The 124,145-nt window shown below is 42.5% G+C and overlaps 1 protein-coding gene across 2 annotated transcripts; it reads left to right on the top strand.

The window, feature by feature from the left end:
• The first annotated feature begins 51,117 nt into the window (after positions 1 to 51,117).
• Positions 51,118 to 97,987, top strand: MMP20 (matrix metallopeptidase 20). 2 transcript variants are annotated; one of them, XM_002708568.4, is made up of 10 exons: positions 51,118 to 51,291; positions 60,215 to 60,462; positions 66,912 to 67,060; positions 68,762 to 68,887; positions 69,685 to 69,846; positions 71,957 to 72,098; positions 82,033 to 82,169; positions 83,194 to 83,350; positions 96,120 to 96,223; positions 97,275 to 97,987. In XM_002708568.4, exons 1-10 carry the CDS (start codon positions 51,166 to 51,168, stop codon positions 97,373 to 97,375), a joined length of 1,452 nt encoding a protein of 483 aa, XP_002708614.3. In that variant the 5' UTR covers positions 51,118 to 51,165; the 3' UTR covers positions 97,376 to 97,987. The 2 variants fall into 2 exon arrangements, with proteins under 2 accessions (XP_002708614.3, XP_089168336.1); XM_089312210.1 differs by lacking the exons at positions 51,118 to 51,291; positions 60,215 to 60,462; positions 66,912 to 67,060 and adding an exon at positions 67,210 to 67,658.
• Positions 97,988 to 124,145: the final 26,158 nt, after the last annotated feature.

Genomic DNA, 124,145 nt, shown 5'->3' with positions numbered 1-124,145 from the left:
CATGCATACATGAAGTTGAATACCCACAGAAGATGGACTGAAACAGCATTGCTTTTCATTGCGAATTATCAAAACATCTGATAATTGCACATGAAATTAATCGGCTTGCTTATGGACTAACTGAATTATTATACTTCCCTACAACTGAATGTAAGGCAGCCACTCGAAGGACCGAGTTCTGTATTGTTGATATGAAAATAAACCCAAGAACTTGATCAAAATTAAAAACTCTTGCTCCATGATAGACTCTATTAAGCAGATAAAAAGACAAGGCTGTGGACTGGGAGAAAATATTTACAAAACTAAATAAATAAAACCCCTGACAAAGGCTTCATATCTGGAATACAGAAAGAACTCTCATCAGAGTGTTTGGGTTTGAGTCCCAGCTCTGCTTCCAGTTCCAGTTTCCTGCTAATGTGCACTCTGAGAGAGCAATGATTGCTCACCTAGTAGGGTTCCTGTCCCCGATGTTGGAGACCCAGATGGCATTCTGGGCTCCTGGCCAGCTGTTGAAGCACTTGAGTGTGAATCAGAATACGGGAGATTGTGTGTGTGTGTGTGTGTGTGTGTGTCTTTGTATGTCTCTAGCTTTCAAATAAAAATAACTCAATTCAAAAATCCTATTATAAGCAAAAGACATGAAGAGATGTTTCACATTTGAGGCTGCAAGGACCAAACAAGCACAGGAAAAGATGGCAACACAGCTAATAGAAAACTATAAAATAAGACCACAACGAGCTGCAACAACAAAAATTGATGACACCAAATACAGATGAAATTTGGGAATGCAAAATGGTACACTTGGGGAAAGAATTTGGCTGTTTGTTTTTAAGATTTTATTTATTTATTTGAGAGATAGAGTTACATACACAGAGAGGGAGAGACAGAGAGAAAGATCTTCCATCCACTGGTTCACTCCCCAGATGGCCGCAACAGTTGGAGCTGAGCTGATCTGATCTGAAGCCAGGAGCCTGGAGCTTCTTCTGGGTCTCCCACGTGGGTGCAGTGGCCCAAGCACTTGGACCATCTTCTACTGCTTTATAAGGCCATAGTAGAGAGCTGGATCAGAAGAGGAGCAACTGGGACCCCATATGGGATGCCAGTGCTATAGGCAGAGACTTAGCCTACTACACCCCCAAGTTTGGTAGTTTAAAAAAAAAAACAGGGCCGGTGCTGTGGCGTAGTGTGTGAAGCTGCTGCCTGCAGTGCCGGCATCCCATATGGGCACTGGTTCAAGTCCCAGCTGCTCCAGTTCTGATCCAGCTCCCTGCTATGGCCTGGGAAAGCAGCAGAAGATGGTCCAAGTCCTTGGGCCCCTGCAGCCATGTGGGAGACCTGGAGGAAGCTCCTGGCTCCTGGCTCCTGGCTTCAGATGGGCCCAGCTCCGGCTGTTGTGACCATCTGAGGAGTGAACCAGCGGATGGAAGATATCTCTGTCTCTCTTGGCCTCTGCCTCTCTGTAACTCTGCCTTTCAAATAAATAATCTTAAAAAAAAAAAAAAAAAAAAAAAAAAAAAAAAACAAAAAAAAAAAAAACAATGGTCTGGAGGAATGAAAACTTAATGTCTACCCAGAAGCCAGCAAATGATGATTTTTGGCAGCCTTCTTCATAATAGCTGAAAATTAGAAACAACCAGAGTTTCCCTCCATAGGTGAATTATTAAACCAGGGTCCACTCGGACCATGGAATGCTACTCAGCGATGAAAACAGATGAACAACTGATATGTGCATAATTGGATAGATCTCAAAGTCAGTATGCAAAGTGAAGAAAAATCTTGGGAAGTCACATACTGCATGATTGCATTTGCTATCCTCTGGTGACAAAGCCATAGACACAGAAAAGAGGTTAGTGGCTTTCAGGCTTTAGAGAAGGTGGGAGGTTTCGGGGAGGAAGGCAGGTGTAACAGCGCAAGGCTAGCACAAGGGAGAGCTTTGTGATGGATAAGTTGAGATCGCAGTGGTGGTACATGAAGCCACGCATGTGAGAAAGCAGCATAAAACAATACACAGCCATTGCACCAATGCCAATTTCTTAATATGGACCTGCCATAATTATTTGGGGAAATTGGGTGACAAGGACACGGGTCTTCTCTGTATTGTTTTTGCAACTTCATACGAATATATAACCATTTTTAAATAAGAGTTTTTTTAAAAAAAAAAAAAAACAGCCAAGCACTCATGTTAAATTTAACATTTGGGGCCGGCGCCGCGGCTCACTAGGCTAATCCTCCGCCTAGCGGCGCCGGCACACCGGGTTCTAGTCCCGGTTGGGGCACCGGATTCTGTCCCGGTTGCCCCTCTTCCAGGCCAGCCCTCTGCTGTGGCCAGGGAGTGCAGTGGAGGATGGCCCAGGTGCTTGGGCCCTGCACCCCATGGGAGACCAGGAAAAGCACCTGGCTCCTGGCTCCTGCCATCGGATCAGCGCGGTGTGCCGGCCGCAGCGCGCCGGCCGCGGCAGCCATTGGAGGGTGAACCAACGGCAAAAGGAAGACCTTTCTCTCTGTCTCTCTCTCTCACTGTCCACTCTGCCTGTCAAAAAAAAAAAAAAAAAAATTTAACATTTGGTTTGTGTATTGAAAATGAAAATCCCTAGGAAAACTAAATGACACAAGGAGCAAGGTCAACAATGATATATACAATGTCCTCCTATTTATTTATTTTCAAAAGGCTCTATGTGTAAGTATGTACAAGGGAGTTTCCAAGAGTTCATGGAAAAGGGGTTTTAAAATAATGAACATTTTCTGTGGACTTTTTGAAGAGTCCCCATATGTATGCTTCTAAATGATGGGAAAGAAAGCAACAGCAGAGGTCACTCGTGGGGGACAGGTTGAGAGAACACGGAGCCTAAGACCCTTAAGGAGCAGGAGGACTCTACTGACCATTGCACAGGCTCGCACAGGCCCAGGGCCAGGGAACTCGGAGCTGCTGGGCCCTGGCAGCAAGCGCTCCATAAATGCCAAGGGTTATCTTTTTGTTCTTCCTTACATTTTTATCTATCATGCAAAAAAGGTTTGTGGTAATGATGGATTAAGTTATTTATTGTAACCCTTCTGCTGAAAAACAGGCTAAAATGGGTTACAATGTTGTCAACCCATCAAATATACTATGGAATATTATCTTTTTATTGTTTTTTAATATTTATTTGAAAGTCAGAATTACAAAGAGAGGGAGAGACAGAGATGTTTCATCTGCTGGTTCACTCCCCAGTTGCAAGGCTGGAGTGAAATCAGGAGCCTGGAACTTCATCCAGGTCTCCCACATGGGTGGCAGGGACCCAAGCACTTGGGCCATCGTCCACTGCTTTTCCCAGGCCATTAGCAGAGAGCTGGATCAGAAGTGGAGCAGCCAGGACTCGAACCGGTGCCCATATGGGATGCCGGCATTGTAGGCAGCTGCTTTGCCTACTGCTCCACAGCACTGGCTCCGTGGTATATCATCTTAAACACCTGTTCAACTACCCAAATGTCTCCCAGGCCAGGCAGGAAAGGTGAATGCGAGGATTGGGCCAGGCGTATTATTTAGAGGAAAGAGGAAGTGCAAAGATGAGAGCAAAATGGAAAGATTGCTCAGGCAAAGCATGACAATTCCAACGTTGACAAGACATGGCCTGGGCCCAACACATCTCTGTGCGCCAGCCCCCTGCAGCGACCCGTGCGTGTTTGCTGGCTGAGGCAGCCTGTTCCACCGCACACGGGTCTGCTTGCTAGGAGTACTGCATGCTGAGCTGACAGTTACCTTTGGTAATTTCCCCTACAGATCCAGTTCTGAGCCTTCCCTTAACTGACCTGGTCCCACAGAACTCCACGTCTTGCTGCCGTCTGCCCAGAACTGGCATTTATTTAATAAATGCTCAAAGCTAGGCAGGCAAAGTTGACTCAAGTTTGTCCTCGGAAAGACTATGGTTAAATCCCACCCCTGTCATCTAAGAGCTCTAAGACTTTGGGAAATGTTAATATTTAGATATTTTCATGTTCAAAATGAGGATAATAAAATGCACAATTTGCAGAGTTGCTATGAAGATTAAATGTGGAAACATGCAAAAATGCCTGGTATATGTCAGATAAGTGAAGCCTCTGTCAGAAAACAATGGTAACAAACTGTTTTGGGCTTACTGTTCAACTTGGTTAGGTTTTTATGAGACTAGCAAATCAAATTATTAGAGTACTTTTTAATAGGTGTGACCCATTACTTTCTTTTTTTCACATTTTTACCTAGAAACATTTTATTTAAGGTATACAAACTTCATGAATTTCATAAATACAAATTTAGGAACATAGTGTAATTTCATGGCCCGGGGTTCACCTAAGAGCGTAGGCATATTAACCACTTCCCAAGCTACCGGGTGTGTTTCCTCACTTTGCCACTAGATGGCAACCGCCTCCCAGAGAAGTTGAACTCTGAAGCCGCGAAACCTCCAGTGCTTCCCCAAGGCTGCCTTTCACAGTATCACACTACCACTCAGACCTATAGCCACACCAAGCAATAGACGCCCCTCTAAGATAATTTGTTCACTGGGTAGCTAAGAAATCCAGCGGCCCTGCCCTGAATTCAACGGGATGGGAGCAGGTGGTCAGAAAAGCGATGTCTTACTTTTTCCATAAAAGTACTGATTCAGCTGCCACAGACTCTTGGCACTTACCGGTCTCCTCTTCGCGGACGCTCTTCCTTGGGGCACTCACAGCCTATTCCCTGGTGTATTTACTAGCTCCCTGTCTCCATTACGTAAGTCCCAGGAGAGCAGGGGCTCAGTTCCCGCCAGCATCCCAACCCCCACGTAGTACGTGCTCAACCAACATTCGCCAAATGAAAATTAAATGAAAACACAAGACTCGTAGAAGCTGCTCCCCGGCTGGCTGGAACAACACGTTTTCTCCTTAAGGAGACAAACCAAGATGCACGTGAATGAGAGACACCGTGTGTCCTGCCAGCCCAGGGCTGAGTGCTTCACCGGCTCCCACCGGAGCCCGGCTGACAGTGGGGAAGGCAGGAATGAGTCCTTTGTCGGTAACATGGCTTTCGGTAGGATCCTTCTGAAGAGAAATGTGTCCCCTCCCCAACTCTCCCCTCCTACAGCCCTTTACCCACGCTTCGAGGTTCCTTAGGGGCTGCACACGCAAAAGTTCTCATTCTCGCCTTCCATCAGCTGTTCATGATCCTGGCACCCAGGCACAGCTTCCGGTCATTGCTTTCCTTGGAGCCATAGGTAATGCTCACTCTCTGAGAGTCTCTGCTTTAATAGACACAAATTATAAAGATGTGTTTATCGAAAAGACAGAGTGACAGAGAGATGGGGAGAAACACATGTGTTCCATCTGCTGGTTCACTCCCCAAATGGCTGCCGCAGCCAGGTCTGAGCCAGGCTGAAGCCAGAAGCCAGGAATTCCATCTGCGTCTCTCGTGTGGGTGGCTGGGGTCCAAGCACTTGAGCCATCTTCTGCTGCCTTCCTAGGTGCACTGGCAGGGGCCTGGAATGGAAGTGGGGCCGCTGGGACTCGAACAAAGGGGCAGTGGAACCTGCTATGCCACAAGCTGTGCCTCTTCCCATGCCCTCCCCTCCCCACTTACACACACACACACACACACACACACGCCCCCAGATTCCTTCCTCGAGCGTGCCCCCCCATTCCTGTCTCTACTCCATCCAGTCCCGGCATTCGCTTTCCCAGGCTGTTGCAACTGGCTCTAGGACAAAAGGCACAGCTCTGGCCACGACCCTCTGTTCGCTTCCTCTGGGGACCAGTTGAGGATCCGCCAATGCCTTCTGCCTGGGAAGCTTCTCTGCCCCCTGTCTCTGCCAGCCCACGCCCTGTGCTGTGCGTCGTGACTCCTCACCCCGCTCTCCTCCGCACAGCAGTGCTTTCTTGACCAACTGCCTGCACTAGACTGGAAGGTTTTTGTGAGCCAGACCACAGTCTACAAATTTTTCTTTCTCTCTAGCACCTTAAAGGGGGGCAGAGTGACACCCATCATTGGTCCCCCATTGCCTACCAAAGAAAGTCTGAGTCTGTCACCCTGTCAGTCACCGGCATGGCCTTTCTTTTGTCCCACCCACTCCCAGTCAAGCTGAGCCTGGGACCACATAGTGCCCCAGAGAAAGGCTCCTGAGACTTAAAGGGAGACTTAGACCCCAATACAATAGTACTGGGGGACTTCAATACTCCACTCTCAGAAATAGATCAACAGGACAGAAGATCAACAAGGAGACAGTAGATTTAAACGACACTATAGCCCAAATGGATCTAACAGATATATACAGAACTTTTCATCCTACACAGAAAGCATTTACATTCTTCTCAGCAGTACTTGGAACCTTCTCTAGGATTGACCACATACTAGGCCATAAAGCAAGTCTCAGCAAATTCAAAAGAATTAGAATCATACCATGCAGCTTCTCAGACCATAAAGGAATGAAGTTGGAAATTAGCAACTCAGGAATCCCTAGAGCATATGCAAACGCATGGAGATTGAACAACATGCTCCTGAATGAACACTGGGTCATAGAAGAAATTGAAAGAGAAATCAAAAATTTTCTGGAAGTAAATGAGGATAACAGCACAACATACCAAAACTTATGGGATACAGCAAAAGCAGTGTTAAGAGGAAAGTTTATATCAATAGGTGCCTACATCAAGAAATTGGAAAGGCACCAAATAGAGGAGCTTTCACTGCATCTCAAGAATCTAGAAAATCTGCAGCAAACCAGACCCAAATCTAGTAGGAGAAGAGAAATAATTAAAATCAGAGAAGAAATCAACAGGATTGAATCCAAAAAAACATTACAAAAAATCAGACAAACGAGGAGCTGGTTTTTTGAAAAAATAAACCAAATTGACACCCCATTGGCCCAACTTACTAAAAAAAGGAAGAGAAAAGACCCAAATCAATAAAATCAGAGATGAAAAAGGAAACGTAACAAAAGACACCACAGAAATAAAAAGAATCATCAGAAATTACTACAAGGACTTGTATGCCAGCAAACAGGGAAACCTATCAGAAATGGACAGATTCCTGGACACATGCAACCTACCTAAATTGAACCAGGAAGACATAGAAAACCTAAACAGACCCATAACTGAGACAGAAATTGTAACAGTAATAAAGGCCCTCCCAACAAAGAAAAGCCCAGGACCAGACGGATTCACTGCTGAATTCTACCAGACATTTAAAGAACTAACTCCAATTCTTCTCAAACTATTCAGACCAATTGAAAAAGAGGGAATCCTCCCAAATTCTTTCTATGAAGCCAGCATCACCTTAATTACTAAGCTGGAAAAACATGCAGTGTTGAAAGAGAATTACAGACCAATATCCCTGATGAACATAGATGCTAAAATCCTCAATAAAATTCTGGCCAATAGAATGCAACAACACATCAGAAAGATCATCCACCCAGACCAAGTGGGACTTATCCCTGGTATGCAGGGATGGTCCAACATTTGCAAATCAATCAATGTGATACACCACATTAACAGACTGCAGAAGAAAAACCATATGATTATCTCAATAGATGCAGAGAAAGCATTTGATGAAATACAACACCCTTTCATGATGAAAACTCTAAGCAAACTGGGTATGGAAGGAACATTCCTCAATATACTTAAAGCAATTTATGAAAAACCCACAGCCAACATCATATTGAGTGGGGAAAAGTTGGAAGCATTTCCACTGAGATCTGGTACCAGACAGGGATGCCCACTCTCACCACTGCTATTCAATATAGTTCTGGAAGTTTTAGCCAGAGCTATTAGGCAAGAAAAAGAAATTAAAGGGATACAAATTGGGAAGGAAGAAGTCAAACTATCCCTCTTTGCAGACGATATGATTATTTACTTAGGGGACCCAAAGAACTCAACTAAGAGACTATTGGAACTCATAGAAGAGTTTGGCAAAGTAGCAGGATATAAAATCAATGCACAAAAATCAACAGCCTTTGTATACACAGGCAATACCATGGCTGAGAAAGAACTTCTAAGATCAATCCCATTCACAATAGCTACAAAAACAATCAAATACCTTGGAATAAACTTAACCAAGGACGTTAAAGATCTCTACGATGAGAATTACAAAACCTTAAAGAAAGAAATAGAAGAGGATACCAAGAAATGGAAAAATCTTCCATGCTCATGGATTGGAAGAATCAATATCATCAAAATGTCCATTCTCCCAAAAGCAATTTACAGATTCAATGTGATACCAATGAAGCTACCGAAGACCTTCTTCTCAGATCTGGAAAAAATGATGCTGAAATTCATATGGAGACACAGGAGACCTCGAATAGCTAAAGCAATCTTGTACAACAAAAACAAAGCCGGAGGCATCACAATACCAGATTTCAGGACATACTACAGGGCAGTTGTAATCAAAACAGCATGGTACTGGTACAGAAACAGATGGATAGACCAATGGAACAGAATTGAAACACCAGAAATCAATCCAAACATCTACAGCCAACTCATATTTGATAAAGGATACCAAACCAATCCCTGGAGTAAGGACAGTCTATTCAATAAATGGTGCTGGGAAAACTGGATTTCCATGTGCAGAATCATGAAGCAAGGCCCTTACCTTTCACCTTACACAAAAATTCACTCAACATGGATTAAAGACCTAAATCTACGACCTGACACCATCAAATTACTAGAGAGCATTGGAGAAACCCTGCAAGATATAGGTACGGGCAAAGACTTCTTGGAAAATACCCCCAAAACACAGGCAGTCAAAACCAAAATTAACATTTGGGATCGCATCAAATTGAGAAGTTTCTGTACTTCAAAAGAAACAGTCAGGAGAGTGAAGAGGCAACCGACAGAATGGGAAAAAATATTTGCAAACTATGCAACAGATAAAGGGTTGATAACCAGAATCTACAAAGAAATCAAGAAACTCCACAACATCAAAACAAACAGCCCACTTAAGAGATGGGCCAAGGACCTCAATAGACATTTTTCAAAAGAGGAAATCCAAATGGCCAACAGACACATGAAAAAATGTTCAAGATCACTAGCAATTAGGGAAATTCAAATCAAAACCACAATGAGGTTTCACCTCACCCCGGTTAGAATGATCAGATTCAGAAATCTACCAAAAATAGATGCTGGAGAGGATGTGAGGAAAAAGGGACACTAACCCACTGTTGGTGGAAATGCAAACTGGTTAAGCCACTATGGAAGTCAGTCTGGAGATTCCTCAGAAATCTGAAAATAACGCTACCATTCAACCCTGCCATCCCACTCCTTGGAATTTACCCAAAGGAAATGAAATTGGCAAACAAAAAAGCTGTCTGCACCTTAATGTTTATTGCAGCTCAATTCACAATAGCTAAGACCTGGAACCAACCCAAATGCCCATTAACAGTAGACTGGATAAAGAAATTATGGGACATGTACTCTATCAAATACTATACAGCAGTCAAAAACAACAAAACCCGGTCTTTTGCAACAAGATGGAGGAATTTGGAAAACATCATGCTGAGTGAATTAAGCCAGTCCCAAAGGGACAAATATCATATGTTCTCCCTGATCAGGGACAACTAACTGAGCACCAAAGGGGAAACTTGTTGAAGTGAAATTGACACTATGAGAAACAGTGACCTGATCAGCTCTTTTCTTGACTGTTGATGTACAATGTAATACTTTATCCATTTTAGTATTTTTTTTTGTTCTAGTACTATTGGTTGAACTCTGTAATTAACACACAATTATTCTTAGGTGTTTAAATTTTAACTGAAAAGTGATCCCAGTTAGGAATCTGGAGAGCATTATGCTGAGTGAAATAAGCCAGTCCCAAAGGGACAAATACCATATGTTCTCCCTGATCGGTGACAACTAACTGAGCACCAAAAAGGAAACCTGTTAAAGTGAAATGAACACTATGAGAAACGGTGACTTGATCAGCTCTTGTCCTGACTGTTGATGAACAACTTAATACGTTATCCTCTTAGTATTTTTTTTGTTTATTTGTTCTACTTAATACTTTTGGTTGAATACTGTAATCAATACAAAGTTATTCTCAAGTGTTGAAACTTAACTGAAAAGTGATCGCTGTTAAATATAAGAGTGGGAGTAAGAAAGGGAAGAGATGTGCAATTCGGGACATGCTCAAGCTGACTTACCTCAAACGGTAGAGTTAGAAACATATTAGGGGATTCCAATTCAATCCCATCAAGGTGGCATGTACCAATGCCATCTCACTAGTCCCAGTGATCAATTTCTGTTCACAATTGATCATAATGATAGGACTAAGAGCCAAAGGGATCACATAAACAAGACTAGTGTCTGAAAATACTAACTGATAGAATAAAAAAGGGAGAGAACGATCCAACATGGGAAGCGAGATACACAGCAGACCCATAGAATGGCAGATGTCCTAAACAGCACTCTGGCCTCAGAATCAGCCCTTAAGGCATATGGATCTGGCTGAAGAGCCCATGAGAGTATTACAGGCATGGAAAGCCAAGACACTCTGGGAAAAAAAAAAAAAAAAAAAAAAAACATGTACATGAAAGATCTCCACAAGTGAGATCCCATTGAAAAGAACAGGTCATCAAAGAAGGAGGTACCTTTCTCTGAAGGGAGGAGAGAACTTCCACTTTGACTACGACCTTGTCTAAATATGATCAGAGTTGGTGAACTCAAAAGGCTTCCATAGCCTTGGCAACTCATGACAAGAGACTAGGGTGATTACTGATGCCATAAACAAGAGTGTCAATTTGTTAAGTCAACAACAGGAGTCACTGTGCACTTACTCCTCATGTAGGATCTCTGTCCTTAATATGCTGTACATTGTGATTTAATGCTATAACTAGTACTCAAACAGTATTTTTCACTTTGTGTTTCTATGTGGGTGCAAACTGTGGAAACCTTACTTAATATATGCTAAACTGATCTTCTGTATATAAAGAGAATTGAAAATGAATCTTGATGTGAATGGAAGGGGAGAGGAAGAGGGAAAGGGGAGGGTTGCGGGTGGGAGGGAAGTTATGGGGGGGAAGCCATTGTAATCCATAAGCTGTACTTTGGAAATTTATATTCATTAAATAAACATTAAAAAAAAAGAAAGGCTCCTGAAAGACAGAATTTCATGCATTATGGCCGATTTAACGTAAAATGTTAGAACAGACGTTAACTGAAGCCTCTAGGGCCAGACAGCCTGGATTCAAATCTCTCTTCCACCACTTACTGCATGTAGGACTTGGGAAGCACCTCACCCTCCCTCTGCCTCCTCTGTTTCTTCACAAGCAAAAAGTGCTACTAATAGTTCCTTCCTCAATAGGCTTTCTTGGAGGATTAAGTTAGCGTATAGAAAAGTTGGCACACAGTAAGTGATTAATTCTAATCATTATTGAATGTCGGCTATTTGTTACAATGCTAGAAGACTGACATATAATTGTGTTCTAACCCTTACACCAAGTCTAGATGTGGGTGAGTGAAAGGGACCAGAGGTTAAATCTCTCAAAATGCACGAGGCCCAGCAATGCTGAAGCGAGGATTTGAACTCAGAGCTGGCTGGCTCTCTCCACTATGCTACCACTCTCCTAAATTCAGTCAACTCTATGCCGTGATGTGGTTTTTACCATGCGCTGTGTTACTAAATATCCTTCAGTTTGAAACTTTCTCCTTTAAATTGCGTATAATATAAATGCACACTTCATTTCACTTCCACACACAAACAAGTCTGCTGTGTTGGCTAAGTGTCCTAATTCACAGTAAATGTATAATTCTTAAATTTCATATTTCACCAAAAAATATAAAATATGTATTTTTTCATAGTACTTGGTAAATATGGTCCTGAGCTATGTTACTTACCCTGTTTTTACTTGCATAAATTAAAAAAATTATTTTACTTATTTATTAGAGAAGAGAGAGAGAGAGAACCCATCCACTGGTTCATTTCTCTGATGCCCAAGAACCAAGAACTCATTCCAGGTCTCCCCATTAGTGGCAGGGACCCAACTCCGTGAGCCGCCACCTGCTGGGCGTTAGCAGGCAGCTGGAATCAGAGCAGAGCCAGGTCCCGAACCCAGGCGCCCTGGTGGAGGAGACAGGCCTCCCAAGCACCGTCTTCACCCCTGCACGAATGCCTACCCCTACTGGTGTGAGTTTTATAAGACTACACTTGCCTTATTAATGAAAAAGACCTACTCCAGGAACAAAGAAGCTTATATTTTTAGGCCAATCTTGAGGAATTGGCAATGGCTGCCCAGATGCTCTATCGAACACAAGAAGAAATAAGGACACACTCCTCAGGCCACAGGCCCAGGAGCCTGGTCACGGGCACTGGCCATCCACCTGCCAGTCCTCATCCAGTCCAACCCACAGAACCTTTCGAGAAGATTCCCCTCAACTTTTCTTCCTCCCAGTGCACCTCCCTTACTGGATAAGCAGTTGTCACATTCCCACAAATACAGGTAAGCCATCGAGGGGGGCAGTCGTGACAATTCTCTTGATGCCTCAGGAGACAGACGAGGGACCCAGAGCATCAGGAAGGTGGTTAAAAGGGCTGACGAGCAAGCACTAGATATGGGATCCAGGCAAGGAGGGAGGAGACAGCCCCCAGAAGCCGTGACAGCCAGACACAATAGCATGCTGGCCGGTAAACACTGTTTAATGTGATGACTGTGTATTAAGCCTGAAGTCAGCATTTAGCCCCTGTCGGTAAGCCAGCAGGGTGCCTCTAAGTGCTTACTGGGGCTCTTGCACGTGTATATTTTCCTGCTCCAACACATACTTAAGGCAGACGCTGGCTTGTGGTGAGGCTTTTCTTTTATGGCTATTTACTTGGCCAACTTGTGATGCCCGTGTGAACAAGCCTCTACTTATTTATTCCATTCGAAGGATAAAAAACAAAAATCCTCCTACGGATCCTCCCTCTGTAATTCTTCCTATTCTTCCTGGCATTGAAAGGAAGGGGTGTTTGTAGAACGGTTAGGATCTCTCCAAAAACTGTAAAAGAAGGGTCAGAGACCCTCCGTCCACTAGCAAGACTAGTGCTGCTTCTCAGAAAATGCCTGTTTGCAAGGCTGGCCTTTGGCCCCTGGAAGCAGATGTCAGAAGGTCCCACCCCTAACGGATAAGAAGGACTGTGAGCCTAAACTGTTGGTGCAGACACTACTGTTCCTGCTGCCCCTCTGCCTGCCTTCCGGGGATCTGGGATTTGGGCACATGCCAGGAAGCAGCAGGCGGCGGGGCCATGCCACCAGAGCCCAATACAAGCCTGGGTGCTGCCTCCCTGGTGAGCAGCCCTGATTGGTAACGTTTCACATCACATGTGGGGCACAAGCGCGTTGTGTGAGACTATGCCAGGCAAGGATCCCTGGACACTTGCACCCCTTGCCCCCACTCTTGCCCACTGTGCTTTTTCCCTTTGCAGATTTCTCCCTGCATCTTGTGACTGGAACAAGTCATCACTGTGAGGGTGACTGGGTGCTGAGCGCTGTCAGTCTTCCTGGGGAATGGTAGGGAATCCACCCAGCTTTTCTGTGCTCTAGGGATTTAAGAAAATGGGTTATGGCCAGAAAGCCAAAAAAAAAAAAAGTTAAGAATACATAATTAAATGTCAGGTGTGAACTCTATAAACATCAAGTAGATCGTTGGTGCTGAACCTTCTTGCAGCAACTGGACAAGCAGTACTTTGCCCTGGAAGCCGATTATGAGCCGATCTTGTATAGGACAATGGTGCTGTGAACGCGAGTGGTCTTCCTGGAAATCTAAGGTTCTTTCTTCTTTTTTCTGAAAAACCCTGGCTGCCTTGAAGGCATTTAGAAGCCCTTAGACTTGGAAGGGCCCTCAGGGATCCCCGGCCCCTCTCCCGCAGGGAGAAACGTTCTGCAGGACACCGCTGCCCAGTATGGCGTGGGCGCTTACACCCCGCGCCTCCCAACATCTTCCTCCAAGCTTCCCTGAGGAAGTGGCTCTTACAGGCAGAGCAGGAGTTACAGGTGGAGTTCAAATAAGCTTTGAAAATATAAATATCTCCAAACGTATCTTCTGTTGCCTCAGAGTTGATGTGATTTGGGGGCCAGTGTTGGGACACAGCAGGCTAAGCTGCCATTTGTGACGCTGGCGTCCCGTATGAGCACTGGTTTGAGTACCAGACGCTCCAGTTCTGATTCAGCACCCTGCTAATGCATCTGGAAAAGCAGTGGAAAATGGCCCAAATGTGTGGGCCCCTGCACCCACAAGGGAGTCCTGGAAGAAGCTTTGGGCTCCTGGCTTTGGGTCAATCCAACTTCAGTCACTGAGGCCATTTGAGGAGTCAACCAGTAGATGGAAGACCCCTCTCTCTCTCTCTCTCTCTCTCTCCCCCTCCCCCCTCTCCCCCTCTCCCCCTCCCCCCTCTGCCCCTCCCCCTCTCCCCCTCTCCCCCTCCCCCTCTCCCTCTCCCTCTCCCTCTCCCTCTCCCTCTCCCTCTCCCTCTCCCTCCTCTAATCTCTGTAACTCTGCCTTTCAAATAAATTAAATGAATATTTAAAAACATACAGAAAAGCATCCAGGAGAAAGAGCAATAGTCAGGTTTAATTTTCATACCCCTCCCCGGGATAACTACCTGCATGTCTTGGAAAGAATTTTTAAAATCATTCTTCTTGTACTTCTGAAACTTTATTTTCATTTATTTTAGAGACAGAGACAGACAGGGCATCTTCTAGCCTCTGTTTTTTTTTCTTTAAATACCTGTAACAGCCAGGGCTGGGACAGACCGAATCCAGGAGCCTTGAACTCAATTCATATTTCCCATATGGGTGGCAGGGACCCAACTTCTTGAGCTGTTACTGGCTTCCTCCCAGGGTGTGTATTAGCAAGAAACTGGAGCCAGAAGTGGAGCTGGGGTGCCGCTGCTGTGGCATAGCAGGTAAAGCTGCCGCCTACACTACTGGCATCCCATATGGGCACCAGTTCTAGTCCCAACTGCTCTACTTCCAACCCAGCTCTCTGATATGGCCTGGGAAAGCAGTAGAAGATGGCCCAAGTGCTTGGGAGACCCAGAAGAAATTTCTGGCACCTGGCTTTGGATCGGCACAGCTCCAGCCGTTGCAGCCATTTGGGGAGTGAACCAGAGTGGATGGAAGATTCTCTCTCTCTCTCTCTCTCTCTCTCTCTGTAACCCCTGCCTTTCAAATAAATAAATCTTTAAAAAAAGAAGAGGAGGAGGAGATGGAGCTAAGACTCAAGACCTGGCACTCTGATATGAGATGCAGGTTTCTCAAGTAGTATCTTAACCACTACACCAAATGCCTACCCCTAAGAAATTTGTATATTAAATAAAACAATAACAACTACAATATATTGTAACAGGCTCCACTTATGGAAAAAATAAGAAAGAAAAGAATTGGAAATTACAATTTCAATGGAAGGAGATGTCTGAAATCTAACTTTGACTAGAAGACCTAGAAACGAGAGAGACGGAAAATTAGATGTAATAATCACGTTTGCATTTTAAAACACACCTTTCCAGTAAGCATCCAAATGCTTCAGCTATAACATGGCAAAGTTGGAGTCCAGAAAACTGAAGAAAGACTGCTCATTTATTCACGCTGATTCTTTGTTAATATAAGGTTAGGTATGTATATACCCTTTAGTTATACACACTCTGCAGTTGTCAGCAAAATCATTGTGCAGGTTAACAGCAGTGTTGGGGATATATATATATGCACTAAATATACATAGAACTTGGCTTTTTCCAAGAACTAGAGACCTGGATCTCATTAAAAAAAAAAAAAAAGCTTCCAAGACTACTAAATTTGGTGGTTGCCAAATAGACAATCCAGACATGTTTCAAGGGCCTGAAAGAAGTGGACATTGTATGCTGTGTGTGCACATACACAGAAGGGAGAGGTGTGCAAGTATGAGAAAGAATAAAACTAATGAACAACAGCACTCCACCAGATACCTGGCTAAAAGACTGGAATTTACTCCAATGGATTGGAAACCTAGAAGTGTTGAAAATTTGAAAGAAACCAAGAGCTCCAAGTTCTAGTTCCAGCACTACCGTTTACAATTACATTTGCAAGCCGTTTCACTTCTCTGAACCTGTTTTCCCATCAATAAAACGGGTATGAAAATGCTCACCCCGGAAGATTAAAGTTTGGGTATTTTAGAGTGCCTGGCATATAATAACTATTGAATAAGACTTGGCAGGTGTATCCGCTAGTTGATAGCTTCACCGTGACACCAGGACCTTTTCAAGGTTATCTAAGTGTATCATCTCAAGTTACCGAGGGTCAGCAAAACAGAGCACGGGCTCTTCCCCTCCCCACTCCAAGGACAAAATTGAGCATCAGTTTCCACTATGCTTGAGCATAGTTACTGTCCCACCTCATGGGATTGTCTGAGGCATAAATTAGATGAATTCACAAAATACCAAGCCAGATCTAGCCTACGGCAAGTCGTCAATGATATTTAACTATACTATGGGAATGAAGATGTATTATTATTTTTGTTTCAACAATTTATAACATGATTTGAGATTACAAAATGAGTGAATAATAACTCAAGTTATTGAGTTATTGAGTTATTGAGGGATCCTGAAATTATCAAGAACTGAAGACTGGAAAGCTGCAAAGCGAAGCTACAATGACTTTAATCTCTCTGTCTTTGCCCCTGTGTCCGGAGCAAAGGAAGCTCCTCTTTGATAGGGGAATGGCGAAGAAGGAAAAGAGGGAGCTGACACAGGAGTTGGCTTGTGCAGTGGCTAGATAAACATCGTTTTCTCGCTCATTCTGGCCAAGTATATAAAATTGATTTCATTTCAGTTAATAGTATGTGTGATGCAAGCCCATTTATAATTTTTTAAGTGTTAAATCTGTTTGTGTCAAAAGGCTTAAAATAAAGCTGTCTTCTGCCACATCCCAAGCTTAACTCAGAGGCAACTACTGCAGCAAATTTAACTGCGTCTCGTAGTATTCAACTCCATTTCTCTAAATAATGTGCTTCTGCATCTAGCTCTTGATTTCCCTATTTTATGCTTTGTCTAGTGACTTCCGCTAATGAAGGATTAGCTCTGTATGCTGCCTGACCTTCCCCCTCTTCCTTCCTACGCTTCCTTTCCTTTATACTGTCCTGGAATTTATCACAATTTTTAACTAAATCAATACTTTTACATTTTAATTATGTTAATTCTTTTGCTTCTAATTCAACTCTTTTCTATAATGAAATTTTTGCTTACCTACAAATTTCTGGTTCTCCCAAAAAGGTTTACTTCCTAAAAGTTTGATTTTCTGTGCCCATTCCACATTTTTTTTTTGCCAGTGCTCCAGCAGATTTAATGCATACCCGTCAATAATTATCCTACTCAAATGTTAGCCAATCGTTTAACTTAGTGCATTGTTTTCCACTTGAGGATGAAACTGTGCATTCAGCTCTAGCCTAACCAGTAACTTCCTAAGCATGCAGTCAGATGTTTGTCCTGAAATTCCCCTTCCCTTCTGTCCTGTGCCTGATCCCTGATTCCTGAATACCAAGTCCTTCTCTTTCTTGTTCACCTATCAATCTGATGAACCACGTCCTGCTGAGGAAGATACAGGGGCACCTAGGTGTTGACTTCTCTTGTGTCTTAATTTGGTTGGGGACAGAACTTAAGTCATTTACCTCAGAATGTTGAAGCTATTCCCCACTGCCTTCTAGATGGCTGTGTTCTGTCCAGATGTCGGTATTCTGGCCCACTGAAGTCTCATGCTTTGGTTTGATCTGGGTTTTTTCTCTATATCTCTGATTTTTCTGAAACTTCAAGGAAATGTGCCTTTATGTGAGTATTTTTGCATTTGTTTGGATTGTTCATGAACCCTGTCAGACTAGAAACTCTCAGCCTTCATTGGAGGGAAATTTTCCTATATTATTTCTTTGATAATTCTTCCTCTTAGTTTCTTAGTTCTCTGCTTCTGGGACTCTTCTTGCTTGGATGTTTGCTCTCCCAGTTGTTTTAGCTTTCTTTTTTTTTTCTCCTTTTTTTAACCTCTTCATCTTTCAATTCTATTTTCTGGGTAACATCTTTTATGTATTACTTATATGTTTAACAAATTAACCAATTTATATCAGTAACATCACCTAGCTGCTGTCATGGAAGAAAACTCTGAATGATTACTCAGAAAGTAAATATTTCTCAAATACTTGGGGTATCTTACAGAATGTTTATGAGACATAAGAGCAGGCTTAGGGGCCAGCACTGTGACATAGTGGGATAGAACTCCACCAGCAGCACTGACATCCCATATGGGTGCCAGTTCATGTCCCAGCTGCTCCTCTTCCAGTCCAGCTCTCTGCTGTGGACCGGGAAGGCAGTGGAAGATGGCCCACGTGCTTGGGCCCCTGCACCCTCATGGGAGACTTGGAACAAACTCCTGGTCCCTGGCTTCAGATTGGCACAGCTCCAGCCACTGCAGCCATCTGGGGAGTGAACCAGTGGATGGAAGAACTTTCTCTCTGTCTTTCCCTGTCTCTATCTGCAACTCTCTATCAAAATAAATAAATAAAATCCTTAGAAAAAAAAGACTTAGAGGTGTAATAGCTAAGAAATCAAAATAATATTAATACCTTAATACCCTAAATACCATGAAATGCCAAAATACACTTATAAAAGTTGTTCTGTTAAGATGCTACTGTCGGCCAGCACCGCGGCTCAATAGTCTAATCCTCCGCCTAGTGGCGCCGGCACACCAAGTTCTAGTCCCGGTCGGGGCACCGGATTCTGTCCCGGTTGCCCCTCTTCCAGGCCAGCTCTCTGCTGTGGCCAGGGAGTGCAGTGGAGGATGGCCCAAGTACTTGGGCCCTGCACCCCATGGGAGACCAGGAGAAGCACCTGGCTCCTGCCATCGGATCGGCGTGGTGCGCCGGCTGCAGCAGCCATTAGAGGGTGAACCAATGGCAAAGGAAGACCTTTCTCTCTCTCTCTCTCTCTCTCACTGTCCACTCTGCCTGTTTAAAAAAAAAAAAAAAAAAAGATGCTACTGTCACCATCACCAGGCAGGGTCAGCACAGCTACTACTGACTCCACTCACATCGGATGCTGATGCTGTCACTGGACTCTGACAATCTACCTACCCCTAGAATCTGGAAGTAACCACATCCACAACTTTCAGACTCACTGGAAGAGATCTGTGTGGTCCCTGAGTCTTCCTGTCACTAATGGTAATTCCAAGCCAGGAAAAGCTGACCATGTCCTAGTTGCAAGCAAATATTGGAAGTGTTCAATGCATTATGGAGGCTGGCTCTGCCTCAGGAGGTAGGGACTCTGGCTCTGCCTCAGGAGGTAGGGCTCAAAGTCTGAGCAATCACACATGATGAAAATGGCCAGTGAAAGCCACCCTTTGAGCCGCTCTATACCAATATTCACCCTTATACACTTATGCTTCTTCAAAAATGCTCCTGTCCACACATAATGCAACCAACAATCTGTTGTCCAACTGAAAATGTGCTCATCTTTTGCCTAATATTTTAAAAATCATCAATCCAAAGGTTCATGATTATTTCTTGTTTCCATTCCAAGACCAGGATCTCTGGGTGATACCCCTAGTTCTCTGGTTATGTACTGATTCCATCTTCCAGTCAACATCCTATAATCTATGGATTGATTTGTACAGTTACCCATACTAAACGTATATAAAGAAATGAAATAATCAGTTCAGCTGTCTAGGATATTGACTGATGCTACTGTCCTTATTTCTGCAACAGTGTAGGAACATTTAGGAATCCCCTTCCCTGCTATGAGGTTGAGAAGTCTGAATTTCTCAAACACTCCTCAGGAAAATCAGAACATTAGTCAGATTTCCAAACTACTAATTTGGTAGCAACAACAACTCCTAAAGGGGGAACATCTTCACCATCTCTAAAATTTCCTTCTACATGGAGGAGTCCAGTATCTTTCACACTTCTTATCCATCCAGCTTCTCACCAACTGATGAATGTGGAAGTCAAAGCTGGGCCTGTACAGCCCAGTACCTTTCTTATTCCTTTCCTTAGGGGGTTGACTGTCTGCATGGAAACTTTTACAGCTGGGGGGTTGGCTTTACCTGCTGCAACCTGAGTAAGATGCCCTTACATTTAGGCCACACAGTGTTGTTTTTGTTTTTTGGTGGTTTTTTTTTTTTTTTTTTTTTTTTGCAGAGATTACATCAAATATTCACCTTTATTCTCTCTGACATAAACCGACCATTACCACAAATCTTGACACGCAAAGCTGTTTTGTGCTGAGTCACATTTAGAGAATTAATGTTGGTTATAAAGTAGCTATTATACAGAATATTAACATGCAAAAACATTGTGCTATATTGAGAATTACTGTTAACTAGGACAAAGCTTATTTTTTATATTATTAAAGTTAGCAAATGCTCTTGTTTCATTGAAGGCAATGCATCCTTTAGTTATTTTTCCCCCAGAAACCTTTTACTGAAGGAATACAAACTTCATGCATTTCATAAATACAACTTTAGGAATACAGTGATTCTTCCTACCCTACCCACCCACCCTTATTCCTCCTCCCTCTCCTATTTCATTCTTATTTTTTACTAAAATCTATTTTCAATTAACTCTATGTATATACACCATTAACTCTATACTAAGAGCTCAAAAAATTGTATGAAAAAAACCTGTTCCTCAACAGTAAAGTCAAGGGCTATTGAAACTCATTGCATCTCAATGGGTTAACTTCACTTCTATTGATTATCTTTTAGGTGCTCTATTAGTTAACACAGATCAGGGAGAACATACAGCATTTGTCCTTTTATGACTGGCTTATTTCACTAAATATGATGTTTTCCAGTTTCATCCATTTGTTGCAAATAACAAGATTTCATTTTTTTTTACCACTTTATAGTATTCCATGGTGTACATATCCCATAATTTCTTTGTCCAGTCTCCAGCTGATGGACATTTGGGTTGATTCCATATATCTTAGCTATTGTGAACTGAGCTACAATAAACATGGTAGCACAGATAATTATTTCATATGCTGATTTCACCTCCTTTGAGTAAATTCCCAGGAGTAGGATGGCTGGGTCATATGGTAGATCTTTATTCAAATTTCTGAGGTATCTCCATACTGTCTTCCACAGTGGCTGTACCAGTTTACACTCCCACCAGAAGTCAATTAGAGTACCTTTTTCCCCCACATCCTGGTCAGCACTTGTTGTTTGTTGATTTCTATATGAAAGCGATTCTAACAAGGGTGAAGTGAAATCTCATTGTGGTTTGGATTTGCATTTACCTGAGGTTAGTGATCCTGACCATTTCTTCAAGTGTCTGTTGGCCATTTGGATTTCCTCTTTTTTTAAGATAGGTAGATAGATAGATAGATAGATAGATAGATTTATTTAATTTATTTTCTTTTTTTAACTTTTATTTAGCAAATATAAATTTTCAAAGTACAGCTTATGGATTACAATGGCTCCCCACCCCATAACTTCCCTCCCGCCCGCAACTCTCCCAACTCCCCTCCCATTCCATTCACATCAAGATTCATTTTCAATTATCTTTATATACAGAAGATCAATTTAGTATATATTAAGTAAAGATTTCAACAGTTTGCACCCACATAGAACATAAAGTGTAAAATACTGTTTGAGTGCTAGTTATAGCATTAATTCACATTTATTTTGAAAGACAGAGTTAAAGAGAGGCAGAGGCAGAGAAACAGAGATCTTCAATCCGCTGGTTCACTGCCCAAATTGCCAAAATGACAGAAGCTGAACAGATCAGAAGCCAGGAGCCAGGAACTTCTTCCAGGTCTCTGATATGGGTGCAGGAGTAGCCAGGTCTCAAACCAGCACACATATGGGTTGCCAGTACCACAGGTGGTGGCTTTACCTGCTACACCACAGCACTGGCTCCTGGATTTCCTCTTTTGAAAAGTGTTTGAAAGATTTTCCCATTTTTTTGTATCTTCTTTTATCTCTTTCTTTAATGATTTGTAATGTTCATCATAGGGATCTTTGACACCCTTGGTTAAATTTATTCCAAGGTGCTTGATTTCTTTTGTGGCAATTGTCAATAGGATTGATCTTAGAAATTATTTCTTAGCTGTGGCATTGCCTGTGGATAAAAAGGCTATTGATAATTGTGTATTGATTTTATATGGTATCACTTTACTGAACTCTTGTATGAGTTCTGATAGTCTCTTAGCAGAGTCTTTTGAATCCCGTATGTGTAGAATCATGTCATCTGCAAATAAGGATAGTTTGACTTCTTCCTTCCCAATTTGTGTCTCTTTTATTTCTTTTTCTTGCCTAGTGACTCTGGCTAAAACTTACAGAACTATATGGAATAGCAATGATGAGAGCGGGCATCCTTGTCTGGTTCCAGATCTCAGTGGGAATGCTTCCAACTTTTCCCCATTCAACAGGACACTGGCCATGGATTTGTCATAAACTACCTTGATTGTGTTGAGTGATGTTCCTTCTTTACACAATCTGCTTAAAGTTTTCATCATGAAAAAGTGTTGCATTTTATCAAACGCATTCTCTGCATCTTTTGATATAATCATATGGTTTTTGTTCAATTTGTTAATGTGATGTATCATATTGATTGATTTGTGAATGTTGAACCATCCCTGCATACCAGGGATAAATCCCACATGGTCCAGGTGAATGAGCTTTCTGATGTGTTGTTGAATTCAATTGGCTAGTATTTTGTTGAGGATTTTTGCATCTATGTTCATCAGGGAAATCAGTCTATAGTTCTCGTTCTCTGTTGCATCTTTTCTGGATTTAGAAATTAAGGTGATGTGGCTTCATAGAAGCAGTTTGGGAGGATTCCCTCCCTTTCAATTGTTTTTGAATAGCTTGAGAAGATTGGAGTTAGTTCTTCTTTAAATGTCTGGTAGAATTCAACAGTGAAGTCATCCAGTCCTGGGTTTTGTTTTTTTTTTTTTTTTTTTTTTTTTTTTTGGTGGGGGGGGTCTTTATTACTGATTCAATTTCCATCTTGGTTATTTGTCTGCTTAAGTTTTCTATGTCTTCTTGATTCAATTTAATTAGGTTGTATGTGTCCAGTAATCTATCCATTTCTTCTAGGTTTCCCAGTTTGTTGGCATACAGCTCTTTGTAGTAATTTCTGATGACTCTTTTTATTTCTGTTGTGTGTTTGTTACATTTCCTTTTTCATCTCTAATTTTATTCATTTGGGTATTCTCCCTCATTTTTTTGGTTAGTTGGGTCAATGATGTGTCAATTTTGTTTATTTTTTTCAAAAACCCAACTTTTTGTTTTGCTGATGTTTTATATTGGGTTTTTGGTTTCAATTTTCTTTATTTCTTCTCTAATTTTAATTATTTTGTTCCTCCTAGTAGTTTTCGATTTGGTTTGCTGTTGTTCTTCTAGATCCTAGATATGCATTGGAGCTCATTTATTTGGTGCCTTTCCAATTTCTTGATGTAGGCACCAATTGCTAGAAACTTTCCTCTTAATACTGCTTTTTTGCTGTATCTCATAAGTTTTTTTTTAAAGATTTATTTATTTATTTGAAAGTCAGAGTTACACAAAAAGAGAAGGAGAGACAGAAAAAGAGAGAGATGTCCTCCATCTGCTGGTTCACACCCCAATTGGCTGCAATGGCTGTAGCTGTGCTGATCTGAAGCCAGGGACTAGAAGATTCCTCCAGGTCTTCCCATGCAGGTGAGGGGACCCAAGAACCTGGGCCATCTTCTACTGCTTTTCCAGGCCATAAGAGAACTGCATCAGAAGTGGAGCAGCTGGGTCTCAAACCAGTGTGCAAATGGGATACCAACACTGTAGGTGGCAGCTTTACCCACTATGCCACAGTGCTGCCCCCCCATAAGTTTTGATATAGTGTATTGTTGTCTTTTTTCATTTCCAGAAAATTTTTGATTTCTCTTTTGGTTTCTTCAATGTCCATTCAGGAACATGTTGTTCAGGCTCCATGTGTTTGTATGTGTTCTAGAGATTCTTGAGTTGTTGATTTCCAGCTTCATTTCATTGTGGTTAGAGAAGATTTGTGGTATGAGTTCTCAAAGGCTGAGACTTGCTTTATGGCCTAGCATGTGGTCAATCCTAGAGAAAGTTTCATGCACTGGTAAGAAGAATGTTTGTTCTGTATCTGTGGGATGAAAATTTCTGTAGATATCTGTTAGGTCCATTTGGTCTATAGTGTCAATTGGTTCTTTTGTTTCTTTACTGACTTTCTGTCTGGTTTATCTATCCTTTGCTGAAAGTGGAGGATTAAAGTCCCCCATTACTATTGTATTAGAGTCTGTATCTTCCTTTAGATCTATTAACATTTCTTTTAAATAGCCAGGTGCCCTGTAATTAGATGCACATACTTTTTTAAATTTTTTATTTTATTTACTGAACATAAATTTCCAAAGTGCAGCTTATGGATTACACTAGCTCCCCCCCCCATAACTTCCCTCCCTCCCACAATGCTCCCCTCTCCCACTCCCTCTCCCCTTCCATTCACATCAAGATTAATTTTCAATTATCTTTGTATACAGAAGATCAATTTAGCATATATTAAGTAAAGATTTCCACAGTTTGCACCCACACAGAAACACAAAGTGTAAAATACTATTTGAGTACTAGTTGTAACATTAATTAAACACCTAAGAGTAATTGTGTATTAATTACAGAGTTCAACCAATAGTTTTAAGTAGAACATAAAAAAAATACTAAAAGGGTAAAGTATTAAGTTCTTTTTTTTGTTTTCTTTTTTTTTTTGTTTGTTATATAGTTTTTTTTTATTTATTTAATAAATGTGAATTTACAAAGTGCAGCTTTTGTATTGTTGTGGCTTCCCCCACCAACCTCCCTCCCTCCCGTGGCCCTCCCCTCTCCCACTCCCTCTCCCATCCCTCCCTTCATCAAGTTTCATTTTCAATTACCTTCATATACTGAAGATCAACTAAATATATACTAAGCAAGGATTTCAACAGGCTGCACTCACACAACCGCACAAGGTATAGGGTATTGTTCAGCTAGTAGTGTTGTTTTTAAGTTTCATAGTAAAACACATTAAGGACAGAGATCCTACGTGGGGAGCATGTACCCAGTGACTCCCGTTGTTGATTTAGCAATCGGCACTCTTATTTATGACGTCAGCAATCACCCGAGACTCTTGCTATGAGCCGTCTAGGCTATGGAAGCCCCTTGAGTTCACCGACTCTGAACTTGTTTAGTCAAGGCCGTATCACAGTGGAGGTTCCTTCCTCCCTTCAGAGAAAGGCGCCTCTCTCCTTGATGGCCTGTTCCTTCTGCTGGGGTCTTGTTCACCAGGATCTTTCATTTAGATTGTTTTTTGCCACCATGTCATGGCTTTCCATGCCTGTGAGACTCTCATGGACCTTTTAGCCAGATCCGAATGTCCCAAGGGTTGATTCTGAGGCAGGAGTGCTGCCATTCTATGAATCTGCTGTGTGTCCTGTTTCCCCCACAGGATCATTCTCTCCCGTTTAATTCTATCCTTCATTATTTGCTTACACTGGTCTTATTTGTGAAATCTCATCGACACATATCCTATCTTTTTGATCGGTTGTGTATTTATACTTATCACTTTACCAAGCGCGCTGGCATTGGTACCTGCCTCCTTGGTAAGACTGAGTTGAAATCCCCTGGTACATTTCTAGTTCCACCATTGGAGGGAAGTCCGAGTGAGCATGTGCCAATCTATATATCACCTCCCTCTCTTATTCCCACTCCTATGTTTAACAGAGATCACTTTTCTGTTAATTTTTAAACACCTAAGAATGATTGTGCATTGATTACAGAGTTCAACCAGTGGTCTTATGTAGAACAAACAGAGCAACAAAAATACTAAAAGGAATAAAATAGTATGTTGTTCCTCAACAGTCTAGACAAGGAGATGCATATACTTTTATTATAGTCACATCTTCCTGTTGAATTGATCCCTTCATCATTACATAATGCCCTTCTTTATCTTTTTTTTTAACAGTTTTTTGTTAAAGTCTATTTTGTCTGAAATTAGGATGACTACACCAGCTCTTTTTTTGTTTCTATTAGTGTGGAATATCTTTTTCCATCCTTTCACTTTCATCAAATTATGGAAATTTTCTCTAATTATTTAAAAAGGCATTTCCATTCTTTCTTCCCTTGTCTCTGACACTGTTTTTTTAGTTTTCTGATTTCTTTTTTTTTTTTTTTTTTGGTCTGACTGTAAAATTTCCAGAGATTTGTCTCCTAACTCAGATATCCTTTCTTCTGCCTCATTGAGTATCTTCTTCAGGCTTTCCATCACATTTTTATTTGTTCTATTGAATTCTTCATTTCCAATATTTCATTTTGGTTTCTCTTTAAAAATCTCAATTCCTTGGGAACATTTTTCATTCATGTCATGTGCAGATTTCTTTAGTTCATGATTTTGCTTCTGACTGCTTCTAAGTAATCCTATGATTGATTTTCTGAATTCCATTTCTGGCATTTCATCATCTCTTCATCTTCACATTCTAGTACTGAAGTGTTGTATTCTTTTGAGGGTGTCATGTTGTCTTCCTTATTCTTGTTTCTTGAATTTGCTGCATTTATTATTAGGCATTTGTGGTTATGTATTTTTTTCTCCTGTGATGGCTTTTATCTTTGGACTATTCCTCTGTGGGTTAGTGGAGTGTCCACTCTTTCAGTGAATACCTAGAGGTGCATTCTGGGTGTGGTCAGGGAGCTCTGCTCAGTGCTCCAGAGTGAGGGGAGTGTTCAAGGTAACACTCAAGTTGGGCATGGTAAATCTCTCTCTCTCTTTTTATCAGAGGGGAGATTTGTCTGCTCTGTTGGTATATTCTCACACTCAATTCCTGTCCTCAAAGGAAATCAATGCCTGGGCACTAGCCCCAGTGGGTACAATTTTCATCCGCACTACCACAGGAACCACACAAAGGATCTTAGATGTTTTCTCAGCTGTTGTTACTCTTTTATAATTAGTAAGCATTTCATAAGGAAGTATTTTGAGGCTATGCAAGGATCTCAATCATCATTAAACTTTGTTTATTTATAGCATGTGAATATGTGAATGGACTAATGGAGTCCTACTTATTCAACTGCATTATGTCACTGTTATGATTTGTTTTGGTACCTGATGTGCTCTAGATTTGCCTGCAAGGGCCCTCAAACTGGCTCCTGCCTCTTGTTGTCATGCCCTAATTAACCTTTGAACACTTCCTTACTCTAGCCAAACAGGCTGCTCTTGGACTTTTCCTTTCCCATTCCTGAATCAGTTATTACTGTCCAAGGAGCCTTGGTCCCTTTGAAGGAGAGTAGTATTTAAGAACCAAGATCTAGGTGCCAGTATGTTTATTACTACTGAGGTGCCATTGTTTCCAGCCCCTTCATCAAATAAAACTAGGGGATATATATATATATATATATGTACAATCGTATGCATACATATAAATCTATGTATCTATGCATATGGGAGCATCATAAAAATTTAATAAGAACTACATATTATGAAAAAACTATTTATGAATATATGAAAATAAACTTGTCTTTTAATTCCATTTTTCCACAAACCTTTGGAAGTATCCTCATATATTTGCATATGTGTAAAAATACATGGTTTGCATCTATACTTATTTCTCCATGTGTATTAAAAACTGTGAGTTCAGGCTAGTGTCCTCAGTTCCAACCCAACACCTAGGTTTCTCTTTCCATACTTACATGGCTTTCTCTCTTTATGAGAAGCCTGGCTGCCATTATCCTGACAATATTTCCCTATCTGATTGATCTTCCTTTTGTAAAGATTTATTTATTTGAAAGAGAGAGAGAGAAATATCTTCCACCTATTAGTTTACTCCCCAAATGTCTGCCACACATGTGACTGGATCAGACCAAAGGTCAGGAGTCAGGACTTCCATCTGGAAGTTATGGGTGGCAAGATCTCAAGTCCTTAAGCCATCATCTGCAGCTTCCCAGGCACACTAGCTGGGAGCTGGATCAGAAGCAGAGCAGCCTGGTCTCAAACCAGCACTTTGATATGAGCTGCAGGCATCCTAAGCAGTAGCCTAACCTGGTGCATCATAATGCTTGCCCCAATTGATCCTATCGTGTGTGTTAAATCTCTTGTGACCTTTGCTGCCCTAAAGCCCACACAGATACTTCTTCACAACTCTCAGGCCCTCACAGCCTCACCTATTTCCATCACACACACCTCTTCACCCACCCTTGGCTGTGCTGAGCCCCTTCAGAGAATACCCCTCACTGCATATGGACTCTGATACCTAACTTTAGAACTTCAAAGCCTCCATAGCTTCCTTTCTTTGGCTCCACCTAAAGATTTTTTGCACTGAATCATTTGAAAAAGGGAAAAGAGCAGAGGAGAGTGGAGGAGTAGAGAGGAGAGGAGGGGAAGGGAGAATAGGGGAGGGGAGGGAAGGTAGAAGAAAGAAGAGGAAATCATTTAGTCTTGAATAACTTGATTTACCAATAAATATGAGCCAATAGTTATTTTAAATCCCAAAATTTGGCTGAAATATAAGCCAGATGTTTAGATATTGCCAATGGTGACTAAGTATTTGCAATATTCAACTTAAACATATTCATCATATGCTGTGCAAAATGTATGCTACTCTGAGGAAGGCTCATCAATAGGCAACTGAAGGGAAAATAAAAGTACTTCTAAGGCCGGCGCTGCGGCTCACTAGGCTAATCCTCCGCCTAGCGGCGCCGGCACACCGGGTTCTAGTCCCGGTCGGGGCGCCGGATTCTGTCCCGGTTGCCCCTCTTCCAGGCCAGCCCTCTGCTGTGGCCAGGGAGTGCAGTGGAGGATGGCCCAGGTGCTTGGGCCCTACACCCCATGGGAGACCAGGAAAAGCACCTGGCTCCTGGCTCCTGCCATCGGATCAGCGCGGTGCGCCGGCCGCGGCGGCCATTGGAGGGTGAACCAACGGCAAAGGAAGACCTTTCTCTCTGTCTCTCTCTCTCACTGTCCACTCTGCCTGTCAAAAAAAAAAAAAAAAAAAGTACTTCTAAAACTGAGGTGACTCAGAGTTGGATGATATTTTGAGGGCCCTATTTGGGCTACTGAACATTTACATTGGGAGGAAGCACATTGCCTCTATTCCCAGCCAGATCCAAGACTTAGATCTCAGGCTGAGATGACACCTGCTCCCTAGAAACATCTGTCTATCCACTGGTCCCATTTCAGCCCTCTCAGGTCTCACAGAGCAAGTCTACGAACCCTACAGGCCTTCTAGGAGAACTATCAGAGTTCCAACCCAAGTCTTCTCATTTTTAAACATCTGCTCTCCTGACTTACTCCTTGTGTAATGTGTTTTGAGTGCCTCTTACCCTCTATGAGTCTTCCCCATAGAGGTTTCAGTTATGACTCATTTACAACACAGACTCCAGCACTAGTCACGTGGAGCAGGTGTGTCCCGGCCAGTGCTGAGATCAGTGCATCATCATCGGGGCTGGTGCCTCACTTCCTGGAGGAAGGCCACCCATCCCAGAACACATACAAGGCAGGAATCGCTTGCTCCATAAGGCAGACCCTCTACTTCTAGACAATCCTTTTTCAGAAGCAAATAGGCAATCAGGAAAACCAAGCAGCTCCTTCTCCTCAGGGTGCCTTCCCCAACAGCTTGCTTCAGTCCCCAATTCCAGTCAGCTAAGTCTTGTTGTATAATTTAAATTGCAGAGATGATGGAAGTGACAGAATACTGTGTCTCCTTTTACCTAGTTTATATTTTTGAAATTTATCTTTTTCCCATTTTTTAGCTCAGGCCACCATCATTCCTGTTGGATTATTGCTACGCTAGCTATTGGAGTTCTTCTGCCTCTAGTTTTTCACACCAAGGTCAGGTAAGTCTTGTAAAATTCTACTAATAATGTCATTCCCTCTCTGGAGAGCTTTATGTGTTTTTCATCACTCTTAGCCTTCTTAAGCATGACTTAAATGGTCCAACATAACACAAACACATACATAACATAACACGAAATAACATAACTTGATTCATTTCATTCTTCACTTACCTGGCCTTGTGTCTAAAGCTTAAACCATGCCAAATGTAGAGAAGTTTGCTTGAACATGGCCACATCCTCCCTCAGCTTAAGGCCTCACGCACGCAGGTCTGTTTTCCTGAACCATCTCCTTCGATCGTCCTTTGCTTTACACCTGGCCTTCTAGTTCTCAGGCTTTAGGATACCAAATAGGACTCCCCTTCTCTGATTCTCCAGATCTACTTGTCCCCGCATGCTTCTCTCTTAGCTTCCTACATCTATCATCAGATTTATCAAGCCTGTCTCAAGACAGCAGACCAAGAGGCCCACACCAGTGACCAGAGTTGATACAACCCATAGGCCTTCATTGAGCCAAAGAGAATCTGTCAGACAACCACTGTATACAGTATATTAACCCTTAGAAAACTCTGTCCTTACAGAGATAAAAGGGTACTCACATAGAAAGCTAATGGTAAACAAAAGTTTGAAGTTAATAATGATGATGACCAAACATAGCTGGCATAGCAAACAGAGGTACTTGGCGAACTCCAGGAACTGAGCCACCAGAACTTTCAACAACCCATGAATGCTACAGTCTGTGGCGTGGTCTGACCCTTTTAGAACCCTGTAATCAGCTCTGGGTCTAAACGTAGATGATGGGTGTTGACCTGAGCACAGGACCAGAAAGAGAGAAGACAAGGTTCCGTTATATTTCTGGAAAGTAAGCACTATGTACAGAATGAAGGAATAGAGTCATTTATTTTATTTTTTTTTTTTTTTTTTTTTTTTTTTGACAGGCAGAGTGGACAGTGAGAGAGAGAGACAGAGAGAGAAAGGTCTTCCTTTGCCGCTGGTTCACCCTCCAATGGCCGCCGCTGCAGCCGGCGCACCGCGCTGATCCTGGCAGGAGCCAGGAGCCAGGTGCTTTTCCTGGTCTCCCATGGGGTGCAGGGCCCAAGCACCTGGGCCATCCTCCACTGCACTCCCTGGCCATAGCAGAGAGCTGGCCTGGAAGAGGGGCAACCGGGACAGAATCCGGCGCCCCAACCGGGACTAGAACCCGGTGTGCCGGCGCCGCAAGGTGGAGGATTAGCCTATTGAGCCACGGCGCCGGCTCGAATAGAGTCATTTATTTAGAAAAAGAGTGCATGAGAATATAACGAGTCAAAGAAAAATCTCATTCACCAAAATCCCCGTTAGAGAAAGCCCTGGAATAAATGTCTTGATTAACCACACTGGTCAAGGTCAAGGTTGAGAATTGCCTGCTTCCTCAGGTGCATGCTCAAGAAACAAGGAAGGCTTGCTAAGCTGCTCTTCAGAGGAGAGCAGAGAGGAACTTAAAGTTCTTTCTGGGGGCAGAATGCAAAAGAGATCAGAGAAAGAAAACTCCCAAAAGTGGCAACAAAAGAGAGAGAGAGAGAGAGCAGATGGTTAGGCCACCACTAGCGAAAGCCCAAATAAAATAATACTTATTCAAAAAAGTTTGGACTTTTATGTGTCCTTCCTTTCTTGGATATTTTAAAAGAAAACTATAGGGTAAGCAAATGTTTGCAAAACTTTAAACTCATGTCTCTTTAAAGACAGAGACTAAAAGACCTTTTGAGACCTTCTCAGTTCTGTGATTCTATGACATTTCATGGAATCAAGAGCATGATTAAACCCAAAGAACTATAATAAAAACAAACCTTACATGTAATTATAATATCCAAAAGTGCCTGCTTCGTCTGTTTTGCTGCTGCTTCTTGTATTTTTCACCTAAACAGTTTCAAACTGCAAATTAGCATTTTAAAAAAGATCCTAGAGTCTCCAAAAAAAAAAAAAAAAAAAAAAAACGGGGTGGGGGAAGGGAAGTAAATACTGAATTCAGAACACAGTTCTGGTTCCAGGCAATTCTTTTGCTGCTACTATAACTTCTTTGATACAACAAATATTTCCTATACTCTCTGCATTTTATATTACATTGAATGCATATGAGGAATCGAAGATGAGTGAAATATGATTTCTGTTTTCAGAGAACTTACATTGAGTTCAGGGCACAAAAATATAATACAAAACTCAGACAAAAGGAGATAAGTGTTACAATGGAGTTTTATGTGAAAAAGCTACCTAATAAGAAATCCTTCTTTAAGGTACGGAAGCAGCATCTTTCATGGGGCTGTCACACCGCACTGTCTTTCATGTAAAAACATGATGCTGTATTGCATTAGCCTTGTGGAGACAAACAATGCTGTAACCAGAAAATGCTAACACCAAGTGAGAGAAAGGGAGGGCTCTGAGCCCAGAAGTTGGAGTCTAATTCTATCAGTGCTACCGGGCCTGCTCTCAGATTATTTCAAAATGTAAGCCAAAGGATGGGCTCAATGCTCAAGGCTCAGACAGAACCAGAAGACCCAAACTACTCTAGGAAGAGTCAGTCCTTTAGAGGTGTAGCTTACCATCACTGCTGCTGTTTCATTCAAATCGTATCAGGTTTAGATGAACCTCAAGGAGAGAGAAAGGAATGACGAAAGGCAATTGCCATTTTCTTGGGCTGGTGTGTGGAAGTCAAAAATGGTTTTGATTTGATTTGGTGATGAGGTCTTGGCGGAACAACAAATGCAAATGTTCAGATCATTCTGGTCTGCCAGCTAAGGCCTGGTGTCACACCCTACACTGTCAGCTTGACCTTGAGACCTGGAGACCCCGAAGGTACCACCTGTGAATGACCCTAATCTTGGCTCCTCTTACAAAAAGAATCCAAAACCAACTGGCTATTTGCAGATAAAGAAATTGCATCCCTTATTTTAAAATCAACACTAACATCTGAAGGAGAAAAAACTAATATTACTTAATTTGAACATATAGGTAAATTTGCTTTCCTAATTAAAACTGCATTAGAATTAGTGGGTGAAACCACATTAAACAGAAATTAGTCATGGTGCTCTTTTTGGTCATTTCATAATTTATTTATTTCTCTTTAATAAAAAATAGGGGTGCGGGCCGGCACCACGGCTCACTAGGCTAATCCTCCGCCTTGCGGCACCGCCACACAGGGTTCTGGTCCCGGTCGGGGCGCCGGATTCTGTCCCGGTTGCCCCTCTTCCAGGCCAGCTCTCTAATGTGGCCAGGGAGTGCAGTGGAGGATGGCCCAAGTGCTTGGGCCCTACACCCCATGGGAGACCAGGAGAAGCACCTGGCTCCTGCCATCGGATCAGCGTGGTGCGCCGGCCGCAGCGCGCTGGCCGCAGCGGCCATTAGAGGGTGAACCAACGGCAAAGGAAGACCTTTCTCTCTGTCTCTCTCTCTCACTGTGCACTCTGCCTGTCAAAAAAATAATAATAAAATAATAAAAAAATAAAAAATAAAAAATAGGCGTGGGGAAAAGGAGATGTGAAACTTAAATAACATGTGGGGAGCAATCCGGACTAGACTGAGTTACTGGAATTAAGACTTATTCTATGCATCTGCTCTCCCACAATATGGCGCTGGGAGAGAAGTAAACAGCTTCTGCACAGCTGCCTCCAGTTCAACCAATAAACTGTAGGACTTGCTCCTGATTGGAGGAGAGCAGCGTACTCGGCGTGTGGGCAGCCGAGTTGGGATTGGCAGAGGAGGACTATAAAGGAGGAGAGAGACGGCATGCACCAGGAACATCTAAGGGGAACATCTAGCTGAAGGAACACCTGTGCAGCCCCCGAGAGAGCCGGCCGGCGGTGTGCCGCTCCCCTGCGGAAGTGGGGAATGTGGCAGGGGGAACCGCACTTCCACGGAGGTGGAAGGGACGGTAGCCAACCCGGGAAGAACCAGCAGCAAACCCGGGGAGGGCCGAGCAGACGAAAGAACAGCGCAGGGTCCTGTGTCGTTCCTCCACGAAGATGGGGAGCGACAATAACATATATTGGATTTTTAAAATTCAATACTCAAAGGAAATGATAGCACCTATCTTAAGAAATAAAAGAAACAGAACTGTGAGGAGAAATTAATAAACATGGACAATTAAACAACCAGTTCTGAGGGAAAACAAAACCAACTGCAAGACAAAATGAAAAATAAAAGCGCTAGCTAAGTTTAAATTTCCCCTGAGTCCCTCCTCCCTCCCTCCCTCTCTCCCTCTCTCCCTTTCTTCTCTCCCCCCTCTCTCTGTAATTGTGCCTTTCAAATAAACAAATAAATTTTAATTAAAAATATACTCATAGATAATCAAAGAAATAAGTAACAGCTGAAATTTCCTACCACTAAATATAAACAGAGTCATACAATAGTAGGTGTTCTGAAAAAAGCCAGCCAGGATTATAGACTAATTACAAAAACACTTCTTACATCTCAAACATACCAATAATTCTTCCCCAAAATTGAATATTATGCTTGTTTAGATTCTGGTTAATAAAATGTATCATAACTAGTAAACTATTTGCTTTAAATTTGTTCCAAATGATTAGGAGAAAGGTTTACAAACAAAATTAAGTTTTTATGTGGGGTCTTTAGGAAGTTCATGGACCATGTATATTATTTTAAAACTGTGTTTGGATTCCAATTCTTCACTAAAGTAAATTTACCTGTCATTCCATTTTTCCAAGAACTCTTTGAAGTTACCTCATATTTACACATTATTTGGGTCTTCAGATAGCAAGCACTTAGGGGTTATAGAATAGAGAGCCAGGTGGCTCTGTCCTTGAGAAGATTAAAATGATTTAAGAAGCTTGATGGATGCCCAATGCATGTCTGTTTGCGAGGACCACTGAGTAGGACACTCTGTGGTTGTTTCATTGTGTGCTCCTGTGTAACTGTGATTCCATGGCTTTGGAAAAGTACCTTTATTTATAGATGCTTCATTTAAACCCCTGATACCCATATTTCTTTCTAGTCATCATTTTCCTTATCTAAAAATACAAACCTTAATGTTTAGTGATTTCCTAATTCTATCAGAATCCCATATCTGAAGATTTGGAAATGATTATTTTTTGCAGACTTCAGTATTGAAAATATTTTTCGAGCAGAACCATTAAATGTAATCATGAGCAGTGAAACTGAAAGATGTGAATCTAATTATTGTGTCATTGTTATCACATTTGTCTCAATTCAGTCCACGGTGTAAATTTCATGGCGTTCTACTCCTTCTACTCTGTCCTCCCTCATAGCAACCACGGCCAACAGCTCTGCCACCACGTGACCCTGCTCCCTTCTGTCTTCCTTTTACTGCACTTGCCCAGTTGAAAACTTTTTGTTGACTAATGGTTTCCAGAACTTTCCTTCATGGTTACCTCAAAGAAAGAAAGGCTATGCTCACCTGACTCCAAATGGAAGGAAGTTGTATTTCCCTGGAGTTCAATAGCTCAGTGGAGAGGTTGAATTGTGCATCTGGCTTCATTATTATATTACATTCTTTTCTTTTTAAATATTTTTAAAAATTATATATTGACAAATTCCAGCTGTAAATGTTTATGGGGTATAAAGTGATATTATATATAATATATATTATATTATATATATATTATATTATATATTATATTATATATATCATATATAAATATAATATTATAATTATATATTATATGATTTTATAATAAAGTGTGGAATGATCAAATCAAGCCAATCAACCCATTTATCAGCTCCAACTTTTTTTTTTTTTTTTTTTTTGGACAGGCAGAGTAGACAGTGAGAGAGAGAGACAGAGAGAAAGGTCTTCCTTTTGCCGTTGGTTCCCCCTCCAATGGCCGCCGTGGCCGGCACGCTGCCGCGCTGATCCGATGGCAGGAGCCAGGAGCCAGGTGCTTTTCCTGGTCTCCCATGGGGTGCAGGGCCCAAGCACCTGGGCCATCCTCCACTGCACTCCTGGGCCACAGCAGAGGGCTGGCCTGGAAGAGGGGCAACCGGGACAGAATCCGGCGCCCCGACCGGGACTAGAACCCGGTGTGGCGGCGCCGCAAGGCGGAGGATTAGCCTAGTGAGCCGCGGCGCCGGCAGCTCCAACTTTTGACATCTGAGAACATTCAAGATCCACTCTGCCACCAAGGTTGAAATATAGAGTGCTTAGGGGCTGGCGCCGTGGTTCACTTGGTTAATCCTCTGCCTGGGGCACCGGCATCCCATGTGGGCTCCGGGTTCTAGTCCCGGCTGCTCCTCTTCCAGTACAGCTCTCTACTATGGCCTGGGAAGGCAGTGAAGGATGGCCGAAGTACTTGGACACCAGTACCTGCGTGGGAGATAGCGGCCATTTGGGGGGTGAACCAACAGAAGACCTTTCTCTCTGTCTTTTCTCTCACTGTCTAACTCTACCTGTCAAATAAGTAAAAAAAAAAAAAAAAAAAAAAAAAAAAGAAAGAAATATAGAATGCTTAACTGCTAACTGTATTCATCATGCTGTGCAACAGAGCTTTAAAAAAAATCAAACTTCTTTCTCTTATAGAGTAGAGTAGTGGCTGTCATGTATCCCTTTTATGTCTACTGGAGCCTGTGGAACACATCACCACCACCACCCCACCAATTACTACACCCACTGATAATGAAACTGAAGCCACGGCCGGCACCACGGCTCAATAGGCTAATCCTCTGCCTACGGTGCCGGCACACCAGGTTCTAGTCCCGGTCAGGGCGCCGGATTCTGTCCCGGTTGCCCCTCTTCCAGGCCAGCTCTCTGCCTGTGGCCCAGGAGTACAGTGGAGGATGGCCCAAGTTCTTGGGCCCTGCATCTGCATGGGAGACCAGGAGAAGCACCTGGCTCCTGGCTTCGGATCAGCGTGGTGCGCCGGCCGCGGCGGCCACTGGAAGGTGAACCAACGGTAAAGGAAGACCTTTCTCTCTGTCTCTCTCATTGTCTAACTCTGCCTGTCCAAAATATATATATATATATATATATATATATATATATATATATATGGAGCAGCAGGTAAAGCCTCTGCCTGCAGGGTTGACATCCCATAGGGGCACTGGTTCAAGTCCCAGCTGGTCTACTTCTGATTCAGCTCCCTGCTAATGTGCCTGGGAAAGCAGCAGAAGTTGGCCCAAGAACTTGAGCCCATGTCACCCACGTTGGAGAGCTGGATGGTGTTCCTGGCTCCTGGTTTTCACCTGGCCCAGCAGTGATTTTTGTGGCCATACTGGGGAATGAACTGGCAGATGGACAATCTCTCTCTGAGTCTCTTTCTCTTTATCACTCTGCCTTTCATATAAATAAGTAAACCTTTTAAAAAAAATAAAGTAACAAAATAACTTGCCAATATTTTTCAAAAAATATCAAGGCAATAAAAAGGCAAAGAAACACTGAGATGTCCTAGACTAAAAGACGATAAAGAGAAATGAAGACTAAATGCAACAGGATCCTGGAATGAATCAGGGTAGAGGTAGTGCTAGAGAGACATTTTGGCCCCATAACTCCTTTACTTTCCTAAAATAGTATTGAGGACTCCAAAGTCTCTTGTTTGCAGAAAGCTGTATTTATCATATTAAGCATATATAAACTAACACTGAAAGTTAATATTTAATAATTCATCTAAAAAATAAAAGACTCCACTAAAAGACAATTGAACTCATAAGAGAGTTTAGTAAAGTTGCAAGATATAAAATCAGCATTCAAAAATCAATAGCCTTTTTGTAACAGTGTCATGGCTGAGAAAGAGCTTGTAAGATCAGTCCCATTCATAATAGCTACAAATAATTTTAAATACCTTGGAATAAATTTAACAATGTAAAAAACCTCTACAATGAAAATTATAAAACATTAAAGAAAGAAGAAGACACAAAAACTAGAAAAATCTTCCATGTTCATGGATTAGAAGAATTAATATCATCAAAATGTCCATACTGCAGCAACTTACACATTCAATGTGATCCCAAACAAAATACCAACAACATTCTCCTCGGATGTAGAAATTATGCTAAAACTCATATGGAAACACAAGCAACCCCAAATAATGAAATCAATCTTAACAAAAACAAAGCCAGAGACATCACAATACCAGACTTTAGAACACACTACAAAAAAAAAAAAAAAAGGCAGTAATAATCAAAACAGCCTGGTACTCGCACAAAAATAGACATGTAAACCAATGAAACAGAATAGAAACCCCAGAAATCAATCCATGCATCTACAACCAACTAATCTTGGATGAAGGAGCTAAAATCAATCCATGGAAAAAGCACAGTCTCTTCAAAAAACGGTGCTGGGAAAATGGGATCCCTGCATGCAGAAGTATGAAACAAGACCCCTAATTTACCCCCTGGATTTCCACTCAAGAGAGGACATGGCCACAAGTGATTTAAGAACCTCACCTCTAACATTCAATACTCCTGGAAGACCAGTCTAATTATTCCAGTTGTGTCACTGATTGTCCCAAAAAAAAAAAAAAAAAAAAAAAAAAACCACACACACACACACATGCTTGAAAGGAGAGTTTCCCAGTGTCCAGTGTGGTAGATGCCCACTACATAGTCCTTATGGGGACAGACTCAAGAGGAGACTCCAGGAGATCATTAGACACAACAGAAAAGAAAAATCTGGGTTGAAGATGGAAGTTTAGGTTTCATCAGCATAAATGAGATCTATTTTTAAAATTGTGGTAAAAACTCTTAATGGGAGATTTACTCTCTTAACAAATTTTTAGGTGCACAATGCAGTACTGATAACTGTAGGTACAACGATGTAGAACAGACTTCCAGAGCTTACTCAGCTTACAGTACTGAAGCTTTGTACTCACAGCAAATCTCCATTTCCTTTCTCCTCCAGCCACTGACAGCCACCATTCCACTGTGTTTTTATGAGTTTGCCTATTTGAGATACTTCAGATGGAATTATGCAATGCAGTTTTTCTCTTCTACGATGGACTTATTTCCCTTAGCATGATGGCCTCCAGAGCATACACTCCTGTATCTTCTTAAGCTACAGTAATTGAGGGGTTACACAAAGAGAATACTTAGAAGATGAAAATACACAATAGTGAATACTCAGAGAAAATGACGAGGGGGCTGGCTTTGTGGCACAGCAGGCTAAGCTGCTGCTTGTGATAATCAGTATCCCATAAAGGAATGCAAGTGTGAGTCTCAGCTGCTCCACTTCTGATCTGGCTTCCTGCTAATGCACCTGGGAAGGCAGTGGGAGATGGCCCAAGTGTTTGGGGCCCTGCCACCCGTGTGGGAAATGAGAATGGAGTTCCTGGCTCCTAGCTCTGACCTTGTCCAGACCTGTCTGTTGTAGCCACTTGGAGAATGGAAATTAATCTCTCTCTCTAATCTCACCCCCCCCCCCATTGCTCTGCCTTCCCAATAAATAAATCAGAGAGAGAGAGAGATCATGGATGGACCCTGTAGAAAGCCAACACTTAAAGGACTAAGAAAGTATGTAAATTAAGGAGATTAAGAAGGAAGTATAGGAAGATGTGTAATATGGTGTAATGTAGATCATATGTTGGGGTGAGGACACGTTAACTTGGTGTAGTAACTGTAGATCTTTATAAAACACTCATAATTTGCTTGTAATTAGCTGACTTCATTTTTAGATATTTATGAATTCAGAGAACAAATAAATTATTTAATTTGTTCAATATAGAATGACTTGTTTCACGTGCATTTCAAATTATATATTGTAATTTTGTCAGTGAGTTTGAGAGATCATATCATTCTTACATAATCAGGGAAAGATAATGGCTAAACTGATATTTACTCTGAAAATTTGGACACTTTTAAATCCATATCCTTCAATGCTTTTTTTTTTAAAAAGAAACTTTTTTTTTTTCTTTTTTGACAGGCAGAGTGGGTAGTGAGAGAGAGAGACAGAGAGAAAGGTCTTCCTTTTGCTGTTGGTTCACCCTCCAATGGCCACCGCGGCCGGCGTGCTACGGCCTGCACACCACGCTGATCTGAAGGCAGGAGCCAGGTGCTTCTCCTGGTCCCCCATGCGGGTGCAGGGACCCAAGCACTTGGGCTATCCTCCACTGCCTTCCCGGGCCACAGCAGAGAGCTGGCCTGGAAGAGGAGCAACCTGGAAAGAATCCGGTGTGCTGGTGCTGCAGGGGGAGGATTAGCCTATTGAGCAGCGGCGCCGGCCCCTTCAATGCTTTTTTAAAGGAGATCAGAAAAATATCTTTTCTTCTGTTACCTTTTATGTGTAAAAGAAATTTGTTATAGGCACTTAACAAAGCTCAATATTTTAACTTATTTGAACTTACATTTTATTCCAGTATGTCCCTTATATAATTAAGTAGAGCTAGAGTTAATTTGCATGAGTATGATTTTATAGACTGCATAGTATCTTTAAAAAGCTTTATGAATTTTATATTTTAGAATAGTTTCTGCTTTTTCTGAGTGTTTATTGTTCTATTGCTTTGACACAACCATTTAAATTGACAACTTTCACACTCTTTTACTAGCCTATTAAATAGATAATCTAAATTTTACATAGTCTTTATTTTTCCAGCATAAATTGAGCCTGATTTAATAATTTTAAACATTTATTTAATATGTATTTTATATTGACACAGCTTCAAAATTACAGAAAAATTGTGAGAATAGCACAAAGAACTTTCACCCAGGAATCCTATTCAAATTTGCCAGTTGTGCCAGTCATGGCCTTCACAGTAGAGCAAAGGGCCCAGTTGGCCCCTAATTATCCTCTCCCTCTGCTTCCTTCCATCTGGAACAGCTCCTCTGCCTTTCCATGACTTTCAGGATGTTAGTATCTTAAAGTCAGAGGCTAGTTATTTTGTAAAATGTCCCTCAATTTGGATCAGTCTGGTGTATCATCACCATCAGTCACAGGTTATATAATTTTGTCCAGAGTATTCCAGAAACTTCATTCTTTCTTTCCGGACATACTGGTTCCTTCTACAATGTCTAAGGTGATAGCTTTTTTCTTTGGTGATTAATACATATTTTGAGAGCTGATACTTTGTAACTATGTGAAAATTCTTTTCTTCACTCACTAGTTTTAGCATCTTTTATCATTATTGCACGAATTTCCAAGAAGACTTCCAAATGCTTCTTTTGAGTTTATGTTGGATGTGTTGACTTTCTTTTTTATTTATTTTCATTTTATTTGAAAGGCAGAGAGACAGAAAGAAATAGAGAGATCTTCCATCCACTGGTTCACTTCCCAAATGCCCACAACAGCCAGGACTGGATCAGGCTGTATATGGAGCCCAGAACTCCATCCGGGTTTCCAACATGGATGACAGGGACACAGGTACTTGGGTTGTCACCTGCAACATCCCAGAGAGCACATTAGAAAGATGCTGGATCAAAAGTGTGGAGGTTGGCCGGCGCCGCGGCTCAATAGGGTCAATTTTGTTACTACTGTAACAAAATCCATAGGCAAGGTAGCTCATAAAAAAAAAACAGGATTTACGTCTCATGGCTCCATAACCTGGTAAGTCCAAGATAAAGTGCCTGCTTCCTGATTCACAGAGGGCAGCGTTTCACTGTGCTCTTGTGTGGTGGACGAGGCAAGGGAGCTCTCGGGAGTGTCTTTCACGAGCACTTCACCTTGATGACGTAGTTAACTCCCAGAGGCCCCTCCTCCTAACACCATCATCCGTGGGCTTAGAATTTTAGCCTATGACTGGGTAGAGGGGGAGCCACATTGCACTGTTTGTATGGTAGACCCTTCAAACAGTTAAACTGTTACATACAGACAAAATTCTAGAAGGGAAAAAAAATGGAGACTTTCAAACTGCTGGGCAAACTATCCAACTTCCAGAATTTGCTGATTCTTACATGAAATAGCTCTATAATTTAGCAAATTGACTCATCAAAATGACTGGGCAAGTGGAATGTGCTCTAATGGGACTTTTGACATCCTGCTCGCTACACAGGCGTCTGTAAACACATTCACTACTCAACCTCAGAAGCTGACATAAGAATAAACAAAATGCTAACTGTATATACTGACATGCTTGTCTCTCAGGGCTCATGGTTTAAGATAAACATAGCTGTTCATCCTCTGATCGAGCCTCCTACAGCCCACCCCTCGCTGACCCCTTGCCTCTCCCTACTGCAGTCCAGCCTATGCTGCAAGCTCCCTGCAGAGCAGTCTTCTGTAAATGAAAAGCCAACCATGTCATTCCTAAGAACCTTCCCGTGGTTTCCATCACAGACCGTTAATGCCTACATGCCTCCCTCTAGCACTCAAGGCTCCCGTGACGTTGCCCAGTCCACCCCTCTCAGGGGCCTTTAAATAACCCCAGCAAACCCTCAAAAGCCCGTGCCGCTACTGCGGCTGCCCCAGACAGGTTCCAGGTCATTCTACTCAGCCGTCATCTTTGTTCTGCTGACCATACTCCAGCTGTGTGCCCTGGAGCCTCATTTCAGTCCTGCCTTTGGATCTGCAGCTTGGGTCAGAACTTGCTCTCCTGACCTTTGCCTTTGGCCACAGCTCATCCAGCAGGTGACTCCTGGCTTCTACCCTCCTACTTCAGGCACTGGAACTATGGGTTAGAGGGACACTCCAACAGATAGGTCTCTGCCTTTCTTTTCTGCCCCATCTCCTGTCACTGCCCCCAAATTACCTTGAGATAAAAATACCTTCAATTTTTTAAGAACTTATGCTCTTTGACGTCTCCTGACTACGTATCCCCTCGGCTGGGAATGCTTCCCTCTCCAGTTCCTGCTGCCACCCGTCCTCCTCACCTCTGCCATCTTGCTGGTGAACTCCAACTCGTGGCCAGGAGTGCTCAACTACAGCCCACTCCTATGGAAAGCCCATCCTGACTCCTGTCTCCATCTCATTCCCAGCCTCAGCTGCCCAGTTAGAGATGGGCTTTCCCTCTTCTGCCCTTTTTTGAACCTTTAAATCCCTCTATTATTCTGCTAATTATACGATAGGATAATTTGAGTTTACAGCTGATCTCTCCCTGGAGAATTAAGAGCTGGGTAGATAAGGCAGGACTTTACTGTGTGCACCTCTAGCACGGAGCCCAGTGCCAACGTGTAGGTTAAATGCAAGAGTTCTAGACCGTCAGCGGCTGAAGCTTGGCTGAACAAATGAATGAGTAAAACAGGTCATTGCATTAATGCATCATATACATCTTCTTTTTTTTTTCAGTGGCAAATTTAATGTATACATTGTTACAGCCTTTCAAAACTTCACTTATCCTTAAAAAATATATGATGGTATTAATTAAAAGATACTAACATGAAGCATTAATAGGGAAAATGGAGGTGAGGGATATATGGGAACTCTTTGTATTACTACTTCACAATTTTTCTTTTAGAAATTTAAATCTATTCTAAAATAAACTGTTAGAAAATTTATAAGAAGTATCAGGCATAAAACCCTGCCTCCCTCACACTGCTGTTTTCTTTTTTAAGTTTTCTCCCAACTTTCTTGCTTATACACTTTCTCTTTGGCCAATATACAATAAAATGTTGTGTACCTATGTATTAGATTTTTGGGTTAAAGTTATTCCTTTAATATCTTATTATTAATATAAAGTTTTAATAAGTAAATTATATGTCATTAAGTTGTCATAACTAATGTAACCACTTCCCTATAGGTTGTTTCCAAGTGTTTGCTGTTATAACTAAGCATAAAGGAAACATTTTTTTGCTTTTGCTTTTTAAGTTATTTTCTCAGTGAAAATTCTTACCAGTAGACAATGGCCCTCAAAATATGAATACCTTTGTGACTCTTGGGATTTGTTACATCATTGCTTTTAGGAAGGATTCTGCCAACTTGCAATGTAGAAGTACATTCTTTGTCATAAAGATTCAGTCAGTATTTAAATAAGATCTCACTTTAGTAATAATAGCGCATTTTGAGCTGCCAGACATTTAAAGCAGTGTCTCTCAGATCTCTGTATTCCCAGTGCCTAACATAAAACTGATGCTCTCTCTATATACACACACACACACATAGAATATGTAAATGAGGAATGGTATTTCATTATTATCATGGATTATGTAGATAAATATTTGTAGATTGTATATATCAATAAAAATAAGAGTCATCTAGCCTATGTTCTGCACACATATTCAGAATCAGCACACAGGAAGAACCCCACTTAGCCCAATCTTTTCTGATAATATGGGTCTCTCTCTAATACTCACGGACTTCTGAAGCTACTCCACACATTTCTTCACTAGCTCATTTTAATGCGAACTGCTGGGTCAGGAGGTTGTTTGCTCCCTTCTCTCTAACCAGAATCACCAGGGTGTGTTCTTTTCCCTTCCTTCTTTCCTTATTCCTCTCTTCCTTTTCCTGTTCTTGGTGACAATAAACAAGTTGACTTCTGGATACAAGCTTGGGAGCCCTCTCCGAGTGCCTCATTCTCACAAGTGAGATAAGACTATGTGCTCACTTCCTGGACGAGTTCCTGAGGGTAGTCTTTAGTTTCAAATAAAGTTTTCTTTCTCCTACTTTTGTTCTATCTTATTTAAAATATATGCTGACCTAGAAATGCAGAATATCAGTTAATGTTATAGTGTATTCTTACCAAATTTGTAAACTTAAAAAAAGAATAATACCATTACAAGACATTGTATGATATAACTTACAGTTTAAATGAATAAATATTTTTTAACAGCCATGCCTTCAAGGTGGGCATTTGTTTCAGTGGTTAACATACCACTTAGGATGCCCGCCTCACATATTGGAGTGCCAGGGTTCAAGTCTCAGCTCTGCTTCCAAATCTAGCTTCCTGCTAATGCATACTCTGGGAAACCACAGGTGATTGCTCAAGTACTTAGGTCCCTACCACCCAAATGGGAGATCTGGATTTATTCCTGGCTCCCGGCTCCAGCCTGGCATAGCCCCAGCCTTTGCAGGCATGTGGAGAATGAACTAGTAGATGAAAGATACTGCTTTGTCTGTATTTCTCAAACACTGCTTGGCGTAGATATCAATGAATGCTTCTGTAACTGTTTAGAGCACAGGTGCTGTGATATGAATATGTCCCCCAGAGTTCCTGTGCTACAAACTTAATCCCATTGCCCAGGACTGGAGAGAGGAGCTGCGAAGAGGTGATCAGGTCGTAGGAGCTCCACCATCGCTAATGGATTAATATTGTTATTACAGGAGTGGAATCCTGGTTAAGGGTTGATTTGGCCAGCACACACACTTCCTCACCAGGTGATGCCCACATTAGAACCCAGTGAAAGGAACTTCACAGACTCAGCTCTCCCGTCTTAGACTTCCAGCCTCCAGAACTGTGAGAAATAGATTTTTTTTCTTTATCAATTAACAATCTATTATAGTATACTATAACAGAAAAAAGACTATGATAACAGGCTCTAAGGACTGAAAGATCAGGGTGAAAATCTTGGAAATACCATTTCGCATATATGCGTACTTTAACAAAGGATTTCTCCTCCCTGAGCCCAAGTTCCTTCATGTGAAAACTGGGGTATCATAAGTTGTGTGAACACTGCCCATGAGATGCTTGGCTCATCACCTTGTCAGTAATAAGGGTTTTATATGGGTTCTGGTCCTGAGAGTGATGCTTTGTGCCTTCATTCAATCCATTATATGGGGGGTTTAAATCTATCCCTAGGGGACAATCTTGTTTTTCTTGTTTTTATAATTACCAATTAATCATCAATTAATCAGTTATTCATGCATCTATTTATTCAATAAATATTGATGGACCACGTATTGTGTTTCAGGTGCTATTCTATGCCCTAGGGGTGCTACTGTGAACAGAATAGAGTCCTTATTCTTTGGGAGCTCACATTCTAGTAATGAAAGAGAAACAATGAACACATAAACAATATCTAGCAGGTCAATGTATGCATTGAATGATATAATGCTTTATTTTTCCCCCATTAATGGTCATTTAATCAATGGTTGGCTCAATTACCAGTGGTGCCTTAGAAGAAAATAGCACACATTAGCTTTTTTTTTTAATAAACCATCACAATATTTCTGGAAAACTATTCCAAATCATGGTGAAATGCAATTCTGAAATCTCCCATTTATAAACGATTTAGCACTAAACATCCACTCACCCTTTTAGTCTTCCCAGTATCCTTATAATATAAATATGATGACTGTATTTCACAAAGCAGGGCAGAGAAATGAAGGGATCTCACAGCCTGTGGTGAGCAGTTTCTGAGTTTGGTTCTGACTGGCTCCTCTCTGCAGGATGTTCCCCGACAGATGTTACTGATGGCTTCCAGACCTGGTTTTGGTTTCATCAGGCCTTGGTCCTATTGGCTCTCTCAGCTTGGGGCTCCAGTCTCCCTGGACATTGCTTTTCTGAGAACCTAAAAAACAAAATTTAGATTATTTTATGTTATCCAGAGCTAATTTCTGTACTTTGAACGGCCAAGTCAGTGTTGGACTCCAGGTGTGCTTACATAGAAGGCAAAATCAGGCATTTATTTAACATTGATTTATCAATCCGTCCCATGCATGGCAGGCCCAATATCAGAAACCTAAATGTTAAGGACTTACTAAAAACTATTATGGATTTCAATTTAGCTACATTTAGCAAGGAGCAACAATTCTCTGTGGTAAACTTTATTCTATAACTTTAAATGCGTATCCGCTTGTATGATGATTCATGGAAGCATAGGTTCTGCTTAAAGCTCCTGAGGAATCTGTGGGTTCCCTAAAGTATTGAACCTGCCTGGAGGCTACCAACTTCCTATCTCACATATCCTATTTTTACCTCCAAATTTCCTATGTTCCACTATGTTTTCCACACTTCTCTAGGAAAAAAAAAAAAATTGTTCCATTTTCTTTTAGCCATTGACATGCTTTGATAGAGTCTTAGGTTTGAATGATTTTGACTTAAATTTAAATGAAAGATCTCTGCAAGTGAGCTCTCAGTGGAAAGAACAGGGCCATCAAAGAAGGAGGTACCTTTGTCTGAAGGGAAGAGAGAACTTCCACTTTGACTATGACCCTGTCGGAGTAAGATCGAAGTCGGCGAACTCAAAAGGCTTCCATAGCCTTGGAAACTCATGACTAGAGCCTAGGGAGATTACTGATGCCATAAACAAGAGTGTCAAATTGTTAAGTCAACAACAGGAGTCACTGTGTACTTACTTCTCATGTGGGATCTGTCCTTAGTGTGTTGTCCAATGTGAAGTAATGCTATAACTAGTACTGAAACAGTATTTTACACTTTGTGTTTCTGTGTGGGTGCAAACCGATGAAATCTTTACTTAATATATACTAAATCGATCTTCTGTATATAAAGATAATTGAAAATGAATCTTGATGTGAATGGAATGGGAGAGGGAGCGGGAGATGGGAGGGGTGTGGGTGGGAGGGAAGTTATGGGGGGGGGGGCATTGTATTCCATAAGCTGTACTTTGGAAATTTATATTTACTAAATTAAAAAAAGTAAAAAAAATTTAGATTTGATACAAAAATGATAGAATGAAGAGAGAAAAATCAGAAAGAAGATCCTGGTGAAAAAGTATCAGCCATATAACATTCATTCTCTCTGGAAGAGTCAAAGGTGTTAAAGAGCACTAACTCTATAGTGAGATATGTTCATGCTAACATGTAGGTGACTTACAAAACTATAAATGTCTGAAAATCTTCAGGATTTTTGCACTTAAAAATGGGAAGTTACACTTGGGAACACTGGGATGCATTGCATTCATGCATTAGAAGAGGAATACTAGAGCCATCTAGAAGTATCTAGAACATAACTTGCAGGCCATTATTCACTTCAGTCTGCTCCCAAATGCACACTCTTTAGAGTCCTCTAGGTAAGCATATTTCCTCTCTATTGTTCCTAGAATTTCTAAACATCATTCCCTAACACTTGCCTCCTTGCCTGCCTTTGCACGAGGGCCATCACTTTGAATTAGAACAGTGTTTCGGAGAGAAAACAAGGTTAACCAAGTGATCAGTTGGAGGGATGTCTTAAGTGCACAATCCTATTCTTCAAGTTTGGCAGCTGCTGGGAAGGTGTATTAAGTTGTGAGGCTACAGAGGAGAGGTGAACACACAAATGCAAATTCTGGATTATTATTGTAATATCTTTCTTCTTTCCTAAGACCAAAAAGCGACAATCAGTAGTATGCCTGTTCATTCATTTGTTCATTAAACAAGTTTAATTAAGTTATTTATCTGTACCATAGAATCTTACAGGAGCTAACAATTCAGTTCATTGAATAAGTCTAATAGATCTGTGGTTTTCTTTTTCCTTGTAACACACATGGTTTGTGCACCTCCCCATAGTTGCCTGAGATGATGTTTGCAAGTGTGACAAACTTGTTGAGTGCTTGAGGTCATTCACTACACCCTACTCACCAGCTGTACTCTAGCATTGTCTCTTCCACAGAGGGAAGTATATTAAAAAGCAAAAGACTGGGCCGGCGCCATGGCTCACTTGGTTAATCCTCCTCCTGCAGTGCCAGCATCCCAAATGGGCCCTGGGTTCTAGTCCAGATTGCTCCTCTTCCAGTTCAGCTCTCTGCTGTGGCCCAGGAGGGCAGTGGAGGATGGCCCAAGTGCTTGGGCCCTGCACCCGCATGGGAGACAAGGAAGAAGCACCTGGCTCCTGGCTTTGGATCGGTATTGTGCCAGCCGTAGCGGCCATTTATGGGGTGAACCAACAGAAGGAAGACCTTTCTCTCTGTCTCTCTGTCTCTCTGTCTATAACTCTACCTGTCAAATTAAAAAAAAAAAAAAGCAAAAGACTAACACAGATATCACTAAAGGAATAATCCCATATTGGAGTGCCAGTTTTAGCCCCAGTTACTCAGCTTGTGATCCAGCTTTCTGCTAACATGCCCGAGAAGGCAGCAGGTGATGGCCCAAGTACTTGGAGACCAGGATGCAGTTCCTGGTTCCTGGCTTCAGCCTGGCCCACATCTGGTTCCTGCAACCATCTAGGAGTGAACAGCAGATAGAAGATCTCTTTATCTCTCTCTCTCCCTCTCTCCCTCTCTCCCTCTCTTTCTCTCTCTCTCTCCTTCTGTCGCTCCCCCTCTTCATGGAGGAACGACACAGGACCCTGCGCTGTTCTTTTGTCTGCTCGGCCCTCCCCGGGTTTGCTGCTGGTTCTTCCCGGGTTGGCTACCGTCCCCTCCACCTCCGTGGAAGGGCGGTTCCCCCTGCCACTTTCCCCACTTCCATGGGGGAGCGGCACACCGCCGGCCAGCTCTCTCGGGGGCTGCACAGGTGTTCCCTCAGATGTTCCTGGTGCATGTTGTCTCTCTCCTCCTTTATAGTCCTCTTCCGCCAATCCCAACTCTGCTACCCACACGTCGAGTACGCTGCTCTCCTCCAATCAGGAGCAGGTCCTACAGTTTATTGGTTGAACTGGAGGCAGCTGTGTAGAAGCTGTTTCCTCCTCTCCCAGCGCCATATTGTGGGAGAGCAGATGCATAGAATAAGTCTTAATTCGAGTAACAGTCTTGTCTGAGTTGCTCCCCACACCTTCTCCCTGCATTGCAAATAAAAACTTTTTTAAAATAAGTTAATGTGAAGGTAAGTCATTGTATACTTTCAAGTGGTTATCAAGTAATAAGAGAAAATTATTTGCAAGAAAAATGACTTTCAAATACTAGATGTATCACCTCTAAAGAGCAAGGCCCTGGATAATAAGAGCAGTATTGCATACTTTCTGTGATTACGGTGTTCTTGGCAGTTTTTATGCCTTTTTAAAAAGATTTATTTATTCATTTGAAAGAGTTATAGAGAGGCAGAGGCAGAGAGATCTTCCATCTGCTGATTTACTGAACAAATGGCCGCAACAGTTGGAGCTGGGCCTATCTGAAGCCAGAAGTTTCTTCTGGGTCTACCATGTGGATGCAGGGGCCCAAGCACTTGGACCATCCTCTGCTGCTTTCCCAGGCACATTAGCAGGGAGCTGGATCTGAAGTGGAGCAGCCAGAACTTGAACCAGCACCCATACGGGATGTAGGCTCTGCAGCATCCCTGCTATGCCACAGAGCTGGCCGCTTTATACATTTTTTTTTTTCCAGCATATCTCCAACCACATAATTCTATTTGCTCAGTGGTTTTCCAGCTTTCACATGCATCAGAATTTCCTGGAGACTTGCTAAAACACAAATCAATGGGCCCTATTTCCAGAGTAATCTGGGTGGGTCCTGAGGGTTTGCGTTTCCAGGTGATGGTGACGCATCTGGTCGGCCTAGGATCCACGGTTCGAAAATCATTGATTCAGTCATCCACACATCCATGTAAAAATACTTATTAAAAGCCTACCAGGTCCCTGGCACCAAAATAAAAAGATAAGCAGAACATTATTTTGTAAGAGCTAATGTTTACTAAGCACTTTGCTAAGAGCTTTGTTATGACATGATTTACTCCTGTATAAGTCTACCAAGTGGGTCTCTCTTCCTCTATCATATCACAGCTGAAAGAGATGAACATGGTCACTCAAAAGTCATACACACAACTGTCAGGATGGGGATTTGAACCCAGCTCTCAAGGATGCTAGGCGGTGCGAGCAGATACCACACTAAAATGCTGTGCTACTCCATTTGGAGGAGTTTACACAGACTAGTATTATTGTCAGTCATTCACGGTTAAAAACAATAATGTTCACAGAAAATACCTTGTCCAAGGTCACACAGCTAAGAGATATCTCAACTAAAACCTAATCTCAGTTTGTCTGACTTCAAAGTGCTTTTCCCACCATATAACACCTTTTCTCCAAGCCATCTCCAGATCCAAATCCATCTGAAGTAGAGTTGGGAAAAAGAACAAGGCCAAATTCATCAGAGGGTGCTGAGAACAGAGAGTCCTGTCTAAAGTCTCCATTCCCTAAAGAATTCTGTGTTAACCCAAAGCTCTAACCGCTAGCCATTCACTTTGTGTCCTAAGTCAGCACAGTGTAACATGGTGTCACCTTGATGATTCAGGATCTCAGTGTCTTCGAACCATCTTTACGAAAGGCATCTCCTACTGGGAAATGTTGAAGTGGATGCAGAGGATACAGGAGATTGGGTTGAATGTGTGTGGAGCCCAGCATGACTGCGAGGACAGATTCAATTCGAAGATAACCTTTTACCTTTTCTGTGATCAGCTTGGTGAAAGGGCCCCTCACCAGGACACATCCGATGCTTTGGTTGAGTTGGGTTCAGATCAATCAAGTTTACCGCAAAGCATGTCCATAGCTGATAAACTTCATGAAAACCAACTGTTGATCTCTTTTTGTGATCTGGTAAATCGTGAAGGATGAAGCTTTCCCTGACTCCTGCTGCAGGCTTGTGTTACCCCGTCATCAGTGGGAGGAAGGAGCTGTATAATTACCGTTTGAGACATGAATCATCCTTGCTCGGAGGGCCCACACCTGTTTGACTCTATAAAAGGAGCCCAAGGTCGAAGTGCAAATGTGCACTGTCTGCTGTCCCCGGGCTGATATAATTACCAAGCTACCCTGAGGAGATGAAGGTGCTCCCCGCATCTGGCCTCGCTGTCCTCCTCGTCACGGCTTTGAAGTTTTCCACTGCAACCCCCTCCCTATTTGCAGCCACCCCCAGGACCTGGAGGAACAACTTCCACCTTGCACAGGTTTGTGAATCTTTGCCCAATTCACTCTTCCTCCCCTGCCCCAGAAAACTTAAAAGGGAAAATTGAGAGACAAGTAAAAATCTGTTATTCTTTGTACATCACTTTCTAAGTCCATTGAGGTCTAACCGGTACTCTCTCCTGTCCATCTACGTGTGGTGTCTAGTGCATATCAGGTACAAATGCTGCATGAACGATTCATAAATGAATAAATCTCTAGCTAGCTATCTTGCTTCATGCAGACTTTGTGGAGGCTTGCAAAAAACACACAATACAAAAAAAAAAAAAGAACAAGTATTGGAGAAATAATGTAGGGGGGGAAATAGGGCAGAAAAACAAAAACTGAGCTAGAAAAGAGTTGCGAATTTGGTGCTAAGCATGCATGTTAGTAGTCACAGTTAAAAGATCTCCTGTGGTCCCATTGGTAAAGATGGCTCTCATATTCAGGACTGTCTTGATCAAATTTAAAGCTGATCATGTTTGTCCTGGGAGCCAAAGCCCTTATCATTTAGAGGGCTTTCCTCCTCTCTGGAACACATTTCCCAGCTGTCCTTACTTACTTATGCTTTCCTATTTTAAAAATACTTGTTCTGTTACTGATTTGAGAGTCATAGAAACAGAAACAGAAAGCTCCCCTCTTCTGATTGCCTCCCCAAATGCCTGCACCAAGCAGGGCTGAGCTGGGTCTGGAGTCGGCAGTTGGGAATATTGCCCAAGTCTGCTGTGTGGATGGAAGGGACCCCAGCACTTGAGCCATCACTTGTTAGGTCTCAGAGTCTATTAGCAGGAATCTAAAATCAGGAACTGGAGCCAGGAATTGACCCTAGGCGCTCCAATACGGGATGCAGGCCTCTTAACCGTGAGGCCAAACACCCACTCCATCGAATTTCTTCTTTTAAGAGCTCTCTCATCTGATGAAAAAGGACCTGGTACAAATAATTCATATCTAAATTTTTCAAAGACCACATGACTCAAAATTGTTCCAAGTGTTTTGTATTTTATGAAGGAAGGTTGCAATCCTGAGCGTAATGAAGTGACTTTCTAATGATGGAATTTCAAACGTCAGTGAAAGAGCTTTGCGTGCAGGCCTCTGTCTGTAAAATTACAGCGTGTCTGTGATTACCAGCTCTGCCTCGGGGTTGCTCGCTGCCTGCCGGGCTGCACCTGTGTGCAGCCAGCGCCATTGCATTGCAGAGCTGATTTTCGCCCGTGCACACCATCATGTTCCCACTGATTGGCCACACTTCTTGTCTTTTCTAATTAGTCAGCTCCCCTGCCACATCCGTCCTGCGACACTTTGACATCAGTCAGCCTATAGACATACAGCAGAAGCCCACAACAGGCCTGTCGAATTGGACTTGCTTGGACTTGAGCCTACTCTCAGATCAACTCCAAAATAACTTAGAATCCATAAAAAAATGTGTATTTTATTGGTGCCACTTAGCTTTAGTTCCATTCTCTCCAAATGTCATTCTTCCCCACGCAGCCTCATGCCACTCTGATTCAGAAACTATGGAGATTTTATGACCTCAAGAAAGAGAGGACAGAATAGATCCGAGATGGCTGAGACACAGACTTTAGTCCATGCTGCAAGTATTCTACAATCCGTGGCCTAACTTGGCTGTGCCAATCACTTCTACGTTGACTATGGTGGCTTTGCTGCCACAGTGGCAGCATATAGCCTTCAATGGCAAAAATACTATCAGCTCTTTCTAGGTAAAACAAATCACCCCAGTCTGTGTAGCAATAAGGCCAGAAAGCCTTGGGCTAAAGCTATCCTTGCTAGCCTCACCTGTCACAGATTGGCTAGGAGTGCCTGGGAAACATGTTAGTTGCCTTGGGATGTTGGGAGTCTTAGTGATTCCTTACTTCTTCTGCTCCAAATAATTAGTCAGTCCTGCTCAGCCTCTGTTCTGACAGAGTCTCAGAATGACCTTGTCTGCACCTTGCAGCTGGCAGGGTCCTGCTGCTTGTAACATTCCTGGTCATCAGCTCTGGGCAGGAAGACTAATCATTCCTCAGGAGGCTGGAATGAGCTGGTCAAACTTCTAGAAATATAGGTTTCTAGAAATATACAATGACCTCATCAACTTTATAAAATCACAAATGCAAACATGAAAATAGGCAGTAAGTTCACTTAGTGAATGTTTACTGGGTAGTGTGTGCTGGACGAACACGAGTGAGCCAAATCAGCGAAGTCTCTGTTCTCACAGCACTGACGTGGGGCTGACCGGATGGGTGGCCATGGACTGGGGCGGAGGTGGGGGGCGGGTGGAGATACAGAAGTCAATAACTGCACAAGATGATTTCAGAATGTGATAAATAATATTGTGAAAATGTTAGCTACGACAGTACAGAATGACTGGCGCAGTGGGGAGTAGTCCCCGAGGGCCTCTCAGAGAAGGTGACATTCGAGAGGAACCTGAGCTATATGAAGACCTGGAACCCAGGCTGTCCAGGCAGAGGGAACAGCAAGTGCAGGAGGCTCGGGGTCCAGGAGCTTAGAGTGCAGCCTTCGAGCCCCCTGGTGAGTCTCGGGGACAGGCCAGGCCAGGCCCTCGTCTGGGCCTTGGTAGTCTGGGTCAGGTTAAGGACATTCTGCACTGCTCTCTTCTTTCTAGCTCACTTCCTGAGGACATTTGTGCCTGGAGACATCAACACAGGCCATGTGTCCAAACAGCTGCCGCCTCTGCCTCCAAAGCCCACAGACACCACCACCTACACCTGCAAAGAGAAACGGGTCCTTGCTTGATTGGCTTCATGTCCTCTTGCAACCTTACATTCTTTTTTGATAATTTGTATAAAGGCTTTGAAAATGATGGAATGATATAACGCTTACCTCATCTCATAATCCAGGCCTTGATTCAGGGCTTGTTTGTCTGTTTGTTTAAAAATATTTGTGCAAGTGCTCCTTGGCTTAGGATGGGGCCATGTCCCAGTAAACCCATCATAAATTGAAAATCTCTTCAAAGTGTACTGACTGTCCCTCACCCACCAAACATCACCGCCCAGCATGTCGGTGCACTGTGGGGCTGCGGGTTGTTGCCCGTCGAGGTCAGCTGGGCTGGCAGTCAGCTGTGATGCTACCGCTGGCACCAGGAGAGAGAACAGATGCAGAGATCACTGCCCTGGGCAAAGGTCATAATTCAAAACCTGACGTACAGCTTCTACTGAACGCATTTTGCTTTTGCATCAAGAAATCGTTAAGCTAAATTGTAAGTCAGGAGCCATCTGGTAGTATCAATATAGTATTTAAAAGTGCTTTTTTGCCTTTAAAAATAACATGCATTTTTACTACTGCATTGTTATTGATTCATAATTAAAGAAATGGAAAGTAAAAATAAAATCTTCCAATTACCAACCATCAACTTCAGGTGTTCTTATTACTACTTTCTTTTCTAACAATTTTTTTCAGCTGATATTGTCTTCACACTGTGGGTCCTACTTTTCTCATTGACTATTCTGTCCTAAGAAAGCGTTCATTTTTATATATTTTCATAAACATCATTTAAGTGTCAAAATATTCCAGAACATAAGTGAGCTATAATTTACTTAACCATTCTCTTTGTTAGAGGGATACATTATTTCCTTATGAGTAATGTTTCCATGAGCATCGTTGTACATTATCCTAATCTAAAAGATTATTTTTCCAGACTAGTTTTCTAGAAATGGGATTAAAGAGTAAGAGGGCACCTTAAAATCTTCTGATACATTTAAAAACGTTTTCACGCTGAGGACCTCATGGTGAGGTCAGTAGGGCAGAAATAAATCCCATTTGATAGATGAGAAAGCTGACACAAAAGAAATATCCATGCTTCTTAGTGACACAGCCCAGATTATAACTCAGAATTTTTCAAATAGTATCAAAAGTTATCACAAATTGGCCGGCGCCGCGGCTCACTAGGCTAATCCTCCGCCTTGCGGCGCCGGCACACCGGGTTCTAGTCCCAGTCTGGGCGCCGGATTCTGTCCCGGTTGCCCCTCTTCCAGGCCAGCTCTCTGCTATGGCCAGGGAGTGCAGTGGAGGATGGCCCAAGTGCTTGGGCCCTGCACCCCATGGGAGACCAGGAGAAGCACCTGGCTCTTGGCTTCGGATCAGCGCGGTGCGCTGGCTGCAGCGCGCCGGCTGTGGCGGCCATTGGAGGGTGAACCAACGGGAAAAGGAAGACCTTTCTCTCTGTCTCTCTCTCTCACTGTCCACTCTGCCTGTCCAAAAAAATAAAAATAGTTATCACAAATCCATTGCTGTGACTTAGCCAAAGCAGAAACATCAAAGACACATACCCCAAACTTCTCCTTGTCTCGAAACATGTATATGTTAATTTTAAACTCTTAGTCCTCAATAAGGACATTACAGAAGTGCACTGAAAGTATTATGTTCTTTTGTTAAGTAGGAAGTTTCTGATTTTATCTTTACTTCATTAAAAATACTGTTTTAATTCTATCAACTATGACCAGCCTTAAACCTTTTGAGCCATTAGTCCAATTTCTTATGTATATAATAAAGAAATAAAGCATTTTTTATTAAAAAAGTATGGGTTCATAGCAGAAAAATTGTAAAAACTATCACTTAAAGAAGAAATCTAGGCCGGCGCCATGGCTCAATTGGCTAATCCTCCTCCTGCGGCGCTGGCATCCCGGGTTCTAGTCCTGGTTGGGGCACCAGATTCTGTCCCGGTTGCTCCTCTTCCAGTCCAGCTCTCTGCTGTGGCCCGGGAAGGCAGTGGAGGGTGGCCCAGGTGCTTGGGCCCTGCACCCATATAGGAGACCGGAAGGAGGCACCTGGCTCCTGGCTTCAGATAGGTGCAGTGCGCCAGCTGTAGCAGCCATTTGGAGGGTGAACCAAAGGAAAAGGAAGACCTTTCTCTCTGTCTCTCTCTCTCACTGTCTAACTCTGCCTGTCAAAAAAAAAAAAAAGAAAGAAAGAAAGAAAGAAACAAACATTGCTAACCCCTTAGCTTTCCTATGATTCAGGGTCAGGATTTGGGTGAAGCAGATGAGACAGGGTAGAATCCTATCTTTATTTAAAATGTTGATATTTTATTTATCATGGGTTTTTGCATTAATTTTTCTTTAACATTTTGCACCAGTATATTACTGGTTGCTGAGACGCTGGCAGCCCACGCTCACTTCACTGTAATCTTCATTGATGACTACGTACCCCTTCTGTTTAGAGGCACTGCTCATACTGTAATTGAGTATATTTTCCGCCTAGTTTGCATGCCCATCTTCCATTGCATGACCATATTTTGTGAAGCAGAAATTAGAACTATAACAAACTCACAAGGGGACAAATATTTGCGATCACAACTGTCTCAGATTTGAAGCAGCTAATCTTATATGCAGAGGTGAACTCTGAGAGGCATGATGCAGACATCGCCATGAGCACCGCATTATCACAGCATCAGCTTGCACAAACAGGAGTGATCCATCGAATCAGCTTCTTGCAAAAAGGATATAAAATGCTTCCTTCAGGTGGCCTTATCAGAGCTGGAAATGCAATCAGAGCCACACATTTTTTCAGAGTGCCTCATCTGAGTGTCAGACCTTCTCCTTTTTCCTCCCCTTGGGTTCTCATCTCACCTAAGCAGGGGGTGAAGGCTCACCTGAGCTCCTGTCACCCACAGGGCAGGGGGTGAAGGCTCGGTTGGTCCTGCAGTGAGGAAATGGAGCACCCTCTGCAAACAAGTGAGTAGGACTCACTCCATTGGTTTTTCCCTTAACAATAATAGTATGTGTTCACTCTGGAAACCTGCTGGACATAGAAAGAATAAAGAGGCCGGTGCCGTGGCCCAATAGGCTAATCCTCCACCTAGCGGCGCTGGCACACCGGGTTCTAGTCCCGGTCAGGGTGCCGGATTCTGTCCCGGTTGCCCCTCTTCCAGGCCAGCTCTCTGCTGTGGCCAGGAAGTGCAGTGGAGGATGGCCCAAGTGCTTGGGCCCTGCACCCCATGGGAGACCAGGAGAAGCACCTGGCTCCTGCCATCAGATCAGCGCGGTGTGCCGGTCGCAGCACGCTGGCCACGGCAGCCATTGGAGGGTGAACCAACGGCAAAGGAAGACCTTTCTCTCTGTCTCTCTCTCTCTCTCACTGTCCACTCTGCCTGTCAAAATAAATAAATAAATAAAAATAAAAAATAAAAAAAGAATAAAGAAGAAATACTCGGGGGCCAGCGCTGTGGCTCACTTGGTTAATCCTCCGGCTGCAGTGCCGGCACCCCGGGATTCTAGTCCCAGTTGGGGTGCCAGTTCTAGTCCTGGCTGCTCCTCTTCCAGTCCAGCTCTCTGCTGTGGCCCGGGAAGGCAGTGGAGGATGGCCCAAGTCCTTGGGCCCTGCACCCGCATGGGAGACCAAGAAGAGGCACCTGGCTCCTGGCTTCAGATCGGTGCAGCTCCATCCATAGTGGCCATTTGAGGGTGAACCAATGGAAGAAAGACCTTTCTCTCTGTCTTTCTCTCTCTCACTAACTCTGTCAAATTAAAAAAAAAAGAAGAAGAAGAAACACCATAATTTCACCACTCAGAGATGCCCAATATTAACATTCAGACATACTTCTGTGTTTGGTTTATTTATGGAATTTTAATTATTACCTGTACTAAGATTTTTCCTTTGTTTTTCTCAGTAAATTGCCATTATATTAACAGCATTCTTCCAGGCCATTACATATTTATTTTTCAAAAATGTGATCTTTTTTTTACAGTAATAAACATTTTATTTTTTTATTTTTTTTGTAAACTTTTATTTAATGAATATAAATTTCCAAAGTACAGCTTATGGACTACAATGGCTTCCCCCCCATAACGTTCCTCCCACCCGCAACCCTCCCCTTTCCCACTCCCTCTCCCCTTCCATTCACATCAAGATTCATTTTCAATTCTCTTTATATACAGAAGATCAGTTTAGCATACATTAAGTAAAGATTTCAACAGTTTGCTCCCACACAGAAACATAAAGTGAAAAATACTGTTTGAGTACTAGTTATAGCATTAAATTTCAATGTACAGCACACTAAGGACAAAGATCCTACATGAGGAGTAAGTGCACAGTGACTCCTGTTGTTGAGTTAACAAATTGACACTCTTGTTTATGGCATCAGTAGTCACCCTAGGCTCTTGTCATGAGCTGCCAAGGCTATGGAAGCCCCCTGAGTTCACTGACTCTGATAATTTTTAGACAAGGCCATGGTCAAAGTGGAAGTTCTCTCCTCCCTTCAGAGAAAGGTACCTCCTTCTTTGGCAGATGTCCTAAACAGCACTCTGGCCTCAGAATCAGCCCTTAAGGCATGCAGATCCGGCTGAAAAGCCCATGAGAGTATTTCAGGTATGGAAAGCCAAGACACTCTGGGGAAAAAAAAAAAAAAAAAACTAAATGAAAGATCTCCGCGAGTGAGATCCCAGTGGAAAGAACGGGTCATCAAAAATGTGATCTTATTTATGACTTAGTATTATAGCATATGAATATGCAAAGGTATATCTAAAAGTTCACAGAAAATGTAATTCAAAGATCATTTTATTTTGGTGCAAAGGTTGTGAAATCAATGCATAATTCTTTCATAACACAATTTTCATAAACTTTTTGAAGACTTTTCATATATTAATAAAACCTAACAAATCCCTTGTTAATAAGTTTACTTATATTTCTTTATTATTTATGTGTGTAATTGTAAGCAAATAATATGCATAATATATGCATGATACATACAATATGTTGTCAGTATAAAGATGAGAATATATAATTTATATTGAATAAATTACTATGCTATGTAAATACAAGCATATTTAGATAATAAAACATATGTAAATCATTGACTTCTCTTTGGCTATGTTCCTGAAATCAGTTGTGCAGTGAAATTCCTGGGCCAAAGGCAAGTCTTCACCTTGCACTTGCATGCCCCTGCCTCACTCACTTCACCCTAATCCCATCCCAGCCTCACAGTGTTCTGAACAAATACACCAAGGGATTTCGAGTCTCCGTGTGCACATGAAAGCCTCATGATTTATGGTTCATTTTGTTTGCCTCAAATTGCAAAGAGCCTGCCCCGGGATAGCTGCCCCATGGCAACAGACTCTGCCCCACTTGCTGAACACACCTGAGCTGATTGAAGGCACAGCTGAAAAACAGGTTGACCCCTGCCTGCCTTTGCAGAGGACAAGGGGCTAGAATTTCATGCCTCTGAGAGTCACAAACATACTAGTCTTCCATTATGCATAGTGAAAATATGATGCCTATCACTGGTTACCCAAGGAACCAGATACCTTTGTCTTCAAACTGGATAAGAACCTCACAAATAATCAACTCGGGAGAATGGTGTCCACAACCTTTTCCTTCCATTTTCTTTAAGAAAAATGAAAGAAGTAATGCATACTTACTGTAGGAAAATTGAAAACTGCTGGTACACAAAAGAGAAAAAAGTCTAAAACCCCCACCAACCCGCACCATCCAGGATAACCATCAACCATTTGAGATATAGCTTAACTTCACCTATGCAAACATGTCTAATGTTTTTCAGAAGTGGGAATATGCTCTTTGTGTTTTTTATTTTATTTGTTTATTTGAGAGGCAGAAAGAAGTAGACAGAGAAAAATGCCTTTAATGGCCAGGACTGGGCCAGGCTGAAGCCAGGAGCTGGGAGCTCATTTCAGGTCTCCCACAGTGGCTATCAAGGACCCAGACACTTAAGCCACCACCTGGTGTCTCTCAGGCTGTAAATTAAGAGGAAGCTGGAATTAGAAGCAAAGCAGGACCTCAAATCCAGACACTCTGATATGGGATACAGGTGTCCCGAGCAGTGTCTTAACTGCTAGGCCAAACACTCACCCCTACATACTGTATTTAATACCTCAAGGATACCGTCTTCTGTCTTATCTGACCAGGAATATTTCCCAGACTACACTTTAGCCGTGTCAATCCACCTCTCCATTGCAGGCTTATCTTGACAAGTATTACACAAGGAAAGGAGGATCCCAGATTGGTGAGATGGTTGCAAGAGGAGGCAATTCCATGGTAAAGAAGATTAAGGAGCTACAAGCGTTCTTTGGCCTCCGAGTCACGGGGAAGTTAGACCAGAACACGATGGACGTGATCAAGAAGCCGCGCTGCGGAGTTCCTGATGTGGCGAACTATCGTCTCTTCCCAGGTGAACCCAAATGGAAAAAAAATACTTTGACATACAGGTAATGAGATCGAGTCTTTCCAAAATTCAGAGAGAAATACCCTCTCTCTTTATTTCCTCTCTTAAAAATATCTTCCTTCTGGTCTGTATAAAAATCTTGATTCCCCCATGACTATTAAAAAAAAAAAAAAAAAAAAAAAAGGTGTTTTTTAAGTCCCACCATTAGGCGGTGACATTGGGCAATTCACCAGAACCCAGAAGGGGAGGTGGGTAGCACCTGCTTAATGGGGACCTCATGCATGCAGATGGATGGGGCACTGGAAAAGACTGGTTGCCACAGATCATCGTGTTCCAGGCCTTGCAAACACAAGTGGGCTTCCAAATAGGAAAGCAGACCCAGCAGGCAGCAGCAGAGTGGAATGGGCTTGTGTAGGGGGTGGAGGTCCCACAGCCGGGGCCTACTGTGTGTGTGGCCATGCCAGGAGGGGAGCAGCAGAAACTGAGCCTGGAGAGGCAGCTGGAGGGCAATCAGAATGTAATTTCAGGAGTTTGCACTTTTTCCCCAGGGCAGTGGAGAGGCAGACCAGAGTCGAGATCAGACTGCGTTTTTAGGATGAGCACATCAGTACGACATCTTGGAAACAGGAAAGGTTAGATGTTGCCACGCTCCAAGCAGTGGTGCTGGCTCCTAACAGCTCACTGGAGCCAATCTTAAAAATGTTCAGAAATTTAGGAGCCAGCGTTGCAGTGCAACAGGTTAAGCCACCACCTGCAACACTAAATCTCAGCTGCTCCACTTCCAGTCTAGCTCCCTGCTAATGTGCCTGGGAAAACAGCAGAAAATGGCCCAAATTCACCCATGTGGGAGACCCAGAAGAAACTCCTAACTCCTGGCATTGGCCTGGCCCAGCCTCAGGCCATTTAGGGAGTGAACCAGCGGATGGAAGGATGGAAGCTGTCTCTCTTTTTCTCTCTCTCCCTCTCCCTCCCCCCAACCCTGTCTCTCTCCTCCTCTCTCTCTGTAACTCTGCTTTTCAAAGAAATCTTTTTTAAGTCAGGATTTTAGCAGCCAATTGCTAAGTCTCCAAGAACTTTAGGAGCTGGTGCCAAACACAGACATTATTAAATTATGTCAATTTTCAATTAAATAAAATATGCTTAAAAACAAAGGTAATCAAAGCACATTGCTTTCTGCTTCCCTACATTTTACTGTTATCTATGTTCATGAGAGTATCTACATCAACTTTATCTGGATGCTGGATAAACCACTCAGCAGTGCATTCCTGTCCATCTCTTTCCAACATCACAAGCTGACAGCTTGAAATTAGCCACAACAAGCGTGCTTACAACACAGAAAGCAGCAAACCATACAAATCTGAAGGGGTTCTCTGCCCCTGCCCCTGCCTCCCTGTAGAACCAGTGAGTCCCTAGGGTCAAATGAAATTACAAACAAGGAGAGCCCAGGGGCCCATGGATTCACCTGGGCCACCTGCTACCTGCTATGAGCCTATAATTCCATACGGTGGCACCCTGAGCATAGAATCAAAATGATTGGTGCGGGGAACCCTTAACTGAAAGCACAAGTGATTATAGTCTAAGACTAAGACAAGAAAATTGTATATAAATCTATGACCTTTTTTCATAGTTTTCTTAAAATAAACTCTGTCCAAGACTGTAAGTCTGTGACTATGCACAGCAAACACCAAAGGCATTGATCAAGATAATGCGCGACTTGGAGAACTGTAACATTCCGGGCCAAAGTGAACTACTGCAAAAGCTCTCGGCTCACTCACGGTGCCCATCCACCCTTGCACCCAAATAACTCCCCGTCCCCTCCCTCAAGAAGACAGCAGAGCTAACTTTGTGCTCTGTCTTGTATAGCTGCTGGATCTCAGACAGCTTCTTATAACCACTAAATCATAGGGCATATAATGTGATTCGGTTCTTATTGCATGAACTTCAAAGACAGAACTGAACTCAAATCCTGAAACAATTGTAAACTGTAGATATTTGTTATTATTACCTTCTACTTCTTATGGGTTATTAGGAGGCTTAGATAACATTGCACACTGACAAGAGCTTCGAACAATGTCTAGCACACCGTATGTCTCCAAAGACTCTTAGCTGCTATTGCTGTTGCCTTACCAGTCCCTAGACCCAGTGTTAGTTGGCTCATGCTCTCTTCTTTTGGCTGTTATCCTGTTCTCCACCCTTGCATTCTCCAGACTGACACAGAATCAGCTCATAGAGACATGACTGGCCTATCTATTGAGAGAGAATTTCAAGGTACTTGTCGCTCCCCCTCTTCGTGGAGGAACGACACAGGACCCTGCGCTGTTCTTTCGTCTGCTCGGCCCTCCCCGGGTTTGCTGCTGGTTCTTCCCGGGTTGGCTACTATCCCTTCCACCTCCGTGGAAGGGCAGTTCCCCCTGGCCGCATTCCCCACTTCCGCAGGGGAGCGGCACACCGCCGGCCGGTTCTCTCGGGGGCTGCACGGGTTCCCTTAGATGTTCCCCATAGATGTTCCTCATAGATGTTCCCTGATGCATGCCGTCTCTCTCCTCCTTTATAGTCCTCCTCCGCCAATCCCAACTCGGCTGCCCACACGCCGAGTATGCTGCTCTCCTCCAATCAGGAGCAAGTCCTACAGTTTATTAGTTGAACTGGAGGCAGCTGTGTAGAAGCTGTTTTCTTCTCTCCCAGCGCCATATTGTGGGAGAGCAGATGCATAGAATAAGTCCTAATTCGAGTAACTTAGTCTAGTCCGGATTGCTCCCCACAGATCCCCCTTTCTTTTTATTTTTTAGCGTTGATACGCGCCTGTCTTCGGTGTCCCGCGGCACACACTCTGCTCTACTTGCTAGAGTTGCCACAGGCTCTTACAAGTCCTATCAGGCAAACCGAATCCGGGTCCTCTCTTCGCCATGTTGTGAGGAGGTTTTTAGGCGCTGATGCGTGCCTGTGTTCGGTGCCCTGCAGCGCATGCTCTGCTCTGCTAGAACTGCCTGCAGGTGTTTACAAAACCTATCAGGCAAACCGAATTCAAGCCTTCTCATTGCCGTATTGTGGGGGAGACTTATTAGTGTTGGTTTGTGCCTATCTTCGGTGACCTGCAGCTCATACTCTGGTCGAGCTGCTTGCTGGCGCTTACCGCCTTAAATCAGGCAGACCGAATCCAAGCCTCCTAATTGTTGCATTGTGGGGAAGCTTTACTGATGTTAATTCGTGCCTGTCTTCGGTGACCTGCGGCGCATAAGCTGCTAGCTGCCCGCAGGTGCTCATCACCTCACTTGATTAGGCAGACCGAATCCAAGCTCTCACATTGCAGTGTTGTAGGGAGGCCTTTTTATTTCTCTATTTCTCTATCTCCGGGCATTCCTATTTCTCCCATTTTACTTCTATCTTCCAGCATTCCTATTTCTCTCACTTTGCTTCTAAATTTCTATTTCTCTTATCCCCGCGGCTTCCCGGCACCTCGCCCCGCCGGCGGGTTCCCGGCTCTGCGCCGCTCCAGCCCGCGCGCCTCTCTCATCTGCGCAGCTTCCCGGCTTTGCGCGGCTCGGCTTCGCGCGCTCCGCGGTCTCCACGCTTAACCCTTTCGCGTCTGAACCACGGCCTACGCCAGCCCCATTCCCTATCTATTCACGCCCCGTGCTCTCTCTGCACGCGGCGGCTTCCGCGAGTAACACAGCGTAGCTTACGTGTCCGCCACTAGCATTCAATCTAAGTTCCCCGGGCTAGCCTGGCGAATTCAACCCAGCGTACGTCTCCGCCCCACGGTTTGGCTTCCCGTCCTTTGCTCCCCAGGCTAATCAGACGGATCCCAATCTGGCTTGCGTCTCAGCTTCTGGTTTCAACTTTTCGCCCCCTATTCCCGGGCTAACTTGAGAACCCCAAAGTGGCTTCCGTTTCCGCCTCGGCCTGCCCCCCGCGGCTTCAATTTCCCTAACATTTTTCTCTACCCAGTATGTTTCCCCAAGCTTTCCTCCAACGATATTCCTCCCTCATTTCTCCTGGCCTCTCCCCACAGTCCGCATCCGAGTCTGTTTGTTCTAGCTTTCACTTTCGCTTTCGCCCTTAGAGATTTCTCCCAGCTTCCCCCCGTAGTCCGTATCCGAGTCTATGCCTAGGCTTTCAATAGCTTCTTCCGGCTCCTTTTTCGTCCGGCTTTTCCCTAGGCTGTTTCGAGTCTATGCCTAGGCTTTCAATAGCTTCTTCCGGCTCCTTTTTCGTCCGGCTTTTCCCTAGGCTGTTTGCTAGTCTCTCTCTCCGATATTTTCCCTAGTTCTTCCCGTTTCTTCCCTCCTAAGTTTTTTATCCGTCCTAGGTTTCCTATCCAAGCTAGGTTTCCTATCCGAGTCACGGCACCATTATGTCGCTCCCCCTCTTCGTGGAGGAGCAACACAGGACCCTGCGCTGTTCTTTCGTCTGCTCGGCCCTCCCCGGGTTTGCTGCTGGTTCTTCCCGGGTTGGCTACTATCCCTTCCACCTCCGTGGAAGGGCAGTTCCCCCTGGCCGCATTCCCCACTTCCGCAGGGGAGCGGCACACCGCCGGCCGGTTCTCTCGGGGGCTGCACGGGTTCCCTTAGATGTTCCCCATAGATGTTCCTCATAGATGTTCCCTGATGCATGCCGTCTCTCTCCTCCTTTATAGTCCTCCTCCGCCAATCCCAACTCGGCTGCCCACACGCCGAGTACGCTGCTCTCCTCCAATCAGGAGCAAGTCCTACAGTTTATTAGTTGAACTGGAGGCAGCTGTGTAGAAGCTGTTTTCTTCTCTCCCAGCGCCATATTGTGGGAGAGCAGATGCATAGAATAAGTCCTAATTCGAGTAACTTAGTCTAGTCCGGATTGCTCCCCACAGGTACTAACTGTGGATTCACGACAAATCACAGATTATGCAGTGGGCTCAGCATATTCTGAAAGCATTAAAGTGGTGTCTTTCAGGGTCCTTTGCTTTCTTGCTTGAATTCTGTGGTCCCCCCCTCTTGGTCCCAGATCCTGTTTCTTCCATTTCAAGTCCTGAATTGAGCTATAACATTTTCTGTATAGGACATGCATAGAACCCCAGGATTACTGCTGTTGGTTTCTGAAATTGGACCACTTGCCTTAGAATAACCTAGGATACTTATTAAAATTCAGGCTTCTGGACCACACGTATGTATTCTACAAACTTCCTAAGTGGTTATTATAGATCTCAAAGTTTGAGAGTCACTGAGTCAGTCTCCTAGCAGGTAGCTTGTCGTCTTTACTGCATCAGCTTAGCAAGCATTCGCCTAGCATCCACTACAAGAAGGTACTGGACAAAGCACTGTAGAAGGAGGCAAAGTCAGCACAGTCCCTACCACCAAGCTTGGCTCACGTAGACCCCACTTCTCCCTTTGAACCATTAATCCAGTCCAGCTTTTGGTCCCAAGTGGGAGTTCCTGACTCCTGCCTTCCCTTTGCTTGCTGCCAGAAATCCCAGCCCTAGGCTCCAGAGCAGAAAATCCTAGAAAACCACTAATTCTGTCTCTACCCATTTTGTCCAAAAAGCACTGTTTTTGGTTTTTGGGTGTTTTGTTTTGTTCTTTTGCCTTTAGATGTCATTGTCACACTAGGACTTGTTGAAAGGCTCATCCTTTGTTCAGTCCCAGTAAGTATCCTTTTCTTAAAGCTAGCATTTCCCCTTTAGAATGCATTGTGTTAAGAAAAACATTGGGGAGGGGGAGGCAGCACTGTGTTGCAGAGGGTTAAGCTGCCGCCTGCTGTGCCAGCATCTCCTATGGGCATCGGTTCAAGTCTCAGCTGCTCTACTTCCGATCCAGCTCCCTGCTATGGCCTGGGAAAGCAGTGGAAGATGGCTCAAGTCCTTGGGCCCCTGTATCTACATGGGACATGTGGAAGAAGCTCCTGGCTCTTGGCTTCAGATAGGCCCAGCTCCAGCCATGGCAGCCATTTGAGGAGTGAATCAGTAGATGGAAGATTCTCCTCCCTCTCCACCCCCCGTAACTCTGCCTTTCAAATAAATAAATCTTTTGCAAAAAGAAAAAGAAGGAGAGAACATTCCCCCAAGAGCCCTGGGGAAATCCTGATGGCCTTTGAATGGAAATTTGCAAAGCCTCAAAACTATACATTTATATTTTTACAATTGAAAACTTCCAGTCCCTTTGGGGAAAAGAGATTCTCGTCCATTAAAACCGCTTTCAGGAAAATGGACCCCTGCTACTTGTGATGGTACCCAAGTTGTATTTCTTAAAATTACTTGTGCAGTAACATTGAAAGCTACACTAGTTCCGTGCCGGGTTAACTCAACTGTCCCTCATCCCTTCCCTTCAGTTGTCCTGTTGTTTAACATTCAGTAGTTTAATGTGTACAAAAGCAAAATAAGAAATATTATTTCAGAGGCAAAGCCTACATTGCAGATGTACGAGTGCCACTTTTATTTTTAATGCGACCCATAGCATATGTTTGCCTTCTTCCCTTAGGAACACCGACTGAAAGGAAAACATGTGCCCTTTGTTTTCACAGAGTAGCCAAATACACATCTTCTATGACACCTTTTGAGGTGGACAAAGCCATAGAGATGGCCCTGCGGGCCTGGAGCAGCGCCGTGCCTCTGAGCTTTGTCAGGGTCAACGCGGGAGAAGCGGATATTATGATATCTTTTGAAACAGGAGGTACTGTGCCGCTTCTTGGATTTCGCCTTCCGATCCAAAGGAGCAGTGTCTCAATGCTGGTCTCCCCCACGTTTGCCCCGAGGTCTCAGCACAGAGTTGTGAATCCAGGAACTTGACCTGGCCCTCAGGTGGGAGCCCAGGCCGGTGCAGCCTTTCCTGCCTGCAGTAGACTCAGCTGTGGGGCGGGCTGCCGCAGCAAGCTCTCCCTGCACCATCAGGGGCCGGATTCTGTCAGTCTTAGCTCTCCCTGCGGGTAGAAGGCCAGCTTCCCTCATCCAATCCTGGGACAACATACGCTGCCCTGGACCCCTGTCCATGTTAGCCGAGAGTCTGCCGACTTGAATCCTCCCCGAAAGAGAGGAACCCTTCGTGACCTGGGGGCAGCCCTAGCCCTGGCCCCTGCCGCCATGGTTCTCATGCGCAGGCTCCCTTAGGCCATGCACGTGAGGCCTGCCCCCAGCTCCCCGCTTCTCCAGGCTTGAGCTTGCACAGGGCTTGGTGGAGCACCCACCCTTTTTGCAGAAACAAACCTAGGAAGGAAAGGGACAGCCAAAAGACCCATGAAATGTGTTTCCCCTCTCAGCTTCCCAAGAGTGAGGTAGGTGAGAGCCACGGCCTCTTCCCCTCCACGGACCGCAAACCTGAAAATGCTCGTCATTTCAAGTCTTGATCTTAATTTTAATCTGGAGTCCCTGGGCGGGTGGGACGGGGTGGTGGAGCTTGCTTAGGAGCTAGGAGGGAGCTGATCAAGCAAACCCTAAGCACAGAGCCTGTAGAAGCAGCGCTGGGTGTCCTCCAGAGGACCGATGCCACCCTGGGGAAGTGGCAGGCAGCAGGGCCAGGACAGCTCTGGGGGTCGTGGATCTGCCTTGATCTTTCGAACTGTCGTCCTGTCCCCACATACACTGCTGACTGGGGACTCGGCTGCCGCTACATTAAGTCCCCAGCTTGCAGCCTGATTAAGGTGCACGGTGCTGAGCCCTGAGAAGTGGCACACCTGAGCTCGCATTGTTGTTTTCTTTTTTAAATAATATAGCCTCACTGAGATTCTGAAAAAGCGTGCGATGTGGCTTCTACCATACCAGTCATTTGTTCTTCCTCCTTTCCTATCATAGTTGCATTGAACTGTTAATTAGAATAGAAATAATAAAAGAAAAACACAAGAGGCTATCAAAATTAGGATTTTATAAATACCACTATTACTTCCCTGAATTTTACACATGAAAATATATATATATATAAATTACAAGGGAAATTTCTCTTTTCTTGATGCTTGCTTTGGAAATGAAGCACGCACCTACTCATTTCTGCTAACAGGGTCTCAGCTGAGTCGTGTTTTGAAAGCTCATTCTGCCAGCAGATTCACAATCCACCCAGGCGACAGGGATCCTGTCAATGCCCATCTATTCTCTCCCTGTGAGCCAGGGTCTATGCATTGTCCATAGCGGGCCACGTGTCAGTTAAGAGATGCCACAATGAAAACAATAACAAAAATGGCTTTTTAAAATTTTTTCATGCTTACTGTCTTTGAAATACAAAATAACTCTTTAGTTTTCAACAGGCAGATGACTCTTTGACATGAGGACTTAAAAAATGAATATTGAAATGTAAGCTTACGAATGAGTGCTCTTCCTTCTCTGTAATGTGCTCCTCATGGCGGCTAGGACTCACGGCCGTTGGCGTTTCTCTGTACTTGTTTAGATCACGGCGATTCCTACCCATTTGATGGGCCTCGGGGGACTCTAGCCCATGCATTTGCACCTGGAGAAGGCCTGGGAGGAGATACTCATTTCGACAATGCTGAGAAGTGGACTATGGGAACGAATGGTATATATGCACAATTCACCATAACCTGGAAAATATTGTACCTTCTTCTGGGCCTCCATCATGAAACCTTGAGGTTCAACGTCCCAAGCCACCCTTTAACTAGGGGGGCTGGCTAGGAAAAACAAGTAAGCCAAAAATCTAAAAGGGAACACCATAAGGGAAAAGCTGCACCCTCAGTTGTGCTGTAGACTTGTCTGATTTGTGTTTCGTGCATATCATCTCAAGAGCCAGCAAGCCCCTCCTCCACACACAGCTCGCTTTCTCTTCAGTCCCGTAGCATTTGTTGTTTCTTGCTTGTACTTGGAGATAGACTCCGTTGGGAAGTGACCTGAAGGAATTAGTGTGCTCCTGAGAAGAGTGATGAGAATGGGTGTAGAATATCATGCAGGTCACCTGGGAGCCCTCAGTGTGAAACTTGTGTGGATCCAAAGGAGTCGGTCATAATGGCAGGGCACTGTTGGAGCATTTGTGATCTAAATCTGTGTTTGACACCCAGCAGCACTGTCGCTGTGAGCTCCAAGGTCCTTTTTTATGCATCTACCAAGCATTTTGGACGATGAGCAAGGAGATTGATTTACATGTCCATCTTCCCAGCCCCAAACCCCCTTCTAGGCAAGAGTGAAAGAAGTGGGTTCAACAGCAGAGCCAAGCTCCTGAATAATCTACCAGTCTTGGAATAAGCCAGTCATGAAAGCAACGTGAATGAATTGTAACTGGGGCATAAATGCCCCTGTAAAGACAGAAGATAGAGAAAACAAAAACCCATGTTGATACTTTTTCTCTCTTGTGCTGTGTAGGTTTCAATTTATTTACGGTCGCTGCTCATGAATTTGGTCATGCTCTGGGCCTGGCCCATTCCACAGACCCATCAGCACTGATGTACCCAACTTATAAGTACCAGAATCCCTTTGGATTCCGCCTCCCCAAGGATGACGTGAAAGGGATCCAGGCGTTGTATGGTATGATGACTACATTTCTTTGCCCACTAACCCTGACAGTGATGGGCATTCAGTCTCCAACTTAGAGAAAGCGTGTTACCAGGAGCTACATGGGCAAAGATTAAGTTAGATTAATGCCTCTCAATGAAAAGCTTGTCTGCCAGCTACCATGACTGCTTCCTTCTCTAAGATCTGCAGTGAAATTGTGTCTCACTACAGAGCACACTGGTCATTTGTCTAATCTTTGAGTAGAGAAGCTAAGTAGGTTTGATAGCTTGTATATAAGGTGCTTGCCCATTTGCAGATAGGAGATGTTATCCTCCTAACAATAGCAATGATGAGGATAATAACTCCACCTCTCAGCCATACAAGTGTTCACAGTTTACAAAACATCTCCACCCTCATGCCTGGCGGGAATGAGGCAGTCTTTTCACTGGACTGATGAGAGAGCCGAGGCTCAAACACAGTGAGTGTTTTAAGATATTCAAAATCACTCATGTTAACATTCTCTCAAAAGGTAATAAGGGATTGTTAGAAACTTGATATCCAATTTTCCTTGGAAGAAAAACAAATCAATAATCTGTAAGTAGGAATCGTGAAACATTCTCAGGCCTTAATGGTTTTCCCTTTGATGGATCAAAGGCAGAAAAATGTAGGCAGCTGATTTTCCGTCGAGCCGTGGTGACCTGGTCATGCAGCCTCTGCCCGTCAGAGCCAGTCCTCATCCTGTCAGCCTGAAGGAGCTGGGCGGCCAGGACCTCCAGTGCCTTGCTGCACGTTGCCCCGCCCATTGGCTGAGTGGAAATGGACACACACATCTGCAAACAGTCAGCTTTCACTAGAGGCACCCAGAGGAATCATGTCCACAGAAGCCCTCAGCCATCTCACCTGTGTCTGCAGAGGGGAAGTGCCAATTCTGTCTGCCCTGAGGGACAGGCAGATGCTGGCGATGGCTCCACTTCACAGACACTGTTGCCAAGACCCTGGTGGCAAATCTCCAGTGGCAAGCAATTCCCACAGGCCTCCCCGAAGGTCCAAGCCCAAACACTTGCCTTTATGGGTCCTTGTGCACTGCAAAGTCACTGCCACCATGATGGCCATGGTCACTCGGCCAGGAGTCAAAGCATATATTTGGACATGGCCATTTTTACGCAGGCGAACAAAATGTAAAAAGGGGGAGCAGGCACATCACCCATCCATGACCACATTGCCATGGGGAGCCTCACCACACTTCTGACCAATTTCTCCTTTCTGATCTTCTCCAGAAGCTGCACCACACCTCTGACCCATATCCCACTGTTAGTTTCCTGTTGCATCGTTGACCTCAAACTGTCTCCGACCCTTACCCCTGGCTGCCACAGGCTTCACCACAGGACAGGGCCCTGCCAGTGCACTGAGTCAGACAGAGCAGGCTCGCTCTCCTGCAGCTGGCAGGCAGTCCTCAGAGAGCCCGAGTGGGAGATGAAGGCTCACCGATCGCTCTCCCATGGAGCAGGTCCCCCGTTTACCAAAGGATCCCCCACATGAGACCTTTACAAGTAAACTCCTCGAGTGAACTTCAACTCCACGAGAATTTAATCCTGGATGCCTAGCAAAAGGTTTAACCAAAGTTCAGGAAGCCAAGCAGTGTATAAAAACCATCAACATGTACCCAAGAAAGTTATAAGCCCACTCAGATAAAAGTTTCATTACAAAGCATTAACCAAGGGCAATACTTAAATTGTGTCTCTAATTTGCAACACGTATAGCTATGAGAGAAGTTAGGTATAACAACAAAATAATAACCCTTTTTTTTTTTTTGGTACATTTACAACATGCCACATATCCTACTAAGAGCTCTATGTGATTATTTCTCAGAACTTTCTAAGGTGGGAACTATTATTGCCCTTTTCATTTTACAGCTGAGAAAAACCGAGGCTCAAAAAGATTAAATTATTTGCCCCAAATCACACAACTCAGCAACTAGGACAGCCGGGGTTCAGACCCAGGTCTCCCCGCCATCAGCAGCCTTCTCTTTATCACATGGCCACATATAGAGCAGAAGCGGGTCAACTACCCTAGATCTGTAAAGCAGAAATGTACAACCTCTGAGTTTCTGGTGCCATTTTAACCAAGTCCCTTTCCATCCTAGGACCTCGGAAACCATTCCTGGGCAAACCCCATATGCCCCACATCCCTCCTCATAAGCCATCCATCCCCGACCTCTGTGACTCCAGCTCATCCTTTGATGCTGTGACGATGCTGGGAAAGGAGCTCTTGTTCTTCAGGGACCGGTAAGCCTAAGATAAGACACCTGCTCTCACGCGGCCTTGGGTCCACCTCCAGCCGGGCAGTACTCTAGCGGTCCTGTCCCTGCCTGTGTGAACAGTGAGCAGAAACGCAGTCCTGAGTGGCAGGACGGTGGCAGACAGAGTCTTTGGGGAGATAAAGAACCCTAGAACTACTGTTGTGGAGCAACTACTATGGCTTTGGTGCTGTGTTTTGCGTACGTGTGCAGTTTCTTCTAGATCTTTGCACTGGAGATTAGAATCCTCAACTTTCAAACAAAGCAACTCAAGGGAACAAATTTCCCAAGGCAACAGCTAAGAGCCTGCACTAGGGCAGCAGCCCATGTTTATCTCATGTCTGTTTGCTTACTGCTGTATCTCTAGTGAAAGCACAGAGTAATTGCTTCGTGAATATTTGGTGAATGAGAGCTGGACAGATGGACAGATAGGAGGTTGAGCAGATGATGGATGCATGGAGGGAAGGGCAAACACGCGAACAGATGGGTACACAGGTAGGCAGTTGATTCCAAGGTCAGCACTCTTCCTGAACTCCTCTTTTTCAAGGCCTACTGTCTTTTCACCTGTCGCTCAGCTGTCAGCACAGAGAGTTCGGATGCATTTTCTTCCTACACTCCAGTTTCTCAGGGAGCATGACAGTGGTTGCTGCCATTACTTTTTCCATGGAGGCAAAGAGAAATACAGCATACCCCCCTTGTATTCCTCCCTTTCCTAGAGAGAGAATTCAATCACATCGGAAGAGGCAGAGGTAACTCAGGATTATGCACGTGTGAACTTATTCATGTTCTGCACTGGAAAAGTACTCATGGAGCCTGCACTGGGTGCCAAGCACAGTTGTGGTAGCTGGGGGTGTAGAGATGGGTCCTGGCTCCCACTTCCCTTTGGCATACCTCACAGTTGTACGAGGGAGAATAGTCAAAAAGCGTTGCGAGAAGTGAGCCGTTAGCCTGGTGGTTGAGTCACTTGCATCCCACGTTGGAGTGCCCGGATTCGATTCCTGGCTCTGGCTGCTGACTCCAGCTTCCCTGCCAGTGCAGACCCAGGGAGGCAGTGGTGGTGGCTCAAGTGCTTAGGTTCCTGCCACCGACGTGAAAGACCTGGATTATACTCCTGGCTCCCAGCTTTGGCCCAGGCTTTTGCCTAAGTGAGCTTAAATTCTGGTCCTACTTCCTACTGATGAAGCTAGTATCTTGCCAGATCCAGGGATTCTATCTTGCCGTACACAGTAAATGTCTGGATAAATGACACTATTTTTAGAAGTGGGAATCAAAAAAAATAGTACAAATGGCATAACATATGAGAAACAACTTGAGGAACTTGGAGAATCCACATGACTCTTTTTTATATCAGTTCTTGATGATTTTTTTAATTTTGTAAGACTTACCAATAATTGGTATTGCTTCCATTGACCATTATTGTCAAGTTAAAATAACAACAGAGACAAGGGCTCCCTAAAGAGACAATGACTTTCCTGAGGAATGAACAAGGGACTACAGCCTGGGATACACATGCAGTGACCTATCAGAGATGCAACTAAGGAGCTTAGGCCAAGGAGAAGCCTTTAAAGGCAAAAAGGAAAAGTTCACATGAGCTGTCCTGAAACAGTGCTAATCACAGAGGTGCATGGCAGGAGCTGGCCCCTAAGCATTGCTAACACCTATTGCCTCAGAGGCGTCTTCCCGGAAGCAACTTGACTGTGACAGATTCCTGTAAAGGCTCCCATAGCAGGCGTATGCACGCTGGGCCTTCAGAGAAACCTGTATTCGTTCTTATTCAGGTATGCAAGCATGAGAGCGCCTCCCTCATACCCTTCCAGCACCATTTTGGTTTTGATCTGACCTAAGCAACTCTATCTTTGCATCAGCAGCTTTCACATTACCAAAAACAAAACAGAATTGGTAGGCAGTGACCCAAGAATGGCAGACAAGGTGCAGGACAGGAGGAGCCTAGAACATGGCAATAAGTGACAGCAGCTTCCTCTGAGTGATAATGCTGTCAGGGAGCCTAGTGTGCAGACACTGAAGTACCATCTAACTCCCCTTGAGGGATTAAAATGCTAACCATTGTGTAAGGTGTTCCTTATTCTTTTGATAGATGTGAGGGGCAAAGAAGACAGTAAATCAAAGATATAACAGCATTTCATTTAATAATAATTACCTTTGTTAAAAACCAATTTTTAAGAAGTCCTGTGTTTATCAAGCTATGAGCATTTAGCAATTACTAATGTTTGAGGAGGACCCATCTTTTGACATAGTCTTGGCTATAAATACTGAGAGTGGTAACAGAATAGAAAGGGAGGCACAGATGCAAAAGACATCCACAAATGAATCATCAGGAGAGGGAGTAGAGACAGAGAAGTGGCCGGTGACCACATATCTGCTTAGTCATCAGTGCCTCAAAAACATCACTGAAAACTGGAATGAGATGAGCTTTTTCTTGGTACCAAAAATTTCAGTCTATGCATAGTTTTTCCATAATATGTCTTTTCCATTAGCTTTTTAATATATCATATGTATCATATGGGAGGCCAGGTAATTCTAAAGAAGTGTTTTGTAAGGAGGACAGGGGATCAGAAGCTGTCCTTCCTAGCCCTGGACCTGCTGCTAACCCCCCACAGGAACTCGGACCTTTCTTCTACCCTGTGAAATGAGGCTGTCTGAAAATAACAGTGAATGGAAGCTGTTCGATACGGACTACGATAAACCCTTCCTTATCAAGCCCTTATAATACCCCTGTGGGCTATGAATTATTATTCCTCCTTTTAAGATTAATTATTTATTTGAAAGTCAGAGTCACAGCAAGAGAGAGAGAGACGGAGGCAGAGGAGGGAGAGAGATCTTCCATCTGCTTGTCTACTCCCTAGATGGCCACAACAGCCAGGGCTGGGCCAGGCCAAACCCAGGAGCCAGGAGCTCCATCCAGGTTTCCCTCTGCTCGTGAGGATAGACAGGGGTAAAGCCGCTGCCTGTGATGCCAGCATCCCATACGGGATCCGTTTCAAGTCCTGGCTGCTCTACTTCTGATCCAGCTCTCTGTTAATGTGCCTTGGAAGGCAGTGGAAGATGACCCAAGTCCTTGGATCCCTGCCCACATGGGAGATCTAGAGGAAGCTCCTGGCTGCCATCTGGCCCAGCCCTGGCTGTTGTGGCCATGTGGGGAGTGAACCAGCGATGTAAGCGCCCTCTCTCTCTCTCTCTCTCTCACTCTCTCACTCTCTCACTCTCTCACTCTCACTCTCACTCTCTCTCACACTCTCTATCTCTATCTGTAACTCTGGCTTTCAAATAAATAAAATAAACCTTTTAAAAAGAAGAAGATGAAGAAATGAAACAGCTAGGACACTAACCGGTGCCCATATGGGATGCCAGTGCTGCACACAGCTGCTACTGCACGCTATTATTTAATCCCTTTTGACAAGACATGGAAAGGATAAGCACCTTGTTCAAAAGCACTGAGCTAGTGAGGGGTGGAGCTGGAATCCAATCCAACACTATCATACTCCAGAGCCCATGCTCCTGTCTGTTCTGCTCTCCTACTTCCTAAGCCGCCATCAGAGCTAGAATTCTATGACTCTGCAGTTCTGATCCCCTGCCACCAAAAGTCCCAACGTGTTTGCCTTGCTGAGCTTAGTGAAAGGACAAAGAATTCTTTCAAGTCACAATTATCATGCCAACCAGGGCGCCACTGATGACTAAAGAGCTCCCAGTCCACTCTCTCCCACTCACCAACAGTGATCTGTTGGAATTCCCCTTCACCAACAATAATCTGTTGATGGGATATTCCCGGCCTTGGATATAACAGCACCAGAATCTGCTTCTGGTGGGAGACGGTGCCTCTTAATAGCCTTTTACAGAGAGATCGTGAGATATTCTCCACAGTGTATAAATGTATATTCAAATGTTGTCTTTGAAGGGAAGTCAATTTCTGATAAGTTATAACAAAGGGAGTTCGATAATAACTGGAAAAGGCAGCAGAGTCAAAAAAGTATTTCAAAGATGGGAAATGTTCATCTTTCAAGACATGAAAAGAAGCCAGTAGAGGAAAAAAACAAAAATGGCAAGATGCTATAGCAAGGAGGGACAGTAAAATCAGGAACCACCACTATCATCTGGCACATTTGCCATCAGCACTTCCCAGGATCCCATGGGCTGGAGGAAAACCTGCACACTGAACTCAAGTCATCTTCCTCCTCTCCCTGGGGCCTTGTCTGTTCTGCCTATTAGACTGCAGCACTGAAAGTCAACACATGGCATTGTGTTAACTTTGACCGGTTTCTCCATGCTGTCTGAAGGAGGCAGGAGGCGGACTAGGACAGCTGGCTCCCTGTCATTCCTTCTGAGCTCCTCCTTCTAGGAGTGAATGGGCCCTTTGCCACTCGCTCTCACAGAGGCGGACTAGGACAGCTGGCTCCCTGTCATTCCTTCTGAGCTCCTCCTTCTAGGAGTGAATGGGCCCTTTGCCACTCGCTCTCACAGCCAGCCCAGGGCTTAGGAATATGCACCCCGATGGCTATTGAGAGGTGCACAAACATTCAGGACTGAAGGACACAGCACTGTGCACACAATGGGTTCTTAATTTGAGACACTGCATTGGTCTTGGGTTCAGTGGGGCAAGTGAAGCATGGTGGATTTCTTGGCCCTGGTTGATGAACCCCACAAAACAAAGGGTTTCCCAGCCAATGGTGCAATATCTCATTCTTCTAAGTTTCCAGGGAAATAAATTTAGAAGGAAATTTAACCATATTGATTAACTCTATGTTTAAATTTTACCTATCATCCATTAATAAATTGGTACCATGAAAGCATGTCTTTTGTAAGTATCTACAAAGAATTATCAGAGTGGATCAGAGTTGATAAACATTTTCATATGCATTACCTCAACGGATCCTTGGAAGTATGTATGCAGATATTATTCTCACTCTTATTTGATACAAGGAAATTGAGTCTCTGAAAAATTAAGGGATTCGTGGGGTCACATATCTAGTAATAAAACAAGGTTTCAAGCATCTCTTGTCTCTTTCCCTGTACCACATTGTCTAACTGCAGGAGCAGACACAGCAATTAGATTGAGAACATCAGAAAAATAAAAACAAGGGCAGGTTGTTTGGCACAGCAGTTAGGAAACCACTAGGGACAGCCACATCGCATACCAGAGTGTCTGGATCCAGGTCCCATTCCACTGCTAACGTGCCTGGGTGGCAGCAGTGACGTCTCATGTGGTTCAGTCCCTGCCATCTGCATGAGAGACCTGCACTGAGTTCTCAGCCTCCATGCATCTGGGGAGTAAACCAGTGACAGGGGCTGTCCATCTGTGTGTCTGTCCCTGTGTGTGTCTGTGTCTGTTCATTTCTCACTCAAATGAACAAAATAATAAAATTTGAGAAAAAAAATAGACAGCAAGAAGGACACCTTTCCCCAAAATTAGGAAACAAGATGACAGAGCAGATCGGAGTGAATGACGTGTGAGGTTGAGAGAACAGAAGGTGGAACCGCCCGGCTTCCCACTTCCAGGGAGCAGATGAAAGCTGCTCCTGCCAATGAAAGGCTGATGCGGTCAGCTTAGGAGGGCAGCGAGTCTAAGGAGAAAGAACAAAGGCCCAGCAGTGTGGATCAGGTCCCTGGATGTGCCCGGTTGGATGCTGAGCCCGCATCTAAAAAGATGAGAAATACACAAGCCTACCCCAGCAGCTACGACAGGCAGGGGAAGGTTAGCAGTGGCCAGTGGCCAAGTCTCGATGTGATAGATTAGTTACCCTTCTCTAATGAGAGGAAATGAATAATTTCAGAGAATATGAAATGTGCTCGTCCGATACAAGTGTGTTCCCCTGAACTCCTCTGGTACCTGTTTACTTAGCCAGCAAACATTTACTGAACCCTGATCATGCGCCAGGCACAGCCTTACTGAGTACACCAAGATAAATAGTGCAGCTAAATATATAAGCAGCAGCTCTGTAAATCAGTAAGCTCCATTGTTTTGTCTTCCTTATCAAGGATCTGAGTACAGACTATTAATGTGGTGTTTGTCTATTTTCATTACCAGTTCCAGTATGTCCCACAGCTGTACTTTTGCAACAGGGACACAGATTTCAGAGGGGGTGGAATTTGTATTTTAAATCCATTTACAACTGTGTCGGGAAGGTTTTATTTCTTCTGGTCAATTTAAATTCATTTATTACTCTAATCAACAGCTCAGAGGTTTCAGATCCTCTGAGCAGGTATTGCTTTATTACCTACCAGATATAATGTTTCTTCATTAGTTTATGGAAATTACTCATGATTACAGATGCCTTTTGCAGGTTATGGTAATTTACATAAGTAATAGATAACATGTATTTCTAGCTTGTGTGTACATTGTATATATCATAATATGTCATAGCAGTGTTAAAACCAAGCTGTCTTAACTTTGGCACAGCTGATGCTATGAGCCAGATCAGATTACTGTATGAGCCAGGTCAGTCTTTGTTGTGTGGAGCGGACCTTTGCAGGGTGTTTAGTGGAAGCCCTGACCCATTTAGGGTCTGATAGCACTGCCCACCCCTAGTTGTGGCAAACAAAATTATCACCAGGTATTGCCCAATGTCACCAGGGACACAAAAATCACCCTTGATTTAGAATCACCACTCAACTTCAATTTAGCCCTCACAATGCCCACAATATCCTAAATCAAGGTTTATTTGGTAAGGAATGTAAGATTCTAGCGCCTGGGAAAATGTTCCAGGTATGGTTTTGGTTTGAATCCCCTCTTAACCTCTGTAATTTACTGTTTCTTCCGGTGAGTCATTGAGGATGTCCATGTCCTACAACCTGACAAAAGGCAGAGTTTAATTCTGCCTAGAATCACTTGTTGATTCTTAAATGAGAAATGAGAGAAAATATATCTCAGCTTTAAAGGTCCTAAGAAGAAAGCAGCTGGTAGTTAACAACACCTCATCAGAGGTATGATTCGGATGGTCTGCTTTTGGGAGGATGTGGCAGCTCCTCCACCTCCCACCTTCCCCACATCTTCAGCTCAGACATTGCTATTCCCCAAAGCACACACTTTGAGTCTTAGCTCAGCAACCTGACCAGAGTCAGCATTTGAAAGCTGTGTGTGGCACTGAAGTAACTGGAGAACATTCCCATTTGAGGTTCCCTACTAGATCCCAGTAAGTCCAAGAACTAGTTGCTCGACTTTTCTAGAACACTCAAAACTGTAATCGTGGTGAGGTGAAGAAAAGGAAAGAGAGGGGGAAACAGTCCTTCGTGCCTTCAGGAAAGGGCCAGTCTAACTGGATAGTAGGTCAAGTTATAAACAAAGAAACAACAGGATCACAGGACTGAGAAGTAGATGAGGTAGGGTGTATGGCGACAATCCAGAGAGCTGGAAACAATCTAGGCTCTGCCTGCCCTTAATCACCAGCTGACCTTTGGCCTCTTCTGCCTTTCGGATCTCAGTGTTTCATCTGTTAGTATACATGTTGCACGTAAACTGTGATGTGCTGGGCCAGGGTTGAAGTAGTGTACCCTAAATGGAGTCTCACCACCAAATGCATTGTCTACAGTGCATGTGCAATTAGTGGGTAATTGAGGCCTAGGCAAAATAAAAATTTTTAAAACTAGTTAGCATCTATTCACATGGCATTTTATATATTATAAGAACTTTAATATGCCTTATCTCACTTTATCCTCATAATGATCTCATAATATTGGCCAAGGAGCTTTATTCCCATTTAAGAGATGATAAAACTAAGACAGTAGCAAAGCTGAAACTCCAGCCTACAGCTTGTGAAACAACACGATATGCTTTTGCTTCTACACCATGATGCTTCTTAGAAAGCATGAACAAATATTTATCTCTTCTCTATATAATCTCCTTTTAAAATTTTATCATCAACTGAAATTACTTCACCTAAGACACCATCATTAAACCCCTAAATGCAATGGGACATCCCTAACTTGGTAGCATTGATCATTTTGTGATCTAGTTTCTAATTGCGTACCAGTCTCTACTATTAGATTGCAAACATCTTGTGGGCAGGGCCTGGGGCTTATACAATGTTTTATCCTTGACTCTACCACAATGATTGGTGACAGGTGCTTCATAAATATATGCTATATTAACTGAATAGTTCAACATGAGGTTTGGGGAGTTTCTAAACCACATGGAAAGTTAAATGTCAGCATTTTCTTAGTTTGCCTGTCCACAAATGATGTTATGCCTTGATTCTGGAATTCTAAGGAGTGAAATAAAAGTGATCCCTGTTAAATATAAGAGTGGGAATAAGAGAGGGAGGAGATGTACAATTTGGGACATGCTAAATCTGACTTGCCCCAAAAGGTGGAGTTAGAATCATGCCAGGGGATTCCAATACAATCCCATCAAGGTGGCATGTACCAATGCCATCTCACTAGTCCAAGTGATCAATCTCAGTTCACAGTTGATCACACTGATAGGTCTAAGAGTCAAAGGGATCACACAAACAAGACTAGTGTCTGCTAATACTAGCTGACAGAATCAAAAAGGGAGAGAACGATCCATCATGGGAAGCGGGATACACAGCAGACTCATAGAATGGCAGATGTCCTAAATAGCACTCTGGCCTCAGAATCAGCCCTAAAGGCATTCTGATATGGCTGAAGAGCCCATGAGAGTATTTTAGGCATGGAAAGCCAAGACACCCTGGAAAAAAAAAAAAAAAGAAGAAGAAGACCTAAATGGAAGATCTCTGTGAGTGAGATCCCAGTGGAAAGAATGGGGCCATCAGAGAAGGAGGTACCTTTCTCTGAAGGGAGGAGAGAACTTCCACTTTGACTATGACCCTGTCGGAATAAATTGAAGTCGGCAAACTCAAAAGGCTTCCATAGCCTTGGCAACTCATGACTAGAGCCTAGGGAGATTACTGATGCCATAAACAAGAGTGTCAAATTGTTAAGTCAACAACAGGAGTTATGTGTACTTACTTCTCATGTGGGATCTGTCCTTAGTGTGTTGTCCAATGTGAAGTAATGCTATAACTAGTACTGAAACAGTATTTTACACTTTATGTTTCTGTGTGGGTGCAAACTGATGAAATCTTTACTTAATATATACTAAATCAATCTTCTGTATATAAAGATAATTGAAAATGAATCTTGATGTGAATGGAATGGGAGAGGGAGCAGGAGATGGGAGGGGTGTGAGTGGGAGGGAATTTATGGGGGGGGAAGCCATTGTAATCCATTAACTGTACTTTGGAAATTTATATTTCCTAATAAAAAAAGAAATTAAAAAAAAGAAAAATTATGTTCATCTCCAAAATGCAAAGTGGACCATATTGACATTGGGAGTTTCAACTTGATATATACTGCCACAATTTTATGAAAATTATATTAGATAAGTGGATGGATGAGTTGCTAAAGACGAAATTAATATGGGTGTGCTACATTTCCTGGTAATTAGATGCAGACTAAAAGATACAATGATGTAAGCAACACCATAGTTAATGAATATTAATGTTTTCACTATTTCTACAGGGGATAATTAGCATCTTCCAACCACAAACTTCGGGTTCATTTATATAATATTCATAATGTTCCCCTTCTGTATCACATTTATCTTTTTGAAATTTTAAATTTTAAAAGATCAGAATAGGAAGGAGAAATTTGTATCAAATGATATTTGCAATAAGAGGTTTCACAGTATATGTTGATCCCATTTCTCTCCACATTTTGAACATCCTTAAATAAATTAAATAAAAGGGATCACAAAGATGCCAAAGCAATGAATAGGAAGAAGAAATTGTTTGCTAAGATTGAAAGCAATTGTGCTTTCCTTAAAAACAAAGCAAGGGCAAAGAGAACTGGGCAGTGACCCCTGAAGTGTGACCTGCTGTTCATTTCCATCTAAGCACAATGCAAGATCTAAATCAACCTTTGCTCTTGGTTTCTTTTGAAACACCCAACAGGATTGTCTGGCGGCGGCAGGCTCACTTGCCAACAGGTGTTCAGCCCAGCACTATCACCAGCTCCTTCCCCCAGCTCATGTCCAATGTGGATGCAGCTTATGAAGTGGCTGACAGGGGCACTGCTTACTTCTTCAAAGGTACCCCACAGATCCCTCAAAGAAATAAATGGCAGGGGCACCAGGCCCCATCTGTTTGGAAAAATCTAGCATCGACAGCATTTGTTTGCTAATTGTGGGGCATGTTTTAGTAGCTGCCTGTCCTCAAGTTGGGTATGAAAGGCTACTCCACTCTACCATGTCTTGGCAATGACAGTAGCTGTCAGACTGTTCTCAGAAGCAAGCCTGTTAGCCCAGTGAGGCACTGTGCCAGGTGACAGTGACCACGGAGCGAGAAACCTGTTCCCTGCCCTGTAGGATCTCTGCCCAGAGGAACACACACACTCCACTGAGGACCTTTAAATGACTAAAGCCAACATGAGCCTCATGTGGGGGAGACAGAGCCCTCACCACTATGCCACGTTCAGAAGCAGTCAAGGAATGAGGGATGCCAGGGACATCAGGGAAGGAACACAGACAACACAAATCCTTCACTCCAGCCCTTTGCTATTTGAGTGACTTTGGGAAGTTATCTAACTGCTGGGAGTCTTTGTTTCCTCCTTACAATATGATCTTAGTTATATCAAGTTTGAAGCTGTATTGGAGCAATGGCTAGCAGATAGAAGTTACCCATTAAGTGATAACTTCCAATATGTGCTTATATTTTTCTGATGCCAAGACATAAGGGTAGAAGACAGGTGCCAACTTAAATAAGAACCATAGCATTTGCATGTCATTTGCCCCTTCTTACTCACAGTTATATGAAGATGAGCTCACAAATAAGCAAGATTGCAAATAAAAAAATACATTGAAAAATGTGTTAAATGTATGATACTTTGTACTGATATTTGGGCTTTCTTGTGGCATAACTAGGGATTTTTGCCTCCAAGAAAGTTTGAAGTCCTTACTGAACTGAACAGTTACAGACCCCTATCTTCTACTGCATTATATCATGGCCAATGTTCCGTGAACTAGTCCCATTTATAATTCTGCATAGCAACCTTCTAAAGTGAAGTGCATCACTAGGCAGCACGGACTTTTGGTAAACTTTAATTTCTGTTTTCAGGTCCACACTACTGGATAACAAGAGGATTCCAAATGCTAGGTTCTCCTCGAACGATTTATGACTTTGGCTTCCCAAGGTATGTGCAGCAAATAGATGCTGCTGTCTATCTCAAGGAGCCACAGAAGACCCTTTTCTTTGTGGGAGACGAATACTACAGGTATGGCTTTTCTCCATCTGGTTGTCTACATGTACTCACTGGGAAGGGGAAAAATATCCTTTTGCGGAACACAAATCATGGTGAGACTGCAGAAAGCCCATTGGCTCATTGTGGCCATATACAGATGGTTAGCTGTCTTCGAGATATGGAACCATTCAAATGAAGTGAAATATGCATTCAATAATTGCTGTATCTCTAGGATATCAAACATCCTGATCTCTCAATACATTCACTAAGTGGATCCCCAGAGCACTAAAAGTATGGATGCAGCATCCTCAAATACTGGGAATGCAGGCAAGGAGGGGGAGCGGGGTGTGGACACCACCGGTATGTGAACATAAAATGCATTCCAGAGTACACTGTGATTTGGGGTGAAAGAAGATCGTCATGACTATGGAACTCTTAGAAGGAAATTTTTGCCAAAAAGAGATGGTCAGATTGCTAAGTCCTGTTGTCCAGTATAGAACATGCAGATTCTTCTTATCCAAAGGAAACTAGAACATTTCCCATGCTGTCCTGTAGGGGGTTGCACCTATTTTTATAAATTATTTATCTGAGAGAGAGAAACAGGGAGGGAGGGAGAGAGTGCATGCTCCCGTCAACTGATTCATTCCCCAAATGCCCTCAACAGCCAGGCCTGGGCCAGGGTGAAGCTGCGAACTGAAAACAATCTGGGTCTCCCACAGGAGTGGAGGGAATCCAATTCCTTGAGCATCACCGAGTCTCTATTAGCTGAGCCAGGTATTAAGCCCAGCTACCCTGATACAGGACATGAGCATCTTACCCAGCACCTTTTCTGCAAGGTTAAGCACTCACCCCAATATCACCTATTTTTAATAACCATTTATATGACATAAAAGAAATGTATAAATAAATATTTGGCATCTGCTTTCTCCTGACTGATATCATCTTCCTCAATTTGGAGTTGAGAAAGTGATTTAACTGGAACACAGACATGGTTAATGAGAAAGACAAGTATTTTTTTTAATTTATAAAAAAATAATTTCAAGCACTTGTGATCCCTGCTGACTCTGGGGCCACTAAGAGTTTGGAAACATTGCCCAAAGTGTCATGTGGTGTCACAATGTGTTGCTTCTACTCCAGCCCTTAAACAATTAAGGCAGTTGTTTTTACCTCAACCCTTCCTATCTGAAACTTCCCGTTGAAATTCATCTGTTGGGCTGCTAATATCTGCCGGGCAGAGCATGACTGTCCACTGTCTTTCTTTAGGGTAAGGAGGCTATCAACAAAATGTACAGGAAGACAGGAATTAAGGAAGCTGCTTCCTGTTGTGGATTGTTCAGGGAATGGGGTTGAGAAACACACGTATCAGCGTGAGTGTGCGGAGTGTGACAGCATGCATGTTAGGATTATTCGCTTTAGTTATTGAAGCGTATTCACAGCCTGATTCTCACTGGGGGATGGGGTAGGGTGTCTACTCTCCCATTATCTCTCTTCACCATTTATCACCTGATCGCTGGACTAATCTACAACCCATCCATAGCAAAGCGTACACCTCCAGCCAGGTTGGACCAAGGCTAACCAGTTAAGACAAGAGGTTTGATGGGAGCAAAGGTTTAAAATTCCCCATAAGTCTGAGGCTGAGGAAGTAGAGGTTCTCTAGCTTTAATGACTCCTGATGGCATAGGGAATGATACCCTACCTTCCATCTGGACCTCCATGTGTGCTGAGGAAAGTTTTTAGTAATACAAATGAAGTTGATTTATTAAAAAGTTGGTCTAGGCCTTTAAATCAAATGTTAGTGAGCTCATTTTGCTGGGTGGGAAAAGAGACCATGGGAGGCACTCTGAGCCTTCCCAGGTTACTCGTGTGTGAAGTGACAGAGAACACCCAGGCACCTGCATTGTGCCTGGCATGTAGCAGGTGCTTAATAAAAAGGAATTCTTCAGTAATAGTGGAAACTTATATGATAGTTAAAAAGACATGTTTAAAAAATTGTGACGATTAACAGTTTTTTCACTCTTCAGTATTCCTCGCACTAATCCAGTCAGAGATCTGGCTAAAGGGAATTTCCTTTTTAAATACTGGAGGCCCCTGACATGAGACTGAAAGCACTGCGTGTGGCAAAGCATAGAGAATCCTTTCAGCAGTGGGCGTCTCACCTTCACACGCAGTATCACACCCTGGGCTATGCACTCAGGAGTCAGAAACATGACCCTGACCCACAGCTTAAAAACTCAGATTTAGCTACTATGCCATCCTGATTAATAAGCCCCCTGGATTCTGCACATTCAGCTTTGCAGGGCCTCACATGTATGACATCCTGGTGTCATGTGAAGCCCTGTGTGAAATGTCACATTCAGCTGCAAATGACAGGGATCCCCAAATGACTGTGGCTTAAACACACACAGGTTTGCCCTTTTCATGTATGTAAAGAGTCTGAAGTTCAACAGACTGAGAGCCAGTATGGTGGGACTGTGGTCAGTGACAACCCACATTCCTTCTAGAATTTTACCCCAGCTGTACTTAACACATGGCTCCCATCTCACGATCTGAGATGGCCAGGGGAGCTTCAGTCGTTATAGCCCTAGTTGAGAAGGGAGAAGCTGGGAGGAAAAGGCAAAGGAGACAAGTGAGGCTTTATAGGTAAACACACAACCACACAGAATGCAGAAGCCACAAGCCTCAGTAATTGCATTGGATTGCTCTCCACCGTCAGAACACTGGGTCCTGCCTCTCCCTGTGTCAGTTCTCAGGTTTTGAGTCCTCACACTGGCTCACACACAAATTAAGCGCCAGGGGAAGAAAAGTCTCTAGATATTCATTATAAGCAAAATAAAGATAGAAATACAACCTACTTTATACTCTTGTGGTATTGGATGGGAAAAAATGTGAAATGCTTGTCATTTAATCATTCAGTTTGTGTTGGGTGCTGTGTATGCCTTCAGTGGATTTTACAGATAAACAATAAGCAAAAACTCAAGTGTCAAACATGCTCTAACAGAAGACTGCACTGGAATCCGTGGACCAAACCAAAGAGAAAATGGCCAGCTCTAGCAGGGTACCAGGAAAGAGTTCTTAAGGGAAGTGATGACTGAGCTGCACTTTGAAGGCTGCCTAGACATTTCCCAGCCAGGGGTGGGATGAGGTGGGTGGCTTCCAGGCACAGAGAGCAGTTACAGCAAAGGCACTGATGCACGAAATAGCCTGTGAGTGTGGGGAAAACCTCAAGCAGGTCAGTATGACTAGAACTGGGGCTAAAATGAGAAATGTGGCCAAGAGAAAGAGGACACAGCCCGTGGAGGGTGAGGGCCTTTCTAGCTAGACCAGTGTGTATTAGGCAGAAGAGAGGGACTCACCCAGTAGGCTTTGTGTTATAAAGCATCACCCCGGCAGCCATGTGACTGGATTAGAAGGGGCCAAGAATGGAAGTCCGCTCAGCAAGTTGGGCCAGAGGCAGCATAAGTATAGTTAAAGTGCTCAAAGAAAAAACTCTCAACAAAGACTCCTATATCCAGCAAAGCTACCTTTCAGAAAGGAAGGAGAAATAAAGACATTCTCCAGTAAACAAAAACTGAAAAATTGTTGCTTGCAGATTTTCTGTACAAGAAATACTAAAGGAAATTCTTTAGGCTGGAAGCAGATAGAAACCTAGACCCATACGAACCAACAGAGTGTTAGCATATGTAATTTCTTAATTATAAAAGACAGTGTAAGTGCATGTTTCTTCTCCTTTTGTCTCTTAACTGGTTGAAAACCAAGCTGTTTAAAACAATTTGCAAATAATGCTGTTGTTGAGCCTATAACATGTAGAAATATATTTGCCAACAGCACAAAGGGTGTGGCTGGGGAAAAAAAAAAAACTGTTACGTTAAGGAAATGACACCAAATGGTAACTCCCAAGAACAAAAGGAAAGAAGCAGAAATTGGGGTTAAGAAGTGTAATATAACAAAAGTACAAATATGTACTTGTTCTCCTTTCTTTTCTCAGACCTTTAGAAGACATTGAATCATATAAAATTATTATATAATTATTTAGAGGCCTGCAAAATAAAGAGATGCAATGCATACAACAGAAGTACCACAAAAATGGAGGGAAAGGAAATAGAGCTATTTAGGAATGAGGTTTATTTATCTTACTAGAATTGTTATTACAAATCTGAGGCAGATTTTTGTATGTTAGAATGTGCATGGTAAGCCTTATAGAAATCACTAAGGAAATAATTTAAGAAAATATGGTGAAAAATGATAAAAAATTAAAATGTTACATTAGATGGTTTTTCACTAGTGCAAAAGAAAAACTGGGGAAGAATAGAGGAACCAAAAGATGTGAGACACACAGAAAGCAAAAAGTAAATTGGCAGGCATAAATTCAACTTAATCAGTGACATTAAAAATAAATAGATAATCAATCAATCAGACATCAGATTCCCAGACTGGATTTAAACACAAAACAACTTCTAACTATATCCTATGCTGTAGTAGACATATTTTAAATTCCAAGTTGTAAATAGAATAATAGTTATAAATAGATTGAATAAAAGGAAAGATATAGCATGCAAACAGCAGCCAAAAGAGTGGTTGAGTGGCTCTATTAATATAGGCAAAACAGACTTTAAAGTAAAATATGTTATTTTAAAATGACATTTTATAATAAAAGGGTCAATGTACATGGTAACATAACAATTATAGGAGTATAAACTCAAAATATAAACAATAAGTGATAGAAATAAAGGGAGAAATTAACAATGGAGGAATAATAGTTGGAAAGTTCAATACCTCATTTCCAATAAGAGATACAATAGATAAGCAGGTCAACAAAGAAAAGAAGACTTGGATAGCACTAGGCGAGCAGATAACTATAGAATGTTCAACCCAATGAGAGAATACGCATTTTTCTCAAGTGTATATGGAACATTCTCCAGGATAGATCTATGATAGGCCGCAACAAAAGTCTAAATGAACTTAAAACAATTTAATTATTTTCTCTGATCACAATGAATGAACATAGAAATTAACACCAGAAGGAAAATTGGAAATTTTACAAAACATGAGCATTAAACAACCAATGTGGCAAAGAAGAAATCATAAGAAAAATTAGAAAATAGTTAGAAAGAAAATACTTAGAAGTAAATGAAAATTAAGATACAATATACCTGGCCGGCACCGCGGCTCACTAGGCTAATCCTCCGCCTTGTGGCGCCGGCACACCAGGTTCTAGTCCCAGTCGGGGCGCCGGATTCTGTCCCGGTTGCCCCTCTTCCAGGCCAGCTCTCTGCTGTGGCCAGGGAGTGCAGTGGAGGATGGCCCAAGTGCTTGGGCCCTGCACCCCATGGGAGACCAGGATAAGTACCTGGCTCCTGCCATCAGATCAGTGCGGTGCACCGGCCGCGGCGGCCATTGGAGGGTGAACCAACGGCAAAGGAAGACCTTTCTCTCTGTCTCTCTCTCTCTCACTGTCCACTCTGCCTGTCAAAAAAATTTTTTTAAATTTTTTTAAAAATTTAAAAAGTGAAAAGGTCTCAAGTCAAAAATTTAATCATACATTTTAACACATTGAAAAATCAAGAAGAAGTTAAACCAAAGGCAAGTAGAAAGAATAAAGATTACAAATGGAACTAAAAGTGAAACAGAATAAATAAGCAACTTGGAAAATCAACAATACCAAAGGTTGGTTCTTGAAAAGATAAAAAAAAGATGACAAACTTTTTACTCAACTGACCAAGTGAAAATCAGAAGACTCAAATTACTGAATTCAGAAATGGAAGAGGATAATTGATCTCACTGACCTTACAGAAATAGAAAAGGATTACAAAGAAAAGCCATGAGCAATTGTATATCAATAAATTAGGTAATGTAATGAAAAACTTTTGAAAAGATACAAACTAGTGAATCTATGTCAAGAAAACAGTCTGAAAATATGTCTGACAAGTGATGACATTGAATTAGAAACCAAAAACAATCCACAAAGGAAAGCTCAAGCCAAGATGGCTTCACTGGTGAGTTCTACCAATGCTTTTAAAAGAGAATTCACACCAATTTCTCACGACTTCCTCTAAAGCATAAAATAGAAGAGCATACTAACTAACTCATTGATTGAGTCCAGCATCAATCTAATAGCAAAGAAACATCACAAGAAAATAAAACTTCAAATTAATATCTATTTGGGAATATGCACACCAAAATGTTCAAAACTACCAGCAAACCAAATTTAGCATCATATAAAAAAGAGTAATACACCAGGACCACTTCTCCAAGGAAGATATACTAGTGGCCAGTAAGTACATGAAAAGATGATCAACATCAGTAGTCATCAGGGAAATGCAAATCAAAACCCCAATGAGATACAACTTCATACTTACTAGGATGCTAAAATTAAAAAAAAAATTTCAAATAATAACAGTGTTAGCAAGAATATCAAGTAGTTGGAATTCTTATACACCACTCGTGAGAACATAAATTACTACAGCCACATTGGATACCAGGATTCTATTCCTCAGAAAGTTAAACTTAAAATATCATTTGATCCAGAGGACCAAATGGGATTTTTATCCAGGAATGTAAGGTCAGTTTAACATCTAAAATCAATGTAATGTACCATACCTATAGGATAAAAATGAAAACTATATGATCATCTCAGTAGATGCAGAGAAAGCATTTGGCAAAATTTCATATCATTTCATGATTAAACCTGTATAAACTCATTGTATCAAAGAGGTACTTACTTCACCAGGTTAATAGCACTTTTGTTCACAATAGCCAAAATATGGAATCAACCAAGTTGTCCATCAACAGATGAATAAAGAAAATGTGATATATGTGTATGTACATACAATGGAATATTATTTCTCCATATAAAAGAATGAAGTTCTATCATTTGCAGCAAAGCTAGACACAGAAAGACAAATACCACATGTTCTTCCTTATATTTGCTGCTGCAAATACAGGGTTTTGTCAAGCTTTATTTTAAATCTTTGTCAAACAATTGGATAGGAATTGTATAAAAACTATAATTTTAATGATTTTGTGTCTATTTGAAAATTCGTGGGTGAAGCTGAATCTCTTTTCTTTGATTATCATGTATAGTCCTTGCCTACTTTCCTGCTGGACGATGGCCTTTTTACTTTTTATTTGTTGAACTCTATATTTAGCCAAAAAGCATTTTACTATAATGTACATTTAAAATGTTATCAAAAATAATGAAATATTTATAAGAACACAAAAAATAAATAAAAATGCATTAGCATAAAAGCTGGGAATTATTTAAACAAATAAAGCAGTTTGGAATGAAAAAAAAAATCTGCTTGTGTTCAAGTCCCAGCTCCACTCTTGATTCCAGTTCCTTGCTAATGGGTACCCTGGGAGGCAGCAGGGATGGCTCAAGTGTCTGGGTCACTGCCACTCATGTGGGAGACCTGGATTGATTTTTCAGCTCCCAGCTTCAGTCTGGCCCAGCCCCAGCCACTGTGGATATTTGAGAAGTGTATCCACATATAGGAATGCGCTCTCTCTCTCTCTCTCTCTCTCTCCTTGTTCTCCTTTCTCTTCTTTCTCAGATAGTTTCTGAAAGTATAAAACACTTGGAGTAAATTAGTAAATTTAACCAAAACAATGGGAAACTTATAACCTGAAAATTACAAAACATCATGGTAAGAAATTAAGTAAGATCTAAATGAAAAGAGTATCCATGTTCATGGATCGGAAATCTTAATGTTTTTAAGAATGCAATATTCCCCAAATTGACCTATGGATTCAGCATAGCCCCTATCAGAATGCTGTTGCCTTCTTTGTAGAAACTGACAAGCTGATCTTAAAATTTATATGGATACTAATACAAAAGAACAAGATTGTAAGACTCATAGTTCCTAATTTCAAAAAGAAACAGTAGTCAAAATGGAGTGATACTGCCATAAGAGTAGATACATAGATGAATGGAATAAGATGTAGATTCCAGAAATAAACCAATATATCTATGGCTAATTGACTTTTGACAAGTTGCTAAGACTATTCAGTGGAGAAAGAATAAGTTTCTTCAACAAATTGTTCTGGAACAAGTAGATAGCCACATGTGAAACTGTGGAGTTGGACACTCATACCACATACAAAACTTAAAATCAATCAAACATCTTAAGTATAAGAGCTCAAGCCACAAAACTTTCAGAGGAAAATGTAGAGAACTCTCCATGACCATGGATTTAGCATTGGATGCTTCAAAATGACACCAAAAGCATAAGCCAAAAAGAAAAATTAGATAAATTGAAATTCATCAAACCACAAATTTTTCATCTTCAAAGAACTCTATCAAGAAAGTAAGAAGACAACCCAAAGAATGAGGGAAAATTTTTGTAAGTCATGCAGGTAGCACAAGACTTACATCTGGAATATATATAAAAGATTTTCAACTTTGTTTATAAAAAGACAAATAGCCCAAATAAAATATGGGCAAAGGACTTGAACAGACACTTCTCCAAGGAAGATATACTAATGGCCAATAAGTACATGAAAAGATGATCAACATCAGTAGTCATCAGGGAAATGCAAATCAAAACCCCAAAGAGATACAACTTCATACTTACTAGGATGCTAAAATTAAAAATTTTTTTCAAATAATAACAGTGTTGGCAAGAATATCAAGTAGTTGGAATTCTTATACACCACTCGTGAGAACATAAATTACTAGAGCCACATTGGATACCAGGATTCTATTCCTCAGAAAGTTAAACTTAAAATACCATTTGATCCAGAGTGCTAATCCTAGAGAGCTACCCAAGAGAAATGAAAATATGTGGCTGCACAAAAATTGTACAAAAATATTCATAGAAGCATTATTTAAAATGTCTAAGTGTCAAAACAACCTAATTTACATTGTATTATGTGGATACATAAAATGTGACAAATTCTTAACAATGGAATATTACTTAGCCATGAAGATGAACGAAGTTCTGATATATACAATAATATAGACAAATCTCGAAAGCATTTCCTAAGTGAAATAAAATAAGTTAAAAATTAACACATATGATTCCATTTTTATGAAATATCCAGAAAAAGTAATTCTATGGAGACAGAAAGTAGCTTTGTAAATGTCTAGAGCTGAGTGGAATAGAGGAGGGGGAGTTGAGGTCTGATAGCTAAAAGACATGAGATTTCTTTTGAGGGCAATGGTGATGTTCCAAAATTGATTATGCTGATAGTATCTCAATTCCCTGAGTATATTAAAAAATTCCATGAGTATACTAAAAAATAATTGAATTGTTAAACAGAGTGTGTTGTGTGGCTGAGACAGAACTATGGCAATGATCCTTCCAGAGATAATAACTTTGGAGGAAAAGTGAAGATTTGATTGTTCTTCAAGCATTAGAACATTGAGATCTTCATGTTTGACTAGTTGGGAGTCATTTTTTTTATTTTGTCATTTACCAAAATAGTAAGCTTGAGAAGTGAAGGAGAATTAAGAGGAAAAAGAGAAGTTCCATTCTGTACATGTGGAGTTTGACATACCTAATACTAGTTCTGAGCTAATGTTCATTTAGGGCCAAAACAAACCACAAGGCGTACGTCTTGGTGAGACCTAAGATGCAAATGTTCAGAAGAGAGCTGACATACAGGTCTTGAGTGAAAGAAAACTCAGGCTAGAGAGATAATTTGGTAACTGAGATAAAGTGGTAACTGAGGCCACGTGAGAGCATGAGACTGTCCAGAAAGAAGGAGCCAAGAACATCATATGAAAATATGAAAGGGGAAGAAATCTCTCCAGTCACTGGCAATTGCAGCATCTTTTAATGAATCATTTGCAGCATCTTAACACTTTCTCCTTCTCGCTTGGAAGAGTGTTCATTTTGAAATAGTTCAATGTGTATCCTGACATTTTTCTACTTCATAGTATACCATTGATACTTTTCCATATTGCTAACAAATTCTTAGTCCCAGAGTCTTCTCACGGCCATTTTTCTGGTATAATCCTGTTTTCTGACTCATCTGGATTGGTACTTGGCAACTGCTTGCTTTTCTGCCCTCTTTTTGTTCCTGATCATATTCCCCACTGCTCTTCTCTAGTGTAGATCACAAAGTCCCTTCTTGCATGAAAGCTGTGTGATTCCTGGCTAAAAGCTACTCCCTTCAAAGGAATTCTAGATTGCTCTGTCGTTGTCTCTCCTGACCCACACTGGAAAGGTCAGCTTCACGAAACTTACATCTGAGATACCTCATCAGGAAGTTCCCCTTTTGCCAGCATTCCTCATGTTCCTGTTAAGCGTCTGTTAGCCAACTCACCACCCCACTTAGTACTTCAGAGGACGCAGAATGCAGTCAGTTATGCCATTGACAGCTAACAGAAATCATCCCAGTCAAAACACAAGGAATGCCTGAAAAATCTAAGCTCTAAGTGTACATGTTAGGTTCAACAGAAGTGCAAGCACTTTAATATGTCTTCACAAATGTGATAAGATCTATCTGAAAGACTACATCAGATGTCTGTGCTAATACAGTATCACAAAGTATAACTGTCAGCAATGATTTGTTTAATATCTGCACACTTCAATCCATATTAAATGATGAGACAAACACCCATAAAGGTAATAAGTTACAGATTATTATTTTTGATACATAGGTTTCACATTGATGAGAAAACACATGTAATAATTTGAGCTGTTACCTATTACCTAGTAGATTCTCAATACAATTTTATTCTTCAAATTCATCTAACATTTATTCATGGCTTACTATGTGTCCCAAATCCTGATGGGTATTTTCTCATATTCTCTCATTCTCCTATCTGCCTTCGTTGCAGTCTTGAGAAGCTGGTACTTCTTATCTCCATTAAACAGCTAAAAACAGTGTCAGAGAATTTACTTGGTTAATTTATTTCATGTCCTTTGAATCCAAATCCAAAGGGCCTTCCCATCTACCACTTAGAGTCACTTCCCAGTTCTCTTCACCCTTAGTTTCTTGTCAGTCAGGATACCCATGGCTCCCATCCTATCGTATCATTTCCTGTCATTTTATCCTCTTGGCCAAATCTTCGATGGGTCATTAGACCTTTTACTGACTACTTCCAACATTTTCTAGTCTTCCTTTTCCTACCTCTTCTCCACCATGCTTGTTCCTGTAAAGTGTTATTCAGATACAATATTTTTAAGATAAAAGATTAAGCTTCTTGGTGGCTTGAGATAGTAGATCAAATCACAAAGTTCACTCTACCTCATATGAGGTCAGAGCTAATGTTTCTTGGGGCCAAAACAAACTACAAAGGCTTACGTCTTGGGCCTGCCTTGAGTACTACATGGGGCAGGTTCTCCCTCTCCCTCTCCCTCTCCCTCTCCCTCTCCCTCTCCCTCTCCCTCTCCCTCTCCCTCTCCCTCTCTCTTTCTTTCTCTTTCTCTCTCTCTCTCTCTCTCTCTCTCTCTCTGTGTGTGTGTGTAAATTATCTCTTATCCTCATGACCACTATTTTCCAGACATGAAAATCAGGGCACAGGGCTCAGAGCACATTCTCCTCATCGCAGAGCCAGCAAATAACAGAATCAAAAGTTTAAACCCAAAGCCATCTGACTATATATGTTGTGCTCTTTGCTCTGTAACATAAATTTCCCAGTATAGATCCACAGAGAGCTAGATCATCACAGAGTTTTTGCCAGTTCACAGCAAAATAATAACAATAGTGCAGCATCATCAATACTGGAAGTGCAATCTGTCAGCATAAAAACAGGTTATTGGTGAGAACTGTCTTTTATTTTGAGCGTATGTTCTATCTCCCTTATTGGTGCTAAAGTTACTTTTCTTTGTGAAATGACAATGAAAATAAGTTTAAATGAGTTTTTGACCATTTGATAGCAGTGTTCTTGGTAAAATGAAAAGGAGGTAATCTTGTGTTAGTTATGTGGGCCCCATCTAAATAATATCCGTATTAAAGGTCTAAATGAAATATTAATCTGTTATAGTTCATATGTTAGGAAAACCAACTTCCACCCGTATGCCCCACACTCCACAAAGCAGTTCAACCCTCCCCTCAGTTTCTGCCTGAGCACTCTTTCTCGGTGTTTGACTGCTGTTCAGTCTCATGAGAGATTGGTTCCCTGGCCTGTCTGTTCATAGCCACCCAAGAAGCATGTCTCAGGCAATGGTAGGCATGGTCTACTGCCACAGGAAAATACCCTGTAGCCCAAGTACCAGGAGAAATTGTCTGATCTTGTGGTGGGAAAAGAATGTGGTGTCCACCTGGGAATGCACCCATTTAGAGTTCTGTGCTCATGAAGAAGGGACTTTCTAGTACTTTAAATGAAGTCCTACTGAAGAGGTGAGAGTCATCACTGCCTACTGCTGAACTCAAGAAAGGCATGCTGCCTTATACACGTCACAGTCTCATGCACAAGGAGAATTTAGACCACAAAGAGATGGTAGGCAGTCTCAGGCTTATCATCGAAGGGTGGTTGCTGATCCAGAAAAAGAAATTCAATCAACTATTCAGTCAGTTGTATAATTTTTCCAGGAAACAAAAGCAATGGAATTCAATTAAATTGATCGAAAAGACAGGTATTCAATTATTAAAGATTTTCTTGGTTTTTATTTACTGATTATTCATGCATTCACTTATCCATTCATTAGTATTAGCTCAGTCCTTTCTCCATAGGTATTTAGCACTAAGCCAATGACTGAAAGTCCGTATGAAAGACTTTCAATGCTTTGGTTAGCCAAGATATCCAGAGACAATGAGAGAATATCATAAGTCATCTCTGGCTAAATATATCTATGTCATCTACAACCAATAAAGCCTCTTATTACTATTATTTATGAAATAATACTTCTTCCAGCTATGATGAACGAAAAAGGAAAATGGAAAAAGACTATCCAAAGAGTATTGAAGAAGAATTTTCAGGAGTAAATGGCCAAATAGATGCTGCTATGGAATTAAATGGTGAGTGTTTCCACCAGAAAAACTTCCTTGGTGGAAATTATAGCAAGAACTCTGGACTCTGCATTTGCACAACAGAGAGTAGGTTTTCAAACAGAAGTCAATTGGTTTTGTTTTAGGTCCATGGTCCTTTTATAAGTTTAGCTAACCAGATTATCCACTAGAAAGAAGAATTATAAAAGTTCTTTCATTGCAGTTTTCTATTAATGAAAATCTTTAAAAATATAATCTCAATCCATTAATCACCTAGATCATAAAGTTCACTCAGGTCAAGATTACCTTTTTTGTCTTTAAAATATGCATAGTTTTAACCTAACTGCCTTTTCCCACCCCATCACTCAATTATTGAAATTTAACATATAGCTAGGAAGGCTTAACTGAAATTGACAGAATAAATTTAGTTGAATCTTTTGAATCAGTCAGCCAACACATTACTCTTGCATATGGAGCACAGAGCTGGACACTGTTCAGAAGTGCAAAGACAGTTCCAGACATGACCTCTGTCAAATGGAATGATTAGCACCTTTGGGGAAATGCCTGTCCAACCAACTCTGGAGAGGTTACTGGAAAACAAGACAATTTACCTACTTATTACTGAATTACATGATAGGTTTTACAATAATTGTAAGGGGTGATTTCAGAAGGAAAAGACTTGAAAGGAAAACCTGGAAGCAGTAGTTGGAAATTTCATCATGCAATGTTAGCTGGGTTTTGAAGACTGCTTGGAGATCTAAAAAGGGAAAGAAAAGAGAGGGACTTCCTGGGGGAGAAAAGCCTGGGCAGAAGTATCAAGCATGCCTGAGCACAGCATGTTAGATGACCCCAAAGAGAGGGTCTTATCCTGGCTAGAACAAAAAGATGAGAAATGCCTAAAAGATGGGAGGTGCTGGGGTCTAGAACAGGTGGAGAAATGCAAAAGACAAGTTAACTATCACCTGAAAAACACCCAGTTCCCCTTTGATGCCACCTCAAGAAATTTGCAATTACCAATCCTCACGTTTTTATATTTGCAAGCAATTTTCAGTAACTGTGCTTTCAACTTTGTCTCTTTTAGGCTACATTTACTTCTTTTCAGGACCAAAAGCATACAAGTATGATACAGAGAAGGAAGATGTGGTTAGTGTGATGAAATCTAATTCCTGGATCGGTTGCTAAATAAAAAGATCTTGTCTATCCTGAGGAATGAAGATGATTACAAACAGCTGGTAACTGGATCTTAAGGACTAAAGCAGGATATAGAATAGGGATTCTTCCCATGGCCTTCAATTCCAAAGAAAATTTAAAGTTCATTGAAAATAACAATGCTTTAAAATTTTTTAACAATTTTGATTCAAACGAGAAGTTTCCTATATGACAAACTTTGCACAAAACTGGAATTAACACAGTGCTCTCTTCAATTAGACATTCATTTGTTTTGTACACAAACACTAAAGCAAATTCATCAATTTGGTTTTTATTTCCAGGAGGAAGGTTAGTTTCACATTCCTTGGCATAGATTATAATTCTTTTCATAGGAAGTGTCATTACCATACAAATTATCAATTTTTTATAAATGATAACTTTTGTGGCCATAATTTGGCCATCACTTATTATGATGAATATAATGTGTTTGCTTCAAATATACCACAAAATAACACATAAGTTTTGCTTCTTGTTTGTTCGTTTGACTCTAGGTTGACTCATTTTTTCTCTGAAGTAGGAGACAGTAGATAAACACATTCATACTATGCAACAGATAGGCACTTTGCAAAAGGAAAACTTTTAACAAATCCCAATTAAAATGTTCCATTAGAACAGTTCCTCATTTTATGTTAATATTTATTAGCTTCCATAGACTTTGGCAACAAACTGTGTTTACAGAAGATGTTCATCATCAGATAGAGTCATGAGTACATAGACCCAGAAGAAATGACAATAACTCACTCCATTTCTTGCTTCCTGTTAATATCTATGTTTGGCCCATCTAAGTGAGACTCTTTTGAGTATTTTTCCATTTAGGAGAGGTCATCTTTTTTGTATTAATTTTTCTTACTTCAAGATAAATCTTTTTGTCCCTACCTAGTCATCACTACAGACAGAATTATGACTGTCCAGCATTCTTATGATTTTTTTAAAATCTTATCCTCTAGAATGTAAGGATTCTAAAATATGTTAATGGGTCTAAAATTGAAGATAAAAAGCATGTAATATACTTTGTAGATTGCTAGGACCATCTACAGTGTTTAACAGATGTTAGCTGCAATTACACACATTTATTAAATTTGTCACACATAACTTGCTAAAAAGACCTACTATGAAGAAGGAATAGGCAGTTGCTCAAGGTTATTGTATGCTTTCCACTTGGTTTCTGTTACTGGAAGTGGCTATCTGTAACCAACCAGAAATTGAATATTTGTTGAAGACATTGCCTGATATCCTTGCATCCCAGTGTGAAGGTGCTTCTATAGAGAAGAAAAGCTGCTTTTGAAAAAATACCCAGCCAAGAAAGACTCCTTACTATCAACAAGCAAGGAAGAAAGCAGTCAGTTCATAAAAAGACTAGAGATTTAGCACATGGCACAGCAGCTCCATTCCTAAGTAGGAGGGTATTTCAAAAAAGTTCTTGGAAACTGCAGTTAAAAGATTAGTTTTGGGGGGTGGGCATTTGGAATAGCAGTTAAGACCCTCCTTGGAACACCACATCCTTTATCATGTGCCTGGCTTCAAGACCCAGCTCTGCTTCTGATTCTAGATTCCTGCAGATGCACACCTGCGGAGGCAATGATGATGGCTGAGTGCTGGGTCCCTACTGTCTCTGGGTTCCCAGCTCCCAACCTTGCCTGGCACAATCCCAGTTGCTGCAAACATTTGGGGAGTTAACCAGAAAATAGGAAAGCTCTCTCTCTCCTTCTTCCTCCCTTTTTCCCTACCTTTCAAATAAATAAATAAATAATGCTTAATTTTATAAAGAATATTGAAAAAGAAGAATTGATTTTAGTGCAAAACAAAGAGCTCATATAGATGCGTATTATGAAAAAGCTGTCATGGATTTCAGGTTTTTTGTGGCAAAATATACTTATCTGTGAATTCCATTTTCCACAAACTTTTTGAAGTACCCTCATATGTACCTATGACAAATCAAAAGAAGTCCACATAAGAACTTGCACACAAATATTCATAGCAACATTGTCTGTAATAGCCAAAAAGTGGAAACACGTCTAACAAATGATGAATGGATAAATAAAATATGAGAAATGCAGAGAGTAGGATATTATTGGACAGTAAGAAGAAATGAAGTATTAATACATTCTCTAATATGGATGAAGCTTGAAAATATCATGCCAAGTGAAAGAAGCCAGACACAAAATGTCACATATTGGGTGATTTTATTTATATGCGATGTTCATAGGGCACTCCACAGAGACAAAGTAGGCTGGAGTATGTCAGGAGTTGGATGGAGGGAGTAAAGGGGGTATCTAATTATGGATATGGGGTTTCTTTGGGGGATAATGAAATTGTTCTAAAACTAATGATGGTGATGGTTGTACAACTCTGTGAATATGTTAAAAGCCATTGAACTGTACACTTTTAATGGTGAATTGTATGTTATATGAATTATATCTCAATAAAACTGTTACATTTTAGAAACATAAGTAAGGAAGTCAAAGTTGTGTGATCCATGAAGGCTATGAATTCTAGTAGTCACCCACATGGGAGACCCTGACTGAGTTCCCATCTCCTGATGTGACCTGGACCAGCGCTGGCTGTTCTGGACACCTGGGGAATAAGCCAGCAGATGCGAGATTTCTGTCTATCTGTCTGCCTCTGTCTCTGCCTGTCAAACAAATACAATAAATTAAATAAATAAAATATATGGGAGAACTGAATAAGTTATATGCAAATATAGCACTATTTTATAGAAAAAAAAAGGTCTTGAGCATTCACAGATTTTGGTAGACACTGAGAGCCCTGGAACCCATCTTTCCAGGATACCTAGGATAACTGTACTCCCCACTTCACTTCAGAGTAATTGAATGCAAAATGTTATGTAAACAACAATTTTGAACAACGCGTGGCTCAAGTACTACTTTGGAAATGAAAAGATCGATCGCTTTTGGATGAGCTCTGTGTGTGGTCCTGCTGGCCCCAGGATGACGGTGAAACACCAGAATGGCCCCTGAAGCATGAGTGGACTCCACCTGCTGCACAGCTTCCCTCTCAGCCCCACACCGAATGTTCCTGAGGGTGGAACCACGCTCCTTCCATGGAGCAGAGGCTGGACTAGCAGACCCAACTGCGTTGCTTTTCTATTTCTTTTCAAACATTTATTTGGAAACATCTTAGACTTTCATTTCACAAATTAAGATGTCAAGCTATGCAGTTTTGTCTTCCGAATTCTGTGTGTAATATTTGTAAATGATCACAACGGCTTCAGAAGCTCTCATTATATACCAGTATTATTCAGGTATTATCTCTTTATTCTTGTTTTCATCCATTTCCTTCTACAGTCAATGTTATCAAAGACTCTCTGCAAATATTCTTATTTAAATTAAACATTGAAGTACCATTTGAGAGGAAATGCACAATGCTGGTCAACAGGTTAGACTTGTAGATTCCATGATGGAGCATAAAAAACTCCAGGCAAACAAGGTTTCTGTGTTTCTTCCCAATAAACCTGGATAAAAGGAAAAAACAGTGTCCTCCGATTATTTCCCATCTGCCAAACCAGTCTTTGATATCCTTTCCACCGTCAAGTGGCTTGTCAACCTGAACAGACAAAAAAGCCTCCCGTTACGCTCAGATACTCCTGGTGCCTACACTCAGAATTGAAATAGGAGCAGAATTGGAAAGTTAGGTAGTAAATAAATTATAGTGGGAAAATTAGTGAATGATTTCAGGTCCAAAGGGGTATTATTGTAATGTGTGTATTATCAGTGTCATCTCTTCTCCATGAATCTTTTTTTTTTAACTTTTATTTAATGAATATAAATTTCCAAAGTACGACTTATGGATCACAATGGCTTCCCCCCCATACCGTCCCTCCCGCCCACAACCCTCCCCTTTCCCACTCCCTCTCCCCTTCCATTCACATCAAGATTCATTTTCGATTATCTTAATATACAGAAGATCAGCTTATTATACCTTAAGTAAGGATTTCAACAGTTTGCTCCCACACAGAAACATAAAGTGAAAAATAATAGATGATTTTTTTTTAATGATGATGAAATCAGATCAGACCTATTGTCATGTTAAATCCCAGTGAGAGTCAAGTTGGGAATTGATAATTTCCTTTTTTTTTTTTTATACAGAAGATCAGTTTAGTATGCATTAAGTAAAGATTTCAACAGTTTGCACCCCCATAGAAACACAAAGTGAAATATATTGTTAGAGTACTCATTATAGCATTAAATCTCAATGCACAGCACATTAAGGACAGAGATCCTACATGAGGAGTAAGTGCACAGTGACTCCTGTTGTTGACTTTACCAATTGACACTCCTGTCTATGGCATCAGTAATCTCCCTATGCTCCAGTCATGAGTTTCCAAGGCTATGGAAGCCCTCTGAGTTCTCCGACTCTTATCTTGTTTAGACAAGGTCATAGTCAAAGTGGAGGTTCTCTCCTCCCTTCAGAGAAAGGTACCTCCTTCTTTGAAGGCCTGTTCTTTCCACTGGGATCTCGCTCACAGAGATCTTTTGCCAGAGTGTCTTGGCTTTCCATGCCTGAAATACTCTCATGGGCTTTTCAGCCAGATCCGAATGACTTTAGGGCTGATTCTGAGGCCAGAGTGCTATTTAGGACATCTGCCATTCTATGAGTCTGCTGAGTATCTCACTTCCCATGTTGGATCACTCTCCCCTTTATGTATTCTATCGGTTAGTGTTAGCAGGTACTAGACTTGTTTATGTGCTCCCTTTGACTCTTAGTCCTTTCATTATGATCAATTGTGAACTGAAATTGCTGCTTCTATAGGAAGGGATGTCAAAGTTCTGTTAGAGGCCGGCGCCGCGGCTCAACAAGCTAATCCTCCGCCTAGCGGCGCCGGCACACCGGGTTCTAGTCCCGGTCGGGGTGCCGGATTCTGTCCCGGTTGCCCCTCTTCCAGGCCAGCTCTCTGCTATGGCCAGGGAGTGCAGTGAAGGATGGCCGAAGTGCTTGGGCCCTGCACCCCATGGGAGACCAGGAGAAGCACCTGGCTCCTGCCTTCGGATAGGCGCGGTGCGCTGGCCGCAGGGCGGCGGCCACGGTGGCCATTGGAGGGTGAACCAACGGCAAAAGGAAGACCTTTCTCTCTGTCTCTCTCTCTCACTGTCCACTCTGCCTGTCAAAAAAAAAGTTATGTTAGAATATATTCCTCTTGAATCGTAGACCAATGATTGAAATGACACTACTAAATATTAGACATTTTCATGTATGGGTCAGCCATCTTAGAGGCAGAGAGATAAAATCAGAGCTCTCCCATGTACTGGTTCAGTCCCCAAAGGCCTGCAGCAGCTTCGGCTGGGCCAGGGCAAAGCCAAGTGCCAGGAATGCATGTGGGTGGCAAGGTCCCAGCTACTTGAGCCCTTACCTGCTGCCTCCTAGGGTGCACACTAGCAGGAAGCTGGAATGAAAAGTGCACCCAGCACATCAATTCAGGCTCTCCAACATCATCTTAGCCCCTGCACCAGATGCCCACCCCAGGAACTCAGCAGTTTCTTCAGAAGACTTCATGTCTTCTCTAAAGCAGGTTCATCTTTACCAATAATAATACAACCTTGTTGAAGGATCCAGCTGTTCACCATCTCTGCCCTTGTTATCTTTCCTAATTCAGTAAAGAAATACTTACTAAGCATTCACTTTGTGTTAGCACCAAACCAGGCTCAGTCACTTTCTAGCACAAACTTCTGCCCTCAAGGAGCTTACAGTTCTGAGGAGAAGGATGTGAAATACTCAAATTACTAAGGGATCCAGATATAATGAAAGAGTAAAAACACACTAGAAAACTAAATAAGGCAGGGAAGAGGATAAGAGTGTCCTTATATAAAGGCATGTTTAGCATATTTATGCAAAAGCCAGAGTGAAGGGAGGGAGGGAGCTGGGGTGGGGGGGTAGGGCTTTCAGATAGAGGAAGCAGTAAGTGTAAGGCCTTGGGGTTGGAGGAGGTGGGGTCTGTCTGAGAAGGCCAGTGCTGCTGGGGGCAGTGGAGGAAAAGCAAAGCCTAAGCAGTGAAGTCAAACAGTAGATCAGGTTTTACTCTAATGTGATAGGGGTTTGAGCAGGTACAGTGACATGATCTGACTTGAGAGGGTCTCTGACTGTTAGGTGGCAAACAGGATATACAAGTATCTGAGTGAGGGGCCAGCGCTGTGGTGCAGCAGGTTAAAGTCCTGCTGGATGGCCCAAGTCCTTGGGTTCCTGCACCCACGAGGGGGACCCGGAGGAAGCTCCTGGCTCCTGGCTCCAGATCAACTCAGCTCTGGCCATTGCGGTCATTTAGGAGGTGAACCAGTGAATGGAAGACCTCTCTCTCTCTCTCTAGTTCTACTTATTTCTTTCTGTAACTCTGCCTTTCAAATAAATAAAATAATTCTTTTTAAAAAAAAATGTACCTGAGTGGATGCATGGACACTAGAGATGGTGGTGGCACTGACCTTGGAAGCACAGGTCAAGCATCCCTAACGTGAGAATCTGGAATCTGAAATACTTTAGTATTTTGAGCACTAACATAATACCACAAGTGGAAGATTCCACCTCTGAATTCATGTAATGGGTCTCATTTAAAATTCTGGTGCACCAAAAACATTGCATAAAATTATCTTCAGAATTTGTGTATGAGGTGATTGTGAAACACAAATGAATTTCATGTTTAGACTTGTGTATCATTCCCAAGATATTCCATTATGTGTATACAAATATTCAAAAATCTGAAATCAAAAATACTCCTAGTTCAGACATTTCTGATAAGGGATACTCAACCTGTAGTGTTACAGATGCTGAGTCTCAGACTGAGGAAAATTTTCCAAGGAAAACAAACAGGATTTGTTCCTAACGTGTATGTAGAATTTAAGAAAAAGGAGAAGAATGACTTCAGGGCTTCTGGCCTAAGCAAATGGAAGAATGATGGAGAAATGAAGAAAAATAGAGAAAGCAGATTTGAGGGAGCTGCAATTTTTCATTTGTTGAGTTTGAGGTGCCTACTGTATACCCAAGGGGAATGCCTACATCCAAAAGTTTAAGTAGGTGGATAGATATAAATATCTTAGATTCAAAAAAATGTTTGGGACTAGATATAGAAATTGGGGATCTATAATGGCCTTATATTATTATCTGCATCCCTTTCATTCCACTCACAGAATATGTGAAATTTAGGTTAAAATGATTTTTTTTAAAAAGACAGAGACAGGAGTATGGCCTCGCAGTTAAACATTGGAGTAAGATACCCAAATCTCACATAGAACACCTAGGTTCTATACCCAGCTCTAGTTCCTAACTCCAAGAGGCAGCAGTGATGGCCCAGGTGACTGGGTTCCTGCCACTCACCTGGGAGACCTGCATTGACTTCCTAGCTCTCGGCTTCACAGCTTTAGTCCTGGCCAGGGGGGCCTTGCAGGTATTTGGGTAGTGAACTAGTAGAGATTCATCCTGTGTGTGTGTGTGCGTGTGTGTATGCACGCATGTCTCTTAAGGAAACAAAGCAAATAAAAAAGATCTCAAGCTCTTTGAAACATGGTCCAGTGCTCAGTCTACTAGCCATTCTCCCCTCTTCAAGAATATGGTTTCATTTCCAAAAAGAAGTTGTACACCTGTTTATGAAGATTTTGAGGGGACAGGGACTTAATTTTTTAAGTGTATGATTAATCTTTTATGTGTATGATTAAAGACAAATCACAAAAGAAAACACAAAAGTCTGAAAGATTCTTCCGGAAAAATGTTGGTAGCCCAAGAACCTATGAAAATGATAAAACAATATTTATGATTCAAGTACATCCATTTTGCTGCTGTTTGTTGTAGCCATTAAGATGCTGGATAAGATACCTCACCCACGCTCACACCAGAGTGCTCGGGTTGATAGCCAGCGTGCTCCTGACTCCAGCTTCCTGCTGGCATCCATCCTGGAAGGCAGTGGTGATGGCTCAAGTAATTGGGTTCCTGCCACACGTGTGGAGGCCTTGATTAAGTTCCTGGCTCTTGACTTCTGTCCATTCTCGGCATTTGGGGCAGGTCAAGTCCTTCCTCACTACTGACTCAACCTTCAAGGCAGCAATCTTGGAGGCACCCGAGGCCTATAACCTCTGTCAAGGCAACATGTGAGGCTTATATCAAAAAGGCCAGTCTTGCTCTCCAGTGGGCCAGGATACCAAGGGCTAAGGCGAGTTCTAACATGGACACCCTTTCCTGTCTAGTCCCTCGTTTCGATGTTCTAGTAAAGTCAGGCCTCTGCCTCAGTTTCCTTTCCGCGCATACAGATACCAAACCCTGATTGGGCACCAGATTATTGGTGGGTGACCCAAATTATATTCACTATTTTTTAAGCTCCATTGCGTGTCTAATTTGCTTTGGTATTTGCAGCACCCCCTGAGAGTTATTATTACCTCCACAGTAACACAGGCCTGACTAAATATGGACATGAACGTGTACAGAGTGGGAAAAAAAAAAAACACAAAGATACCTGATATATAAGTGAAGTGGACCACACACACTGCAGGAGCCCCAGTAAGGAAAATGGGGCAAGAGGAAAGAAGTCTTGAGAGGCTTTTATTTTCTTTTCTATAAATGAACTTGAAGTTCAATTTTGTTAGTTTCATAAGATACCCCAAGTGGTTAGAGGTATTTTGCTGCTAGGATTTCTTCCTTTCCATCAACACAACTATATAATCTCTCTCCCTCTCCTCTCCCTCTCTCTCTTCTGCTAAGTACAAGTTAGTCACAAAAAGCCAACTCAAATGTAGTCTAAAATCCTGAAACTTAACAGGTTCCATACATATGAATGGAAGTTTCACTGTGCTGGATGTGGGCTTCAAACTACCACAGAAAGGAAATTTGCTCTAGAAAGGAAATCCCATGAAAAACTCAGCAATGTGTGTTCAGAAACATTGGCTATTTCTGCATTTTACACATGGTCCTCAGTTATCCACCCATGTTTTGTCTTTATCGATAAGGAATGGTTTATTAGTTTCTTTGTTCATTCATCCATGATATTTATTAGTTATTTTATAAGAAAATAAAACAAAGCACCTACAGTGAAACCCTTTCCAGAAACCCAAGACCTTGGCTTTCGGATTCCTTTATATTCAGCCTAGACTGATGGCCTTCACTTATATAAAATGTGTTTCCTGGGTTCCCTCTGCCATGGACAGGGGCTGATCCCTCTTACCAGAAGATCCAGCCCAACTCCAATGCCTCACAGCTGGTTCCAGGAGTGTACAGAGGGCCCTTCCCCTTCCCATGTGCACTCATGAGTTATTGGTCTCAGATTGCTTCACAACACAGAATTGCTTTAGATTTTTAATAGAGTATGAATGTATCTCAAAGGGCTCTCAATGAATTCCTCAAGATCTGCTGGGTTGTTCCCCCCCCCCCCCCCGAGGCTTTCTATTCTTTAAAGTTTCAATCTGAGTTACAGACAGTGAGAGAGAGAGACAGAGAGAAAGGTCTTCCTTCTGTTGGCTCACACCCCAAATGGCCGCAACGGCTGGAGCTGTGCCAATCCGAAGCCAGGAGCCAGGTGCTTCTTCCTGGTCTCCCATGCGGGTGCAAGGGCCCAAGCACTTGAGCCATCTTCTGCTACTATCCCAGGCCACAGCAGAGAGCTGGCCTGGAAGAGGAGCAACCGGGACTAGAACCGGCGCCCATATGGGATGTCGACACTGCAGGCAGAGGATCAACCAAGTGAGCCACGGCACCGGCCCCTATTGATGAAATTCTATATGATCACTTCTAGAATGGTTCTTAATGATTCCCCGCCTCCATCTACAGTCATGTCCTACATAATCCTCTTCCCTGTGGGTGAAGTGGATGCAGCGACTTGAAATGACATGCTTTAATTTAAACTTTTTAAGTAAAACTTCATTCTATAAGAACCTTTACCCCTAACCCATCAAGAAGCCCAGGAATGAAGTGATAGCTGCCCAGCTCCTTGAATACCTACTTACGACACACTTGTTGTGTGTCGGGTAAGTGGACTCAGATTTTGAAAGTTCTACGACACTTTCTGTGGGACCACCAGGAAAAATACATCAGTCCTGCTACTTTATTACCTAGATCAATTTTTTTTTTTAAGATTCCTTAGATTAAAATGTGCACTTTGGTCTATTTTTTTTAACTTTTATTTCATGAATATAAATTTCCAAAGTACAGCTTATGGAGTACAATGGCTTTCCCCCACCCCCATAACTTCCCTCCCACCCGCAACCCTCCCCTTTTCTGCTCCCTCTCCCCTTCCATTCACATCAAGATTCATTTTCAATTCTCTTTATATACAGAAGATAAGTTTAGCATATATTAAGTAAAGATTTCAACAGTTACACTGAAACACAGAGTGAAAAATACTGTTTGAGTACTAGTTATAGCATTAAATCACAATGTACAGCACATTAAGGACAGAGATCCTACATGAGGAGTAAGTGCACAGTGACTCCTGTTGTTGACTTAACAAATTGACACTCTTGTTTATGGCATCAGTAATCATCCTAGGCTCTTGTCATGAGTTGCCAAGGCTATGGAAGCCTTTTGAGTTCACCGACTCTGATCATATTTAGACAAGGTCATAGTCAAAGTGGAAGTTCTCTCCTCCCTTCAGAGAAAGGTACCTCCTTCTTTGATGACCTGTTACCTAGATCAATTTCACTTCCTCTGTCTCCATTTTCCATTTCCTGGCATTGACTTACAGAACAAAATGCCGTAACTAGTACTCACAAGATGAAATTGCTTGCTCCAGGCTTCCGACTTCAGCAGTAGCACAGATCTCTGAAATTATTTTGCTTTAGCACCTTCCAAGTTTCCAGTTCAAGTTTTCTTAGTTTCTTGTTAAAAGTACCCGTGCTTTCCTCCCATGGAAGTCTGTAGGTAGATGGAGAGAAGTTAACAATCTATGCTTTCTGTTTGGATAAACACCAGGGATCAGAGCTGCCTTTTTTTCTCCTCTTGCATGGATAAGAATACTTCAAGAACATGACCTCCTAGAGATGAATCTTGCCTCTGGCATCAAGCAAAAAGCTCAATTTAAGGAATTACAATAAAAAAGGACACAAAAAATTCTCCCTTCTAACATTCCCTGTGAGGAAATGTAGCCCCTGTGTATTAAACATATTAAAAGTCAAGTTGAATAAGACAATCTTGTCACATACAAAAGATCTGAAAGACTTCTAATGATATTCGCATATGAGAGGTCAGGTCTTATTTCCTGTGGTCCTTGAAAAAGAAAATTTTTGTTCCCCTACTTTTATAGAGTTTTATTCTCAGAATGGCGTGGGAGATGATGGGGTTATTACTATCACCTAACCAGCCATATTACTGAGGGCCACAAAGGTTAAGATTTTTTGCTTAATTTGACACAAAGAAGTGCCAGAAGAATGATTAAACTCTTGTTCAAATTCCTAATCCCTAGCAAGATGTGGTCCCAGAAAATATAAATGATACCTCAAACATTCAAGTAGCAGACTACCCTTCAGCATTTGCCTCTAAATTCTACAAAACCGTGCATTAAATAGGTGGAGAGAAGAAAGAGTTCAAGGGACAATGAGATGCAGAGATGTATTTCCGAGGTGGGAGGGAAGGTGGAGAACAAATAAACCATTAAATATGTCAACCTCTGTTTATTAAGTATATCCGTAGCCTGTTAATTCATAAAAGCACTTGGATCACTCACTGTTCTTTGCAAAAATTCGTATTGCTGTGCCTGTCCAAGGTAAGCAGAACAGATATAAAAAATAATAATCACAAAATACTGGTATCTAGGAGCTTCAAGAATACTGCGATAGAAGGGCAGGATTTCCAGTTGAACTATCACAGCCACAAGTGAGGAAAATACCAAGTGGAAAGTGAGAATACAATGTTAGTATAGGGGAAGCATGTGGCTAATCAGTGCATCGTGGCCAAGGACCAGGCCTGACACCAGGCAGCTTCCAAGTCCTTCTGTGATTTGTCAAAGGCCCAGGCATAAGCAGGATAATGCAGCATGGGCGCTAACCACACGTTCTCTGGACCTCACTGGTGCTGAATCCTGATTGCCTCCTCTATTGGATTTCTTCTTGACAACTCCACAACTCCAAAGTCTCCCGCTATACCCCTCCTACCCCCAATTCCTTCATTGCCTATGCTCTGTGCCCCTAGAACTTTTATTTATATTTTAAGTTTTTCAATGTAGAGACATAAGAAAGTGGCTGAAGTTGACCCCAAAGATTCACACTGAATACCATTGTGATGTCTGGAATTGATCCTCAGTGGGATTCTTTATGACTTGGACAAACTTGTGAGAAGGAACTCACTTCTGGTCACCACAGTGAAGACAAAGGAGCTGCAAAAGAAATGAGAGAGGCTGGGGCCTGCTAAAGTCTACATCAAAGGCATCAGAGAAGGGGTTCCATTTCAGTATCATTTGCTAAGCCTCAACAATTTCATTTCCTGATTATTATTGAAAATAATAGCTGTGTAGAGAAAGGGAATATTAAAAATTGATTCATGGACCATATGCTCTAGTCTTTCTCCTGCTTCAGGCAACAGAGACAAGGGGGTTGAACTGGTTTCAAGGCTGCAAAGGGGTGAGCCATAGGTGAAAACTTAGAGGCAGTCTTTGGTTGAATTGCACGGTATTGGGCCACGTAGTATTTATTGTTGTTGTTATTGTTAATCTAATTAATTAGTTGACACTTAAAAATCAAAATTTTTGAGCCGGCGCCGTGGCTCAATAGGCTAATCCTCCACCTTGCGGCGCCGGCACACCGGGTTCTAGTCCCGGTTGGGGTGCCGGATTCTGTCCCGGTTGCCCCTCTTCCAGGCCAGCCCTCTGCTGTGGCTAGGGAGTGCAGTGGAGGATGGCCCAGGTGCTTGGGCCCTGCACCCCATGGGAGACCAGGAAAAGCACCTGGCTCCTGGCTCCTGCCAGGATCAGCGCGGTGCGCCGGCTGCAGCGGCGGCCATTGGAGGGTGAACCAGCGGCAAAGGAAGACCTTTCTCTCTCTGTCTCTCTCTCACTGTCCACTCTGCCTGTCAAAAAAAAAAAAAAAATCAAAATTTTTATGTAATATTGACAATTTCTGACATTGCTTGAAATCAAAAAATCCAATAATAACCAGCAGAGCTGAGCAGCAATTGCCCTGTTTGGCCTGATGTGACTCTCCAATTAACAACCTCTAACTCATCACCACCCTCTCAGACTGGGTTTTGATTACCAGTTTAATACACGAGTGGCAATGAACTGTGTGTAGAAAGTGTCCCTAACTTGCTACATCTTCCCTTGAGGCTCAGAGACTACATAATTTCTCCCCAGCAAAACTAAAACCACCACCCCAGATCTTATGAGAATTCCCAGGTTCTTTCCAATGCACTACCTGCCTATCTTGTGTGCACGTAAGAGCATGGCACACAGGAGGTGTTATTACAAGGACAGGAGGGACACAAAGAAGACTCAATCTCGGAATTTTTTTTTATTTGACAGGTAGAGTTACAGACAGTGAGAGAGAGAGACAGAGAGAAAGGTCTTCCTTCCATTGGTTCACCCTCCAAATGGCCGCAATGGCCAACGCTGCACCAATCTGAAGCCAGGAGCCAAGTGCTTCCTCCTGGTCTCCCATGCGGGTACATGGCCAAAGCACTTGGGCCATCCCCCACTGCCTTCCCAGGCCACAGCAGAGACTGAAAGAGGAGCAACCGGGACTAGAACCCGGCGCCTATATGGGATGCCGGTGCTGCAGGTGGAGGATTAACCTAGTGAGCCATGGTGCAGGCCTCAATCTCAGAATTTTTTAAAAGATTTATTTATTTATCTGAAAGGCAGAATTACAGAAAGAGAGGGAGAGACAGAGGGAAGTCTTCCATCTGCTGGTTCACTCCCCAAGTGGCCGCAACAGCCAGCCTTGAGTCAGGCCAAAGCCAGGTGCTTCATCTGGGTCTCCCATGTAGGTGGCAGGGACCCTAACACTTGGGCCATCTTCTGCTGCTTTTCCCTGCCATTATCAGGAAGCTGAATTGGAAATGGAGCAGCCAGGACATAAACTGGTGCCCATAAGGGATGTCCACCCCTCAGTCTCCACATTTTTAGAGGGTTTCTGTTTTATTTGGAAGGCAGAGGGCACCCATCTGCTGGTTCACTCCCCAGTGCTCTCAATGGCCAAGACTGAGTCAGGCTAACACCAGGAGCCAGGAACTCAACATAGGTCCTGCAGGTAGGAGGCAGTGACCCAATTACTTGAACCATCACCACTGCCTTCCAGGGTCTACACTGGCAGGAATCTAGAGACAGGAACTGGATCCAGATATGGAACCCAGGTACTGTCATAGGGAATGTGGGCATCTTAACCAGCATCTTAATGGCTAGGCTAAATGCCCGCCCCAGTATTTCATTTTTGAGAGGCATAATTACTAGAGCAAATTTTGAGCCATATGATTCTGAATCCTTCCTCACACCTTCCCATTCTCCTTCCTTCAACAGGCATGCCAATAGCTGCATTGTTTGACCATCCTCTCTCTCAGTCTCATGGTTTCCAAAAAGCATATTGAGGTAACCTGAGTTGCAGTAGCAAATTCACAAAATACTTCAAATTTTATTGAAGCTACAGTGATACTCAGCATTTATTAGACACTTGACAAACTAGTAACTCACAATTTCAATACTAGATGAGACTTAGGTATCATCAAGCTTAACTATGGATTGATCTTATTCCATAAGTAGAGTAGTTGGACAGTGTCCAAAAAAAGGCACCTATTCTATTAGTAAGGAAATGTAGTTAAGAGTAAAATTGGGGTTGGAGTTATAGTGTAGCAGGTAAAGCTGCCACCTACAATACCAGCATTTCACATGGGTGCCAGTTTGCGTCCTGGCTGCTCCACTTCCAATCCAACTCCCTACTTCTGGGAAAAGCAGTGGAAGATGGCCCAAGTGCTTGGGCCCCTGAACCCATACAGGAGACCCAGAAGAAGTTCCTGGCTCTAGGCTCCTGGCTTCAGTCTGTACCAGCCCCTGCCATTGCAGCTATATAGGGAGTGAACCAAGGGATGGAAAACTTCTATTTCTGTCTCTCCCTCTCTATCTCTGTAACTCCATCTTTCAAATACATTAAATAAATCTTTATTTAAAAATAAATAAGTAAAGCTAAAAATTAAATTTTTCCACTTTATGTGTATTTTTATAAATACTAGGGTACTTGAAAAAGTTCATTGAAATGGAATTAAAAGATGATTTTCTTATAATACAAAAAAGCATGAAATACATGTAGTTTTTTCTTAATATGCTTTTCTGTGAACTTTTTAAAGTACTCTTGTAGATACCAAATTGTTGGGATGTACTTAAATTGCTGATTTGGACCTAACTAATTAATTAACAGGACTACTAGATATTTCCTTTGGCCCAGGGGCACCATGAAAAAAATAACATGGACTCAGACACAAGGAAATTTCAGAATCTCTACTTTAACCCATTTCAGAGGTGAAAACTTAGACTCAGGGAAGCTAAACTCCCTGTCCAGGGAAGCTAAACTCCCTGTCCATGTGATTCAGTTAGGAAGTTACGTATCCTGCCCACATGATTAATTAGAGATTGAAATCCATATATAACTGAGTTCAAAGTCCCTGCTCTTTCTTTTGCCCTGTGTCACCTCCTGCATGTCAGCCAACAAACCAGTCTGTGAACACAAAGCAGAGGCAGACTTGGCCACTGCCTCAGAGGGCTCACACATGCGGTCAAGGCTGGCGTGCTTGCTGCACTAACCTTCCACATCATGCTCTCTAGCCACACTATTTATGGCCTTCCAAATGTCAGTGTCAATTCTCTTTCCCCAGTTCTCTGTCTACTCATAAACGTACACCAAGTCAGGTCCCTAAGTCTGCTAGTTACATGTGGAGACATGATGTCATTTCAGGCCAGTGTGTGATGAGGGTGAGACAGGGGGAAGGGGGAAGTTCAGTCACCGAAAGGGACCCAGGAAAGGAGAACTGGGAGAGTTTCATGTTTACCATAGGGAGCCTTTCTGACTGCACAAATACCTTTGAAAAAACTCAGATAAGAATAAGCAGTAGGAGATAGGGTGTTAAAATTATTCCCAACAGGTATATTAAACACTACAGAAGTCTTTCCTTTACCACAAATGACCACAACTTCTTCAAAACAAAGAAGTGGGCAAAAGAAAATCCTGAAAGCAAAAGTATTGAGTCACTTAGTAATACCACTAAAAAAAAAAAAAAAAAAGTAGTAGTAGGCAGTAGCTAGCTACCTCATTTAGTCATGATTTACATCAGGAGAAAAAAGGCCAAAAATAATCCAATGCAAATTATCAAAAATACCAGCTATTCAACTTAAGTGAAGATAGGGGATTTTTCACATACATGGCTGTGTGCCCCAAGGCTTCCTCCTCCATAAATACTTAATAATTATGAATGGGTTGAACTAAACCAATCTGACCCTAAAATCAACACCAGAATAAATTTGAAAATTCTACAATGAGCAAAAGCAAACTTCTAGGTCTTTCTCCTCTTTTAAAAACCAACCACCAGGGGCCGGTGCTGTTACGCAGTAGGTTAAAGCCCTGGCCTGAAGTGCCGGCATCCCATTTGGGCACCAATTCTGGTCCCGGCTGCTCCTCTTCCAGGCCAGCTCTCTGCTGTGGCCCGGGAGTGCAGTGGAGGATGGCCCAAGTGCCTGGGCCTCTGCACCTGCATGGGAGACCAGGAAGAAGCACCTGACTCCTGGCTTCAGATCTGCGCAGCTCTGACCGTTGTAGCTATCTGGGGAGTGAACCAACGGATGGAAGACCATTCTCTCTCTCTCTCTCTCTCTCTCTCTCTTCTATCTCTCTCTCTCTGTAACTCTGACTTTCAAATATAAAATAAATCTTTAAAAAAAAACTAACCACCATTAATGAGTTTTATGTTGTGCGAATTATATTTCAATACAGATGTTTAAAAAACAATATTAATATCCATTAGCCTCTCATGAAAATTGTGCAAGTAATAAGTAGAAATTTTATCTTCATCTTATAGAAAAATTCTTATTTCTCATTCACATTTCTTAGTCATATTTTTAATTTCTTCAAAATATTTAACACATATTAATAAGGCAAGAAAAATAATTTTCTATCTACCTTTCATGTTTCTTAGTTAAGACAGATTCCTATAACAAAGACAGATTAACAAGAGAAAAAGAACCAAGTTTAATAACATATATGCCTCATGTATATGGGAGGTGCCCAAGGAAATAAGTAAAACGTAGCTTTGAGCTCAGGTGTAGCTACTGGCTTTAACGATAACAAAGAAAGAAGGGTATAGGGGATTTGGGCAGCAATAGGGAGATGCAGGGAAAGTATGGTAAACAACATAAGGTTCATTTTGAAATTTAGATCAGTGCCTTTCCCACTGATAAGAGTTCCTAGCAATTTAAAGTCATCCTTCTCTTCCTGGTGCAGAGAAAGAGACATGCTTACAAATTGTGGGGAGCAACTCAGACTAGACTGTTACTCGAATTAAGACTTATTCTATGCATCTGCTCTCCCACAATATGGCGCTGGGAGAGGAGGAAACAGCTTCTACACAGCTGCCTCCAGTTCAACCAACAAACAGCAGGACCTGCTCCTGATTGGAGGAGAGCAGCGTACTCGGCGTGTGGGTAGCAGAGTTGGGATTGGTGGAGGAGGACTATAAAGGAGGAGGGAGACAACATGCACCAAGGAACATCTATCTGAAGGAACACCTGTGCAGCCCCCGAGAGAGCCGGCCGGCAGTGTGCCGCTCCCCCGCAGAAGTGGGGAAAGTGGCAGATGGAACCGCCCTTCCACGGAGGTGGAAGGGACGGTAGCCAACCCGGGAAGAACCAGCAGCAAACCCGGGGAGGGCCGAGCAGACGAAAGAACAACGCAGGGTCTAGTGTCGCTCCTCCATGAAGAGGGGGAGTGACACAAATAAAGTTTTCTTTTATAGAAGCAAAGTTTTTCTACAAAAGGCTAACTTCCGTACCTGTTGTTTCCGAAATTCTCCTGTGTTTGCCATTTCCCAAAATAATCCTTATGATAAAGAGTGTATTAGGGGATGATATATTCTGGTATTTTGCTGTTGTATTTTGGGGTGGAATGTCCTGCACCCCATGCATGCTTACAAATCTAAAATTTGATAATGCAGGAGAGTTGAGGAAGCAGTTGGGCTGAGTAATAGGAGAACAGATTTTGGTGTCAATTTGAGTTTAAAACTTGGCTGCACTACTAATTAACAAGTTGTTTAAAACCCTTCTAACTTACTTTCCTCATCTATAAAAATGGAGAGGAGGAAGAAGAGGTGGAGGAAGATGACAATAGCTTCAGTGATGACCACGGTGATAAGGATTGTTTCATGAGGGCTTTCTCTGTGTCAAGGATGGACCTAAAAAGTGCATGCAAATGTCTAAGTTACTCAGGCACCACTGTTACTTAGCTGCCCTACTATTTAGGAACCCCTTTTATTTACATTATTCATTATTTGAAAAGTAACCATGATGGATCAAACTCAAGCTGGTCAAGAAAGCATAAGTACGTTATACAACAAGATAGCCAAACTCCTGTGTTACCAATCTCCTTTGCATCAATACCTCTCCCCTACCTGGTACTTGTGGCCCCATGAGGATTTTCTATGGCTAATGTAGAGAAGGAAAAATCTTTCTCCCTCTACCTACCTAGGTTCTTTGGCTGAGGCTCTGTAAATTAGACTGGCAAAAAGACAGGTTAGCAAGAGAAAAGCAAAAGGGAGTTTATTAACACAAGCATAGAGCCTACACAGGGAACACACAGGGAAGACTCCCCGAGGTGGTTAGAATGCTGGGTAGAGAGCATCTTTACAAAAAACCATAAAACTTTAGAGAAGTGACAACACAAAGGAAAAGGACTGAGTTTCTGTGGTGGAAAACTGTAGGAAACTCAATATATTGGAAGAACAAAAGGAAGATACAGGATAGTTCATCATTTCATTGTGTAGCTTCCATTCATGTTGCCTCCAGGCTTCCAAGTCTAGAGCTGTCTCCAGTGATTAGCTTCTGTCCTTCCTGGTTCAGAGACAAGGGGAACACCTTTCTAAACTATGTCATACTTTTAGGCAAATAGCAGAGGGCAGAGAGCTTTTCTTGAATCTGTTCCAAAATCCATGCCTGGCTGATTGAAAATTAGATCAAGGCTGTGCTTCAGCCTTACACAGGTTGCCCTGAAAGACAATAGGAATGAGTAATGCTTCCAGTAAGCCGAGCATTGAGTGTTTGATGTAGATTGACAAGCAGTCACCAGCTCATTCTGCGGGGGAAGTGAAATGATCAAAGCTAAAAATACATATGGATACCCCGGTGATCACAAGTTGTTTCGTGAGTTCGTCATAATCTGGAAGAACCAAGATAGCAAGATTACAACATCAGACAAATGTCTGGGAAAACATCACCTGAATGAGCTCAGGCGAGTAAGCTCAAAATGTGCACATCTCTGTGTCTCACGTCAACGCCCACGAGGAAATAACTACCGAAGAGGAAGCATTGAACACCCGTGTGGACAAGATGTTGCCTCCAGTGGGGGTCTGCCTGCCTCTGTTCTCACCTACCATGCACATATAGGGCTGCAAACAACGTGGCCACGGCAATGGGCATGGAGGTCATTCCTGAGCCGGACGACAGTTGATCCGCCTGCCGCCTCTGTGGAAGGTCCGGCTGGTCAGCACTGAGGGCTGAATTGAAGCCTTGTAGGGGTGAAGGGAAACTCCCCCTCTGCCCTCTGAAGGTTCCCCGGAACAAACCTGCAACAATGAAACAGAAGGAAAGGCACACAGCTTTATTGACATGCAAAAGGGGAAATCACAGGGGAACATGTAACTGCCCACCAGCCCACTTAGACTGTGTAAACCACCTTTCTGTAGCACAGGGGAAGAACCCGGGGATGCAGGCAATTTTGAGGGGCCGTAAATGATGGACGGAAATGAACAGTCCCTGGAGACAGAGGTTATCTTGTAAGAAGGTTCTTTTTAGAATTTGAATGTGCCCAAGGGACAGACATTGCCAGAGAAGTCAGTCCAAGTACAGTTGGGTTTTTCTCCACACAAATGTACTGGAGTATAATTGACATTAAAAACCCTGTACATATGTTATGTGTATAGCCAACATATGGTCACATTCCTCAGTCTTCTTTGCTACAATAGACCATGAGAATCCAGGCAGGAGTGGGTGGATAGAAAACAACCCTGTTCTCTTTTGCAATCTGGTCTTCAGTGGGCAGAAACAATAAAAGTTTTTACTTTAGGTCCAATGTTAAACATGACAAACTACTAGGTTTAGGGAATATTGTTTTCTGAGCTCCCACACCCTCAATATGGTACCATCCTTCAAGAGGATCAAGCAGTCACTTGGTGACCAGTTAATTAAATCAGACTCCAGAGTCTGTGTATAGGTGTGGCAGGGGTTGGGCAGCAAGCCCTGCTCATTAGAAATGGGATGCCTCACCTTACAGACATGGCTCTCCTTCATTGCTCCCAGGGCATCAGCTGTTGGGACCATGGCAGGTGTTTACATCTCCCTCTGTATTGCTTAACCTCAGCAGATGCCTTGAGCACTGCACAGACCGTGTTCCATTCTAACTCGGTGTGTCTGCTTCTGGAGGGCTTCCATCATGAAGCCTTCTGGACAGTGTTCCACAGGATCAGACCACACAGCACGTGCTTTGTAAATATTTGGCATGTAAATGGAACGATTAAAACCACAAGCAAATGCCCATAATGTGTCTTGGTCCACTTGGTGTTGCTATAGGAAAATATCTCAGCCTGGGTAACTTATAAAGTAGAGAGATTTATTTAACTCGCAGTTGTGGGGGTTAAAAGTCCAAACAGCATGATATCTCCTCTTGCGTGGGCCCCCTGGCTGCATCACAATGTGGCAGAGTAGAAAGGGAAGCAGCTGCTGGCAGAAACGCGCCCAGCGCTTTTGCAAGAGCTAACTCAACTAACTCCACAAGACCAGCATTTATGCCTTCCTAAGGTGGTGCTCCTATGACCTAACTACCTTCCACCTTTTCAAGGTTCCACTTCAGTGCCAGCACACCAGGGACCTAGATTCAAACACACGAAGCCTTGAGGAACTCGTGCAAACCACATCTAAGCAATAACATGAGGGTTACTCAGAGTGATAAATCAGGCAATGGCATGAGGTTGGGAGAATTCTCTGCCTTCTGTTGCCCAGCATATGCTACGGTCACAGTCACCAAAAGCAGAGAGCCTTCTGTAAACACACTGGGCATCTGTAGGTAATGAAAAGAGGAAGTACCCCAATGGAGGGAGAGACAGGCAGACAAAGCTCCCTTCTTCCAAATGACTGTTCCTTGTTCACCAATGCCTGACACTTCTTGAAGAGGAGATGACCATCCTCAGTTAGAGTCACCGGATTAAAATGTAAGTACCCTTGAGAAAATTAATGGAGGCTACAGATCACAATGAGGGACAGATGATCCTAGGACTCAGGCAAAGAGGAGCAAGCAATGGAGAGCCCTGACGCTGAAGGCGGCACGGGTAGTGACAGTGATCTGGAGGGAAGGACCACAAGAAATATCAGCCCCTGGTTAATTCTGGAACTGGCTCTGATCTCAACCCAGACTTACACTAGGAAATGCCCTCAGTCATAACCATATTGAAACTGAGTGAACAGACCACCCTCGGTGAACCACAAACTTGCCTCAAAAGAATCAGAAGATGTGGTGCAACCAGAAGCCCAGAGACAGAGTCACTCCAAGCAGGTTGAGTCACTGGAATCAGCCCAAATTCTCGATGCTTGACTTTCTTCAAAAATGATCCCCGGTTTTAGCACTGCAAACTCCTCCACACTATGGATAGAAACAGCATAGCACACAATTCCAGTAACTGTCCTTATTCTAAATATCGATCTAATTAAGGTTCAGTATCGGTCTAAACATAGGAGGAGGTCACATGTTCTCAGAGAAGCTGACAGATAAACATATTCTCAGACACTCTGGGAATGACTCGAGCAGTTTTCGCCATCACAGTTTCAGGCACAACCTGAAGGAGATTATTTCTCTGTGTTTTTTAATAATAAAATAAATTTTACTCACAACTGTAGAGTTAAATCTACACAGACTCGAAGTAGAATTCATGCTATCTAATGCAGCTAGGAGCGAAGTTCTCGGTTTAGTACTTGGCATAGAGTCACTCTAGAGAAATAATTTTGTTAATAGAAAAATTCCTGGATGAGCTGCTTGGCAGTGGAAGGGGCATCCTGAGCACGTGGGTCATAAGAAGATAATCTAGAGATTAAAAGGGAAGAAAAACCAAAGTTCAGGACTAGAGGAATAGGAATAAGAAAAGCCAAGAGGCAGAAGATTTAGTGGGTGAAAGATTTTTTGGGATTTTGTTCTTAAAGCAGTGGAACAGTATTAATGGTTGAATTATCTACACATGGAGCTGGGCTGTAACTTGCCTTCCATTGCCATCTACTCTCCAGTAAAATCTATCCAGAGCTGCTTCGTGTGAGTCCACATGAGGGAGGTCAAGCGTACAAAGTATTCCATGCCTCAGGGTCTAGGCTCTGACTAAGATGATCCCTTCCCTTGCTTTCTGAGGCATAGTTTGTAAAACCTGGCACAGATGGCCCCATTTAAAAGTTTTCCTGCTCTTCCTCCTGGAAACCATGGAAATTCACTTGGTTAAGAGAGATCCAAACTCTCTGCAGGTTAAGAGTTAGGGAGAGAGGAAGCAGTAGACAGGAGGGAGTCAGTGGTTTTGTTTTTCCCCTTGCCCTTAGGTAACAGAGGAAGCAACCTTACGATAGATTGGGATTTGACGGGAGGCATCAGTTACTGTCTTCTTACTCTCCTTTTGTCTTTGTGCTCCTTCCTCCTCCAGTTCCCCAGTGCTAGAACTTTCTGTCAGATGATGGATGGCTGCATTGAGAGACAATGTTGCTGCAACCATTCACACTTTTATTGCAACAGGTTTAGCTGTTACCTTGTCCAGTTGCCTCTTATCCAGACATTGCCATAGCCTCGGTGACATACATGAAGGTGTTCCACCAACTTCCTTCCCTTAGTATAAATCCTTCTCTTCGTAAATGTGAAATGTTCCAATGCATTTAAAATTAAAGTGTGTCACTTGTCTTAACATCTGCTTTGCCCTATTTCAATCTTTGGGACTTCCTCCCATGGGTATTTTCCTTTGTTCATTCTGTATACCCATGATTTTATTGATGCAGATCGTGTGATCTTCTTGTTTAAAAAAAAATCAACAATTTTTATGATAAGGGGATTCTTTTGGTTGTCTATAACTCATCACATTGTAATGCTTAACATAGTTATCTACTGTGTCTCAGAAAACATTGGCCTTAACAATATCAGTAAGATTATTACAAAATCATTGAAACCTTTTATTTTTTATACTTGTGGGATCTTCAATCTAGGGTCACAGATGTGAAAGAGGCCATTGTGACACATAAAAGACATCAGCATAATGCAACAATGACTGAGCTCTTACTGTGCTCCAAAACCACTAAGTCTCTCATCTACTCATTCCTCTCGTCTAATTCTCATAACCCTATGAAAAATGTACTATTTCCAGTCTCAAATAAGGAAGATAAATATCAGACAAATGAAACGTCCACTGTGACACAGGACGCTGACCAGGGTAAATGACTCCCCTGTAACATAACAAATTCAGTCAGTCTGGTCAAATCACCAAAAGCAGAAAATCACTCTGCCAAGGGAAAATCAAATATATAAAAGGGAAAGACAACAATATTAAAGCATGGGAGATCGGACCTAAACATAAGAGCTAAAATTCTAAGACTCATAGAAGAAAACGTATGGGTAAATCTTTGTGACCTTGAATTGAGAAACTGGCTCCTCAATATAACATCTAAAGCATGACAAACCAAGAAAATATAGATAAATTGGACTTCATTAAAATTAGAAACTTTTGTGCAATTAAGGATTTTATCAAGAAAGTAAAATGTCAACCTACAGAACATGAGAAAATATTTGCAAATAACATATCTGATGCAGGTCTAATATCCAGAATATGTAAGGAACTCCTACAATCCAACATCAAAAAGACAAACAACTCAAATAAAAATGTGAGCAAAGAATTTGAATAGACATTTCTCTAAATATATATGAGGGTACCTCAAAAATTTCATGGAAAATAAAATTAAAAGGTAAGTTTATTTTAGCGCAAAAACTTTGAAATCTATGCATAAGAATGAAAAATGATGCATGAATTTCAAATGGTTTTGCACCAAAATAAACTTATCTTTTCATTCCATTTTCAACAAACTTTTTGAATTGGTCTGTACAAATGGACATCAAGCACCTAAGAAGTTGCTCAACATCATTAAACAGTCATTATGGAAATCAACACCACAATAAGAGATCAATTCACAATACTAGGATGGCTATAATAATTTAAAAATAGAAAATGACAGGTATTGACAGGAACATTCAGAAAAATTGAAATCTGACATATTGTTGACCATGTAAAATGGATGATGTAATGACAGTAAAAACCACTTTGGTGGTCCCTTGAAAAGCTAACCCTAGGACTACCATATGACTCAGCGATTCCACTCCCAACTTGTATACCCCAAGTAATTAGAAACACTGATTCAAACAAATATTTGTAAAACAATTATCATTGTGTATTTATTCTCTATAACCAAAAGGTAGAAACTACCCACTAGTCTATTAATAGATGAGTGGGTAAACAAAATGTGTGATATTCATGCAGTGGAGTATTATTTAGCCATTGAAAGGATGAAGTTCTGGTACATGCTACAACATTGATAAACCTGGAAAACATTGTGCTAAGTGAAAAAAATCCCAAAATAAAAGGACAACTACTGTTGATCACACTTACGTGAAGTAGCTGGAACAGTCAGTCAGAGACAGAAAGTAGAGTAGAAGGGGTCAGCATTGTGGCGCAGAGGGTTAAGACACGGCCTGTGATGCCAGTATCCCGCATGAGCACTGGTACAAGTCCCAGAAGTTCCACTTCCAACCCAGCTCCCTGGAAAAAGGAGCAAAAGGTGGCTCAAGTCTTTGGGCCCCTGCCACCCACATGGGAGCCCCAGATGAAATTCTGAGCTCCTGGCTTCTGCCTGGACCAGCATCAATGGATGAAGATTCTCTCTCTCTCTCTCTCTCTCTCTCTCTCTCTCTCTCTTCTCTCTTCTCGCTCTTGCTCTCCAGTAATTCTTTCAAATAAATAAGTAAATCTTTGTTTAAAAAAGAAAGTAGAATAGACATTACTAGAGACTTTGGGGAAGAGAAGAGAGCTGTTATTTAGTAGGTACTGGGTTTCTGTTTGAGATAATGGATTCTGGAAATGGACACTGGTGATAGTTTTACAACATTGTAAATGCACTTAATGGGACTGAATTGTACACATAAAATAGTTAAAAATAGTAAAAATTACAATACATATGTTCTACCCTCCCTCTCCAAAAAAAAAAGCAGAGTATTCCTTCTTTAAATGTAAGTCTTTTGCAACCTGTACCTACAGACCAGATCACTCTCATAAGCCTCAGAAGAGATTTTTCCAGCTGAAATCTCAAACTTAGTGTCCAAAAATGATGTCCTTGCTCAATTACAACCAGGTCCCTGAACCATAGGAAAAATCTACTCCTCATTGCTTCTCCTGTAAGCTGCTCTCCATAATAAAAAACTCCACCATCTATTAAGCTCAGAAAATCTCTGCTTCTGTCTTCCTCACTCCTACAAGCAATTACCATCCAAATTTTTATTTTATTTTTGTCAACCCTAGCTTCCATGTATGTCTTAAATTCCCCTCCTCTTTTCTATCCCCACGTGCACAATGTTATTTAGAAACTCAGTCCCCTTCTCTCACCTCCTGTTTGCTTCTCTGCCATCCTTCTAATAGAGAATTATTTCTGCCTCCACCGTCTGTCTTCAAAACAACACTGGCATTTTCTTACATTACAAATCTGATCGTGCTCTGCTTTTCCTTTAAGTGCTCTTTTATGTGCCTTAGGTAAGGTTAAAACTCCCAAAGATTCTAGGCTGGTTCTCAACAACTTGCCCACAACCTCTTTCCAGCTACCTGCTTCTTCAGTGGCTATTGAGAAATGTGTGCTGGGTGAGGCCGGAGAGCTCTGGTCAGTTCTCAAGGGTGGTGCACACATCCACAGCAATACCCAAGTTGGGCGTGGTAGTAGATCTCCTCTATCGTCTCTCTCATCTCCCCCTTCCATGGTGATCAATGTCCAGAGTTAGCCCTCAGTGGGTACAACCCCCACTTACACAGGCATGTATACTGCACAAAGGATCTATATAGTCCTCAGAATGAGCGTGGAGTGCTCTGTAATGACCCACTACAAGCAGTCAGGGAGCTCTGAGCCTCTGACACCAGACCCAGTTATTGCCTGGAGACCAACTACACCCCATGTCCTATATCATGCAGTCACAAAATTCCCACAGTCAGAAGTAGCAGATGATCTACTCTCAGCCTGCAAGCCTGCCCCATCTACAGAGAGAGCAGAGACCTCCCCAGAGCCAGCGACCTATGGGATCTCTGCCTTGGCAGTTTGATCCCCAGAGCCTATGGAAGGTTGAGGGGATGGGAGCACCTCATAGTCCTAAGTAGGGGCCCAGCCCACTGCCAGCCCTCCAGGCCAGACTCAAAGTCAGTGGGGAACACAGATTTTTCCCTGTGGTAAAATCCCCTAGTCGCACCCAAGTGACAGAACTGACGCAGCCTCTACTGATGTCAAGATGGTGCTGTAGGTCACTGGGTGCCCTTGTTGGGGGGC

The sequence above is a fragment of the Oryctolagus cuniculus genome, chromosome 1 (genome assembly GCF_051225735.1).
Source record: "Oryctolagus cuniculus isolate XC-2025 breed Fujian yellow rabbit chromosome 1, ASM5122573v1, whole genome shotgun sequence".
In the NCBI taxonomy this organism is placed as follows: domain Eukaryota; kingdom Metazoa; phylum Chordata; class Mammalia; order Lagomorpha; family Leporidae; genus Oryctolagus; species Oryctolagus cuniculus.
The sequence above is the reverse complement of the archived record's forward strand: the minus strand, read 5'-3'. Positions and strand labels throughout refer to the sequence as shown.

Excerpts from the sequence above, each read along its gene's own strand:
- MMP20 (XM_002708568.4), top strand. The coding sequence starts at position 51,166 with ATGAAGGTGCTCCCCGCATCTGGCCTCGCTGTCCTCCTCGTCACGGCT. Across the intron at positions 82,170-83,193 it reads CACTGCTTACTTCTTCAAAG|GTCCACACTACTGGATAACA; the intron begins GTACCCCACAGA and ends TTCTGTTTTCAG. Across the intron at positions 96,224-97,274 it reads TGCTGCTATGGAATTAAATG|GCTACATTTACTTCTTTTCA; the intron begins GTGAGTGTTTCC and ends TGTCTCTTTTAG.